General features: G+C 31.8%; 2 protein-coding genes and 2 long non-coding RNA genes across 11 annotated transcripts; 2 read left to right on the top strand and 2 right to left on the bottom strand.

The window, feature by feature from the left end:
* Positions 1 to 3,858: 3,858 nt before the first annotated feature.
* On the bottom strand, positions 3,859 to 29,733 carry LOC143230798 (uncharacterized). Of its 2 annotated transcripts, XM_076464945.1 has the most exons (6): positions 29,574 to 29,733; positions 19,683 to 19,836; positions 12,924 to 13,037; positions 9,323 to 9,436; positions 5,838 to 5,951; positions 3,859 to 3,978 (listed from the first exon to the last, which is right to left on the bottom strand). In XM_076464945.1, exons 2-5 carry the CDS (start codon positions 19,810 to 19,812, stop codon positions 5,872 to 5,874), a joined length of 438 nt encoding a protein of 145 aa, XP_076321060.1. In that variant the 5' UTR covers positions 19,813 to 19,836; positions 29,574 to 29,733; the 3' UTR covers positions 3,859 to 3,978; positions 5,838 to 5,871. The 2 variants fall into 2 exon arrangements, with proteins under 2 accessions (XP_076321060.1, XP_076321061.1); XM_076464946.1 differs by lacking the exon at positions 5,838 to 5,951 and having other exon boundaries at positions 29,574 to 29,711.
* A 4,211-nt stretch (positions 29,734 to 33,944) lies between these two features.
* Positions 33,945 to 37,531, top strand: LOC143230797 (uncharacterized). The gene is made up of 3 exons (XR_013016634.1): positions 33,945 to 34,780; positions 34,929 to 35,101; positions 37,061 to 37,531. It is a non-coding gene; the product is annotated as an uncharacterized LOC143230797 (long non-coding RNA).
* LOC143230795 (uncharacterized) lies at positions 35,147 to 80,501 on the bottom strand. 7 transcript variants are annotated; one of them, XM_076464940.1, is made up of 8 exons: positions 80,360 to 80,501; positions 56,514 to 56,667; positions 52,531 to 52,644; positions 50,673 to 50,786; positions 46,999 to 47,112; positions 44,100 to 44,213; positions 40,396 to 40,509; positions 35,147 to 36,002 (listed from the first exon to the last, which is right to left on the bottom strand). In XM_076464940.1, the coding sequence occupies exons 2-8, from the start codon at positions 56,641 to 56,643 to the stop codon at positions 35,974 to 35,976; spliced, it is 729 nt and encodes a 242-aa protein (XP_076321055.1). In that variant the 5' UTR covers positions 56,644 to 56,667; positions 80,360 to 80,501; the 3' UTR covers positions 35,147 to 35,973. The 7 variants fall into 7 exon arrangements, with proteins under 7 accessions (XP_076321055.1, XP_076321052.1, XP_076321056.1 ...); XM_076464937.1 differs by lacking the exon at positions 80,360 to 80,501 and adding an exon at positions 79,807 to 79,923; XM_076464941.1 differs by lacking the exon at positions 80,360 to 80,501 and adding an exon at positions 78,853 to 78,990.
* On the top strand, positions 71,055 to 71,964 carry LOC143230796 (uncharacterized). The gene is made up of 2 exons (XR_013016633.1): positions 71,055 to 71,325; positions 71,791 to 71,964. It is a non-coding gene; the product is annotated as an uncharacterized LOC143230796 (long non-coding RNA).
* Positions 80,502 to 115,477: the final 34,976 nt, after the last annotated feature.

Here is a 115,477-nt window from a genome sequence, read left to right as displayed (position 1 = left end):
TATCAGATGTGTTAGCATTTGTTTCTGGAAGCGTGGTATTGTTTTCTTGAGATACTTGTGTTTGTGTTAAGGTGTTATTTTCTTGTGTAATATTATTTTGTTTTTGCTGTTTTTGTGGTTTGTTACCTTTTAATATTTGTGCTTACGTAGTTTTAGTTGTTTTGTTAACTTCTGTTGTTGTGTCTGTTTTATGTTGCGTAGTTGTATTTGGTTGTTCGTGATCTGACGTTATTGTTCTTATCTGACATATACGCTGTTTTATTTGTTTGTATTTGTCACATCCTTTATAATTTGCTGTTTGGGTTTGTCCACAGTTACAACATTTAGGTGTTTCTTGTTCCTTTTTGCATTGAGAGATATGGTGTTCTTCGCCACATCCGCAGTACCTCGATGTTGCTACACATGTCGCAGAAACGTGCCTATATCTTTGACAATTGTAGCATTGAGTTACTACAATTGCCGGAGTTTTAAATTGTTCCACTTAGTATCTTTGTTACCAAAGCATTATTCCATTCTTAATGAGGTTTAATATGTTATAGCTGTCATCAATGTCAGTTCTTATTACGTTTGTGGGTGCTTGCGTTTTTTTTTTTGGAAATTATCCATTGTATATTTATATGTGGTATATTTTGTTCGTCTATTGCTTAGATTGATGCACCCCTCTTACAACTATGGCTTTAGGCTGTGGCTTACTACCTGGCAAGTGGATTTTGATTTTACCAGGTTTAGTGAAAAAAAAAAAAAAAGTCGTTGGTAAAAGAGTAGCCCAAGAGTTAGTGGTGGGTAGTGATAACTAGCTGCCTTCCATTTAGTCTAAAACTGCAAAATTAGGGGCGGCTAGTGCAGATAGCTCTCGTGTGGCTTTGGGAGAAATTCAAAAACAAAATAAACACTTACACTCATTAGGTTTGGTTTACATCTGTGGGAATTTACCGTATAGCTTTGGTGTTGTAATACTCTTACTTATACACTAATTATTTATATCCTTCAGTAAAAAAAACAAAAAAACAAGGTACATTTAGTATGTATAAACTTCTGTAACTAACAACCGGTAATGATTTTTCAACAAGACTCAAAACTCGAACGTTTAGTTCACTATTCATCTACTGGTGAATAAAAAGTTATGTTTAATGAATGGGGCCCGGCATGGCCTAGCGCGTAAGGCGTGCGACTCGTAATCCGAGGGTCGCGGGTTCGCGCCCGCGTCGCGCTAAACATGCTCGCCCTCCCAGCCGTGGGGGTGTATAATGTGACGGTCAATCCCACTATTCGTTGGTAAAAGAGTAGCCCAAGAGTTGGCGGTGGGTGGTGATGACTAGCTGCCTTCCCTCTAGTCTTACACTGCTAAATTAGGGACGGCTAGCACAGATAGCCCTCGAGTAGCTTTGTGCGAAATTCCCAAACAATCCCCCCCCAAACAAATGTTTAATGAATGTAATGAAATATATAAGCACGAATGTCGACCTTGAGAACTGGCCAATCATAATCTAAAGTTGTGGTGTCCGGTTTAATTTGTGCCAAAAAGGTACATAAAAAAAACAACTTACGTGTGATTATTGTTAGAAAATGTGGTAATTAATGGTAATAAAGATAAAATCAATAACAGAAAAAAAAAGGGAAAATGTGGTAGAAAATAAATAAAATAATAATGTGATGCAATACACATGAAATATCAGCTTCTTGTATGTGGAAATGACTAACTTCATAAATAAAACAAGTGAGAACATTATCAATAATTTTAATAATGTGGTTAAAAGTCACACGTTGAGTATACGTGCATCATATTGGGCCATACTGTGCATACAGACTGCAATATAAACGAATTTATCCTCAATAATTGCATTGTTTGTTTTGTTGTTGTTTTTTTTTAATTTCGGGCAAAAATACACAAGGACTATCTGCACTAGCCATTCCTAATTTAGTTAAGGCAGTTAGTCATCACCACCCATTGCCAACTCTTGGTCTATTCTTTTACCAATGAATAGTGGAATTGATCATTACATTATAATGCCCCCACGGCTGAAAGGGCGAGCATGTTTGGTGTGACGGGGATTCGAACTCTCGATCCTTGAATTATGAGTCGAGTGCCTTAACCACCTGGCCATGCCGAGGCAATTAATAAGGGAGAAAAAAAAGAAATAAGCTTATGTGTTATCATAAATCCTGAATATGAACAAATGCATTCTTATAATCAATTACAATAAAAAAAAACACTTCATCCTCATCCACATAAAGATGGTCTTTTTAGACCCTCTACATATATTCTCAATATTTCACATTTGCTTTTCTTTTTGAGGTATGACCTTTTGTGACTTTGTTCATTAGACCAAAGCCGCATCATAAGCCCATCAAAGAGATCTTGATTAGTGATGACAAGAAAATCCACTTGTAGAGAAAAATATATATGTAAAAATGGCTGGTTTGGGTGGATATATTTTTTTTTTTTTTTATGTAGAGGAACGAAAAACGTTTTGACTTTCTTCAGTCATTGTCAGGTTCACAAACCTGACCAACATATATAGAGATCTTGATTAATGAAAGTCAAAGAAGCAGTGAAAGCAATACTAGAAGAAAGCCAAATATCTGACAGTAATGAGTCTGATGGTAATATCAACAACTCAGAGAAAGTTCAAAATAATGAAGATATGCTTATGGAAGAAATAAACTGTGAATTGAAGATAATCCACAACAATCTGGTGGTGAAATTATAGGAAATGATTTTAAGGACAATGAAAATAGTGATGAAGAAGTTATCCATCCAAGATAATAGTAAGTGTCTGATTACATCTAGTAAGCAAAGCCCAGATTAACAGGTCATGCCAAAACTCATTGTATTGAGGGAGACAATGGGCCTGAATGAGGTTGGAAAGGTATGAGAGATACAGGACAGGCTAAATATGTTTCTGATTACTGAGATGAAACAAATGATTGCAAGACTTGCAAATCAAAAAAGCATGTGATAGAGTAAACCTGATAGCTGATGAATAATTAATATCATTTTGTGATGGATGTCCTTTCACAAAACATGACATCAAAACCTGGAAAGTATGGTGTCAAATGGCAGCTTTGCCTCAATTTAGACAATGCTCATAAGCATACAGGTTAGACCTTTATCTTTGGAAATGAGAAGGTCAGCATCCAACAGTCTGATTGTGCTTCTGGATGGAAGGTTACCATGAGCAATTTGTTTTATGAGTGTACACCTTGCAAAGGAGTTGCTCCAGCAAATCATATATTGTTGACACCATCAGGAAAAACAAATCAGAGATTTCTAAGAATTTTCCACCATCAACACAGACACCAACTGAGTCATCAGTGTTTGAATTTGATAATAATCTAACTTTGTTCTCCTGTGTTACCAAAATAACTAGCTTTTGTTTTCCACTCACCTGTGAATTGCATGGTAACCAAGTAATCTTAGTTGAAAATAAAGTTAAAAAAACAAAACAAAAAACATAATGGACAATTATATAAGGATATGATGAAACTCTGGTTTGAGAAAGAGAATTTGTTTTAGTTTTATATATTTTAAGGAGTAATTTTATGCCTCAATTAGTCATCAAGACATGTCTTAAGTTGGTATTGAATTTCTGTTGATGTTCCATACACAATAAAACATTACAATATTCACTGTGCCATTCTGAATACATTTCACATAGGGGTATACCTACCCTTTTGCAGATGACAGTTAATGAGTAAAATATTGGTATCATTTAAACTTTATTTTCATATAGATATTTTTTGTTAATTTAAGAGAATGTATTAACATTGGTCTAAAACAATTGAATTTGGTACAATTGTTTAATTATTTTGCTTTTATATAATAATTTATTCTATTCAAAAATCTGCAAAACTTATGAAACTCATTTTTATTTTCTTCAAGAAATACATAAGGGATTTAGCAAGTTTTGATTTTCCCCCTGGTGAGTTTCCTTAGGAATCAGTTGGCTGAGTTGCTGCTTTTGTCTTGGTCCAACACTAAAATAAAAAGTTAAATTCTTTTAATTACACAGCATACTATGAAGAAATACAGTGGTGTATCAATGTTAGATGGTGTTCTGTGAAACATATAAGTTCAATGCTCATAACACACTCTATTTGTTAGTCAATTGGTGCTTCTTTTGAGTTGGCTTCTTGTGTAAATGCTCTGCTCATGGTATGGCTCTGAAAGTATGTACTTAGGTATAGATGAAATACATTATTACAAACTAGATAGAAATGCCACACAGAGAGGAATTCTCTATGTTTTAAGTGAATAAGCCAACTGTAACTTGTTCTTTAAATTCATTGTGAACCGTAAACAACTGAGAAAAGATATAGACTGTAAATTTGATACAGATTTTCAATATGAAAGTACTGAACTGCATAATATTACACTTGAAATATTGTAGAAATTTTTGTTGGATGGAAAATGTGATCTTAGGAAAGTGGATAAAAGTAGTAAAGTAATAAAATGTTTTAAAAATTTAATAAAATGACATCTTGATGGCTTATGTTTATATAACAAAAAATTAGTAACAGGTTGGTGTTTTATTTTGGCTTTTGAATATAAAATATATACAGTATAGAAATGAATGATTTTTGTGAAACATTTCTGTTCTAGTACTTGATTTACATAGTTTCCAAAAACAAAAAAATACAGAATTTTATTTGTATATGTTGATTTACTCTAGCAGGTATAACTGTCAAAAGGTTACGTAAGTATTATTCTGATCAGATTGTAAAGTTATATGCATAGAGGCTGAGGTTAGTTGTACGAAGATTAAATTTCCTAGATTTAAAACCTACTATTTTCTTTATTGTTTGACACAATGAAAAACAGTTAAGTTACCTTTTAACTTTATATTCTGACAACTTCCATATGGAAAGAGATATTTTCTTGTTTTAGTAATAATTATTAAAAAGGATGCCCATGAGTTTATTAAGATTGCTATTCATAAAGATCCCACCAATGGTAATAATTATTTGAATTGTAAAAATACTAGACATATATTAAAATAAAAAGTAAGGATAATTCAAAATAAAAGGAAGTATACAATACAGAATAAAGAGAAAAAAATTTTTTTTTTGAAATTTATGTAGTAAGCAAACAACAATACAAGGTTTCATTGACACAACAATTTTCCATATAACCACAGTCTTAACAAATCTATCATTAGACCATACACAAACAAAATATGTTATTTAGGACTACACACTTTGATTATCTCCTGCACATAACTAGTGCTACAGTCTGAGTATAGATTATATATACTTACTGACATATAAGAATTTACATATAATTCTATCTAACTCAGAGTCTACATCAGAAATCTGGTTAATATGAATTTTAAACGTTAATATATCTACTACAAGTAAAACTATATAAATGCTGGAATTTGATCATCTTTGGAATTGTGATAAGAAAGGTTATGAATTAATAGAAAAAACTGACTTTAAACTGAAAAGAATTGTTATTTGTTTTTGTAATACTGATTTTTCTTTCATTTTTCTTGATCTTTCAGGTTCATCCTGAGTTCTTCATCAGACCTGATAAATGACTGACTCAGCATGTAGCTTGAAACATTGTGTGAAAATTAAGAAAAATAGTAGAATTTCATAAAAAACAACAACTTAATCCATATGCTGAATATACTGCCTACATCTACTATTAAAAAACACTGGTTGTACATTATACAAGTAACAATACTGAATTACACTAGCAATACAGTACATGTTTGTTATAGTAATCTTCGAAGTGATGTTATTTTTCTTAAGACAGTATTTAGCTTGTTAAATTATCTTTTTATTAAATTAAATCACATTTTGCTTTCTTTGATTATGAGATACTATCTTACCATCCTTAGTAAGTAAAGGATTTTTCACAGTCATTTAACTGTCCTTCATCTTAGAATTATCACATCTTTTGATTTCTTCTAGCAGATTCTGCTGATATTTTTCTTGTTTAATATCTGTAAGTTAAAATGTAGAAATGATTTTTTAAAAAAAAGTTACAAGTTCCTACTCACTTTGTGTAGTAAAGTCTGATTATCTTATATTTTTAGAGTGTTGATTTCTTGCTATGCATTATATTAAGCTGCCATACAGGATATTTGTGGTAGTATGTAAATGTAAACTGTTTTACAGAATAAAATCAAATCTGAGTGGGGTCTTATCTATTATTCACTAATTATCATCTTTTTGAAAAAAACAAACAAACTCATAGTAGAAGTTTAATGTTGTACTGATTGTAACCAAGTGTTAAAAACTGACATTCACATGAAAGCTTTTATTAAAATAAGTGTAAACTGCTTTAAACTAATAACCAACAAAGTAATATACTATCACAGCAGTTGATAAGTTTAGATGAGAGCAATAAGCCTTTGTGTATTGTTTATGAATAAATTAGTAAATATATTACTAGTAGCTTTCATCTTATGAAACTAAGTGCAACACTTTATACACTGATGGAATTCTTGGTTTTCAACAAAGTAGTGAGCAAAAATAGTACATCTTCTGACTTAAACACATAAGTTTGCAATATTCTCAAACCACGACTTAAGAAGTGTGTGCACACTGAATTTAAATTCATCATGTAATTGTAATATGATCTTTCACTGGCCATGCTCTTTTGGATTACTCGGTCAAAATAATGCCAAGCATAAGTAATAATAAAAAAATAACTTATTTCCACAGTAACATTTACTACAGGATATATTCACTTGTGTTACTTAGTTCATAATCAATATTTCAATAGAAATTCTTAAACTAATGTTACACTTAGCATACAAATAAGCTACCTTGTTAACTGATGAATAAAAATAAACTTATACACTCACTGATTAGCTTACTAACTGCATGAAGAAAATGAACAGTTTACTGACTTGTGCTGAACTGATTCATTTATAACTTACTGTTTCACTGATTCTTATACTTTTATCATACTATTACTTCTACCAAGCATATAAACTTTCATATTTTTAATTTTATTGAAATTTCTGTAAATTGTGTCATTCAACCTCTAGAAAACAAACATCCACTATGTAGCTTACAACAAAACGTTTGAATTGTATGAAGTCTTAAGCTTATACAAACCACTCACAACATTAAATTGTCAGATTAAAGAACCACTCAAACTAAATCTTAATATTGAGTTGAGAATTAAACATTGGGTCAACTGCTAAACTGAAAACATATTGTTCAGATTGTTTAATTTGCCAGTCATTTAATTAATGTGTTCTCAATTGGCAGAAAACTACTAACTGAACTCCAATACAAAACAGCATGCCTTAATTCGGACCTCAGTTAGAATTCCTGGCTCATTGTAAAACTATTTAAAAGGAAACTACTTTGTGTAAATTTCTAAAAAAGCAATAATATATCAGCATAATAATGCCCAGATGATTAAAGAATTAACAAAACATAAAAGACTGACACTCCAAGTTTGTTATTCTTAAATGACAGAAAAACTCATATCAGTATTCTAATTAGGTTTCAGTTTTATTTTGCTGGCATTCATAGCATTTTTTAAAAATTTTTTTAGCAAACTTCCAAATTTTATCTAATAACATATTTTTGTAGATAAATGTGGTCACTTTATAAGAGATTTTAGAAAAGCTGGTATCTCTACAAAGTTCTTTAAAATCAATTAAGTGAAGCTAATTCCAAAAGAATAACCCTATACTTTACAGATTCTGAAAAGTAGCTTACCTAATAGTTCACAGGTAACACTTTTTTCCTATCTTTGCAATCATAATATTTTATGTTTTACTTACGAGCTTTATGAGATTCCCATTTTCTTTTCATTCTCTCAATATGATTTATTGTTTAAAATAATGATATATCTAGCTAATTCATAGAAACAACATTGTAACTCATGTGTCCTACTACTTAAACAACAATTTTATAATTACATTTTGTTACATGTGTATGTATATAAAATTTAAATTCATGTTTAAGATATTATTTTCTATTTGTAAATACAGTTGAATGATTGAAATACCTAAAAATAATGGCAAGTCCAGGATAACTGATTTTATAAACTAAAGATGAAAAAAAAGGAGTAAAATTATGAAATTTAAGATTTTTTTAAATATCAGCACAACAGATTGAAGAAGAATCTATGGTATTCAGAAGATTTTACATGAAATGATTAACTTATGGTTCAATACATAATCTACTCAAGATATGACACAAGGAATCTTCACGTACAAAACATTACACATGAACATATAATACATGCGTAAACATACTCAACATAAATTTCCCCTGAAAACCCTAATACAGAACAATAACTTCAAATTGTAACAGAGATTCACCCGTATTTTTGTGAGTTTATAATGCTAAAAATCATGGTTTCATATCTGTAGGGTATTTTAAAAACAATCAAATCTTACAAAGGTAGAAGATAAAAAGATAAAAATTATTTTATCAGTTGTAGAGCAGAAAACAAGTTATTGATTATTCATTGATTAAGTCAGTACAGTATCAGTGTTGTTAGTGTCAGTTTTAAGTCCATCCTGAGGTTTACTTAATAGGTAATTTTATATTTATTTATTAGTCAAAATTAAATAAGTTAGGCTTATGTGCCATAGTCTCAGAATTTCTGTTGACACAACGTATTTGAAGTTAGGCCTATAAATCAAGTTGGATTGTGTACTTATGAAATAAATTATTATTGCATGGAATGATCTTTGCCTTATTTTCACCATGTAATCCAAAAAACCCACTCAGTGATAGAACACAAAATAATAATACACACACAAAAAAGAAAAAAAGGAAGGAGTGACTTCCACAAAGTTATACTACATGAGCATTGCTTATTGTTTCAATATAGCATTCATCTGCAGCCTCTTCCCTTACTGCCAATTAATTAGATTTACCCAATCTTTTCTCTTCCCCCTAAAATATGTAATAAATCAAGATGAAAACTCACTTTATTGTTCCATCAGACAGAAATAAAAACACATCAGTTAAAAAATATTAAAAAAATTTTGCTCTACACACTAATATTATTTTTTTTCAAAACCTTTGAATCCTATTAACTTTAAGTTTTAATACTTAAACTTGGGCATTTTACAGAAATTAGATGGACAAGGCTCACTAATATGTAAACGACCAGTTTGCAAAAAAAATGTATATGCATCTTATTATATAAAAATTATTTAAATATCTACAGCTTGTATAATATTTAGTATCAAGAGTTTTGACTATTTTGTTGAAAGCAGAGTTCTTGGAAAACATTTACATACTGCACTACACAAGTCTTAAGCTTTAACAAAATAACAATGGTTCAAGCAACAAACAGTTAACAAGAAACACAGCCCTAATTTTGTCACTCTACCTTCTAAATTTGGTAGAACAGTTTTCTCTGTTGTCTTGACACGATGCAGATTTGATTTATCAAACTTTTCCACACCGTTCATCAGATTATAGTGTATTCTCTCCAGTTGTAAATCTACATTATAAAAGGAAAACACTGAATATATTTTAGTTGATTGCAAAACATCAAAGACATGTTTTGAATATGTCTTTTCAGCCTGTTAATCATTGCTAAATTTTACATATATAAGAAGTGGTATGTAATTAAGATTCTTTTGGTATATTATTACCATGACTTCTCATTTTTGGTATACTATACACATACACATGCTGTTACTTTCTAAAACTTATAATTACTTGCACTATCCTATACATTACTCAAAGAGAGCCTAACATAACTCATCCTGAAAAATATTGCTTCTTGAAGTTCAAATAAGCATACAGAAAAAAAAAAAAAAACTTAAAATTTAGCTAAAGATAAAAAATTACCAGTATTAAAAATATATATAGTGTTATTTAAAGTAAATAAATGTTTTGGATTCTTTCTTAAATTTTCATGGAAAATAATTTATATTTCTGTATGACTAAGCAAAGAACTCACAACTATCCAACAGTTGTTGTTTCAGGACAAGGCAACAATATGTTATTGGTGCTCTGTCCTCCACAGAGAATCAAACACCAGATTTTACTCTTGTAAATCTATACAACTACCATTGATGCACTGGAAGGATCCTATAAAATACTAAATTTCCCACAACTATATCTTTGGGCAGACTTTTCCTGCATTTCAGTGAAGTAAACTATGAAATGATTGCTTGACACATGATTCTGATGCAACTTTTCACATAGATTTATGTTTGGTAACAATAATAAACTTTCTATTCAACATAAAGATTCAAATTTAATTCAATCTAATTCATTTGAAAACTATTAAAATATCTCAATGAAGTGGAAATGGCACATGGTGTTAACAGCTTTAATAAGTAAATAAAAGTAACATTTATGGGTTTCAAAGAAACTAAAAGTGCATTAAAAGCAAAATTTATTATTTATGAGAAATGTGTGTTAAAATTGTTCCTTCTGAACACACCAACAATGGTAGTTATAGGGTTCTAACTTGATAGAGCTACCTGTCATAGAGAAGCAACAATGGCAGTGTTGTGTGAACTGTTCCCAAACAAAGTTATATCTGGTAATAAATATATAAACTGATCTCTACATTTCCTGGATTTGTCAGCATTGGACTTCCTTTTGTTAAATCATTTCAATGATAGAATGTACATCAACAAGCCATGGACAAGAGAGGATTTCAAAGATAACAGAAAGACAGAAATAATAGCCTTATGCATGAAAATTGGAGATTCACCTTTAAAGTATGCGAGTGTGCAGCAGTTTATGATGAAAAAATACTGGACATTACTGTTCATAATTAATAGTTACAATAACAGCTACTTATCTCACTCCATTTCATTAATAATCAAAAGAAAAGTTGTTAAAATCTATAATTATCTCATTTATGTTTTTATATTTTGAACATAAGATTTATTCTTTTACTGATGATTATTATAATATGATCAGTTTACTGTCTTTTAGTTACAATAACAATGTTATCTGTTCTTAATTTAACTGGTGTATTCAGCCTCTATATACAGGGTGTTCGGAAAGTCACTGTGCACTTATATATTTATTAACAGACATGTTTCAATATAGAATACAGGAGGTAAATATGAATGGCAATTATAAACAATGTTGAAAGTGACCCCTGTTGGCATCAATACAGGCCTGGGTCCTTCTTATTTTGTTTTAAAGACTGATATCAGTTGCTGGCTTGAAACAGACTGAATAAAATATGATTATAAAACTGCACAGTGACTTTCTGAACACCCTGTAGAATAGAACAGAACTAAATAAACATTACACTAAAAATATAAAAATATATAAAGCTGAAATAGAAAACCATTTGTTTTGTCTTGTAAAGTAAATACATTATAATTAAATTTCATTGTATACAAGCACTAATTATAAGGTACAACAATTAAGGTTCATGATTCACAGCTTAAACTGTTATATTACAAGGGCTCATATCATTTACACACAAAAAATATTTTTCAACCACATCATTATAATCATCATTTTTATTACATTATTGTTACATTACAAGAGACTTTTACATAAAAACAATTTAATGAAACTCATTAAGTACTTTAAAAATATTTTCAAGCATCCAATAGTTTACTAAATGGCATAACACAAAAATATATACACTATTATAACTAAGAGATATAGTTACCTTATACATTAATGAAATGCAAAATACTAATATTTAAAAAATACTACTGTTAATCTCTTTGTAACATCACTTGGTAATTCTGACTTATTAAAATAGTATATCTAAATGTTATTCAGAAGTACAAATTAATGATGTTAATCTCTTTGTAACATCACTTGGTAATTCTGACTTATTAAAATAGTATATCTAAATGTTATTCAGAAGTACAAATTAATGATGTTAATCTCTTTGTAACATCACTTGGTAATTCTGACTTATTAAAATAGTATATATAAATGTTATTCAGAAGTACAAATTAATGATGTTAATCTCTTTGTAACATCACTTGGTAATTCTGACTTATTAAAATAGTATATATAAATGTTATTCAGAAGTACAAATTAATGATGTTAATCTCTTTGTAACATCACTTGGTAATTCTGACTTATTAAAATAGTATATCTAAATGTTATTCAGAAGTACAAATTAATGATGTTAATCTCTTTGTAACATCACTTGGTAATTCTGACTTATTAAAATAGTATATCTAAATGTTATTCAGAAGTACAAATTAATGATGTTAATCTCTTTGTAACATCACTTGGTAATTCTGACTTATTAAAATAGTATATCTAAATGTTATTCAGAAGTACAAATTAATGATGTTAATCTCTTTGTAACATCACTTGGTAATTCTGACTTATTAAAATAGTATATCTAAATGTTATTCAGAAGTACAAATTAATGATGTTAATCTCTTTGTAACATCACTTGGTAATTCTGACTTATTAAAATAGTATATCTAAATGTTATTCAGAAGTACAAATTAATGATGTTAATCTCTTTGTAACATCACTTGGTAATTCTGACTTATTAAAATAGTATATCTAAATGTTATTCAGAAGTACAAATTAATGATGTTAATCTCTTTGTAACATCACTTGGTAATTCTGACTTATTAAAATAGTATATCTAAATGTTATTCAGAAGTACAAATTAATGATGTTAATCTCTTTGTAACATCACTTGGTAATTCTGACTTATTAAAATAGTATATCTAAATGTTATTCAGAAGTACAAATTAATGATGTTAATCTCTTTGTAACATCACTTGGTAATTCTGACTTATTAAAATAGTATATCTAAATGTTATTCAGAAGTACAAATTAATGATGTTAATCTCTTTGTAACATCACTTGGTAATTCTGACTTATTAAAATAGTATATCTAAATGTTATTCAGAAGTACAAATTAATGATGTTAAACTCTTTGTAACATCACTTGGTAATTCTGACTTATTAAAATAGTATATCTAAATGTTATTCAGAAGTACAAATTAATGAAAATGTGGTACCTTCAGGGTTAGGAAGGTGTACTCGTTCTTCTGGCCGTATGTGTTGAAGAATGGAGAGTTGAAATCCCTCAACATTTTGTAGCAATGACTTGTAGATTTTCTCTTTCTCACCATCTTTATTCATAAATACAACATGTATTAAGTTAATGAACAAAAATTTATAAAACACACAAAAAGACAACAAATGCAATGTTTTCTGAATACAATAGATAAAAAATTATAAACATTTTAGTTACACATTTTGTACAAACTTTAAGCACAGAAACAAATCTGAATATTTGGTTTACAGATAAGCAGTAAGTACTGAAGAATGAAAGTTGTTAAATAAATTATTAATCACTTAATCACATCAAGTGGTTTCAATATGTGGCTTTAAAATGTATCTCTTTCTTTGAAAATTGTGATAAATGAAAAATTACCATTAATAAAAGTACATGGACTCATTTGTTGACTGAGAATTATAAACTAGTACTTTTAAAATTGTAATATTGAAGCTACGTGTATTACACTAAGACCACATTTAGGTAACTACAGCATTGTTTATCACTTGTACCCTCATACAACTTGGCTTATTTAAATTAGCCTTCATTTTTAAATTACTAGCATACACAATGAGCTAGCTTTCTCTTCTATATTTCTTATCAGTCAAAACATTTGGTATACAATGTAAAAGTAACAGTTCATATTGACATGCTATTTTATTTTAAATAAAGTAAGACAAACTATTCCGGTACTCAAACATCCAAATATGATAACAGATTATTTGTTTTTTTGTTTGAAGCAAATATATAAATTTTATAAAGAACACATTTACTGAACTAGCTTTCTCTGCAGCTGATACAGTTGATGCACAATATTAAAAAAATTAAAATGTATATAACAATACTTCTCCAACAGGTGTATATGTAATTAAAAGTACATACACTAATATATCAACAATTTTCCAATATACAAAGACCTCAAAATTAATAAAAAATACCTTAATTGTGAAGAAAAGAGTAGTCAAAAAAAATTCTGCATGCAACTTAAAGAAATGAAATCAAAATTAGTGGTCAAGCTGGTAGCATTATACACTTATAGCATTGATAAGACTTTCACAGTAAATATCCACTCATTAGTTAGCCAGGCTGTGCATTTTGTTTAACTCATCACCTTCCCCAAGTTGAACAAAAACACGGCCTGGCTAACCAATGAATAAACATTTGTTGTATCATGCATCATTACACTTGTTAATTACCCAAGCTAATATCATGCAATTCTAAGCAATCTTTAGCTAGGATAATTTGACACAATTTAGTAAATACGTGCTCAAAAGTTGGGAATGAATAATCAGTAATAACAGTTCACCTGCATGACTCTTTTGAAAAACTTGAGCTAGAAACTGTTAATCTAGTTTGTCTGGTATAACCGATACTTAGAGTCTTCACGTCCTTAAACCATGTAGTTTTACCTCTTTAAATCAGTTGTGTTTAATCCCAATGACAAAACTAAAATAAGTCTAGTTTTATAATCAGGTGGATGGCCCAGCATCGTCAGGTGGTCAAGGCACTGGACTCCTAATCTGAGAGTCGCGAGTTCAAATCTCATCGCACCAAATATGCTTGCCCTTTCAGCCGTGATGGCTTTATATTGCGACGATCAATCCCACTATTCGTTGGTAAAAGATTAGCCCAAAAGTTGGCGGTGGAGGTGGTGATGATTAGCGGCATTCCCTCTAGCCTTACTCTGCTTAATTAGGGACGGCCAGCACAGATAGCCCTCGTGTAGCTTTGCGCAAAATTCAAAACACACCAATAATCAGGTGAAACTGCAGAAAAAATATTAGACTGATAGTTTACGTGCGCAAAACCTTTCGTCAAATTCGAGCAGTCTGTTTTCGAACAACTTAACACATGTAATGAGACTCCAAGTTGTAGGTTAAAAAGATCCATCAGGGTACCAAATTAAAAAACAAACAAACAAACACCAAAAATACCGTAAAAGTTAAATATGTTTTTCTATCATAAAAAGATTCCATATGAAAAAAAAAAAAAATTCAATCAAAATTAGATGTTATATTTCAGTTGTTCCTTAACGTATTGCCTTGAAATTTTGTATGAAAAGTGAAAGGCCGGTAAGCACACCCACTGGAAATATGTGTTAGTTTGGATTACCACAATTCGAAATACAGAAGGTGGAAAATCGCTAAATTAGCACTTCTGTTAATAAATGTATTCTAAAGACATCTGGATAGGGTATTAAAGCCCCCTGCTAGTACAGCGGTAAGTCTACGGATATACAGTGTTAAAATCAGGGGTTCGGTTCCCATCGGTGGGCTCAGCAGATAGCCAGATGTGGCTTTGCTATAAGATAACGCACACACGGGTATTAAAACTTTAATTAAAATAAACTACAGGAGAACGTTTCGACCTTCTTAGATAATCTGAAAAATAATAATAAAGTATTAATCTAAATTACATTATAACTTAGTTTATTATCTTTAAATTGTAATTTGTAACATAATAAATCCCTTTGAGAAACATTTCAATAAAAAAAAACTCTAAGGCTCTGATTAACTTCTTTGCTTTTGTTATCTTGCTAAAAAAATTCAATCTGATCAGGGATCAGATTTTATGTCAGGGTTGTTTCAACAGGTTGTTTATCAGCTCGGTACTAAACAGATCAAATCCAGTGTATACCATCTAGAATCACAAGGTGCTCTTTGGAGATTCCATTCTATCTTGGAAAAAAGTGATGCGGACTTACTGTCTCAATAACGAAAATTATTGGGATGAAGAAGTTAATTTATTATTAGCAATTCATGAGTTGGTTCAGGAATCATTATGGTTTAGCACATTTGAGTTAGTGTTTCGCTATTCAGTGCATAGTTCTTTGAAGCTGCTGAAGGAACAATAGTTGGAAGTTGACCCGAAAGAAATGTACTTATTGGTTTACCTTTCCAAGTTTCTGTCTAGACTCTTAAGTGCTTGTGAATTAGCTCAAGACATCCCATGATAAAATTAAAAATGCTTATGGCTGCAAAGCTGAAGAGCGTAAGTTCTGCCCTGGTGACATGAAGTTAGTATTGTCACCTACTATGAAACATCCACTCAAAACTAGATATCCTGGTCCCAATGAGGTTGTTCAAAATGTTAATGATAGAGACTATGATGTGAAAAAAAAAGCGATCGTCGAAAGACAACTCAATTGCGTAATATAGCCCTATCATATCTGAGATACATTCGAAACTATTTTAGCCATTGAGAATTCTGATACTGATGACAGTCGCTTTAACTCAGGCATTTGTAAATTTGAAAATATCAGAGATGAATGCAACGTCAAATTGAATAATTCTGATGTTCAAAGTAAAGTTGGTTGTACTGTGAATTATCCAACTTTAACAACAATAAACGTTCGATGAGACTTTTGGAAATGGCAGGTTATTACAGAAAGTTTTGTAAACTTTTTGTTGACATCGCTGTAACACTAACAAACGTATTGAAGAAAAAATTCAAGTGGTCTGAAACATCTCAATATGCTTTTGGAAAGTCCAAATCATTATCGTGCACTTGCCCTACGTTGATAGCAACTAAATTTGATAAGCCTTTCGCATTATTTGTATTAACTGTGTTATATATTGTCATGATTATTGAGGTTGTATAATTCTTTGGTAATTTGTTATATTTAATATATTGTTCGCAATGTATACATATATCTAAATTAAAAATTGTCTAGCGTCAGTTTATAAGTCTCAATTTTTTAATTCTCTAAGGAGGGAGGAGTGATGGATCATTATGTGTTCTAATATCGATGTTTGTTTAAATTATTTATAAATGTACAGAACTTATACTGTTAAATTTATACTGCGAAATTCCCGCCTATTTACTAAAACTGTAGAAAATTCACGAGTGTAATAATAAACAACAGTATGCGTGAACGTAAATACTAGAATACCATCTATACTGTTGTTTAAAGAGAAATTTCAAAATACTCTCCTCACACTTATAAATATAACCAACACAAGTCAAAGCACAGCATGTATAATTGGTTTGCCACAGTTGATATACTGTAAAATTTAGAAACTGTAAAAGTGATTAACGTTTATTAATCGGGAACTTCATATATTTGACCAGGGACGTTTATAAATTTTGAGCATTACAAATTATTTAACTTCAGAAAATTCACACTGAACATTAGTATTTTTACAGAGATATTGTATAACTTCAGCAGTGAAAGGGCCCGGCACGGCCAGGTGGGTTAAGGCGTTCGACTCATAATCGTAGACGGGACACGTGCCTCAAAAGTACAAAGCTTGTTAAGTAAAAATCAAATTGAAGGTAATTTGAATGAAAGTTCGCACTGATCAAATAAAGACAAAGAAAGAAATACTGCAACGTAAAAGACAAAATATAATGAAATTTTGAAACAATAAGCACAAAAATCCCAGTAAATCACTATAAAAAAAAGCCAATTTACTGAAAAAAAGAATGAGACTATGTGTAAATGCTAGTGAATTGAAAATTACTGTGCAGAAAGGATGGGTTATATCCTCTAACTGGTGGAGAGTTTTTGTATAATGTTAATTGCTTCACAGCGTGGCACAAGTACATGTTAACATGTGTAAGGGTAGGATCTTTATACAAAGCTTGTGGCATGTGTAGGAATTTACGTGGCAGTATGCATGAGGTAATAGCCAGATCTTTGTGGTTCAAAGAGGTGCTGAATTATACTAATTCATATTTTATAAATCTGCTGAATCACTTCTCTGTCTTTTCTATATAAATTGGAAAATAAATAAAACTAGGATATAAATCACATTTAAGATACATTTTTCTTAATACGTTATTAATCATGGCAAAATCTGAACAAGTAGTTAAGCAATAAGAGACTGGACAAATCATACTGAAGCTAAAGTTTATGGGGGTTTTGAGTTCTTTTTTAATTCACTGTATAGTAACATAAATAAAATTAGGTATATGAATAATATTAGGGCATTGTACCTAATTTATTATTTGATACAGTACAGTGGGTCAACTGTTTCATAATTATATAAGTAAATATGCACACACATTTTACAAGTTTCTTTTCCACTAAAGATAAAATTGAAAATATCATATGTGACGAAAAGGCCTAATAGATTATTTGATTGACTGCACCCTCTGCTGTGAACTGTAATTTCGCCTACTCAAAACTCACCAACTCATTAGGTCTGCAAGCCAAATAAATACAGTCAAGCCTCTCATAATCGTGACGGATCTATGAGGTCTATGGCATTTTTTGAGTCCTTTTCAATTTACCATGTAGTCCATACAGTAATCAAAATTAATTTAGGTGTGTTTGAATAACATTGTATCATTGCACTTAATTTTTAGTTAGTATTATATAGGAGCCAACGGATTAATGATTATATACATGTTACAGTTTTCATTTTTTTTTACCAACAGTAAAATTGAAAATATCATCTGTGACATAGAGGCGTAATGCACAGCAGAAGGTACCGCCAATAACAGAATGCACTGGAGTTCTACCTCACAGATATTTTCAATTTAACTTTTCGTGGGAAAAAAAAAAGTAACACACATACATATATGTACGCCATCATTATACAGCTAGTTCATTATATAACTCAATGCTTTTTTGTTTGTTTTAGATGGACATAAAGACAAAGAGACACTTGTGCTGTGCCCACCATGGATACTGAAAACCAGTTTTCCTAGTTTTAAATGTGTCACTCGTAAACTTGGTGTAATGCCTTACTATTCATATACATGCATTAATTCAAGTTAAAATATAGTAAATGAAGAAAAAAGCCTTAAAAATAATAAACCTTATATGTCCATCGTTATCATAACAGACGTAATTGTATTTCTTTGGTTTGCTGACCCAAACTGAAACTATAAGTCACAGTAGAGAGTGCAGCCAACCACTGAATGTATTATGCCTCTATGTCACAGATAATGTTTTCAATTTTACCTTCGGTAAAAAATTAAAAAATTGTAAGACACACATACATATCTAATAATCAAACCGAAGCCAGTTTTTTGATAATTTCTTATATTTTTTTAAACATTTTCTTGTGTAAACATAAAATAATACCACTTTAGGATAACTAAACAAGATATAAATATTACCTGTTGTATAATAAAGAATAAATTTATTGAGACAAATTAATACGACGATACGAAAAGAAACTGTAGGAGAATAGAAACTGAACGAGAACTGCCAACGAGAGTTTACACTTCGGTAGGATTGAATACATACCTCAAGAGAGTGCGTTGCATCCTTATTCACGGACGGTTATCGTGTGGTGATTTGCATGCAAAACAAGTACGAATCAGTGAATTCAAGATGTGGGTGTTACAAGGTTCGTAGCATTCGCAACAACAACAAATGTTAGCACATTTTTGAACTGGAATAGCTTTTATGTAAGAGGAGATAATGTACAGTATCGGAACTAGTTAGTTCTTGCTATGTAATATGATTTTAATAACAATCTCTACTGACAGCTGTATAATAAAAAATAACGTGATTCTTAAAACAACTTTTTGTAACTCAAGTTGAATTAGAAGTAGATGATTTCTTTTTATATTTTATTATTCTACTATTCTAACAGTTTAAAATGTTTGCAAAAATATTCTGGATTATATTTGACTGTGCTGACTATAGCTGAACTAATGTTTACATGATATACAAATTACGCATCAAGAAACAACTGTTTGAAAGTCTGGTCAAATGTAAACAACATTACTGAAGCTTCACAATCAAAGTAGCATCACTCACCCTCTTTTGATGTAAGATGTTGTATTTCCTTGATCTCTGCATGTTTCAATTTAGTAGAATCAAACTGAGCTAATTCATCGTTAATAGCTGAGGAAACCTTTGGAAGATCTTCTTTCTTGGGGCTTGACATTTTACAGTAATAAACCAAACAGAACTAAAGGAAAAAAATAAATAAATTTGATACTACAGAATAAAACATAAGCAAACGTATGTGAAGTCCCTCGCTAGTAGAGCGGTAAGTATACGGATTTACAACGCTAAAATCAGAGGTTCGATTCCCCTCGGTGGACTCAGCAGATAACCTGATGGAGCTTTGCTGTAAGAAAACACACACACACGTATCTCAAATATTGCAGTTTTGTTTGATGAATGCCTGTGATTTTACATTTACGTTATTTTAATATTTGCAAAGAATTCTGAAGAATGATTAAAATAAATTTGTGCTTTAAATTATTATATTAAAATCTCAACATTTCTACAGTTTATAAATAATTTTAGAACCAAATTTTTATCTATTCCAAGAGAGCTTAGAACATTATAAAAAATAATAATTAATTATCCAGTTTTAGTTGTTTCAACATTATCTTTTGCATGACCTATCCAGAACTCTTGATAAAGTGAAACAAAGAACAAAAAGTTACGTTGCATTTGGCTTTGAAAACTGTTCCAATTTCTTTAAATTTTCAGATAAGCATTTTGACTGATCACCTTAAGTAGAGGCCCGGCATGGACAGGTGGGTTAAGGCATTCGATTCGTAATCCGAGGGTTGCAGGTTCGAATCCCCGTCGCCCTAAATATGCTCGCCCTTTCAGCGGTGGGGGCGTTATAATGTGACGTTTAATTCCACTGTTCGTTGGTTAAAAGAGTAGTCCAAGAGTTGGCGGTGAGTGGTGATGATTAACTGCCTTCCCTTTAGTCTTACATTGCAAAATTAGGGACGGCTAGCGCAGATAGCCCTCGTGTAGCTTTGCATGAAATTTAAAATCAAACACTTTATGTAGCTTTTCCACATTTATTTAAACTACAAACGTTAAATTTACCAGATAATCTGAAATACGTACAAACTTCCTGAAATTATTTTCGTTTCCAACAGAAATATAATACTAGCTTTCATTACAAATGTCAAATTCTACCAAAATAATTTCTGTACGTCAATCTACTTATTCAAATAATTATAATTATTTATTATATAGATTTAAGACATATGTGATGGATTTACTATTGTATGTACATTTTTAATACATGTATTTAAATTAAATTTATATTTAGAAATGTACCTAACTTATACTGTTAAATCTGTATTGCAAAATTCTATTTATTCACTAAAATTCTAAAGGTCATCGCGTGTAAGAATCAACAATATATGTGTGTACATAAACACTAGTGTACTGTCAGTATTATTACGAAAGCTGAAATTTCTAGAAACTTTCTTCACGCCTACAGATGTAACAAACGCAATATGCCAAAAGAAAGTATGTACTACATATTAGTCTTCTATAGTTAACTTACCATAATCCCCGGAATATGTAACTGTAAGGAACGTTTATTAATCGGGAACTTCACATATTTGACCAGGAACGTTTGTAGGTTTCGAACATTACAAACCGCTTAACTTCAATGAATTCACATGAAACATTAATATTTTTACAAAGACATAAAAACTTGACGTGTAATCAATGAAAAAACAAAGTTAGCAAGCTTCCTGTAAAGTGAATTGTACTATGCTCGCCCTTTCAGCCGTGGGGGCGTTATAATGTGACGGTCAATCCCACTATTCGTTGGTTAAAAGAGTAGTCCAAGAGTTGGCGGTGAGTGGTGATGATTAACTGCCTTCCCTCTAGTCTTACACCGCTAAATTAGAGACGACTAGCACAGATAGCCCTCAAGTAGCTTTGTGCGAAATTCAAAACAAACAAGACATTAAGGAAGTTCAGGACATGAAAAAATAGACTTGGTATTGTTTGTAAGTTTGTAAAACTGTTATACATAAGTCATAATTTGTAACAACCATTATTTTATATTGTATTATTGTTTGTATGTTAAAATGTATTTCAATTAAAAAAGAAAACTGTGCGTATCAGTCTTGTTGGCAAATATTATAAATTGGATATATGTGTGTGTGTTTTCTTATAGTAAAGCCACATCGGGCTATCTGCTAAGCACACCGAGGGGAATCGATCCCCTGATTTTAACATTATAAATCCATAGACATACCGCTGTACTAACGGTGGTCAATTGGATATATATCGACATTTATTTAATTTCTAAATTTAAATTACAATTTAACTCAGTATTAGACTACTTAAAATTGTAATACATAAAAGATAGCATTCCCCTCTCACCCACTTTCAATAAAATAATTATTTATCCATTCCTAGCATTGTGCCCTCCGCTAGCACAGTGGTAAGTCTATGAATTTACGACGCTAAAATCAGAGATTCGATTTCCCTCGGTGAGCTCAGCAGATAGCCCGATGTGGCTTTGCTATAAGAAAAACACACACGTACACACTCCTAACATTCATGCTTTATTTCTAAGCATGTTAGTATGTTCTCTTTTGTTACTTACAGTGATCAACCGGTATGGTATTCAAAATGGGGTGGGGAGTTTTATTGTATGCACACTGAACTAATGTTACACCATTTTACGATAGTACTGTACTCTTTGTCAGCTCAATTTTCCATATGCATATAAATAACATTTCATAAATACTGGTTTAAGTAGTTAATTGAGTTGGTGAATTAATGGTTTCCACTCTTAGTTGATAAAGAGCAGAGATAAAAGGAAGCTATGAGGAACAAGAGACCTACCCCTTTAGGGTCATGACCTCTTCCTGAAGTTATCTACAGGCTAATGGCCCCTTGTTCTATACAAGACTTATAGAACAAATATAAGTATTTGTAGACAGTATGATTGATCGTTTTCTCTTAATCATACTATCTCAAACACGGTACCTTTACAGAGAATTCAATAGCCTGAGGTACACAAACTTGTATGAAACTACTTAGTTACTTTGATGTAGTACCTTGTGGATGTTGAACACGTTGTATAGTTTAAACCTTCTTATTTCATCGATAGTTATGTTTCTCTCTCAGCGGTAAAAACACACATATACACTCTCTAAAAAACTTTATAAATATGGTACAAATTCATATCAGTATGTAATAATTTGATATGACCTTTCATTGTTATTGGTTGCCTATGGTAAAAAGAACAGACTGTACTATGCCAAACAAAAACGTTTACATTGTAATTTGTGATTTATACTTCGTACTTGAAATAATTTGAATATATAAATTACTCTTAGAATATTTCATATTAAAAATACGAGTTTATCGAGTATGTTGTAATTAGAAAAAAAAAAACGTATTTGTACAAGTTTTGTAACAACACATACAGTTGAGCCTCGATTAACGGGCACCGCACCATTAAGGGCAGATCATTTCAGTCTATTTTTTTTTTCTATTATTTATAACCGAAATAAATCTTGCAGTAGGGGCACTTCAATATTCTGGATTAAGGGCAGTGTTTTTTGTCTCGTTCTCTCTATAGGTACTTGATGAAACAGGTAGTCATCTTCGTATGCCTGTACGGTATATCATTAAATTCCAAACATTCCAGAAGGATGACCAATGTTCAAACATTTGCGATGTTTATTGACAACCTCCAAACCATATATTGTAATAAATATCTTCACAGATTCAAAATGCAGTCTTGTTTCTCTGGGATTTTTAGCTGATAAATTCCACAGTTTGTTTTTTTTTTTCAGAGAAGGGATCAAGTCAACTTATTACTTGAAGTGTGATTTGATGTTCTCGGGTATGTCGTATTATGGTCTTATGTAAACAATCTAATGATATAAGCAGTGACTTGTTTTATTTTCAGCAGGTTGTAACTGTTTGAAGACAACTTAAAATTAACAACTCATGTGGTTATTATGTTAAAGGCATAAAAACACACGTGCCTGGGGCAATCTGTAGGAAACTATTAGTGTACAAGATTATATGTCTAAATTGAATGCTTATGTACAATAAGAAAATGTGGTTATGTATGTGCAAGGTGCGGTACACGTGTATGAAGTGTTCCACAAGGTCACTGTGCATTGTGCAACACAAAGTGATCAAAACATAGATAACTAGAAGGCAACCTGATCACACGTTAACAAAAAAAACACACAACAAGACTTGTTCTGTTAATGCAAGAAGGTGATTTTTTTTAGTTTTGCAATCGACCATTCTGCAGGTTGTAAGTTTCATCAAAAGAAATTAAGAGTAACAAAAGCTGCTGCAAAACTTGCAAAAAACGTGGCCTGCACTGTCTTTTGTAAGTGGATTGTATTTCAGTTGAGCAGTAGTTAAATGCAAATGGCAACAAGAAATTATCTGTGAAAAGTGCAATTTATAAACGGTACATTTGGTCAAAACAAATTTAAAATTGCGGCAGTCAGATGTTTAACTTTTTATTTAAAAAATAATTTGATTCTGAAAACCTTGTATTTTGGATATGTTCTTAACAAAAATCAGTATGAACCTAGTTCCACATAACCATGTAGGCTGGGATACCAAGGACAAATTATGATACCTCTTTGAGGGGTTTTATTTTCCTTAGGCAAAATATGTTACTGACTAAAGTCACTAAAGAGAGAAGGTGTAGGTAATACTGAAATCTCTCAGTTAGAGAAATCAGGTTTACATCTGAGCAATGTTCATTATATATCAGTTACTAGTGTAAATGCTCTCGCTTTCCACAATTTATTCGACTCGTAATTTGAGGGTCGCGGGTTTGAATCCCCGTCACATCAAATATGCTTGCCCTTTCAGCAATGGGGACGTTATAATTTTACGGTCAATCCAACGAATAGTGGGATAGCAGCTTAGGAGTTGGCGATGGGTGGTGATGAATAACTGCCTTCCCTCTAGTCTTACACTACTAAATGAGAGATGTCTAGCGCAGATAGCCCTTGTGTAGGTTTTCGCGAAATTATAAACAAACCAAAACCAAACTAACGAGAACCAATCACTGTTTTATTGTGTTAGAAATATGAGGGATTATTGGCATATTTAAGACAATATTTGGACTTGTAAGAGCAGATTTAACACAGATTTTACAGTTGTTCAGAAAATTACAGATTTCATATATATTTTATAAGAATATTACATATTTTCAACAGATAAATACTTCCTCTAATTTTCTGTTATTTTCAGAACTGTTATTCGGTATTTTACAGCCTTCAGTTTGACATATTTCTTTGAAATTTTACTTTTACTTCAGCTCGTTTGTAATTAAGTACAAAGTTACACAATCCGTATTCTGCCCACCATGGGTATCGAAACCCGGTTTCGAGCGTTGTAAGTCCACAGACATTCCATTATGCTGCTGAGAGGCCCTTTATTTTAAATTAGAAGTTCATACAACCTTAAACAAGTAAAATTATGTGAGTTAAATGTGAACAGGCCCGGCATGGCCAAGCGTGTTAAGGCGTGCGACTCGTAATCCGAGGGTCACGGGTTCGCATTCCTTTCGCGCCAACCATGCTTGCCCTCCCAGCCGTGGGGGCGTTATAATGTGATTGCCAATCCCACTATTCGTTGGTAAAAGAGTAGCCCAAGAGGTGGGGGTGGGTGGTGATGAATAACTGCCTTCCCTCTAGTCTTACACTACTAAATTAAGGACGGCTAGCACAGATAGCACTCGAGTAGCTTTATGCGAAATTCAAAAAAAAAAAAAAATGTGAACTAAATTTCGTGAAGTTAAAATATTTATATAATTTAAAAGAGTCTTCAATTAATTTGGGGAACTTTCATTTAATGTTTTCTTTTAAACACTTCATTATTTTATTTTACTTATTTTAACTTGTATGAATGAACTACACAGTGTTGACTGAAGTCTTTCTCGGCTCTTGTCTGTCTCACACACGATTATTTTCCTATAGGTTATTGCAATTTCGTATTGTTAGTAGTTTATTATTTTGTAAATTGTGTGAAACGTTAAATACTGTTTTGTGTGTGGATCTGTGCTTTGACTTATCTGTTGCAACTCAAGAACTATACACCAAAGCTCGAGTTCCACGGATCTTCTGTTATTAGCGAGCCTAACATTGCTCTACTGGTTATCCAAGAGATAACTATCAATTTCGACTGACCAATATCTGTTAGCTGTGTTAAAACATAACAGCTGCTTGAGACAATTAGGTAAAACAAAAAGAAAAATGTTCAAACATTTTACGACATAATAACAACTGATACCCTATATTTTAATATAGCCTATCATCATTTTATTTCTAAAATAATAAACTTTACTTCGATATATCTTTGGAACAAAAGGTCTGTAACTGAGACTAGTATTAAATTAGGTTTTAGCACTGTAGGTTTGTTTTGAATTTCGCGCAAAGCTGCTCGAGGGCTATCTGAGCTAGCCGTCCCTAATTTAGTAGGGTAATACTAGAGGAAAGGCAGCTAGTCATCATCACCCACCAATATCTCTAGGGCTACTCTTTTACCAACGTCACATTGACCGTCACATTGTAACGCCCCTGCAGCTGAAAGAGCGAGCATAGTTAGTACGATGGGGATTTGAACCCGGGACCCTCATATTACGAATTGAGTGTCTTAACCACCTGGCCCTACCGGACCTAGTAGTACCACCTAACATGTTTACTTAACTGGGCTAATCTTGCACTGCCACTTATGGGCTTCATTATACCCATTGTAACATATGTTATTGTTTAGTAAGGTATTTTTTAACACTCCTACGAAAATTGGGGCCTAATAGGCCCCAGAGCAACTTGAAAGGTTATTAATATTAGGCTAATCATTTTGTATTTAAATGAAATTGCCATTAACTGACCCTATCCCTTTATATTTTAAGGAGCAATAATATTTTGACTTTTCAGACATTTGCGGAATAATATTTAAAAAATTTTTTAAAACATCCACTAAGGGTATTTTGGGGCCTATTAGGCCCCAGATCAAAAAACATAAAAATGACTTTATTTATTTTATAATATTAATAATATTTCCTGAATAATTCTAGAACAGGCCTGGGCAACCGAAAAAAGCAAATTATAGTAAATATATATTAATTTTACAACTTCTTTTCAAAAGATGGATATTTAGGATAATAACTCTACTCCAACAATAATTTTAGACGGTCCTGATTATTTCCTAGTTTGCCCATGCCTGTTCTAGAACATTCTAGAAACTTTACAGAAGTATTTAGAATAATCTAGAATATTCTTGAAGCTTCTAGGATATTCTAGAAGAATCCACAAATCCTATATATATAGGAGCTGAAATCTTCAAACCGTGTCAAAAATGATATCTCTTGATGAAGCTGTATATTTACTGACAAATCCATCCGACGATGAAAGTGAACATGATAATGTTGAAGACTACTCTGAAAGTTGTGATGATGATCCTTCTGAAGCCGAAAATGATGAACAAATCGCGCCGTACCCTTCTGAAAGTGAAGAAAGTAATCAAGAAGATCTTACTACGATGCCAGTGAACGAACTTTTGTCCAAAGATAAGAATTTTAGTTATTCAACAACACCTTCAAGGATCAACAGGAGAACCGCAGCTCTCAATATATTCAATGGGAACCCAGGCATTGCAAGGCAAGCTGCTCCAAGAGTCTCTACACCATTCGAAACATTCAAAATTTTCATTTCTGATAATATGATGGAACAGATCATTCACTCAACAAACACCGTCATGAAAGAACCAATTTTTGAAGAAGACCTCTGGAAATGGATCGCAGCTAATCTTTTCCTTAGAATAAGCAAATCCAAAAATGCATCGATAGACGAAATGTTTTCAACCGAATTCGGTTTGCCATTTTTGCGAAAACTGATTACACAAGACAAATTCAAAAAATTGTGCTCAAAAATCAGATTTGACATCCACTCTCAAAGAAATAGAGAAATCAAAGATGCCGCCATCTCTGGAGTGTGGAATTTTTTCATTGAAAATTTCAAAAACAGTTACAACCCAAGCGAATACCTGACAGTGGATGAACAACTATGTAACTTCAAAGGAAGAGTTGGCTTCAGAACATACATTCCGACAAAGCCAGGCAAATACGGAATAAAGATTTGGTGCCTAACAGATGCAAAGATAAGTTACCTCCTCAATGCTCAAATTTATACTGGAAAGGTTGGAAATACGACAGAAACAAATCAAGGAGAAAGAATAGTCAGAGTACTGAGCCAGCCATTTGTTGGAAAAGGAAGGACAATAACGACAGATAATTTCTTCACAACAATGACACTTGCCAAGTACCTACGAACAAAAAGAACAGGACTTGTTGGAACCATACGGAAATCAAGAACCTTCCTGCCTCCTGAAATAAATGCAAAATCTAGAGAGTTATTACCAAAGTTTTTCTACCATGACGACATCACTCTTCTCAGGCACTCAGATAAACCAGGAAAATATGTGCTACTACTGAGTTCTCAGCATCAGTCTGGTGAAGTAGAAAAGAATGGAAAGCCCGAAATCGTCAATTTTTACAATGCAACGAAGGCAGGTGTCGACACTCTCGATCAACTGGTGAGATATTATACAACAAAGAGGCGATCAAAGCGCTGGTCAGTCTGCATATTCTATAACATTCTAGATCTTGCCGCGTACAATGCTTTCGTTCTATACTCGACAAAACATTCAGAATTTCTTCGTCAACATAAATCTAGAGCCAGAAGAGAATTTATACGGCAATTAGTGCTTGAAGTCAAAGAAATTTACTGCAAAGATAATGACAAAACTACCTCATGTGAACCGCCTGCAAAGAGGGCAAAAAGAGGACGATGCCATTTGTGTGGCAGATCAAAAGATAGACAGTCGAAAATTGTTTGCTCAAATTGTAAAAAAAATGTTTGTTAGAGCCATTCTAAAGTTGTTTGTAATGAATGTTGCTAAATCGCTGTGTTTCTATTGGAAAAATATATGGGGCCTGATAGGCCCCAAATCACTTTAGTGGATGTAAATATTTGTTTCGTAGGAGTGTTAATTATTTGGTGAAAATAATGCGAAGTTTGTTATTTGTATGAAGTTCAGCTCAAAGCTACTCAATGGGCTATTTATGTTCTGCCCATCCAGGGTATTGAAACCCGGGTTTTAGCATTGTAATTCCGTAGATATACCGCTGTCACTGGGGTAAATAATGCGAAGTCCAGCCCACAAAACTATGACGAATTAATTTATTTCTCAGTAGCTTTAGTTACAAACCATATTCACGTTAACAAACGTTAATTAAACTTGATTCAATGGAAAACTTAAAATCTCCAAATTTCAGTTATAATTTTATTTTGGGAAAAAACCGTGGGAATAAATCATATGGCCTACACCTTCTAAGCTTATCAATCTCATCTAGGCTAAAGTTAAATTGTTTGCGACTCAGTATAGGTTTAAATTTAAGAGAAAATGCAATAATTTAAATTATTGTTCATTATACAGCAGAATGAAATATTGGCCATTAACTATAGCTGAATGACTGTAATGCTAATAATTAAAATACATTTCATTAATACTAAGTTTATTATTACTAACACTAATTTAATAACTTATTAATAGTAATCATTCACTGTTACTAGCATAGAACAGTAACAGAACATGGTAACGTTAGGATAAGGGCAAAAACAGTTAACCCTATTATCTAATGCTATCGCTAAAAACTGAAAGTTAGCAAATAATCTCAAATTTGATGCAAACAAAAACCCGTCTTTTATAATTGGCACCTAGCACCTACTTTAACAGTAAAACTGGTACTGTTATATGTACAAACTTACGTTATTCGTTAGTATATACCAAAAAACAATAAAACGTTATCAATCTTCATATTACGTAAAATTACATTCAGCCTTTCGACAAGTGTTGTTTAAACTATAATCTTACCCAAATATAGCGTATACCACACAACAAACTTTTAAATTCCGATATTTTTAATTCGATAAAATACTTTAATTAGAAAATTTAGTGAAAACAAAGGCAACGCTGCCCAATTTATAAAGGCGGTGGGAAAATCAACTGTTCCGACAACTCTTCGATCTATTCTAATACAAACTGCTTGTTTAAAAATAGTGCGTGATTCGTGCGGTAATCACCACGCCATTCGGAAGCACCCATTTTTTATATTATTCAATATTTATACTGAGTTCCATAAAGGGTTAAATGAAATGGGAAGGCAAAACAATAACTGCGTAGGAGGGGAAATTGAAAAAGTTAGAAGAAAACAAACAAGATGAAACATTTGACAATTATAATAAAATAAGTTTACCGACGAATGTAACATTTTACTACGAGAGGAAAACGGCTACTTGAAGAGACGGGTATAATAAAAAAGAGCACGTGGCTCAAAAACGTAATACATTCTTAAACTAAAACAGAAAAAAAGAAAGGTATGCAAAGTAACAAAGGCGTTAATTTGTTGGCAAAAGTTAGAACAAATAAAAAATGATGGAAAGAAAGATAGCAGGTTAAAGTAATGACAGTTTGAAGCATGTGGCTGCATTGATAAACAAGGCTGACCTTCCTTTTAGTGTTTTTACCAACAACGGTTTTCAAGATAAATATCTAACAATTATGGTGTATAAACCTCTAACAGGTCAAGGAATAACGATTACGATTTTACATGTCATAGTACATTAGGGCTAGACCTATTATATTTTTACTGTAATCATTCTTAACACAGTAATCACAGTCATATTACTTGTAATTTATAGAGTATTCTGAATGAGACAATACAGACTAACATCCAGACTGTCATGGGATTGGGCCACATACCATTTCTCCCATGAATTGCACAGGTTGTGGAGGGAAATTGCAAACCACTTATTTCGAACACTGCTATGTTCTTAATATTTTAATTTAGAATTTTATACTGTTGCAAGAGGGAGTCTTGCAGGTTGAATGGCGATAAGTGACATCTTCCAGTTTCTAAACTTTTAGAACCAATCTGACATGATGAAATACCATCTTTCAGTTTTTTTTTCTATAGAGTTAGGTAAAAATAGTTAACAATATTTAAACGCATGAAAATTTTAGATAGTTAGTTACTCACTGAATTAATTTGGTTAGTGAATACAGTGGTATCAAGTGATTGCCAAATTAGCAACTGTATTAGAAGCCCGATTGGAGCTATGTTGTAGATACGAGGAAATTTAATAAGCAACTGTTTAGATCCATTTTAATTTATTGCAAATAAGTGGACCAGACTTTGCATTATTTTTACTAAATTAAAAAGATAAAACTAATGATAGAAACTGTTATGTAAATATTGTTAAGATGATACTATTTAAAAAAAATAATAAATAAAAAATGTGTCCATTTATACATATAAATGATAAAAGTCAAGCAGAAGACATTAGTTAAGGTAAAAGATCTACTGAAAAATGACAAAATAGTGCAAATCCTTACAGTGAAAGTTTAATTTAATGAATTCAACTAGCATCAGCCTCAAAGAATATTTCATATTTAAAAACCATTTGAATAACAAAGAAACAATTGTAAATTTTATTTTAAAACAAAAAAAGTTAAAATCAAATATTAATATACAAGGCTTTAACAAACCATTCGTTACGAAGGACAAAGCCACACAATGGGCTATCTGTGCTCAAAGGCGAGCGGTCCGTGAGAAAAAAGGGAAGCAGTGTTCCCACAATATATGTTAAAAGAAATTAATTATTAAGTATCAGCTAAATGTGAGGTTATGAACTTGCAAGTGATTCATACTGAAGCCCTCCACTATACCGTACATCAAAGGTCGGCAACCTCTTTTTGCACAGGGTCAGAGGCCATGTCTGTGAATGGATGGAGGTCCATATTCATCTCCATGGCTAATAAATGAAGGTAATAATAATAAAACACAATGAACTATGAATAATGTTTATTTTATTTAAGTAATATTCATGTCGTAAAGGACACAGAGATTTGTATGAGACTTGATGTTGTTTGTTGCTCGAAATCAGGCCTGAGATAGAATTACAAACTTGAATTCTTTTTTAGGACCACAGCAGGCTGGGTGGATGTGATATTTCGTTTGGGAACTGAGATCCGGATGATTTCGGTTGGCGGGTCGTGGGTTGACGACCCCTACCGTACATAACAAGTATTGTTTTTGTTTGTTTTGGAATTTAGCGCAAAGCTACACGAGGGCTATCTGTGCTAGCCATCCCTAATTTAGCAGTGTAAGACTAGAAGAAAGGCAGCTAGTTATCACCACCCACTGCCAACTCTTGGGCTACTCTTTTACCAACGAATAATGGGACTGACCATTACATTATGACGTCTCCATGGATAAAAGGGCACATAACAAGTAACCACCTTATACTGATGGGAAGAATCTGGACTACAACACGCAAAGTGCTTCCTTTTTTGAGTTGATTTTAGCTTTTTCCTGCTAGAAAAGGCTTTATTTTCAATTTAAAACATTTTTGTTGCATAATATATTCTTTAAACTATAAAATGCTTCTTCCATGAATAATTTTCTTAATAAAAATTTTAAATTCATACTTGTATTTAAAAAACAAAACACATTTTGAAGGTTATGTTGGTCTCTTCTATGGCACAAAGGAAGCAATTACCAGTTCATTTTATTTAAAATACACGCAAAATTGGAACTTTTTGATAATTTATAGTCTATATACACTGCTGGCTAAAATCTTAAGGCCAATGAACATAAAAAAAAATATGCATTTTGCGTTGTTAGTCTCAACCACTTATTTGAGTAGAGCTTCGAAAGATTAAAATAAGAAAAGGGAAAATAAAAATAAAAAACGTTTTTAGCATTTAATAGGGAGAATGTGAACACTATGAAATTAGCCTAAATACTAGCTGGTCAAAAGTTCAAGACCATACCAAAAAGAAGTCCTAAACAGGATAGGAAATGCCCAACAAGAGGTCTCAGTAGTGAATTGCACGGCCGTCATTGCGAATAACTTCAAACATTTGCTTTATCACGGTTGATATAGGTGCTTGCAGAAGGCTGGCTGGAATGTTATTCCAAGTGGTGAAGATGGCTTCACGAAGATCATGCATTGTTTGAAATTAGCGTCCTTTTCTATAGACTTTCCTTGCCATCCACCCCCAAACAATTTCAATGAGGTTCAGTTTGGGCGAACACGCTGGATGGTCCAAAAGAATCACGTTATTTGCCATGAAAAAGTCCTTTGTCCTGCGGGCATTGTGGATTGCAGTGTTGTTCTGCTGAAAGATCCAGTCATTTCCACACAATCAAGGGCTTTCAGTCAATAAGGATGCTCTGTCCGACATGCCACTGTAACCAGCTGCTGTTTAACGCCCTTGTATAACCTGAAGTTCCATTGTTCCATGGAAGAAGAAAGCACCCCAGATTATGATGGAACCTCCTCCACTGTTTCGTGTAGAAAATGTCTTCGGTGGGATATCCTCATCGTGCCAGTAACGTTGGAAGCCATCTGGACCATCCAGATGTTTTCTTATCAGAGAACAAAATCCTCCTCCTTTCTACGTCCCATGTTTGGTGATTTTCAGCAAAGTTTAACCGAGCTGTTTCATGGTGTGATCTTTGAAGACGTTTTTAAATCCTTTCTCTCGTAGATGCCGTCTTATTGTTCTAGAGCTGCATTCTGCGTCCGTAAGGGCCTTAATCTGGTTCGACGATCGGCTGGTGTCTTGCCGGACAAACCATCGAATCCTCCTGCTCAACGCCGGCGAAATTTTCTTGGGCCGACCACTTGAAATTTTCGTTCCGTATCCCTCACGGTCTTCTAAGAAATTTGCAACAGCTGTTTTACTACGCCCAATCTCACCAGTAATGGCACGTTGAGAGAGATCTTGCTTTTACAGCTCGACAATCATGCCATGTTCAAACTCTGTCAACTTTATAGCCTTTGTCATGTTTTTATCCAATGTAACAAAGTTTTCAGTGGAAGATGTTGACAACGCTAATGCTTGAACACAAATGATTAAATTTCGTTACCTGTTTACCGATTAACGCTTCGTTTCAGTATGGTCTTAAACTTTTGACCAGTTAGTATTTAGGCTAATTTCATAGTGTTCACATTTCCGTATTAAATGCAAAAAATTTTTTTTTATTTTGTTTTCCTTTTCTTATTTTCATCTTTCGAAGTTCTTCTCAAATAATTGGTTGAGTCTGACAACACAAAATGCATATTTTTTCTTCATGTTCATTGACCTTAAGATTTTGGCCATCAGTGTATTAACTTACTTAAGTAAAAAAATTAAGCGAAATAAATAATTTATAAATAAGTTAGCGTTTCGTAATTACTATTTTATAAATTAAAATGTTCAGTAAACATGTCAAATATAATAAGAAAATATGGTAGGGCATCTTGGTTAAGTGCTTGTTCTAACTTTCAGCTGGTCTTGTTTATTATTTAACGGTGAATTTGGGACATGGAACTCAATCGGAGTTGATGATTTTTAATAAATGATATACATAAGGCAATTAAAAGACATGAAAATTTCTCAGGTCATATATTTTTAAGTCTAGGCCTAGCTAGATTTGGAAAATCACGGATCGAATTCCAACCAAATGGTTAACTTTAAATAAATGTGAAATAGGCAAAGAAAATTTGAAAAGAATAAAAAAGTAATCGACGTAGTAAGGTATTTGAGTGAACAACTATTGACATTTCGAGACACTTGTACAGAAGTACCACAGTTAACATATCGAGTGTCAGAGTTGCATCCATTTGTATTAGTTTAATTTATAACTCAAGGATATTACAATTCTTCATTATAATGACAATTAGAATATCTTCAACATCATTATAGTTACACTTCTTTATGGATCAAATAAGTAGTTACCAACTACTACAAATAAATGCGTCTCTAACACTCGATATGTTACTGGAGAAATTCTGTATAAATACCTTTAGAGGTAATGATGAATCACCACGAGTCTGCTAACCAAGGCAATTATATGTAATTCGTAAATTTGTGTAAGAAATGTGATCCATTATTGAAATCCCATTTAGAGAAATTTAGTGATTTGTTTGGCCAGTGAAATAGAATCAAGAAATGACCTGGAAATTAAGACTGATAGTTTTCAAGATGTGATAAATATATTCTATCAAAGAAGAATGGAATTTATACATAAAGTAAGTAGCCAAATATGTCTTGTTTTTATATTTAAGTGGAAGTAGTTAACGATGATTAATGACAACAATTAATTACTTTAATATTTACTGACCATGCTGCACATATTTATTTTATAATCCACCTATTATGCTTCTGTTTCTCCATTAGGAAAAATCACTGCATGCCTCTGTCTGTGCTGTGCCTACTGCTAGTATCAAAACCCGATGTTTAATATTACAAACCAGACTTACTGGTGACCCACTTGGAAGTGTCTTTAACAGACACGTAAGCCATTAGATTAAGTGGTGAGCCACTTGGAGGTATCCTTAAAAGATGCGTATGTAAGTGTGAACGACCAGTAATTACTAAAATAACACATTCTGAAATAAGTACATAACTGTGGTAATTTTATTCAAATAAAGATGGTCATTTGAAGCCACAAAAATTTCAGGATATGTACATAAATCAAGTATACATCTAACGTTTATAAACTCAGTACAATTTATTGGTCCCTATATATTTTGGTATTATTCTGTATCAATTCAATTTTTTTGCTTCACTTGCGTTTATATATAATTTTCAAAAATAAAAAAATATCTTTCTAAAGGTCCATGTACGTTGCTGAAGATAATTCACCTGTGTAAAATTTGTCAGTAACAGATATATTGAGGACTAGTTTATAAATGGAAAAGTACCAGTATATTTATATAACAAACATCCAGTGTCAGTAATAATAAACTGCACTACTGCCCCTGTACCATATTTATATTTAAACATTACTAAAAACAATTAAGAGTATACTGATATTTGATTAATAAGGGAGAAAAAAGGAGGAAAACAAACAATTAAACTTGCATATTATCATAAGCTTTGAATATAAACAAATACATTATTATAATCAGTTACTACAATAAACACCTGGTGAGTCTATTAAAAAGTAAAATAAAATACTGATATTACTTGAATTTACTTTTAGATTGATATGTTATTAATTACAGAATTTGTATCAATATAGATCAAAAGTTATTGAATATTTGGTTTTTTTTACAGGATTGTTTATTCTATTTAAAAATTTGGCAACATCTTGAAAACTCGTTCATTTTCTTCATGAAATACAACAGATTTGGCAAAGTTTGAGTTTTCCAGGTATTGAACTTGTAAGCTACTGATTCCTTTGGTTGCATGCTTAGAAATCAGCTGCACAAGTTCAAGCCTAGTTGCTGCTTTTTTCTTGATCAATCACTAGAAGACAAAGTATTGTTAATTACACAAAACAGCATACTATGAAAGGATATACTTAAATCTAGATAAATATCTTCTTTGTGAATCAGGCAAAAAGTATTACACTTGCAATTCTCCTAAAAGTGGAGAAGTCATATGTAACTTTTAAATAATTCTTTCAAATCTCATCTTAAAACAATTTCTGAATTTCATAAGCAAAAATATATGGAAATTATTTCAACAGACTACAAGTATGACATATTTTCAATATAGAATAACTGTTGGATAACACAACATACACTTAGAAAATTATAAAGTTTTCACATATAAAAATGAACAAATGTAGTACAGTAATAATTATGAGTGATATTTTTGATGACCATTTAGTAAAACATCTTAGTGGCTTCTATATTAGAAAAATAAGAGTTCACTGAGAATAATAAAAAAACTATGATATTATCTTTCCAAGCCAAATTACTAACACTGTTTTACAGTTGTCAAAAAACAGAATTTTGTCTTTAAATGTACCTTAGTCACAGGAGTTAACTGTCCCTGTTATTGTTTGAATTGTTAGTTAGATCCTAATGTAGTAAGAAAAATGTTCTCAATTTTAAACATAGCATTTTTTAGTAGCATGAAATTAGTCTAATTACATTTTAGCTTTATTTACAAGTGCTAAATTCTAAAAACATTCCTTGTGTAAAAAAAAAAAGAGTGATATTTGCCTGTTTTGTGTTATAATAAGTACAAAGAGTGTTCAGTTCAATAAAACTACAATTTACAAAGATCCCACCAGTGGTTGAAAGTTAATTTTCATATTTCATAATAAATAAAACTTGAAAAATGTGAGTAAAGATTAAAGGATATGAAATTTTTGTAGTGAGCAAACAACATTAACAGGGTTTCACTGACACAGAAATTTTCTATATAGACAATTGAAACAACCTTAACAGATCTATCACAAGAGCACATAAAAACAAAGGTTATTTTCCTTATGTGACTTTCTCTGTCACATAAGTTGCTATTCTTGTTCAGTTCTGCTCTCTATTCCTAAAGACATTTTTTTTGTCTGTTTCAAGCCTTGAAATTCTCACCATTATGGAATGACTAATTCAGCACATCTTGTATGCAACTTATTATGTACCAACTTTCCACCAATAAGAGTGCACTCTTAATGCGTGTGACTCCCCCTATTCAATTTTACCAAACTTTCACTTGAAGTGTTGGCAGAAAATGGAAGCACTAGTTTTCAGTGCAGAAGAAGGGTGGGAAGTGTGAAGGTAAGTAAATATCAGAAATACATTTTCAGTACAGAAAAATAACTTCTTATATGTTACATTATCTCCACTCACATAAACAGCAAGAATCCCACAATGAAGAGGTGGAGGGACAGAAAGAAGCATCCTTCAAAAGTGTCTAAAGAACACTTCCCAAAAAGAAATCTTCAAAGTCTAAGATTAAACAGGGGTAACCACATCATTTCTGAAATAGGTATACTATTTACCCATTGTAGAAAAATGTTGCATATATGGACAAAATCACAGAATGGCAAGTCCAAATGGGAGAGAATTATTGCAGAATAGTGATTCAAACTATATATAATTTATTAAAGAATTAAAACTCAATCTTGGAAAACATAAGTGTGTAAGATTAAACAATGAGTGACCATGACACCCTATCTTGAAAAGTGAGAACGGCCAGCTACGTCTATTTCATTTTCATTATTAATCCTTTATTCACTTGGTTTCCATGGTACCCTTAAAATGGGGTCCACACAAACTTCTGTCAATATTGTACATTAAGTTTTTATTGTATTTATTGTATGTTAAGTTTTTATTTTAGTGCTTAGTGCTATCCTTTGTTCCGTACTGCTTGATTAGGTTCCACAAGTTTATTTTTGTTTTAACTGTAGTTCTACTTTTGGGTTAATCAATAATTAGGTTAAATAACTTGTTTGATTAGGCTTAATAAGTGTCTGATTTTTGGTGTACTTTAGCTCTATTTGTGGGTTCACTGATAGTTAGTTTACATTTTCCTTAAAACATAATGTCCTATACATGTTTATTTCACTATACAGTTTCAAAACCTTTTTTCCCACTATATTGGCTTTCATTTTCATCTTTCTTTATTGTTTATGAGGGCCTCTGGGAGCTGGGGCCCATCATACCTGCTCCCAATATAGCTTGCCTTCCTTCTTTAATGGTTCAACCAATTTACAAACATCCTAGATCTAGTCAGTTTTCCTTTCCTCCCCCTGTTCCACTTTTTTTTTTTATCTGATTTTTTATCCTTCCTCCCCTTAAACCGTTAAAAGCTTTACTGTAATGCCATGATGACTTTACAATCATAATTTCATGGCTACTAAACACACAGTATAAAGAGAGGGTATTCAACAAGATTGCTTGTAGATTTATCCTCATGATATATTTGCTTCTTAAACTTTGATTGTTCTGGACTGTACTCACCCACAGACTATATGGGTAAAGCAAAAAGATGTAGCTGGCCTTACAGTAAAGCTTTTAACAGTTTAAGTACACCTGGACATGCACCACTTGCCATAGAGTATGACCTATAGAGAAAAGAGAGACATACTTCTGAAAAGTAAGAGGTGTGTGTTTGTATACATATACTAAAAGGCAGCTTACACAATCACAGTCTGATGAAAGAGAGAAGAATGACAACAGGTGGATGACAGTACTGCCAAAAAGGAAGAAACAGCTACCCAAAGTAGTGAATGGGAAATGAATGTATGAGATGTAGACCCAGTGTTCAACGTACATATAATTACTTACAATGGACAACAGGATAGATATGCAGTGAAAAGGTAAGGTGCATGACTAAAGTGAAGATATCAGGAAGTGAATACAGGAATAAAATGCCAATTGAATCAATCCAAACCAAAGGGATAAGGGAAGGAAAAAACATAAAAAAAAAATGGAACAGGAGGAGGAGAGGAAAACTGACTAGTTCTAGGATGTTTGAAAATTAGTTAAACTAATGATTGATATACCAATAATCCTAAAATAACAAACACCATAGAAATAAAATGATTCAAAACCATAACAAAAGAACACTGTATCTTTCCAAAGTCATCACATTGTCTTTCAAATGTGTGGACCTCCAAACTTGAGGTGAGGTCTGACAAAAGTCAGTTCACTGGAAGATCATTCTCTCAATGAAGTAAAGCCAAAAATCTTCTTGTGGAGTACTGTGACCCAAAATCTGTGTAAATGTACTAATAGAACACACAACCTGTGAAGTGGTAACATTAATTCCTGATGCAAAATGAATAACCAAACACAAATGTGTTGGCAGAAATAAACAAAGTTTTTGTAATGAAGTAATACGTTCCATAACCAAGTAGAAATAAAAAAATAATTCCATTATGGAATAACTGAAGTTACAAATATCACCACTTTATAATAAAGAGTAAAGTTATTGAAAAACGGAACAAAAATATGCAAAAAATTATAAACACTTGAAGGGAGCACAAACTAAACATGTAACACACGTACTGTCAAACAAGAAGTCATAGTTTGGTAGAAGTCAATAGAAAGAATCCGATGCATCAAGAGAGTATGTCATGCCTTTATTGGTGGAGGTTCTCACATGATACTTTACATGCAAGACATTTTAGAATCACTCATTCCAGAAGGGTGAGAGTTTCAAGATTTGTGGCATGCACAAAATATTTTGGTATATTGAAAGCAGCAATGAACAGAAATAGCTATTTATGTGAGAGAAGGTAATGTACCATATAAGAATAAATAGTAAGATGAGTTGTTTTGATTATTTCATACATATGGCTAGTGCTACAACCTAAGTATTATCAAAACAAAAGTGCATTTATTTATAGTAAATTGTTATGTGTGGAGAAAAGATAATAGTGAAGGTATTTGAAAGTTCTTGTTAAAAAGTATAATAAACTTGAAATCTCCATTCAAATTACCGTTAATGTAAAAATGAAATGTGAAAACAGCCACTACAAGAAAAATATATAAAATAGTTTTAAATTGCTTTGTAAAAATGAGTATTCTCTCTAAATGGGTGAATAGCCTTTGTTTTGTAATACTAATTTTGCTTTGGAGTTCTAGCAATTTGTGTTTTGGCTTTATGCTGAGTTCTTCATCAGCCATGATGAAAGACTTAATACCGAGCCCAAATCAGTTAGTCATACAAAACTCAGGATTGATATTACATACACTGCCTACATTTGCCTTACAAGAATACTAATTTTATTTGATACATATAATAATATTAAATGAAACTCAGAATGCACTTTCAATTTGTTTTAACATTCTTCAGACTGATTTTAATTTGAAAGAGTATTTAGCATGTTTACCTACATTTTTTATTATTGTTTTATTAAATCACATTTTCCTTGATCTAAAGATACTGAAGCTATTTCTCTTACCATCCTTGGTAGGTAAAGGATTTTTCACTGTCACTTCACTGTGTTTCATCTTTGTAGTATCAAAGCTTTTGATTCCTTCTAGAAGCTTCTGCTGACCCTTCTCTTGTTCAATTTCTGCAAGTTAAGATGTAGAAATAAATGATAATAAAGCTATTTGACATTCATCATACTCATGCTAAAACAGTTTATGTTTGGTATGATTAGATTAATTTGTGCCATATTTTCACCACGTTGCTTCCTTGCTATGCTCATATTTGCTAAAATGGCCCCAATTTATCATTTAGTAACTCCCCTAATTCTTTTAGAAAAGATGACAAACAGAAGTTTAGGCTAGAAAGTTTAACAATATTCTGATTGTAATTAAACATTAAAATCTGGGATTGATATCACAGTGCATTTTTTTATTAAAATAAGCAAAAGCTTATTGAAATTTATTTACAAGGAAGTAATGTAATGTTACCCTAGTTATTTAGTATGTTTAGATGGCAGCACCAAGCCTTTAGAAAAGAAATTTAGTGATATTAGCACATTTAATAACCTTCGGGTTATGTGAACTTGGTCCACACTTCATACATTGATAGAAACCTTTGTTTTTCAAGGAATGAAGAAAACAAAAATATCTTGTGGTTTATGTGCATAAAGCTGGAATAACCTCTAACTATCACTTTTAAAGCCTGTGTATGCTAAAGCAACCATCATACTTCCTTGATCAGAATTTGGGTTTTGGTCTCCAGGTGGTGCTGCAACATAAAGTCCTAATATTCATGTAGAACACACACAACAATAAGTTATGAACTGAAAGTACCACTCACACTAATTCTTAACTATGAATCTATCATATTAAACATTGTATCAACCACTGAGCTGTAAATGTGTTGTACAAATGGTATATTTTACCAATAACTTACATTCTCTTAACTGGTGGGAAAAAACACACACCAAATGTACTCCAATATAGTGGAATAGAGATATAAAGGCATGCCTTGAATGTGACCTCAGACAGAATTTGAGACTCGGTTTACAACTATTTAAGGAAGACGTATTTTGTGCAAGTTAAAACAATAATAATGCAGAAATTGTTAAAAATTAACAAAACATACAAAACCTGACTAGTTTTAACATTTGTCATTCTCAAAGGGCAGAGAATAACAGAATTGGCCTGTTGAAATAAGTTTTTTGTATTTTTAATGTAGAACTTGACAAACAAATTCCATGATAGTTGAGGCCAAGAATTTCTTGATAACAATCACAGCAAGATTATCTCACAACCAAGTGTTTTATATCTCTTATTTATCTTGTCTTAACACACTACTAGATCTTTAAATTTGATATTTAAAATAAATTGCTAAATATACTAAATAATTAAAGGCGAATAATGTCATTTCATTAAAGTTATGAAAATCTATATAATAACTAATTGCCCAAAATGTTATTCTGTTAAAGCTCTGAAAATCTATATAATGATGACTTTGAAACACACTAACAGCAAAAAAAACACAAATTTTTCAGTGTGCTGGGTGTTGAAGCATATATGTAATAAGCTTAAACACTTAATGAAAATTGTTTCTGGCTAATGTTATTTACTATATTTGGCATTTACATTGAATAATAAACACATTTCTACAAGTCATTTAATTGCACAGGCAATAAAAAGTTCTATTTATATTTATCTTTTATTAAAAACAAAATGTTTAATATTATCACAATTAAGTTAAAAAAAACAAAAAATACTTGTCAGAATTTATAAAACATTATTGCTGTGCAACAAACAAGTCATAAAAATATGTAAGAGGTACATATAGAGATTGTAATAATTCAATTTCTTAACTCATTAAGAAAGCTGACTACTTTTAAGATAACAGGGTTCAGTATTTTATGTTAAAAATAATTGTGCATATGTCAGTTAGCAAATCACATGACAACCACAACCAATATGATTTCGTGTTTGGATGATACTTCCAAATTAAATTTTAGCATTTATAAATAGTGTAATCCTAAAATAAAGTACTGCTTTAAGAAAAGATATGTAACAGTTCTTTCCAACAGATACAAAGGCCAATGGTAAAAGATGTCCACATGCCCCAGACAGCAGTACTATACATAATCAAGAAGGAACTTCAGCTGAAAAAATGACATAAATCTCATGTATACAAATTGCATTCATGACATATCAGTTCAACCATTGAACATCAGGCAACTGGTGAAAGAACAGTGTTTTCATGCTAATCCACATAACATACCAATCATGTTAGTCCAAGTAATGTGATATTGTGTAATGATTACACTGTTAACATTAATACTATAAAACTGTTATCTTTGCACACATTAGGTGAATAATCAAAAGCTTGAGGAAGTTGTGATTTAAATATGATAACCTTATGGCAGTTTTTTGCAATGGAGACTATGCTGCAAGGCGATTGCCAAGATGCATGGTCATGCCTTGTATATTTATTCACATGAATCACAAAGTGACAATAAAAAACAAATATAGATACATACCACTGCAAGAAATTCAAACCTACTCTTGCTAAACAAGCAACAATATGTTTCTAACAAATTTTGACTAATTAGACAATTGAAACAAGATTCAAACCATACAATAAGCTGACAGTCTTAGATTTGAAACAAATGTTCTTGTTGATTAGATGGTAGTGCAATTTAAAAAATTATATCATTCTTTTAAACAAACAGATGAAGAACTTAATTCAATATTCCATGAATCATATAATATTATTATTCAAACCATATTTTGATATGCAAACATTAGATTCCAAACACAGATTTCTGCTTAGTAGAAAGTTGGACAATTAAAACATATATGTGCTTGCTAAATAAAAGTAGAAGAGCTAGAAACCACATCATTGTTAATCAGACAGGATGTGGGATTCAGACTCACAATCTTGTTAACCAGACGTTTGGTCTTACATCTGTACTAATCACAAAGTGGTTCAAATCAAAACCATATAATTTTTAGGAAAACAGTCACAGAAATCAGACAGTGTATGATTGAAAACTATACAGTTAACAACCAAACAACAGCAGAGTTTTTAACATATCCTGTGTAACTAAATAGACAATAATTTCACATACACCTATTTACTAATTAGAGAATTGTTTTAAACACACATTAGTCAACAACACAGGAAAATAATTTAAAACATTAGTGTACAACAAACAAATCAGAATGTGCCTTATAAAATATGCATGTAATAATAATAATAATTTGATTTGTCAGTCATTACCAGTGGTAAATCATATTCCAGTTTATAATAAGCATTTGAAATAATAATAAAACAAAATACAAATTTCAGCCCCTTTCTATGGTAACCATACAGAAAGTGAAGTTGAAACCTATACATTTCATTATCAGTGGTACTTTTCAAATGCATAGTTTCTCAAAGCAAATATTAATAGGTTTCAAACCGTTATGCATACCAGATAAAGTGAGATTCAAACACATCTTCACCAACAAGTTACTTGTAATGACTTAGGAGTTTTCCCTGTTGTATAATTGCTTATATACACAAATAGCCATCAGAATTCAAGTATGATTGAAAGTGTTTACTTTAATCACTTACAGGATTTAATGTGCCTTTCTTAAATTTCACTAACTGTTGCATAAAATTAATCACAGACAATTGAAGCAACACTGGACCAAACATCTATGCAACAAGAACTACAAAACTGTAGCTGTGTAACAATACCTTGTGAGTTAGGCAAAACAACTTTTTCTTCCGTTTCAGCATGTTGAAGAGTCGATTTATCAAACTGCTCCACACCAGTTACCAGGCTCTGGTGTACCTTCTCTTGTTTCACATCTACATTAGTACAAAGAAAACATTAAACAAATGTGATATATAACATGGTATATGCATAAACTGTCAACTGTATATACTTTGTTTTTTCTTTGCTTATCATACCTTACCTACCTAATAATCAATGTGACTTCCATTTTTTTTTTCATTGAAAGAATACATTGTATTTTTGACCTATAGTGATTTTTTAAAAACTCACAATGTGTTGCTGATAATTAGGCTGTTGTTTCAACATATTAGTTTTTAAGAGAAATGTGTAGTACTGATTAATCCACTACTAAAATGTATTGAAGGAAGTATTGATTTACTTCCAGAAGAACCAGAAGAATAAATATTCGTAAAATTTTTTGACTTCATTGAGAGAAATAATATTACTTAGAACTAATAAAATATGAATTTTAAAAAAAATATGGGATAATTTTGCAATACTAACTACCTCTTTATTTAATTTTAAAAATATATATAACTGATAAACAGCTCAAACTAAGTTGATAAACTGTGTCAAGAATAGCCTCTTTTACAAACAAATTTCTTCCTTTTATAGAATTTATGTATTGTCTGTAACTTTACTAACTGAAAGTCATGCTTATGACTACACATTTGGCTGAAATAAAGTAGTTACATAAACAAAATATTTTATATAACTTATTTGCTAGTTATTATGAATGTAATGTTTAATAACCTTAAATGCAGTTGGAAATCAGTAGATAGAAGGAAGCATATTTATTGTTATTGTTTGTGTTGAAACACACTGGTCTAACATGTATTCTTACATCTTGAATGTGAAGATGAAGTTATGAATTAAAGATGATCCTCTGCCAACCCTTAAAATAATGATTTAAACATCACCACCTTAAAATCAAAGAAAAATATTTTTGAAGGTTTATATTCATCAGCTATGCTCATAATGTGATGACTAGTTTGAATCATATTACACAATTTAAAAGAAGAGAAAATCAGTTACTTTCATTTAATTTTACTTTCACATATACATTTTAATAATTTTTCTTTACAGCTAAGTTTTATTATACATCTTTATATTCATAATATATATTATGATTCCAGTACAAAAGTTTTGACCAAATGTTAGATTAATTTTCAGAATTATGAAAATTATTTTGCACTGGTAGATTGGCATATGGAAGTAGAACTTACCTAAATTTCCTAAAGAAGCTAAACTTCAGGAGATGTTATTGGTATTACACATAAATATTATTAACAATGAAAGCACCATCCAGCTGATGATTCGATTTATTCTAACTGGTTTCATTGTGTTGTGATTTATAGCATTAAGCACATATGATCAGATCCCAATATCTATCTAATAATATAGATACTGTGTAAATGAATGTAGTTAGTTAGCTTACAAGTGGGTTTTCAGAAAATCTAGTATCTATACAAATTTCTTTCTAATCAAGTCAGTGAAGCAAACTGCATTCCAAAAGAATAACCCTACACTTCTCAGGTTCTGAAAAGTAGCTTGTTTTATAGTTCTCAGACAGCACCTTTTTCACACCTTTGCAAAAATAACACTTTCTGTGTAACTGACAAGTGTTTTCAGAGTCTTAGTTATATTCTGTAAAATATATATATAGAAAGAGAGAGTTAAGTTTTAAGGCAATGTTTCATGGCTTCCAAAATAAAAGTAAGCCACAGGTAATTGATTTTATATACTAAAGTCCAAAAACAAAACACAATTACGAAGCTTAAAATTATTTTAACTACCAACACCAGAAATCAAGTGATATCGTACTTTGGAAAACTGTTATATTAAAAAAAATTCACAAATCTGAAAGAAAGAAAAAAAAAGATTAATTTGTGGTTAAATGCTAAACAGAATTTATTACTTATGTCTACTCAAAGCTTGATACTGAGAATCTTCACACACAAAATATTATGTATGAACTTATAAATGATAAATAAACATATATTTAAAATACATTGTTAACTCTGGCACAGAATTATTAACATAAAATTCTTACACAGATTCAGTGGTAAGCTTGTAGAATTGTAATATTAAAAATCAGTGTTTAATATCTGCAGCATTCTCAAAAAACAAACAAACAAATCTCAGAGATACCAAGACACAAAGCAGTAGAATATTATTTTCTCAGGTAAAAACAAAATGTATATATATATATACATGCACAGAGACAAATATTCAGAGGACATTACAGATTTCCAAAAAGTCATGCTACACAGGGATTGCACATTGTTTTAATTTAGCATTCCTCTAAAATCTCTTCTGTTACTGCTGATGAACTAAGTTTATTCATTCATCATTTTCTTTCCCACATAAATATTTACAAGAGGTCAAGGTAAAAACTTGTATTCCTGTTCTATCAGAAGGAGATAAAAACAGTATAAAATACATTTTCTGAAAGAAAAAAGTAACATTTTTACAAGATTTCTGAATTCTAACAGTGTAAGTTGTAATACTTATACAGTTTACAGAAGTGAGACATGTGGCTCACTAATATGTGAATCATTAGTTTACAAGAAACATATATTACCTTATTTCACCAAACTAATTTAAATACTTGTAACTTCCATAATATGCAATATCAAGTACTCTGTCTTTCTTTCACAGCCTCAGTTAAAATTAAGTTTTTTACAAATCATTTATATACTTCACTACACAAGCCTTGAACATCAACAAAATATTTTGAAAGGGTGTAGATATGGATTACAAACATCAGTAACCAGCAACAATTTTGACAAGACACAAGATGAAGGTTCAAGCAACAAGCAGTTAACAAGAAACACAGCTCTAACTGTGTCACTCTACCTTCTGAATTTGGTAAAGCAGTTTTCTCTGTTGTCTTGGCATGGTGGAGACTTGATTTATCAAAGTTTTCCACACCAGTCACCAGATTATGGTGTACTCTCTCTTGTTTTAAATCTACATTATTAAGGGAATACATTTTGTATGATTATATAATATAGAAGCCATGTTTTGAACATGTCTTTCCAGCCTCTTTAGTTATTACTGAACTTCATCCATACCAGAAGTGTTATGTAATTAAGATTCTGATGTAATAGTTACACATTTCTGTTGTCCTCTAGAATTTGTAATAATCATTAATTTCTTTATATTACTCAAAAAAATCTCAATTAATTTGTTTCTTTAAAATTTTAACTTAAAATATAAATAACCTAAGCACATGGGTTAAAAAACTTGTAAATATACGTTTTAAGATAATTAGAATTTAGTTTAAGTCTGAATAACTATCAATATTAAATAAAAAAATGGTACACTAAAGTATTTGGATCTGTTTAAATTTTTATTGAAAATGATGAAAAGGTTATTTTATTAACCAATCCAAGATAGGACTCACAACTATCAAACAGTAAATTCCCCAAACCTGTACCTTGTGGGTTGAACAGGATATTATTTTCTTGCATTCCGGGAAAATAAACTATACTTATCAAAGGACTTATGCTTGACACGAGGTAACATTAATATATTTTTTACTGTGAAGGTTTTAAAACAAATATTAATGTTTAATTTAACCTTAAACATTTCTCTGTGAAAATGCTTAAATATCTTAATGAAGTAAACATGATGTATGGTGTTTGGTAGCTTCAGTTGGTAAACAACAGTGACATTTATAAGTTTGCTAAGCAACCATAAATGTATCAAAAGCAATATATATGACATTTCATTTTCATAAAAGAATAGATGAGGAAATTACTCTTAATTAATATTTGAAAATATAGTTCAGTAATCAATGTAGGGGGGAAAAAAGGTGAAATGAGCTCTTAAGAATTCTCTCAACAGTAGGATACATTATACTCCAGTGACTCTGAATAAGTTACATTTTTATGTCTATTTATAAACCTCTTTCTGCATATTTATTAATATTTTTGAAAAACTCTGCACATAGGATTTTATAAGTGCATTCAGAAAGTTCTTTAAAAACTTCACATGTTCTTTATTTGCATGATTAAGCATTGATTTATCTACTATTGTATTTGTATCTTAATTCAGGTGTGTGTCTCAACAACTTTATTTACTATGCATAAAGTACATTTATCTCAGAAAGTTTATTTCCACATCACTTGAGAGAAAAAATATGGCATGTACTTTGGCTGGGCTAAGCTCTTCTAATCTATAACTCAAATCATATCAATTATGGAGGTATGAGTCCATGTGGCCATCTGGAGATGAACAAATATGCATCACTGAATAATTACATGTCCATTTAAGAAAATGTGTCATAATACCTTTAAAAATATTGATCATTCAGATGTGCACATGACCTCAAAAAGAGAAAATATGTGCAATAAATAAATTTGATATTTATCAAAATAGAAAAATATCATAAACTGCTTAAAAATTTCTAACAAGTTTCCATATTTTGTGTATCATTTACAATCTTACAACATGGATATCTATATGCCCTGCTTCATAATTAAAGATGAAGTAAATATGAAACCTTGTAATATGAGCACTTTCAGAAAATATTTTGCCATTGGTAAAAAAAAAAGTCCATCTTTCAAAAGTGTTAGAGTTATAGGATTTCATATTTTTGTTTTCCTTATAATTGAAGGTTAATGTATTAATTAGTTTAAACTTTACTTGGCTAAAATACTAAATCTAAAAAGATTTGTGATCTTATACTGTGGAATAAATTTTAACCTGGATTCACTTTATAAAAATACTGGATATCTCAAAAGATTCCTGTTCATTATACAATAAATTTTATACTTAAACTACAAAACATACAAATTTACATTTTTTCTTTCAAATTTTCATGTGATCTGATAATCTGGTTCACAGTAAATTGAATAAACAGTGCACTTTCACACTATTTCATGAAAAACAAAAAAAATTTGGGTATTCTTTAAAAATGAAAAAGTTACTTATTGTCTACCATTTAATTTTAGTTTCATGCTTAAGAGCAGCAGGAAAATTATCATTGCCTTCATCCACTTCTTGAGAAGTTGCTGTCAATATATGTTTTAGTATTACATGGATTACACCCTTACAAATTTTAATTCATCAACAAGGTATAAAAGATAGTGTGTGTTCTTATTATAGCAAAGCCACATCGGGCTATCTGCTCAGCCCACCGAGGGGAATCGAACCCCTGATTTTAGCATTGTAAATCCGGAGACATACCGCTGTACTAGCGGGGCATAAAAGATAGAACAGCAAAACTTTCTGAGAATGGGAAGTGACACAGATGTTACAATGTGTGCATATCAGCTTCTAATTAAGCAAGATTTGTGACATGTCAACATGGCAGCTGACTAATGTGATTCTCAACTTTCAACATTACCCTGAAAATTTCACTATTTTCCATTTTGAAATATTTTACATACTTTTCTTGATATTTTGAGTATTTTTATTCAGAAAAGGGGACAAGAAAAAAAGCCTAAGAGTTTTTGAAGCTAAAATGAAACTCTTAACATTACATTTTTAGTGAGGATGAACTGAAAATTGATTGGAAAGATCATTGATTTGGATCATCTCTGAGATCATTTGCTTTCAAATTGTTCCTAGAAATGGCATTTCAACAGAGTTAACTGAATGCTAAGTATTAGACAATAATTCAGTGACTAAGATTACACTGTCTATATTTATTATGAAACAGTAAAAAAAAAAAAAATCACATTTTTCATATTCACACATACAGTAAGACCCCACGTAGCATCACCTTGTTGTAAACTGATTCATTGTGTCTTTGAGAGTTTTTTAGAAGAGAGAGAAAACATAAAGAAACTCCATAATTCTCTGAATGCTAAAGGTAGTAGTACACTAAGTAATTTTCATATAATAAATAATGCAACAAATAACATGAGAGTACTAGCATGCAAAAAGTGGATAATGTCCCATATCCATCACAATTTTTCTAGCATTTCTAGTGATGCAGTATGAACTGTTAAAACATAATTACAACATTGTTCCCATGGGGAAAAAATATTTCCTTTGGAAGCAATATACAAATCTCTGTACAGAACATAATGTAATATAATACATCATTTTTATAGATGAAAATCTTGCCTGTCCATTGGTTATAACTGATATAGTCATAAATGTTAGAAATAGCTAAATGTATTGACAAATTCTGAAAGAGAAAGTGTGGCAGGAAGGATCCATTTCCTATTTGATGGCTCTGTAACCAACCAGATTGAAAGCTAATGAAAATTTGCTTTTTCCCAGAAATGATGATGTTACAGTGAATAATTTACGTAAAATTTATAGGTAACTAATAAGGCACTTGTACATCATTCACAGTTATGAAACAACGACTTTAGTTACATATCTCCATATATGTTACTTTAAAATGACTTTTTTTAGAGTTGATTCATTTAGAGCTGAAATTTGGAGAACCTTTCCTGAGTGCTAAATGGGGTACTACTGTATATATGTGCAATAAACAAATCCACCACAAAACCACAAGTTATATCAGCCCCATCACCAAAGCATTGTTACCAGTTGACGTAACTTCTCACCACTTTCATTTGGGAGAATGACTTTCTCTTCTGTAGATGTGCGTTTTAATGAGTTGCGTTTGAAGTTCCTCACTCCATGCACGATGCTCTGCTGAGTTTTTTCTTGAGCTATGTCTTAGATTGTATATATAGCAAGTTTAGTTATTTACTGAGAAAATAATGCATTCATAACAACACAAACAGAAAATATAATAATATGCATGATTATACTGAAATACTTTCAGAGCCTTTTTTTGTAATTAAGACAAAAATGTGCACTTCATAAATACTGTTATTCATAGCTTTTAATGAAGTTAAGAAAATTGTTTTTAATAAAAATAATCAAACTGCTGAAAAATATTTTTCACAATTTTAGTCCTTTTCGATGTATTATTTAAAATGCTAACAAAAATAAAGATGACCTTGTTTAATAACCATTATTCAATACTGAGAAATTGGGGCTACAGAAAAAAGTTAATAAAGATAATTCTTGAGCATCTTTTACATAATTCTTGATGAAAAAAAAAATAATGGCCCAATAGTTTTCAAACTCAAAGCATATACTTCAAAAGCTTAAAATTAATGATAAAAAGAAACCATCTTAATTGCATAAGTTTTTTTCACACATCTTTTAATTTTCCTACTCTAGATTCAAAATAATAAATGTGTAAAACAACACTTTAGATCTATGTTTTGTTTCTCTCAATTCACTGCTCAAGTAGTTTTTCATTCAGTACCACAATTCATCATTTTGGCTCATTAATAAAGACAAAAGAGTATTTAAATGTTATATATATATATTACAGTATAATACATTAAAGTTACAGTTTAAATACTTATTAGTTTCTGATGCTTTGCCATCTTTGAACATTTAAATTGAAAACATATAAATGTTTAAGTTCATCTTTTAAGAAAATGTAATTACATTAATTGTAATTATACTGAAATTAGAAATTGAGAAGTAATTGTGTAATTTTAAAATTATAATACTCATGGAATAAACAAAAATATTACATTTTATAACTAAAATATATGCAACAAACTTCTTAAAGAATTTGTATATTCAATTCACATTTAAAAGCAGAGGAAGATTTGGAAAAATTTACTATCACAGTTTATAAAAATAAATGTCTTTCATGTCACATTTTTTCTCCAAATTTTAAACACATAGTCTCTTTTATAGATGTTGTGTATTATAATATGATTAGTGTCATATAGTTACAATGACACTACGATGTGCTACTAATTACAATGGGATATTCAGTTGGTATATAATAAAAACAAAACATGATAAGTATCACCCCATAGATTTAGAAGCATATAAATCTTGTTTAAACATCCATTGGTCATGTGTTTCAAAGCAATGATACCTTCAACTACGGTTCATCATGTACAACCATTGGTTCTACCATAATTATGAGACTTATAAGTTAATGTTCATGACTCGCAGCTTAAATGTTATTTTAATACAAAAGAACTCTCAAGAAGCAAGGGCAGATAATCATAAAGAACACTGAGACTGGAAGCAACTCACCAGATGTACTTTACAAAAGAAAACAGAAACAGTTGACTTTTAGCTACTTATTAATAACCAATTCCCTAGTATTGTTATATGATGGTTGACTTTCATTTAAAATTAGTCTGACATAACTCAATGACTATTAAAACACCATGGTTGTTTAAAGAATTACACTGAAGCAGAAAACATCCTACCAGGACTAGAAGAAATAATAACCAGATCATTTAATGAAATGAATCCAAATTATATATTATAACCAAAAATATCACTATTAATTATTCTAATATCATTTTGTAATTTTGACTTTTAAAATGATATACACAAGATTTTTAGAAGTGCGATTTAATTTAAGAGTGGTACCTTCAGCACTGGGAAGACGGACTCGCTCTTGAGGATGAGTATGGTGAAGAGCAGAACGTTGAAATCCCTCAACATTTTGAAGCAGAGAGTTGTGGACTTTCTCCTTTTCAACATCTTTATTCATGCATTAATACATGCAGACAAAATATAAGCATGCAAAAAAAATTATAAAACACACAAAAAAAGAACACAACCACCTAAACATCACACATGCAACATCTGTAAAATGCAATAAAAAAAAAGACAAACATTTTAGTTATAACTAGGGAAACAAGTGTTTAAAATGAACTAGGAAAAAAGACTCACTATTCTTAATTTTTCAACTGTTTGTTAGATTTATAAACAAATTTGATCCATAAGCTTTAAACTTAGAAAATAAATGTAAATATTCTGATTATCAGGAAAACAAGCATGCAGTCAGAACATTTAAACACATCTCACACGGTCTGAAATTATGACAAAAATAAAAAATACAACTTTCAGAAACATAGATGGACTCAAAAACTTTTACTTTACAGGTGATAAAATTTTTTTTTGTTTTTGAATAAGAATCATAAGCTAGTATTCTAAGGAATGAAATCCATGTTACATTTGTTTAACTAAATAAGGCCACTTTTATGTAATGAGATCCATGTTTGTCGCATCGTCACACAAGTTGGCTTATTTAAATCAGTTTCACACTATTTTAAATTATTTCATATATGTGAACCTGTTCTTGTCTTTAAAAATTCTTTATTTCTTTTAGAAATAATTAAAATTTCATATGGGGAGCAGTTACAGTTTAAACTAAATAATTTTTTCTAATTTTTAATAAAGTAAGTCAGATAATAAGTAAAAAGGAAAAAGAGGTTTAAACACACTATTTCAGTACTCAATAACCCCACAATAATAATAAACTTTACAATCATTAAGAGTCTCGACATAATAAATAAACCCTCAAAGAATCCAATGAATAATATAATGGAATTACAATATTCTTTGAATGGTTAATATACACATAACAAACAATACTTATACAATACAAAGTGTAAATGCAATTAAAAAAAATATTTAAGTGCACAGAGACCTCAAAATTGGTCAAATAAATGTAAAAACTAGTACCAAATTTGGTATATCTTAACTAAAGAAACAGTAAAGTAACACACAAGATTAATTAATACATTCGTTAAATCCATGTACATATCACTATGTAACTGTATGAAGTTTTGTTAAATACAAGCAAAATATAAGATACTTAATATAAAAGTATGAATCACAAAATACATGAACGTTCAATCCTTTGAATGTGCAGGATCTGATTCACATCTTTTTCTTAAGCCATATTTTAAAATTATGTTTGGCTTTTAGTTTATTAAGAAATTATTAATTTTTTTTTCTATCTAATATTCTCAAAGAATTACACTGGAGAGGATTTTAAGAGATAAAATTTTAACAACAACGCATCTCAGAGCCAAAAATTATAATTTTCCTGTAATGTATTTTATGTATCTTATAATACATAAGAATGTATTTCTTATAGGTACTTACCTCTACTTATATAAAAATAGTTGTTCTCATTCTGTGCTGCCCTCTATATGCAAACAAATTTTTGTGCATGCCACAGGCTTTGAACCTCCCACATCTGGAATTGACTGATTCCAATGCCTTTTTGCATGTAAATTATCATAAAACAACTCTCTGCCAATAAGAGTGCAATATACTCTGTTAATGTATGTGGCTTCTTCTATTCAATTCTCCCAGATTATCACTTCAAGTTTTGCAGAAAATGGAAGTATCAGTTTTTAGTTGAAAGGAAGAGGGGGAATTGTGAAAGGAGGTAAGTATCTGTCAGAAATACATTTTCAGTATAGGAAAATTACAACTTCTGATACAGTACATTACTCCCTCTCACATAAAAAGCTAGAACTCACATTGAACAGGTGGAGGATACAGTGCAAGAGAAAGAAAGAAGCATTCTTTGAAAGTATATGAAAAATACTCCCAAAAAAGAAATTTTTGGATTCAAAAATCATATGTGTAAGACCACACCACTTCTATACCTGGTACACTCTTCACCCAAAGTTGAAAAAGATGTTGCAGATATGGGCAGAAATAGGGAGCAGCACAACCAATATGGAGAGAACTATGGTTGGATAATGATTCACAACACAAAATATATGAATCTCAATTCCATAATATGGAAATTTGGTTGAGAGTAAAAAGATATGCCTCCAGGTGTAGAGTGGCAAGGGTATGTCAGACCATACACAGCAAGTCAACTACCTTCAAAACCCAGGTCACTTGAAATTGACATCTACATGGGGAAGAATGAAAATCATACCATTGCTAAATTAACTACAATCCAAAACCAAGCTATCAGGTACTGACATCCATGTAGCGGGTAGAAAAGAAAATCATACTATTTTCACCTCAAGTTCACGAGACTAGAGAGAGTCTCATATCCACTAACCATTAAACAGGGCATATGATAACAATTTGAGAAATTGTTTGAATAATCTGGGAACCCAACATTTAGCATCAAAAAGCTGTCTGTGTAATGTAAACCATCTCACTCAAATTTAAAATGGCAGGAACTGACCCAAGTCCAGCAACATCCTTGGAATAATAAGAATATCAATGGTTAGTGAAAGAGGAAAAACTGTTGTAATCTGCAAGCACTTCCATCATAACCCACAACAAGTATGGAGTAACAAGAATATAAATGAATGAGGGAATAGAGACATGTCTAATACATGGATAAGGGCTTAAGTTAGTTGGTTCAGCTCTAAATCCAACACCCAACGACTGAAATTTGACAATCATATGGAAATATAATGATAGATTTCAATCAAAGAGGTGAACTGCAATTTTGGCAGTTCACTCCAGTCTTACATAGTGGAGGATACTTTATCATCTACACCAGGAAAAAACCATCACCTTACTCTCAAATGAATAGTTTTATAACCATTTATGGAAATGCTATATAACACATTCAAGAGGATGCCTCCACAGCTCACCACCCCAACAGCTTGAAGATGGAAAGTAGTAAGAACTCTCAAACTCCACAAAAAAAAAGGTGGAGAGAAAACTTGGTGGAGAATTATGGAGAACAACATCCAAGACAGTGCAACTGGTAACCAATATACCCTATTTTGAAAACAGATCATACCAATTTATTCAATACAAAGAATGGCAGAAATGGGCAGCTATAACCTTCTGCTTTACTCATATGGTCCATTTGTGAGTACAGTTGGATAAGGGTATGTTAACGAAACAAATATATTGTCAGGATAAATCTATAAGTGATCTTGTGGAGCACCCTATTTCAGCAGTGTTCCTTTAGTGGCCATTGATTATAACTGTTAAATCAACATGATCTTACAAGTTTTACTAGTTTAAGTATACTTGGCAAGGCACCACTTGTCACAGAGGGTAATTCATAAAGAAAAAAAAGGGACATGCCTCTGAAAAATAAAAGGTATATATATATATTAAAAGGTGACTTATCCAGTCATAATCTGATGAAAGAGTGAAGGGTTGCAACAGCTGTATGACACTACCCAAAGAAGGAGGAAACAGCTAATCAAAGAAAGTAATGCATGAGATGTAGACTTAGTACTTGACATACAAAGTACCTATAATGGACAGCAGGGAAGACATGCAGAGAAAGTGGAAGGTACATAACTGAAGTCACCAGGAAGTGATGTTAGTATGGAGAAAAAGAATAAAATGCCAGTTGAATCAATCCAAACTCTATAAGTCAAGATGGAAAGAAAAACTCACAGACAAAGAAGTAAAGTAAGAGAAGGAAATAATAGAAAATTATTTCAATTATTTCAATTATTTAATCCAAAGAAATTCTGGATTCTATTTGACTGTGCTGACTATAGTTGAACTGATGTTTACATGAAAGACAAATTACGCATTAAGAAACAACTGTTTGAAAGTGTGGTCAAATGTAAACAACATTACTGAAGCTTCACAATCAAACCAGCATTACTCACCCTCTTTTGATGGAAGATATTGTATTTCCTTGGTCTCTGCATGTTTCATTTTGGTAGAATCAAACTGAGCTAATTCATCCTTAATAGCTGGGGAAACTTTTGGAAGATCTTCTTTTTTGGGGCTTGACATTTTATAGTAATAAATCAAATAGAACTAAAAGAAAAAATAAATAAATTTAATACTACAAAGCAAAACATAAGCAAACATATGTGAAATATTGCAGTTTTTGATGAATGCCTGTGATTTTACATTTACATTATTTTAACATTTGTAAAGAATTCTGAAGAGTGATTAAAATAAGACTGATAGTCAATTATGATATTAAAATTCCAACATTTCTATAGTTTATAAATAACCTTAGAATCAAATTTTTGCATATTTCAAAATAGCTTAGAACATTATAAAGAATTAATAATTAATTACCCAGTTTTAAATATTTCAATATTTCATGACGAATCCAAAACACAAGTTACATCGCCTTTGGCTTTCAAAACTCTTCCAATTTCTTTAAATTTTCAGATAAGCATCCTGACTAATCATTTTATGTAGCTTTTCACATTTATTTAAACTATAAACATTAAATTTACTACAGAACTTGAAAAACGTGCAAAATTCCTCAAATTATTTATTTTCCAACAAAATAACAAATTCTATCATAACAATTTCTTTAAACCTGCTTATTTCTAATTATTATGTATTGTAGAGATTTATGAGATATCACTCCTCATTGTTATCTCTTTCCCATCATCAATAACATAAGTAAAATAACTAAATATCATTCTTTCCTGGCCCAAAGTAACTAGGTGGTTAAGGTGCTTGACTCTTAATCTGATGGTCACGGGCTTGAATTCCCATCACACCAAACATATTAATCTGTTAAGATCAGTCACACTTTTCACTGGTAAAAGAGTAGCCCAAGAATTGGCAGAGGTTAGCAATGACTTCTCTCTATTCTTACTCTTCTAAATTAAGGATGGCTAGTGCAGATAGCTATCATGTAGCTTTGTGTGAAATTCAAAACAAACAATCATTCTTTCAAAGCATGTTAGTATGTTCTATTTTGTTCATTACAGCAAGACTGGAATGGTATTCACCCGTTTGATGGTTATATTAATAGATGTGTATGAAATAATGCTTTGGAAAGCTTCTTTTTTTGCCACTTTTAGAAGCAAACAAAATCTACACTGGAGTACTGGGAAACATTATACTCTTTCTAAAGAATAATGTCTGATGTAATTTGTGATCAACAAATAACAACAAACTATGTTAGACAAGAACCCTACCTCCTTTAGAGTCAGAACTTCTTCCTGGGGTTATTTATAGGTTAACGACCCCATGTTCTGTACATAACTCTTTTGTTCATGTTTTTATCATCCCCATTTTCTCTGTCACCCCATCACACCAAACATGCTCGCCCTTTCAGCCGTGGGGGCGTTATAATGTTACGCTCAATCCCACTATTCGTTGGTAAAAGAATAGCCCAAAAGTTGGCGGTGGTTGGTGATGACTAGCTGCCTTACTGCTAAATTAGGAACAGCTAGCGCACATAGCCCTCGTGTAGCTTTGCGCGAAATTCAAAACAAACCAACTCTGCCATATTGTCTGAAAAACGGTTCGTCGTCAAGGGAGTCGAAGGCCTGAAGTACATAAACATGTATGAAAATATTTAGTTACTTTGACGTAGTACCTTGAAGAAGTAGTATAGTTAAAGTACTCGTTTCATGATAGTTATGTTTTCTATCAATAAAACTTTATAAATATGGCACCCATACATGTCAATGTGTATGTGTAATAATTTGATATGCCCTTTTATTGTTATTGGTTGCCTACAGCAAAAAGAACATACTATACTATGCCAAACAAAAACGTTTACATTGTAATTTGTAAATTGTACTTCGTACTTGAAATAACTCGAATATATAAATTACTCTTAGAATATTTCATATTTAAAATACAAGTTTTTTGAATATGTTGTAATTACAAAAAATAATACGTATTTTTACATGTTTTGTAAGCAACAACATACAGTAGAGCCTCGATTAACGGGCACCGCACCATTAACCTGTTGACTGCCAAGTATTTCAGCTGCTACGGCAACTCCAAACCATGTTCAAAAGACAACTCTAATGCTTCTTCATTTTGTAACCTTTTTCGTTACTCCACTTTGGATCGAAAGTGAAACAATATGCAAGTAGGTCAAATGCATGTATGGTGCTGACACCTAGCGTTAAAGTTAGGTATTATTGAGAACGAATTAACTCGTCCGTGGCACTGTGTTACCGATCGGCTTGGACGAGTTATCTCGTCTACGGCACTGAACAGGTTAAAGGGCAGATCATTTCAGTCTATTTCTTTTTCTATTATGTATAACCGAAATAAATCTTGCAGTTTGGGGCACTTCAATATCTTGGATTAAGGGCAGTGTTTTTAATCTCGTTCTCTCTATAGGTACTTGATAGCCATGGTTTCAAGCTACTGTATTATCACATATAAAACGTGAAAATAAAGTGTGATTTTTCCAATGTAATACAATGAAGGTTTGGTTGTTTCTTAAGTATCATGATTATTTTCGGTGCAGCGGTTAGTTCGAGATGACAATTGTGCATTTGGTGTAATTGTTTACCTGTGAGTCTTCATGAAATACTCAATTTAATAAATATATATTTAAAAATTTAAGATAGATATTTGTATATTACTGCTAGAACGTCCAGTAAACACTAGATTTTCATAAACTTCTGTCTCATAACAACATAAACAGACACAACATACAAGTGATTATAACTGTATTAATTAAATAATTGATTGAAATTCTAATACGATAATTAAACGTATCAGTTTCCATTAAAGCAAATCAATGATAAATCATCTACAAACTGAATCTTAAAAATGTACATATGGGGCATTATGGGTTCATTCATGAACGTGTCAAGTATGACCAGGTGATTAGGGCGTTTGACTCGCAATCTGAGGGATGCAGGTTCGAATCCCCTTCCCACCAAACATGCTCTTCCTTTCAGTCATGGAGACAGTATAATGAGACGGTCAGTCCCACTATTCTTTGATGAAAGAGTAGCCCAAGAGTTGGCGGTGGGTTTTCGTTTTTAATCTTTCACTGAAATATCAGGGACAGCTAGTGCACATAGCTCTAATGTAACTTTGCGCGAAATTCAAAACAATCAGTCATTCATGAACCTATTCAAAAACAGTTTCAGTTCTAAAGCATGTTCTTAGATGCTAGAATTTGTATGCAGTCTGACCGTCGTTTTATCATTAACTTTGGGGCTAATAATGTCAGGTGTAATAACTCAGTAAGTCACTGATATCATCTGAAATTACTCTGTTCCACGATTTCACCCTTCTGTGTATAACACTGCTTGTGAGGTTTAAAATAATTTCGAAGTGTGAAGCCTGTTGAATTCAATTCGTTTTAATTTTCACTTTCTAGCAGAAAGTCCTTAATTACTGAAAACGGTTTCAAGAACTTTGTTGTATTTGTATGCTAATAGTACTCATATTTTGCTTCCGGCCCCAACAGTTCCCTCCTTCCAACATTTATCTCACTGGGTTCGACGGAATTAGGCGGGTTGCCAATCTGATAACAGATACGAAACAAATCCACCAGATGGTAGCCAGCTCTCCTAGTCTTTATCACAGCAGATGACTAAGCTACTGAATACATATAGCTAACATGTATGGCTCCTTCACCACTGGTAGTGTGTTCAAACCATGTTTCAGGATTAAGTTTTTTTTGGTTGAAGTTATACAAGTTACTTTTGAATGACTAATAACACAGTTAATAAAAGCATTATACCTCAGTATCACTTATTCTAATAATTCACATTTGAACGAAGTCAGAGGAGAAATGCTGTACACTTTACGGTCAGAATAGGAACGATACGTTTTACAGGGCAAAACAATAGAATACACAGATGATACGGTATGACTGCACGCGAAGTTCAAGGACCGAACACCATATTAACACCTTAAATTCGTTCGACCATTAGAATAAATACGTTTTTTGTTTTGTTTTTTAAGCTCCAGATAAACACTACAGGTAATTCTGGCATATATATATATATTCTTTTCAAAATAGCTTTTTAACCGGTTTTTTTTTGTCAGTAAAAATGTTTAAACTCCATCTTTGCACGCAGTTTTACCATTTCATAGGTGAACAGCGCTGCTTTTCCTGCTCACTGTCCGAGGTCATACCACAGTAACATATTTCAACAAAATTCGCTAGATCGACATTTCTGGCAACATACATATACTCCATTAAAGGTTTCTATGCGTCGACGCAGATGAAGTCGTACATGGCAGCTCTCTAGTTTTGGTTTCTAAATAATGATTCTAAACAACAGTTACCAACACAGGTTTCTTTTGTTTTTACATACAACGTAACAGTTGGCACTCGTACCAAAAGCTGCACAATTTTGTTCGATTCAGCTGTTATACCGTTTCAGATTTTTATGTGGATTCAAAATTGGTTCTACGTTCCCATCTTGAATTTTAACAACCGTCAGGATTAGTTTATAACGTACAAGATATGTATCGTTCGTAAAAAATCGCAAAATATTCAGTGTCTTGAAGTCTAAATCATACATATTTCCCATATATGAAATGTAATAAACCTATAATTAGACAAAATAGAAGTACATTTCATAAAAACTTGATACCGGTGGTGCACACAGTACGGACAAACCATTGTATAGCTTTGTGATTAACAAGAAATACAAAACTTTTTTTTGGAAAGCAACAATTTAAAACATTTGTATATAAAATATGTTTGAAATAAAACTATCCCAAGAAGTGTAAAAATAGCATTTCAAATCTATTTCTCATCTCCAACAAGTTCCTCTTTAAAAGGCCTTGTGATCATGTGTGTTTTCTTATAGCAAAGCCACATCGGGTTATTTGCTGAGTCCATCGAGGGTAATCGAACCCCTGATTTTAGCGTTGTGAATCCATAGACTTACCGCTGTACCAACGGGGGACGCCTTGTCATCAACATCATAATTTGTGAGTTTGAATAGACGACAGAGACAAAATAATCTCAAAAATACATTAAATTGAGACTTATAAAATATAAATGGCGATTTGGATATGTTACAGAACGAGCAAAGTCCACTAATCTCGAAGGTTCAATACTTCCTAAATATCATAATGCGAATTGGTAACAACAAAAAATAAAACATGGCGAACTGTGATCTAATAAAGCTAACACTGTTTTGGTCGTTACCATTCGAATCAATATAGGCTTCTCAGGTCCAACAATCGGTTTCTTTCCCTTAAGGACAAACGTGTAATCTCTTTAGGTTCAATGCTTCCTAAATATCATAATGCGAATTGGTAACAACAAAAAATAAAACATGGCGAACTGTGATCTAATAAAGCTAACACTGTTTTGGTCGTTACCATTCGAATCAATATAGGCTTCTCAGGTCCAACAATCGGTTTATTTCCCTTAAGGACAAACGCGTAATCTCTTTAGAAACTTTATGGGGGTTTCGAAATAAAAAGAAGTATCTTAAACCTAGTTTTATGAATTGGACCAGCCACTCGCATTATATATACATTTATTGCCAACCAATCTAGCTCTTCGGTGATGTACTTAAATTATTTAAAACTCAAATATTTTTTGTACACGTGTCCTGTCTAACTTACGACTCTAATCTTGCAACAGTATTACAGGTTTTAAACACCACAATCCACTCCAATGTCTAATGTAAGAGGATGGAATGCTTCATCTCAGGTTTAGATAAATATAGTTGTATAGTACTGTATGCTACCATCGTTCTTCTATTTTTACCGATAACGTTAATAGCAAGGGTTAACTTACTCTTATTACATATTTTGCTAATCAAGTTAAACAAAATTAACCCTTTAACCTCTCTTTCCGTGTATATATATCATCTTAACTACATAACTGGATTATCAGTAATTCAATCTATTTCATTCTTGAGTGTAAAAGTTCAAAGCTATCAATGTTTAGAGGTTTGATGAGGTTATTAACCTCAGTGGATACAAACGTCTCATTCTAATTTTTACACAGAAACCTTAATAAAAGTTTACGCAAATCACAAAGTATATTTAGTTGATCAAACGATTACATTATACAGGGTGTGCAACTCACTTTACTATCAACCTGTCTTTACTATCTTACACTACTCATTTTGAACTATTCATACACACACCTGTTTGTTAAAATTACGATATTTTTAAAAGTTGAGCTTTATTCATTTCAGACAAAGCCTTAAAATGTTCGTGGCGTACGACACATAAAATCAAATTTGTTTCTCCATATGACTATTTTGAACATGTTTAGAAATGTCCTATACTTATTTAAATTACAATTTTCATGAATACTTAATTAGCTGCTTGAGGAACTTATTAAATATACGTTTCACTTCACTGAACCTAATGTCATGCAAGCACAAGATATTTTACACGTATACCCACAACGAAAAGCATAACGAAAGACATTTTCTTACTGTGTGACTTGACAACTATAAGATAACAGCCGACGTATACAAAGTCAGACTTTGACAGTTCCAGGGTTTCTTTTCTAAATGATAATAAAGACTGATTGAATTCCACTACGGACTTTAAACTATTGTGTATTTGTGTGTGGAGAGAAGCCTGGTTGTTGGTTCAGATGCTGGTACGCAATGGCAGTTGGGACAGCATTCAAGTTTAGTTTACGAGTACGGACTACTTACTTTTAAAGACGACTTGCGCTCTGCGTGGAGGGATTAATATGTACAGGTGGTTCTTACGTGTAGATAACACAGGCTGCACACATCGCATTTATACCTGTGCCGTAAGCCTAATTGTAGAGTACAAATTCTTAGTACTCTTATGTTAATAACCTACATTCTTAACTCGAGTTTAGCCTACATATCTGTCCTTTTACACATGTTTAAATAATAAATAATAACAAGCACCTAAACTCCTAATAATCGAAATAAAATAAATAACTCAATCTCAATATATGAAATAAAACGAATTTTTCACCTTGAGTACATTTTCCCATCAAGATCCGCATAGAATCTTAAGTGATTGACACACCCTTCGCCAGTAGATTACATTTTGAGATTTGAACCTCACGCTCAATTATTTATTTTTAGTGGAGTTAAATTCATGTAGTCACTATAAAACGTCTGTACATGATGATTAATTTTTCACTTGGAGGTTCTAAAACCGAGTACTTTTTATCTTAGTGACATATATAAAATAGGTAAAACAAACATGAAATTATAATAATATATACGTATAATTCTGAGTACTGTCTTCCTAATTATATAATTTTGTATAAATACTCTAAATGTCGTACGTTAAACACCTGGATACAGGTGTCAAAATAAATATTTTGTCAAGATTGAATATGACAAACAAATTGCTGATATTACTTGCTCTATAACAGGCACACCTAAAAGACAACAGTGTGATAATTTTCTAAGTTCAATTGTTATACGCAATTAGCAACTCTCTTAATTTGTTTTATTTATAGTGCTATTTCTGAAAGGCTTTTGTCTCTACTTACTAACTAAATAATAAATCCAACACTATAAAACTATCTTTCTGTAAGTCTTCAATTCTATTTTTATAATTCATCTTTACATCTACAGTCATATTATTATAATCTTTCTGTATTTCTGTGATCTCGTGTATTTTAATTCTCTTGTTATAATTCCTCTGTGTATTTTCTATGGTTTCTTTCATCTCGTCTTCGTCTGATGTGTGTCATTTTCATCTTTCCACAGTTAATTCCATCAAATGATATACTAGTCTTCAATTATAGGGGACAAGAGAGAGAGAGAAAAAATAGGTAAGAAATTCCTCGCAAGAATGGTTACCGGCACCGCTTGATACCACCGGAGTGAGGGTGTTCAAGGTGTGGCACACTATTCGTGACGAGTATATGTATATACATACGCTGCATGTCACTTAAGTAACTGCGCAGACGCAAAACATGTGTGAAGAGTGTACCACATCTTCATGAGCCTCATCTACAAAGTGTTAATTAAGTAGTTTATCAATTTTCCGTCATCTTTTTATCAGCGTTTATTTTTATGTTTCTGTTATTCCCTGAAAGATAACTTGCTTGTTTAGTGTCGTTGTTTTAAATTAAAATTTCTCGTTTAGTATCAGCGAACTGATAAATAAATTTCAAACCGCCAACTGAGATTGTTGTGGCTTCTTGAAATGTGCTCGTTATGTTAATCAGAATTATTGCAATTGTGTAATAACAAAATATGAAGTTGTTTTCATCTTTAACGATAGATAGCAGGATCATATTTGTGTGTGGATATAGTAAGAGGCCTAAAATTAAGCCATAATAAGGAGGATTGTTTCTTTATTGTTAGGCACAAAGCTATATACTCAGCTACCTGTGGTGGGTACAACACAAGTATGAAACACGGTTTTTAGCGTTATAAACCTTCTCAATTACCATCGTACCAGTGGGGAACAGATATGCAACAGAATACTTAACGCGCAAATGGTAGATATACTTCCACATTCATGTTGTCATAACGCCTTCTACTAGCAATACACATGAACTTTGTTAAAATTTATTAAGTAATCAAAACATAATCATATGGTTCCTAATCTCTACTTCTTATTTTATAACGCCAGATATATTATTGTTTTATACACAATTAGCAATTCTTTTTTTTATTATTACTACTTATAGTGCTCAAGTGGTTAAACAGCTATATTCGCCAAAGGATATTTTGGTCTTCAACTATAAAGGCACCAAAAACGAATAGGTAAAAAACACCTCACAAGAAACGTTGCAGACACCACTTGAACGAGTGTGTTACAGTGAGGCTGACATTTATCAGTCCTGTTATTATTACTGCATGTCTTGTAACTCCATATTAAACCGTGGAATTTCTTTTTTTGTGCGTGACCCTTCGGGAGCAATTTCTATTTCTTATAGACTTTTGTCTCTCATCCCCGTCTCATCAAACATGCTCGCCCTTTCAGCCGTGGGTGCGTTATAATGTTACCGTCAATCCCACTATTCGTTGGTATAAGAGTAGCCCAAGAGTTGGTGGTGGGTGGTGATGACTAGCTGCTTTCCCTCTAGTCTTACACTGCTAAATTAGGGACGGCTAGCGCAGATAGCCCTTGAGTAGCTTTGCGTGAAATTCAAAAACAAACAAACTTTTGTCTCTACTTACTAACTATATAATAAATCCAACACTGTAGCAGGTTCACTGCACAAACAAGTGAAATTAATTTGAGTGAATGAAGAAGAGACAGGTGTGGATGATTTTTATCCTGGGGTTGAAATTCTTGAGTACGTTTTCTGTGCTTTCTCGATCTTATTAACATTATCTTTCTTTACTGTCCCTTGCTGAGACAGCGGTAAGTCTACGGGTTCATAAAGCTAAAATCAGGGGTTTGATTCTCCTCGGTCGACACAGGAGATAGCCCGATGTGGCTTTGCTATAATAAAACACAATAAAACTTTTTACACGTCTCCAAGTTTCTTATAATACTTCTTTACATTTACAGTCACGTTGTTATAATACTTCTTTACATTTACAGTCACGTTGTTATAATACTTCTTTACATTTACAGTCAAGTTGTTATAATACTTCTTTACATTTACAGTCACGTTGTTATAATACTTCTTTACATTTACAGTCACGTTGTTATAATACTTCTTTACATTTACAGTCACGTTGTTATAATACTTCTTTACATTTACAGTCACGTTGTTATAATACTTCTTTACATTTACAGTCACGTTGTTATAATACTTCTTTACATTTACAGTCATGTTGTTATAATACTTCTTTACATTTATAGTCATGTTATTATAATCTTTCTGTATTTCAGTGATCTTCCATTGTGCGTTTTAATTCTTTTGTTATAATTCCTCTGTATATTTTCTATGATTTCCTTTATCTTGTTTCCGAAGAAATCGATTTTGTATTCCTAAATCAGACGTGTGTAACAATTCCTATTTTTCTTCTTCATAGTTTTTTCCACTGTTCCATCATTTCCAACAAATTTTCGAGCGCATGTCATCATTTTTAAGTTTACCAATACACTATTTCTGTCACCAGTGTTGTAATGATTTTTGTTGTTTGGTAAACGATTTGGAATTATTCAGTAAAAATAGCGTTCAATTCATTAATACAATTTAACTTTATTTTTTCAACTACCGGTTCCACTAATCAGAAAGTTTCACGAACCAACGTTCACTTAGTTAATTTTCGTGTATCTTGACTGCCTGTACCCTTTGAAGCAAACTCAATATTCACAGACAACTACCTCAATAACCACTATAACAGCCTCATTTAATAGCTTGACAATATATTAAGCTCACGTTTTGTGCTGCTCAAATCGTTTTCTCAGCTTTCAAGAAAATTACAAAAGTTGAAACAACCACTTATTACGTTCCGTCAGAAACTACTTTTAATTTAAAACAACAACAACAAATAAACAAAAACAAACAGCAGAGTTTAGAACAGTATACTGAAAAAACTATAAATTATTCATGCCAGGGGTGAAAACGAATGTAGGCGTTACGTTATAGTTTTTTTACGTGCTAGTATTCTTGAAATTGCTAATATAAATATGCTAATGTTTTCTGTACATGGGACAGTGCAAGAATTTCGGTTTCCTTTATTTTGTTCAAGTTTGTTTGTTACATGAATCGTTGCAGTGTTTTTTAATAATTACTTTAGCTGCCCGAGTAAGGGACTGGCTAACATTAATAAAACATTAAGTTAAGCGAGCAATTTCTCTATAAATGGTTTCTATGGTGCATAAAGTGTATGCTACATTTACGAAGCTTTTTTTTTTTTTCAGTGTCTAGCTTCCGGTTGATTACACATAAAAAAAAACAACAGTATGTAATTTCCGCTGTACGTGTTTCTTCTATGAATTTTAGTGGCGAAGCCTTGGACAGGAGGTGTTTGTTTTTTTAATTTCGCGCAAAGCTACACTATCTGCGCTAGCCGTCCCTAATTTATCAGTGTAAAACTAGAGGAAATGCAGCTAGTCATCACCGTCAAATCTTGGGCTACTCTTTTACCAACGAATAATGGGATTGACCGTCACATTATAACGCTCCAGCGGCATGTTTGGTGCGACGAGGATTCGAACCCGCGACCCTCAGATTACGAGTCCAGTGCCTTAACCCACCTGGCCATGCCGGGCCATTTAATTTTAAAGTTGCAACACGTGGTAGAGAAAGTTAAAGCTTTCTTTACTTGCTTCGTTTCTTTGTTCTATACAGTAGATGACGTCTTGTCTGTCTGCAGAGATATTACAATAATATGCATAGCATCAGGGTTAAAAGTATTGGTAATGGAACATCCTCTGCTGGACGATTATGTATTTGAATGAAATTTACCGAGGGGACAAGGGTCACGAGTTGACACTGACTGGACAAAGAAAGTCATTGTGTGTGCGTGTGTGTTATAATGCACACACACCATTACTATGCCTGTCATATCGCAGACAGCCTGTTCATCCCTCGTATTGAACGAAAAGTCTTGTCGGTTCTGGCAGAAGTGTTTGAGATATTATAACATATTCTTCTTTGTTTTCCTTCAAGGGTCAGACTTTCTTAGAATAACTCTCATAAAAACTTATTCTGCTCATATGCGAATTAAACCAGAGATACCAGATGGTCTAAAGACGAAAATATTTAACGACTTTTGAGCAAGGGTTAGATGGTATGATTGTTACCACGTTAGATGTTTCAATATAGATCATCATAATAAGAACACGCATGTACGTATGCGCTGTAGAAAACTGATATCCCGAAACCACCAATCTACATGTACAAAATAATGAGATCTACAGTATCTCAGTGACAACGAATCAGCCTCTCATATTTCTTGTTTCAAAATATTTAAATACAGTTGAGATTTGAAACATATAAGCTAAACCAAGAATGAAACCGGGAGCACAAGCTACTAAATCATGAAACTGCAATATATCTTTGTACAACCTCTACTCTTTTACTTCCGTCTTTCACCAAAATACAAAATTCCGATGAAAAAAACACAAAAAACGGTATTTTGTCCACACAATTTTTAGAAGTATTTCTTTTAACCCAAATTTTATTCCCCTCACTGTTCTAGACGTGCATAATTTAAAATTTTAGCACAATACTTACGTCTTCATACCTGTAGTAACAATACAAGAATGAATACCTAGGCGTTTTAGACCCTCTTCTACCATCACTGGTGTTTCATATCATAGCAGATATCTGGTTATGGATTTCTGGTTTACATAGCATCTAAACCACGGGAAGCTTCTAGAACTTTTGAAGGCCCATTTTAGTAAACCAAATGCACAGAAGTTTGTGGGAAAATTCAGAAAATATTATAGCAAGAATTGCTGTTTGCGGTTACATTTTGTGCAGAAAGTAACATGCTAATTTGAATGTGTGGTTACATTCTTCGTTTATATGGTACCATGCCTTATTGACATCCAACCTGTACAAAGATGACATTTCCTCGCGGTATAGTGATTCAGCATGTTATAACCTGATAATATGCAAGATACAGTTTGGCAATTTTTTTCGACTCTTGGACGCTTAACCTATTATGATAGACTTTCGCAAACACTTTGTTTCTTTTTGACTTTTGCATAAAGCTACACGAGGGCTATCTGCAATAGTCGTCCCTAATTCAGCAGTGTAAGACTAGAGGAAAGGCAGCTAGTCATCACCATCCACCGCCAACTCTTGAGCTACTCTTTTACCAACGAATAGTGGGATTGACCGTCACATTATAACGCCCCCACGGCTGAAAGGGCGAGCATGTTTGGCGCGACGGGGATGCGAACCCGCGACCCTCAGATTACGAGTCGCACGCCTTAACACGCTTGCCATGCTGGGCCCCGCAGACACTTAACTAGACAAATATTTTGTTCAACGTAATGTACTCTCATTCGTCACCTGTCGAAAACGTCTCGTACAGTTTCAGACAATTAATCTTCTGTTTATATGATTTGAAATAAATTCGTAAACAGGGCTCTTCTAAGCCTAAATGTAAGCGAATTATATTCTGTACAGTTTTAAACGCCGTTATTTCTTCAGTTGTAATGGACCGCTGTATTCTTTGGCTTTTTCCAGTGAAAAGCTGGAGTTAGTTACCGTTTTCAGTTAGGGCCTAGTAGCCGGTCATGGAGTAGACCGTTTTCTCCTTGCTGCCAAAGGGTCTTGTGTTGATCTTCCGACACATCTAAACACTACAGATATGCTAGAATTTCGTTTTATGTACCTTTATAATCTCGAACTAGGAGAAATATATACAAGTCACAAAGCTCCATAGTGTACCCAAACAAAAGTGAACAATTCTAGATATCACGTAATCTTGCATATTTCCATATTTCAATTGAATTGCTAGCAAGTTCAGGACTTTTAACCTGTTTAGTCAGTGATTCATAAGATGACTAGCCTCAAGATGATTGGACATACAACTCTTGTCACAGAACACCAATGATACTTTAAACACAAGACCAAATAAGTTCAGTGAAAAACAAGACAACAACGAAATAGTTACAGTATGAAGTACTCAGTACACTACCATTTGTAAACCAAAACAACAAAGATGGTTATTCAGTACAGCGCATACTGCTATTAATTACATTTTTTAAAATTTGGCTTTAAATACTCTATTATGTTTTTTGTATGCATCTGTAATCCTACATGCAAAATTAGTGAAATTTACGTTTCTCATGCTGAAAGAATACCTCAGTTGACGAGCTGCTCTCTATTTTCAAACAGTATTGAAATAATGTGGTTTGGTTTTGAATTTCGCGCAAAGCTACACGAGGGCTATCTACGCTATCCGTTCCTAATTTTGCAGTGTAAGACTAGAAAGAAGGTAGCTAGTCACCACCACTCACCGCAAACTCTTGGGTTACTCATTTACCAACGAATAGTGGGATTGACCATTACAGTATAACGCCCCCACAGCTGAAAGGGCGAGCACTTTTGGTGTGACGCGAATTCGAACCCGCAACCCTCAGATTACGAGTCGAGTGCCTTAACCACCTAGCCATGCCAGACGTATTGAAACAAGAGAACGTTATTGGTAATGTATCCTAAGTCCTTTAATTTATATACACACAAACATAAACGGTATATTTTGCACGGATTTATGTTACATAACCTTATTTAAAGATTGAAATATTAATAAGTAAATTAGGAGAAACCTTCCAACCTTTACATAACAAAAACATTTTACTTTGGCTTGTTTTTGAAGTCTGAAACTATGTTAAAGGAAAATTTGATAAAAAAAAACCTTTGACCTTTGTACGACTAGAAACAATGAAAGTCATTTTCAGTGTGAAGTGATTAGCATAGCACCAAATTAGGTAGTGCAATTACATGTACATAGCTAATTTTCGGGGTATTGGTACAGGAGCCAGTTTCTAGGTGAAGTAAAAGAAGATAAAAACAAAAACAAACAAGCATGATAATCGCAGTGTAACAGTAAAGCTTATCTGTACGGGTCATTCTACACATTCCTGACTCACTTCCTCATGTAAACAACTGTTTTAACACTGTACATAAATCAAATGAACGTTACAGGCATATAAAATGATAACGCACATGTACGTGACCATAAACTTTTTCCCAAACATATGAAGATTATTAGTAACGAAACTGATGCCTCGAAAACGTCGACTTGATAATATTGGTTTAGATATTGAAAACACAAGTTAGAAAGTAATATAAATGATGAAGACTGCTGTGTTAAGAACTACATTTTCGACCATTTTGCAGGATGGCATATTTCCTACACTTAATCATTTGCAGATAAACATGTAGTAAGTAGGCTGAGCAATATATTCCTAGTTTAAAGTGTCACGTCACTTCTGTCAAATATTTTAAGGCGTCAGTATCAAGTGTTTACATGTATATACTTATCTACACAAGTTAATTTCCACTCTTGGTAATTATAACAATTTTTATAAAACACTTCAAATTAGCTGAAATTATATATAACTTTTGAAAGTTCTGTAAACGAATGCGGGATCAAATCTTCTTCATATAAAATTGTAGTTTATTTGAAAATAATTCTAATTAAGTATTTTTTATTTGTTCTATGAATTGAAAGTTTATTACTAAACTAGTTTACAAATTTTGTTGATAATTGTTAACAGAGAAACGAGTGTCAGTTCAAAAGTTGAGTTGTATAGACTTCTGGGTTTAATACCTTGCATATCGGTCCTGTAATTCTCGAATTTGATTAATTTACTTTTAGTAGATATTTCATTTATTTTTTTTTTAAGTTTTAGTTACGAGCTAATGTTGAGCTGACCACGATTTGCCAGCCTTACGAAGGGCAAAAACAGAAAACGAGGGAATACTCAATGGTCGTGGGTGTAACTAGATCAAGTCGTCAAAAGATGGAGCTATGAGATAAAAGTTTGTACTTAAAAAATAAAATAAAATAAAAAATCAAAGCCATTCTATGAGCCACAATGCCGCGGCTGAAAATACAGCCAAGATAACCTGTGGTTGATCTCCACTATAATAACGTTAAACAGAACGAGTTTAGGAGAAAACTACAGCTGACCTGACACAAAGATATAGAAATTTGTAAAACACATTTTTCAACCTCTATAATTTAAACTATGTGCTGAATTTAGAATACAGATATCATTTATAGGTTTGGGTTCCTGCTGATTGTAATACAATACGAGTATGAAAACAAGCAACATCCTAATTACTCTTAAAAAACCCCTTACAAATGAAATAAACACATATACACCCACAGTATCTAAAAATGAGTTGATTTACCAAAATAATATACACCACTGAATATTCTTACAATGCACCAATTAATTCAAATAATGCATAATTTTGCTTTTGAGTAACAGGTCAGAGAACACTGAGAAGTTAGTAAGAATTGATTATGTAACCTTCTGTGCATTTTATAAAGTATTCTATCTTATAATTCATATTAGCCATTCAGTCAACCTGTATGACTAATTATATCTCAACATTCAACAGCTTATAAGTAGTGTTATTATTTTATACCAGCTTAATAAAAGCGTCATTACAAAAAACTTAAAATTACAGTAACTTGTTTGTGGAGTTTACTCGGAATTCCACAACATAGCAGCAAAGTAAACTGGTTACCAGTCAAAGGCTAATAAAAAAAAAGTTCGTTCCACAAATACTCAGCTGTAGTCATGCATGAGTAAAAGAAAGAGAGAAAAAAAAAAAAATCACATTTGTTAATCCTAAAGAGCATCTTTACGATCAACAAATCACAGACAGAAGGATTTTAGTGGTATTTTTTGTATTTTTCTGTCCTAATTTGAAATAAGAATACCAAGCTGGACGGTCGTATTCTATAGAAAACCCAGAGGCAGAAAAGGCAGAAATATAATTGACGTATACACAACCAGTGGAACGGGGAGCGGCACCAGAATCACGTGTCCCATTTTTGAGCATATGAAAAGATAAGAATATAGAGTTGTGTATAATTAACAGGGCAATTCACCGTTTCAATTTTCAATTCTATTATTGTCACTATAGACGTCCCTGATGTAGAAGTGATAAAGAGTGTGTGTGGGGGTAGCTAGTCAATACCATCCACCGCAGTTCATAAGCTACTCTAATCGAATAGTGGGAGTGATCGTATATTATAACGCTTCCAGGGCTGAAAGGGTAAACATTTTCTGTGAGGGAATTAGAGCCATGCCAGCAAGAATCAGGACACTGATAATTATATTTCACAATAAAAGCACCTAAGTTGAATAATTCTAAATCATAATACGTTACACAATAAACAAATAGATTAATTAATGGTAATGGCAAAACAGCGATTTCTTACGTGAAATGATGCTGAAAGAAATATATTTTCGCTAAGAAAAATATCATGCAGGATATTGGGCCTGAAAACATTTAAAGTATGGAAGAAGAACGTTCCCTTCCACGCAAGTAAATACAAATAATAATGTTCGTGTTTCTGACTGTCAGTTGGAGAATTATAAGACTGACCATTTTATTTGCAGTTTACTTACATAAGGTATTAACAACAAATTGAGGTGCATAATGAATCTAACAAGTCAGCTAACACGTAACTATATTTTCAATCTGAGCATTAGAATGTTGTTGGAATCATACTTTTTTTTTTTTTGAGAAGAAAGAAATAAGAGAAAACAAAAAATGAAAATTCACTGAATAAATTTGCAAATCGAGCTGACAAAAATTATGTGACTTATATTTGGCCATGGAGAAGTTTCGAAAAGATCGTTTTGTTTGTTTGAAGTTTAGCACAAAGCTACACAATGGGCTATATGTGCTCGGCCAACCACTGGTATGAGAACCTGACTTCTATCGTTGCAACCTCAGGTTATGTCTGCGAAAGGCTTCAGCAAGACGAATGTTGAGTGACGATTACAAGAAATTTTGACTTCAAGTTTCCTGGAAATACTTGGAGCAGTTTCACGCAGATCCAAACAAATTGTAACCACTTTGGTCCTGAAACCAAACAGCAGAGCGTGCACTGAAAGTAGACACAATTTCTGTCCCTCCTCGCTAAGAAGTCAAGGAAGAAGTAATCAGTTGGAAAGATCACGACTACATCTTCTGGGGCAACGATGGGGTAATCATGATTGAACATTCCTCAAAATACAAGCCCCAAATGGGGGTACTATGCTGATGAACTGTGGCATTAAAAAAGTCATAAAAAATATACAACATGGAAAGCTGAGGTGTGCTACTTCTCCAGAACAATCTATTAACCCACATAACACTGGTTGCAGCGACACAGTGTAGCTTTGAACTGATTCCTCATTCAACCTGTTCGCCAGATTTGGCTCCTTTTGACTTCCAACCGTTCTCCAAGTTGAAGGAGAAATGATTTTGAAGGAATTTCCGGACTCAGTAGCAAAAGCAATACAAGACAAATGTCAAAGCTGCATGAGAAAAGCTGGGTCTATTTCACTGAAGTGATGGGGAACTTTGTTAAAAAATGAATGCAAGTGATGTTTTTTTTCTTTGTCAGACTAGAAACTTCCTTATTTTTCTTCACAATTTATAATGACTCAAAGTCATTACAGAATGCTAAAACACACGAGCAGATGGTGTTCAGACTGAATATGCCCGGCATGACCAGGTGGATAAAGCGCTCGATTCGTAATCCGAGGGTCGCAGGTTCTGATCTCCCTGAAACCAAATATGCTCGCCTTTTCAGCCGTAGGAGCGTTATAATATTACATTCAATCCCTCTATTCGTTGGTAAAAGAGTAGCCCAAGAGTTGGCGGTGGGTAATGATAACTAGTTGCTATCCTTCTAGTCTTACACTGCTAAATTGGAGACGGCTAGCGCAGATAGCTCTTGTGTAGCTTTACGCGAAATTAAAAAACAAAACATAACATATCGTGTTGAATACATACATGAAACAATTGCATACCCTTGAAACTTTTTAACAATAAATTAAGGTTTTTCAAAGTCAATTTTGTTAATAAAGAGAATTACTCTGTTTGTATAAATAAATAAAAAATAAAATCAAAACAGTAATATCTAATACATATGAAGATGTATAATAAAGCTACACTTCGCCGGAATAACTTTCAGTTTGATTTGAAATATCCCACCCCCCAAAAAAATTAAAATGTTGATATCTAATTTTATATAATTTTAAAAACTTTTGTACTAATTACACACACTCTATACAAATACTGTGTGACATTTTCAATAATAACATAATTTGCGAATATACACATATAACGAACTCAAAGCATGCGCGTGTAATGCAAGTTACCACAAACCCTTACTGACTTGGTTAATGCACTCAGGGCCCGGCATAACCAGGTGGGTTAAGGCGTTCAACTCGTATTCTGAGGATCGCGGGATCGAATTCCCATCGCACCAAACATGCCGTGGGGGCGTTATAATGTAACGGTTAATCCCACTGTTCGCTGGTAAGAGTAGCCCAAAAGTTGGCGGTGGGTGGTGATGACTAGCTGCATTGCAACTAGTCTTACACTGCTAAATTAGGAATGCCTAGCGCACACAGCCCTCGTGTAGCTTTGAGCGAAATTCCAAACCAAACAATTATACACTCAGTTTACTGCGCGAACAAATAACTTTTCAAAATAGTTAAGTATGAGTGAGTGTGTTATTTATAAGAAAATAATATGCTGGAAAAGGCTTCAAGTTCTTAAATGAGTAAACATTTTTTTCAAATGATCTTTGACCTCATGCTAATCCTCAACGTTAAATTTATAACATTAGAAAATTTATAGTTTCTAAGAAAACAGATTTTATTTTGTAATCTGCAATTTCACGATTGCCACGAACGAATAATGTATCAACAGAATTATATTTATTTTGTTGCGAGTCTGAGATGCTATCAATTTTTGAAGTTTAAAAAAATAATTCGCTTCAACTTCGTGCACAGTGAATACTGTTCATTATTTTACAGCGTAAGATCATGTTATTTAATTTTTTTCCAAATAAATAAAACTAATACTTGTGTCAAGTGTTGTACGTATATGCGAAATTCATTCAAATGAAATGTGTTCGGACTGCATCAACGATAGCGTCAGCTTACCTGTTCAGTATTTCTGTGAAGTGGAATGCTAAAGGTTGTATGATAAGGACTACCGCTTACACATTCCAGACGAACCCAACATAGACTTATTTACGAAGATAAATTAACTTCTAAATGTATACTCTTGTAAGTGTTACTCCATTTTAATGCACTTTTATCTGTATAGTGTTGTAACTATTACTCCATTTTACCACATACTTAATTATTGTAATAAATGTTTACTTTCAACTTTCTTATACTATACTTATAGCTAAATCCATTTTTCAATAGGTATATACTTACTGTTCTGATTACAAAGCAACTTTTTAAAAGATATGTAAAATTAAACGTATGCTAAAATCTAGAGAAACTTCAGAAAGTTGCCCTAAATAAATAAACATTACTAAATAAAGCTAAAATAAGGCCCAAGAATTGAAGCTAAATGTATTGAGTGTTATAAATTTGTAATATACACTGTATCTATTTTTTTTTAAATACATTTATTAGTCCCAACAAGATTATGTTACTATGCGACAGATATATGTAACATTCATATAATATACGCCAAACAAACGAAGCCTTTAAGTCTATCATAAGTAAATTAACCTTAAAACTTATTCAGCTTGAATATTTTGTACAGTATCACGATAAATTTATCATTAAAGCATATGCTGATTAAAGGCAGCATAAGAAGCATAAATATATTTACTGCTTAGACAACAATCGATCTTTACTAAAAAATTGTACTGGCTTGACAATTGCATCGTGAATTTATTTTAACACTTTTATATGGTTTAATTATTCAATTTCATAAGCTAGTTTGTTCATTTCGGATTCAAGATAAGAGGCATCTAAAAATAACATTTCAGGGTGTATGGTCTCTAAGGTCAATTCTGCCAGTAACGAGGATTTCTTGGGCAGCGACGTGTGTGGCAAGTTTGTTTATTGAATTTCGCGCAAAGCTACACGAGGACTATCTGCGCTAGCCGTCCCTAATTTAGCATTGTAAGACTAGAGGGAAGGCAGCTAGTCATTACCATCCACTGCCAGCTCTTGGGCTACTCTTTCACCAATGAATAGTGGGATGCCCCCACAGCTGAAAGGGCGAGCATGTTTGGGGCGACGGGGATTCGAACTTGCGACCTTCAGATTACGAGTCGAGGCGTGTGGGACAAAAGATTGATCTGAAGTGTTAATTTTATACGACTGATTTAGAATGTGAAAGGATAAACAGTTGTATTTCAGATACAGATGTGTAACACCAAACTCAACATCATTACCAACAAACACACACACACATATATATATATAAATAATTTAAGAAATTCAGAGTGATACACTGGGGTGGGTCGAACAATTTGAGGCTTTGTGCTGTTATACGCTGGCATGCACAATGTTAGGGGTCATTGCAGATTGTCCACCTAGTGACATTTTCATCGTTAACGCTGTTTATTATACGAGTTTTTGCCAGTAGAAGAAATAGGACAAAGAACTGGTATAAAGGTCAAAAAGAAAATTTTGACAGCTTTTTATTTACAAACCTATAACAGACACAACTGAGTAGTCAAACATAACAAAGAGGTTATCACAAAGTTTACATCCAACATAAATGTTGTCAAAGCAAAATATGAATCCGTAGGATGCGTACGTTATTAATTTTTTCAAACACTAATACTCCCCAGATTAATAATTTGTGTATTATTTGAAATAAAGAAGCAAATTCCAAGCAGCTTACGGACTGAAATATTGTGATAACAACAAAATCTGCATTATACTTTTGGATACATATAAATGAAAGTTGAACATACCGTACTTGAAAATACAAATAATTTAGTTTTCAACGTACAAGCAGAAACTTAGATACATATGCTACGTTTCACATTCTTATTGAAGAAATGTCCCGAATTTTAATATTTTTTTCTCTAAATTTCGTATTTGAACTATTTTTACAACGGGAAATAAACAGAAAGACTAAAGTAACATAACAAAAGTTGAGGCTTCATTGAATTAGAAATAAACGTACCTTGTCATTATGGTGTTGGATAAAAGAATTATGATGCCTGATAAAAATTACATTGTAAGAAATGTTGCACGAAATAAGGTGTAGACGGTTTTTTTTTTCATTAAACACGAAACTACATAATCGGTTTTATCTCTTGTGAAACCGTAGATATCAAAACCTTCTTTTTAGCATTACAGACACTCAGAGGGAATAATCTACACGTTTTAAAATTGTATAGCTAATTCCAAGTATATTCTATCTTTAAACTGAAATATGTTAATTTAGGGCATTGACTTTAATGCATTTGCTTATTTTTAGGAAAAGCTCAAAGTAAAATTTTAAACCTGAATACCACGCATTGTTTGTTTGCATAATTTTAGTAAAAACTGTAGAACAGTTAAAACTAAAGTTCTGTAATTTTTAGTAGAAATTCATGTATTTAACTACACAATAACAAGTACTGTTGGCCATCGTACGGTTAAACATGGATTATATATTTTACTACTACTACTACCAAGTTTACTACCAGTCGTAACTGTCTATTGTTTGTTTTGTTTTACTCGCCAAAACGAGAGTTTCAGTGAAGAAATGGAAACGGATTACTTTAGAAGATTTTATATCAAAAACTTAAAGTAATCTAGATAAGTATAATAGTATTGTGTTGTATACCCATGTAACTAATTGACAGGGTGTGACTAATAGTTGCCAAAATTGATATGGAAGTTCATCAGGTCCATGGGGAGATAGAAATTTTCAGTTTTGCGTTTTTTATGGGCATTTTTTTTAAATCACTACCTCACCTTCTATGGACGAATCTTCACTAAATTTGGTATGAAGGGCCATTGGATTCATGGGGAGATGTATACGAATCCTCAGTTTTCAATTTCTATTTTTGTGGGTTCTGATGTATCCTCACCAAAATTATTGTGAATGTTGGCTGTGTACATACGGAGATACATACAAATTTGCGGTTTCATATTTTGTATTTTGCAGTTTTTATTAGCGTCTCCGCATTTTTTTACAATTACATATAAGGAAATAAAACTTTGTCCTGAAATAGCCTTTCATTAATCATGAATTTACATAACCTCCGTCCTTGGGGTGGATACTCTAACTAGCTGTTAATAACTTCCTTATTATTATAAATAATAATAGTAAGAAAGTAATAACTAATACTACTATACAGTACAAATTACAGTAACGCTATCCTAATATTGGTAATGTCAGATTTAGTGATATAAACAAAACCACTTAACTATTAATCATAGCACATAAAAGTTAACCAACAATTTTAGATTTGATACAAAAATTAAGGCCCATCTTTAACAGCGTTCATCTTCAAAGATAAGCAAGAAAGCTAGATTCATATAATATAGTATTACTACTACTACTACTACAAGTTTACTAATGTTCAAGTATCCAAGTCTATTTTCACCTATATTGTTGTGAATTATTGTTGCTCGTTAGTAATACTACCAAATATTTTATAATTTATTAGTATAATACCAAAATGTCATCGATCTTTGCTGTATTATTAGAACTTCCGTCTTTTCGATATTCCCAGCCAACCAAAAACTATAGTTTAGTCTAAACTCAATTTCGGTATCGTATAGTGTACGCCACACAATAAATTTATCAATACTAATCTTTTTTAATTAGGTGAGATACTTTCATTATGAAATATGTAAAAAGCAAACAAAAGTAAATTCGATTTTACAAAGTAAACTTTTCTTTAAAGATGAAAAAAAACTTACCGGTTATAACAACTATTTCAACTATTCGATCCGACTTCCGTCACCGCCCATAAACGTCTGTCAGCATAGTGGGCGGAAGCATGCTATGGGGCTGCCATCTATTATCATTTATTTACAAGTGAGAATTTTATACAAATTCTAATGATTTATAGTTCATCTTTTCTGCTAGCTTGTTCTTTGTAGTAAGTAAACAGCACACTACATCCTCTTGTATATAGTATGCTACATACCATATTTACAGTATAGGTGAATTGTTGTTCTATTCAAATATTGATATTATAGATGAGACTTAAAAATAATTTCTGAAAATATATGTATCCAATAAAATTTTCCTACTTTATACAGTTTAGTGTAAAATAAAAAGCAATAACAAACCAGCCCGATATCAAATATTTGCTTTCTAGTGGATGTGGATTAACGCAAAATGTGCTCGCTAGACTTATGCCGTTACTAATACGATAGCACAGTTTATCAATACAAGAACTTAGAAATTAACTAATGTTTGTTAATATATTAAATCGATATGACAACACAAAAAAAAAGCATGTATTACAATCAAATATGAGTATCCGGGAAGATAATTAGAAAAGCCTTTCAAAATATTCTTAAACGTTCGACCACCACGATACGTGATGTTACCACATCCGTTCTCAGAACTTTCGTCTTTTATGGCGAGTTTCTTCACATAACCCCATTTAAGGCAAGTGACAGAAACTTGAAACGTAATCACCTTCACACTGTAAACCTAAACTATCTGGCGTGATTGCTATTCTATCTTATTAAGAAAATGGTTCAATAATTTAAGAGCACCGTGTACTTTTTCTTAATGTTAGAATGTCTACATACGCCAGTGTAAAGAAATTATTCCATCAATTCGAAAGTCATATTGTGATGAGAAAGTGCCCCATGGTTGTCAGAAATGGCTAACAATATAAAATTGTTTATAGTATAGGAAGGCATCTAACGAGTGTTTCAGTGTTACAACATCACTAAGAAATGTGTCCTATTTTGTGAGTAATAATTCAAGTGATGGGAAAGTGAGCTGAGTAAGGAAATTTAGAATTACTTTTTGAAACTAAACTATGACGGAAAGCATAAAAAAAATTCATACACTGTAGTTGTCTGGCATATGTCAAAAGTACAAATGAATTTGCTTTTAAAGTGGAGTCATTTTAGTAGAAACATTGTGATCTGGTAAAATTACATATTGATTAAAACGTTTTACACGTTTTAAACTATCCATATCTATTCTGTCATTTTTGTTTAAGTAACAAGCACCGTCACGTGAAATATCAAATACAACAATGAACAGGAACGTAAAACTTATGTGAAGTCATATTCAAAAGTCTCTTTATTCTATCACATATATTGCACAGTTTCATTGTTGCAATGTAGTATACAATTACATCTTATTTAATGATAAATAAAGTTTATCTTATTAATTTACACTACTATCAAATGACTTGTATAGACATTTATATTGTAATCGTTCATCTTTCTACAAGCTTTCTACCTCACCAAAAAGGTCTGTCCTTTATCTAAATATTTTAAGAGAAATATATTTCAAGTTTTCACCTATACATTGTATAAGGACAGAATGATGGATGATGGGTTTATGCTAGTGAAGTACAAACATAATTATATTCCTTCCAACAAGAGTCATAGAAGAGTTAGAATCATCACCGACATAACTTCCTGAAATAACAATGGAGTTTTGAAGTTTATATTTATTACTTGGCCCATTATCGGTTACAAATTTTAAAACTAAGTTTTAAAATATTACTAATGAATGAATACTGCCTTGTAACAAATACAAGTAAAATATCTGTGTCGCAGAAAAACATATCTATACATCCCTTTGACAATTTCTCTCTCGTCACATACCTATATTCATTTATTTTCCTTTTATACACAAATACTTGACCAGAATAATGCAGACCTGGATTTATAATTTTAAAATCACTGGTTTTGAACCAGTAAGGTGAAAAATAAAAAAAAAATATATAAAAAAGTCAGATTGTTTGTGTAAAATGTTGGTAATATATTATAATGAGTATAATCATGTATTATAAGACAACTCCCAGTGAAGTCTTAAAGAAAAAAAAAGGGGGTATAAAAATGGTTTATATTTATGCTACTGAAGTTACATTTTATCTTGAGCATCACCATATTTTAACATAAGTTTCTCCAAGATAAAAATATTTGATCAATAAGAATTGAAACGTTTGCATGTGTGTTGCAGTATATCACTTCAAACTGAATCAAATAACGTTCAACATCAATTATATAAAGTACCTTTAAATATATCGTTTTAACTATTTAATTAAACAAATTTTATGTATGATATATTTTATATGGGTTTTTAGAGTTTGTTTGCTATTTTTAGAAACAGTGCAAATTCGTTTTTTTTATTACACAAATCATAGGTTTAATCATTGTATTTCTGTGGTGAGTTGCAGTTATGTTTTCTATTACACCATCTATACTTTCCAGATTTTCAAAAACTTGCATATTTTCTAAAGAACTTTCAGAAACATCAAAACATAGAGAAGTAACAACTTGGAAGATTTATCTGAAGTCCTGATGAAAAACAGTGCTTTAAAAAATCAATCAAATTGTGTGTTTGTTCTTGTGATTCTCGTGTTCTTACCAATCGAATTACATAATTATGCATAGATGTAGGATTTTTCAGTAGCCGAAATGTACATCTTTAATATAGGCGTGCTTTGAAGCTTTTCGATCTAAGCGATAGTTCGTATCAGTCAGTAGGCCTAAGTATACATGCAAGACTTGCAAGCACTATCACAGAATCTACCTTCGTCTTGTACGCACTGTAAGATTAAGTAAAATTTTCATCACAACAGATTGAACATAGCATAAAATTAAAAAATATCACTCCCAAGCGTAAACTCCTGTGATCTAGATCTGGCAGGCTATTTGAAGCTTGTAGCTGCATCAATCTTATGTGTATATTGTGCGGTTTTCCTACGCCATTTGTTCTTATGCATGTCTAGCCGGTTTTATTGTCGAACTCCTTACGCTGACCATAGTGTACAGCTAACGACAGGTTCGGGCCGCTCGGATCCAGACGCGCCCTACATCATCCCCTCCGTTCCATTTAGTCCGAGCCTCGATTTTACAACAGGGCTCAACAGACCTATCTTGTGGCCCTCATTAATCCATGAAATTTTAGATTATTACCGCCCTCTGGTGCTTTATGGTGGTTCTTTTACCACTATCATAGATAGTAAAAATATTGTATTTTCTTGTATAATTAGAACACAAAAGGAGCGATTTCAACAGCCTGAAGCCTCTACTTGAATTGTATTGCTAGTTTTTGTTTAGGTGTTTTATTTAATAGACGTGCTTATAGACATTATATCACAACGTGTTTGCCTTTTGACGAGCTTTAACAGTAATATAATATATTTGTGATTAAGTATTTTTCGAGAAACTTGCAATTACTTGTGTTGTAACTAGCACACATTATTGTCCCAGCGATGCCCAGGCGGTCATTCGGCTCGGTAGTCACTGTGAGGTTCGCGCGTTCGACTTAAATACATTGTACAGTTCAGTCCTACTTCCATTCTGTTCTATCTTCGTTCGTTTTACATTAGAGTTTTTCAATAAAGACTGTATTTTAGCCTGTTCAGTCATCTGGGAAACAGATTCCAATTATGACAAGCAAGCGTCTGAAACTTTCCGATATTAGACAGTTCTGCAAGCCAGTTACTGGTACTACAAGTGACAATGCATCATGAACCACCAGATAGTTGTGAAACAAGTTTGTGCAGTAATGAAAAATCTGACACTCCATAGATACATATCATCCAGACGCACAACTAATACCACAAAGAAAGCAAAATCTCAAAATATCAACTTCCAGGGCAAGTGGTTTGATGAGTTCCCATGGCTGCATTTTGACAATCAGACTAAAAAAGTCATATGCTTTCATTGTGCCAAGGCAGAAAATAAAGGCCTTTTTACAGGGAAATTGGAGAGGCCAGTGGAGTATACCTTCATTTATACCGGTTTTTGCAACTGGAAAAAGGCAAAACAGAAATTCAACGAACACCAATCCTCCTCTCAGCACAGATTCGCTATACCTCAAGAAGGTTCACTTGATGTAACTCCAGTGATTGTCCAGCTACATGATGGAAAAAAGAAGCAGCAGGAAGAATGCAAAAGAAATCTAGCCAAAATATTCAGAAGTTTACGTTTCTTACTGTGTCAAGGTTTAGCATTACGTGGACATACTGATATGGAGGTGTACTTCCTGCAGTTAATGAAGCTCCTGGAAGAGGATGATCCTGAGTTGACAGCCTACTTGTCAAAGAAAACCACATTCGCATCACCCCAGGCTCAGAATGAAATAATGGAGATGTTCAGCCATCACATACTGAGGAACATAGCACATGAAGTGCAGCAAAGTAAAATCTTTGCATTAATGGTTGATGGCACTCAAGACATTACAGGTGTCGAACAGGAAGCAATATGTGTACGATATGTAGATGAGAACCTTGACATCCATGAAACATTTCTTGGTTCATACAGTGTTTCCAATAAACTGGTGAAACAATGTGAATGTGAACGCAGCTTTTCCGCATTAAGACGGTTGAAGACATGGTTAAGTTCAACTATGTCTCAGTGCTGCTTCAACCATGTGGCAGTTTGTCACACCCACAAAGATGAGGTCAACAAGATAAATACAGAAAAGCTTATGAAATAATTCATAAACAGATCATCACAAAGGAGGTTTTTGAACATGTAGACTAGAGGACTAAATGAATCTTACTTCAATGAAAAGTATGAATAACTGTGTGCTACATTGTATTGATGTGTAATTTTCAAGAGTTTGCAAAGACATTTTAATTATTTTTATCAAACAACATGAATAGTTTTTCAGTAGATATAAACTTATCAAGGGTAATTACTAATTTTATTAATAATTGAAAACGTAATCCATGCAATGAAAGTTATTAGTAACCTTGTCAAATATAATGGCCATCTTTTGTGCAGTGTGCAGGAATAAATTCATGTGGCAGTTAATTTGTGACACATTTATCTTTATTCTACTGACATTTTGAAAACTGTTCACAACACCTCACTTATACAAACTTACATGGAAACCTTGAAGTATCATGTCAACAAGATTACTCTGTGATTGCATGTTTACAGCTTTCAGGTTCATGTAATCAGAGATTACAAATTTGCAAATTGAACAGTCCACAGAAGTGGTTGCAAAAATCATCCCCCCCCCCATCGGGTGTAAAAAATCTACGCCCCTGCTTATGACCTTTAATACAAGAAAACAATGCAACTTATATTATGAATCAATGCAATGTTTTCTTTTAGAATGCTACTAAAAATTACATGCTACAAAAATCAGATTATTAAATAAGAATACAAAAAATAAAACCTGGTACTTAATTTAACAACACATACTTATAGCTCAGACTCTAATCTGACTGCATACATTACCAAACTGAAACTTTAAAAAACCTAACTCAAAGCTTTTGTTTACTTTGTAGTAGATAATTATTAAAATAGTATGTATTGGTAAAAGCATTTTTCTGCAAGTTGAAATTATATATTATATTAAACACAGAACTTTTATTTTCATAAATATTAACAAAATATACTGATGATAAACTTAAATTTTTCAAAAATCATATGTACGTTTTTTTCCATGCTTAAAACAAATTAGTTTATAACAATGGGCCACTTTCTGTGAACTTTCTTTCAAAGTACAGGAAAAATTCGCATTTATTGTTTATAGTATTTAGTACAAGTGCATATATAGATATAATTAGATTATCTGTATGGAGGTTATAATGTCACATTCTTTACTTTAATTCTTATATTTCCCAATACACTTCTCAAACTGAAACACTTCAATTACTGTATATAATCTCTCTCTTTTTTTCCTACAAAGTGAAGCCTCGTTTATGTAGAGCAAAATTAACAAATATATCTCTCAGTTCTTCAGTACAACAACCACCTTGATGCATGACATTTTTTCTACACATCATTACTTCAACATGTATGAAAGTTTTTGAAACACGAAATCCATCGGTGAGTACTTATCATTATAAACTTGTTTTACTCTGATTCATGACTTAACACATTAACATTAGTAAAAATGTTATTTTATTATAAAACAGAAGTTTTTATCCATCTATTAACATTTAAAGGAAAATGCCTCAGCCAGAAAAAGAAAAAAAACAACCTTAAATAATCATTTAATATTTTTCTCAGATGCTTGTTGTTGTTTTTTTGTGAAAGACTTGACTAAATTGCAGAATTTTACTTTTAATATAGAAAAAAATTTATGACATTATTAATCTTGTAACATATTTGTATTTTTAAGCTCACAAGTCATTACATAATCTTAGATATTTAATTAGCATGTTTTGGGAAGAAGTGCTTTATAGAAGGAATAGCTTTTTGTTTGTTTGTTTAGAACTAAACACAAAGTTACACAATAGGCTAGCTGTGCTTTGCCCACCATGGGTATCAAAATCCAGTATTTAGCACTGTAAGTCCCTAGACATACCACTGTGCCACTGGGGTGAAGCAAAGGAATAGCTTCAAAACTATCAATATTATATTAAGTACATTAATTATCAAAAGCCAATCAAAATCAAGACTATAAAACAATAATAAACAAGAAAATTTCAAAACTTGTTTTTAATTTAAAAACAAAACTTGTAGCACCTTCTAGATGTAATCCAAATGTCTTGATAGAGATTGCCTGTGGTAATAGCACCAAAAAGCATTGGGGATATCCAATCTGTCAGACAAAATCCAAAAAGGATATAAGAAAACAGTCATGAGTCATGGAAAATTAATTAAGAGTACAGAGTTGAGAGACTGTTGGAATAAGCACTCATGACCTCTGGATTACAACTGGAAAGTGCAACAAATATTTTATAAAAAGAAAAAAAGTTCTGAAATCTTGAACTTATGGTCAAGTAATAAAAAAAAGTAAACAAAATTAAAAAATTACATTTTGAGAAGTTTATATTTCATTTATCTTTAAGAAATCTGAGCAAAATTAAGCTTGAAAAACTGTATTGACTCAAGGAATTCCACAAATGATTCCTATGTAAAGTTACAGATGTCTTACTTCAAGTCTTTCTATTCATTGGTTATATTGCGAAAAATCCAATAATTTTTAACATTGATAAGGGAAACTTAAGAATTTATTCTATACCTGCTATAATTGACATGAACAATTCAGCAAGAAAAAAAAACTTGTAACAACACAAAACAAAGAAACATGCATGACACACATACACACCACTTTCATGTTTCTTTTTTTTTTGTTTTAATAAAAAAAATATTTTTAGCATAAATATCATACATAAACATTTGGCTTAAGTACTTAAAGCAACTTCTGTTCTATGGTGCTGAAGATAAACCTGACAATTAGCAAGTGACTTAGTAACTAGATTGTTATCAAGTTAGAAAATACATGGGCTACCAGATGTTTAATTTAAAACAGGTAATTATGAAGAGACCAAAACTGTTGCATAATTTTATCTTGTTCTCTAATGATTCAAAATGAAAAAAATATTTTAATAATAAAAATGGTGCTATGCAAGTTATTGTTTTGGTTGTTTATGAAAATGTCTGTAAAATGCACCTTCAGTATACTGGCATTAAGAAAAAACACTAAAATTGGACCAAACGTCTAATGAAGATGGAGAAGAGATATCAGATGCAATCAATGGAGGGTTCCAAATGTCAAAGGTTTGAAACAGGTTGAAGCTATCAGTTGATAGAGTTGAAGTAATTGATGGGGGCATTGGAACCTGGAAATAAATAAAAGTTTCTGAAATGACATTAAGACTTTTATCATGTTGTAAGATAGGTGTGCATTACCAGGAACGTACTAACAGATTTTTATAATTAGAATAATGCATGATCTTTCCCATTTCATAATATTCTTTTGACATCATGACAAAAGAAAAAAGTGTCATTAAGTTATTGACAAAATACATTTTTTAATCTAAGAAAAATACAATGCAACCAGGCATTTATCTTTTCATAATACAGTTATATAATGCATCAGAACGCGATTTCGTATCCTCTTCAATAGATACAGTTTAACTAAAACTAAAATTATTACATTTCACTTACAAACACCTTTCTCATCTTTTGGTTTGAAAATTCTGAAAACTTAATATCAAGTCAATTAATCCAATAATACTTTTTTTTTACATAAATGAGTTTGGATTCTGGTAGAACACAGTAAATAACTGAAGAATGAACATATGAACTATTATCACATGTCATAACTGGGCAAATATAAAGTAAAGTAGTAAACATAGGTCTTCCCCATTCATACATATATCAAGAATTATGGTTGAAATTTAGGGAATTTTTGGATAACAAATAGTTAAGTTGTTAAGATAGTTCAGTGATTACGTTTTACTAAAGTCATAAAATCTTTTGAGCTAACATACAATGATTTTACCTCAACAAACCCAGACTCTTCAAATACTTCCTGATCTCTTTCAGTGCCATTCAAATTAGCATTATCCAAATTCAACACTGGTTCAGCAAATGTGGAACTGTTTGCTGTTGACCAGATACTAGATAAAGAATTTCTACTGCTATTCCACAACAGAACTCCAAAAGTGACTAGAAGCTCTGGGCTATGGCAGTCATGATAAAATAAAAAAATATTAACAACACAATTTAATACAACCAAGAAAAAGGGTCTAAAGAATGGTATAGACAAGTCAAAGATGCTTTACAAGTTTTTTATCTTTAGTCAATCAACACAGATTACAAAAATATATGTAAAAAACATATATTCAGAGAAGAAAAAACACTAAAATAAAATATATACAATTCAATAATTGCAGCATTATTAAAAACAAAATATAATTTTGCTAGCCAATTTGGTATAGCAAGTATTTTTAGCGATTTTTTGATAATTAGTTAAAAATTTGAATTATTAAAAATATTTGTACATAGTTTAGTCCTTTTAACAGTACATTCTTAGATAATTATATAACAGTAGAAATGTTTTTAAACAATATTTTATGTTACATGTTCTAAGATAGTTTCAATTTGTGAATATCCATAAAATACTTTCTCAGTGAGTAATGCTCATTACAATTTGCCTTTCCAGTTTACAGAAATATTTGGTCTATATTCTTTCGGTAGGATTTAAGCACTGGGCTATAAATGAAATTCTTTACAAGCTGTTAAACTTACATATTCATTTGTCTGTAATGTGGAAGAATCAGTTTCTTCATCACTGGTTACTACTGACTGCCACATATCTAGCACAGGATCCAAGGCTGGGTTCCAGATACCTTTACTGATTGGGCTAACACACATTGCCCAGTCTGCGTTATCTGACAATGCTGTTAAAAAAGTTATAAACATACAAACTTTATAAGATAAATTATGGCTTGTATCACAGTTGTTTCTAAAGTGCCAATATGTACAGAATTTTGACAAATTTTAAAATTGTTACAAAATTGTAAAACTTCAAAGTGAATTTCAAAGAATATATGTCTTTATACAAACTTTAACCAAATTTCCAGATTATGTTTCTTCAGTCTTGCATAAAAACTTGGCATCAACAGCACAGCAACATATGTACATCATAGATTTCCAGAGAAGTGATGCAAACCTCAGTACATAAATTTAGAAATGGAACTAGGTGTTACATCACTGTTGTATACTGATACACATGTATATCTGGTTATAATATTTTCAGTTTTTTTTGTATCTTAAAGTTTTCAGAGAGCCATGTTGGATAAAACTTTATACTGTAAAATGTCACAAATGTAGAAGTGCCCACAAATAACATCTTTGAATGGATCTTTAAACATTAAATTCAGTTGAATATAAAAAAAAACAAGAGCTGTAAGACATAAAAATATTAGCAAGATATAATTTAACTGGTTGGCCCAAAAGCTCATGCATTTTGACGATAGAAATCATGTCATGACACAAGGTATCAACTAAAACCCAGTGCAGCATATTATATTTACAAGGTCAAACTCTTCACACTAACTGCTATATGAGAAGAACTCACCTACAATACTCTGTTCCTACATGATGCCTTAAAGTTTAGTAAATAATTTAAGTTTGTATAATAAAGCATCTTACAAAAATAATAATACAAAATGTACAACTTAACAACTTCAACCAATCTATAATGATAACATTAGATGGTTAAATAGTTTTATTGACCAATATTACTAGGCAATCATTTAAAAAAAGAAGATATGAAGATGCACACACATATGTGCTAATGGTGTGTAAATACAATGATATAATGTCAATATTCTATCAGGAAGCTATGATATAATAGAATACACATCATATCATTGTATTTCCACAACTTTAGCACATATGTGTGTGTGTGTCTTTATATCATCTTTTTTTTTAAATGATTGCCTAGTAACATTGATAAAAAAATAGATATAAAGACACACACACATACATACACATGTGCTAAAAGTGTAGAAATACAATAATATAATGCGAGTATTCTATCAGGAAGATACGATTTGATTCTAACAATACATCATCTGATATGGTACAACTTGTATATCTTCACAAAACTTGGTAAACTTCTAGTAAACATTATAAGTTTTGTTTTTTCTGTGTAAAATACAGAATTTCTAATAAAGTATTTTTTGCTTAAAATTAATGATTTAATAATGGAAGATGAGTATTAAGCACTACATGTTGTCATTTATCAGAAATATTACATACAAATAACTAATTAACAATAACAAAAAATAAGTATCTTTGTTACTTCTCTGACCAGCTGCTATTTAAGTTGATGAAACCTGAAAGTTTTCAAAAGCACTGTAAAGAGTGAAGTACTTCAATAAAACAATGTTAGTAATACAGATAATAAATTTCAGACAAAACTGTTAAACGTTGTAACAAACCATTGATAAAACTTCTATATCTAGATGTGTACTGTATGGTAGCAAATATCTAGATACATATTTTGTCTATTACTATGATGAGACACACACACACTTTAATCACTTCTGATAAATTTTCCAAGAAAAAAACATTAATACACAAAACATATAAAAGTAAGATTCATTTGTTAGCAAGGTTTTGAAAGTCTTTAGGTGTGTTCCTCCACCCACTAACCTTTTCCCCACAATTCACTAAATATTTGTACAATAATTTCTTAATAATGCTAAAAATAATTACAACAATAATATTAAACAAGTTAACACAATTGCTAAAAAAATAGTATTTTAAAACACTGCTAGCTCTGGGTGTTTGAAAGAATTTACTATGCTTTTAACACAAAAAATAACGAGGAAGAGACTGGTTGATAGAAGGCAAACAATTTAATTCATAGTGTTATTAGGACTATTTCTAAGTCCTAACAGCTGTTCAAAACTTCTGTCTCAATAAGTATCAATGCTGTTGGTTAAAACTGTTTCTCAGTTGCTATAATTCTGTACATTATATTGTATTTCACTGTTGTTTTAACAACATGTAACATATTTGGAAATTCTCTGTTCAGATGTATTTACTATACTACTTTTAAAATTCTTCTTATAATGTACCAGGTAGCCAGCCATGTGATGGTTAAAAGATTTCTCAATAAATATTGAACAAGGAGATAAAATCTGATTGATTGATTTTAAAATAAAACCAAACAAAATTTAGAACATAAAAAGTTATTGTACATTTTATATTATAAGGTTTCGTTTCAATACATCTAAAATGTTTTAATTGTTTTTATGTTCGTCTTTAACTTTCCCATGTCTGAGGCATAAAGTAATTACCTCACTGTTGCTATGCCAATTCAAGGGGAAAAGTGTAAACTAGATATTAAAAATGAACTACAGTTTTATGTAATACATCTAAAGACCAAAGAAGAAGTGATATATCTCTTAACTTTTCTTTTAACAATGTTTTGAGTAGTTTTAAGTTGCAGTACAACAACTAGATATAATACAGATATTAAACACAGTACAATTTTTTTAAAATGATTGTTTTAGTAACTTTATATTACCATCTAAATAAGCTTCTGAAGTACTTGTACCATATTCTAGCTTGCCTTCAATGTGTGAAAGTAGCAGGGAAGATCCAGTGATAAGCTTTTCTTGTGAAAGATGTTGCTCTCTGAGTGATGAACTCATTCTATCAAAATCACTCCACTGATTGTTTAGACTGCTGCTACTGCTACTACAGTTTACAAAGGATTCACTACTGGAATTTGAAATTACTGATGATTTCTGTCCAATTGACCCTTAAAAATTATGAAATAGTCAATGTAAAACCTTTTTGAAGTAATTCACAACATAACCTACAATACCCTCATAATCAATATTTTCCCTTTTAGAGTTACACATTTTGTTATATCCTATGCTTTTGTGCATTTAAAAAAATATTTTTAAACTTACCATATTTAAACAAGATGAATTACTTTGTTTCACTTCAATGAACGATTGCTCTTATATTACAACTTAGTAAGAAAAGGCACAAAAATTCCATAAATAATTTATTTTTATTATTCAGATTGAGACTTAAAATATTACTTATCATATTAATCCTGAAAAAAATTAAACATTGTGGGTGAAATAATGTTGAGAACTGAAAAGTTGACTGTGAATGAAACAATGAAAAAAATATCTACACAACAAACAAACAAACTTGCTTATCATTTTTTAAAATGTAAAAATAATATGTATGGTAATCTTCATATCAGTATTAGATCAAAATCTACAGTGAAGTATTAGGTTTTACATTATGATTGATTAAAATGGTGGGAGCTGGTTCTATATGAAATGTCATCCATCATAGGGAAAATCATTCTTGCATTTAGGAAAGGGGCTGGACAAAAAAATAGAATATATATATTGTGACCTTAAAATTGAATTTTATTTTATGTTAACCATTAAGTACAACAAGTATTCTGTATAAACACTTATCATATAAGCTAGGTAACAGTATTCTTTCTCCCACAAAGCTCATTTTTATTAAAATATTTTGAAGAATTGCTCATAACAATTTCAGTCACAATAGCTGGAAGCCTTTTTTTTTAATGATAGTTGAGTTTTATCTGGAAATTTATAACAGTTATGGTTACTTCAATCAAGGAAATGAATACATTACAATTTGTTAACAAGTAAGTCTGACATATTGTAACTGAGATCTTTGAATATGGCAATTAAAAATATAGTAAACTGCTCTCACCCGAGATACATGATGAAACTTTTCCAAAATTTCCAGTAGATGCAACTTTATATTTTGTTTTATTAGATCCTAAATCTCCACTAACTACTGCAGAATAAGTCAAAGGTTGGTATGAGCCTGCAAGGTTAAACTGATTGAAAAACTGTTGCAACTATTATGAATAAATGTTTTTTCTTAAACAAGAATTTAAAAAAAAATTCTGTAAAATAAACAAAAAATTTATTGAATGCTTCTCTAAAAGTAAAAATAGTATAGAAAATAATTTCCTTCACACAAACAAAAAAGGTAGAAAATTATTGCTTTATAATTTGTTTATTCAAATGATGGTTCTAGAGCCACATCAAGTCCACAAGTCAATTTTGACAGACCCACCAACTGTGGGAATGATGTTACAAAAAGAGATTACTTTCATTTTTTGACATGGAGGTTAAGTTACTTAATGATTTTTACTTATTACCGTATTATCTGGGAGATAATACCAATAAATCTGAAGAAAGCCATGACAGGACTTTTTGATAACTAGTGCCTGACACATAATTAGACAACCCTGCTTTATAAGATCAAATTATGATGAACAAACACAGTATTAAAACTGTCACTCACAGTTTAATATTCTTGAAAGACAGTCAAAATGTTGTCATAATTCTATTATTCTTACTGAAATAGTTTTTTCACAAATAAATACATAGTGTATTTCAAAGGATAATTAGATGAATCCTTGAAACTGGAACAATCTCAATGCACCTTTACTTAACCACCGTGGTTCCTGACAATAGCCCTTCAACATAGTTTCTATTACAAAAGACACAATCATAAAGGTTGTCAGGTTCAAAGTTCACCACTCTTCACTACAAGGTTTCCATACTTCATCTAGTATATGCTGATGCCGGTTTCACAGTGATTTTTCTTCAACAGTCTAATAGCATAGATTTCCATATATGTCTGGATGAAGACTTGACTATTTTTGTACGAATAGTACAAATATGCAGTTCTCTATCCAGATGTTTGAAGTAGGCAATGGTTGATCAGAAGGAAGCCTTACCTTAGTGAACCCATACCTTGTTAGCATAATTTTCTAGATGAAGATGTTTCATTTACTATTATGTTGAGTACCGTTTCTTGTGGCAGATGAATAGCTTTTTCCATTGACCTTTGTATTTGTGGATTTTCACTTTACAATATACCTCACCTAACTTACCATAGCTGGGGGTATGACTTATTGTAGGTCTTTTTATGGATGGTCATGGTGCCAAAAATTATTCCACATTTTGTTTTCTAATATCATTAAGTACAGGGAACATAACTCTTGGAATATTTAAACCTTTAACTTAAATACATCTTTATGATCTATGTGTATGAACATATTGCACTGAAAAGGACTGTTAGATACCAATTCCCAAAAGCATCATATTAGTTACAAAACATGAAATAATGTCAAAATGAAGTTCTTGAAAAATGTCATTTCACCAAGACTTTATATCAGCTTTATCATAATACTGAACTGCATGTTTCATATTTAATATAACAAGAGTCATCCTTGTACTTTGTTTTAAATCAAAATGTACAATACATCAAAAATGGTTATGAATAATTGGGAATTTTGGCAACTAATGTATGCAAAAAAAGAGAAAGAATTTATTATTGTGCATTTTAAGATTGAACAGGTCATGAAGTAAGTTGAAATGATTATTTAGTAGTATTTAGGTAAAATAAGTTTCAAAATAGTTATATATGTTACAATAACTTATATAACAACATGATGGAACAATTGCATGATGTTGTTTCAAGTAGCCTGCTACATTTAATATTACAGAATATTATATTTTTAGAATCAACCAGCTTTCTATTGCACTAATTACTTTAATGAAAGAAAGAAAATGAGCTTACTTATGTCATCCAATATTTCAAAATGTACACAGTTCATGTAAAATTATTACTATGTTTTACTAACTTTCAGAATTTCATGTACAAGTTTATGAATTTGTCAGACTGTTTAAATTAATGATGTAAAACCAGCATTTCTTAGAATCATTAAATATTTTCCATAATAATTTACAATGTAAATGTATATGTAAAATCATATTTTGAAATAATTTTTAACTGTTTGATTAAAAATACTATTAAATAATATTCTTTGGATATTAAATTCCATAAAGAAGTTGACTGAAATAAAAATATGAAATATTAAAAAACAACAACTAGATTTTAATCATAAATCTGAATACATAATTTTGATTGGTTTGTTGCCCTGTAAACATAATGCGAACATCAGACAAAGCTCTAGGAACCTCATCTACTATCACATTTTTTTCCTTATACAGAAAACTGCACAATAAAATTGTGAACACTACTTCTATATTCTATTGTTTGTACAGTTCAACTGCTTAACCCACAGACTTTAGAAAAACAAGGATGGAAATAACAAAAACAGATCAGGTTCTCAGCAGCTAGGAAAACTTCATTGAACTTTTAACCTTAGATTTGAACTCTGTTAAAGCTCTAAAACCAAATTAAAGTTATAATAAAAGTAAAATATCACAACAGCTCAAAACAAAGTATTTTAATTCACTGTAAGATATTTCACTTTTCTCTGTCTCTCATCAGTCCAATATAACTACCACAGTTACATTTACCCTTATTGTTTTACATTGCAACTGTTATGTTGCATACATCATTAAAATATATTAATGTAGATCTTCCATGATTTGATACTTTCCTTATGATGCAATTGGTTACAGCTTTGTGAAGCACAGTCATATGTTCTGTAGTCTACTATCATTCAAACTTTCAGCTAGCAGACCCTAACTGCCAACTTTGTGCAAAAGCCATGCATACTGCATATAACAAGCAAAAATAGTTGTCAGTGCTCATGATGCATTGCAAAAACTTACTTGAGGTTTTATGTTGCAAGGAATCTTGTTTGTTTTCATTTCTGACTGCCATTTTTTCTGTTTATTGCCTTTAGAAGTCACACAAGGTTTAGGTTTGTATTGTAGCTCCAAAGTGCTGAGAAAGAAAAAAATAAAACTATAAAAACAGGGTTGACTAAAACACCTAGAACCAAACCAGACTCTTGATAATGTTGTAATGAGATAATTCTTAAAACATTTTTTTTCAAACCCACAGTTACAAAAGTTGGAAGGAAATTCAAACTTTTCAAATGTTTAACCAACAGAATTTCCACATAAAATGTTTAAAAAGTATGAAGTTCAGTTTTCTATGTTGATTTAATATAAAAATTTTAAATTATAAATAAAGAAACAAATATTAGTTCACATTGTTAGACTCACTTGCCTTGTTTATTATCATGCTTTCCAAACACCAAGTTCTACATTTTTGCATACATGATAAAAAAAACACTTATAGCAAAAATATTGTTTAAAATATGAAAAACCCAAATGCACCACATAAAAGATACAAGAAAAGTTACCATCCTACTGTCTTATTATTAAGATCTGAGAATTTTAATTACTGAATATGACTGTGGGTAGCATATTGGTACAACTCTTAAATATTACCATAAAACCACAAGTAAAACCTCTGCCAGATCACTTTATATATATGGGCAGTCAAGTAGAATGAACAGTTACTGGGCTAAAGTTAAAGGTGTAGTTATTTTCATAGATAACACAAATGTCTTCTAGTTGATTTGGATTAAAAAAATAAAAATAATTAAAGTAAAAAAACAAAAGCACGTGTTATTTCATGTTATATTTTTATGCAAGAAAAACCTGAGTAGGTAAAAGTTAAATTATGCATATTGACTTAAAATTGCTCATAATGTAATAAGAAATATGTTGCTTTTAATATCAATTTTCAACCAATAGCAACAGCAAATATAATATATTGAAAACATTGTGCAGTTACTAAATTCATGACTCACCCTGAATCTAATACATCCTTTTCAAAAACTTTACTGGAGGCTTTAATATTCTTGCAATTTGTATTTTTAGTACTGATCTGAAAATTATTTTTATCTTTAACACAACCAAATATTTCAGGCGTATATCCTAAATTAGCCTTTCTTGATGGTTTATCTTTTGTTTTCCTTTTATTCCCAGACATTTTTTCTTGCCTGGTAACCACAGAAATATCCAGAAGACAGTTATCCTAAGAAAAATTAAAATCAAATTCAATTAATTCTATAAATTAGTTCTGGCTAGATTTTAATCTTTATTTCTTAAATTCTTTGTAGGGGTTTACACAGGTTGTCATGATAATTATAACAAAACAATAGTTAATTTCAACAACACAGACACACACATGGAACCAATAAAAAAAAATAAATGTCAGGACAAAACAAAACTCTCAAACTAATTCTTTCAATAGACAAGTATATAAATTATTTAACACTTCAAAAATTTTATCTCAAAGGGGAAAAGCAGTTTTGTTGCATACTGTTTCACTTTTGAGTTTAATGATACATTAAAAGTTTCAGAATTTAAAGTAACTAGCTAGAAGAAAATAAAAGATTTGTTACTTTGCAGTTACTCTGAATACTGTGGTCTATGTATCAAGTATAAAAATAACATTCTTTTTTCTTTTATAAAATGAATTTAAAATAAGACATTGTAATATGAGAACAAAATTTGTATTTTTTAATGAGTTACTATTTTTAAGTACTTAAGTGTTTTTTTCTTTCCTGTTAGTAATGGGACTCCAAGTGATCTAACACAAATTATGACATCTGATAATTTTCTGTAAACCCTGCAATCTAGAGAAAATTACATTTCTATTACATACACACACACAAATAACTTTTAGTTAATTGATTAAAGGGTTAGCATTATAATAATCAAAATGATTTTTAGTGTGGTAATATTGGTTAGACTAATTTTATTTATGGAAGGTTATATAAAAGGCTATTATTAAATTACTTAATATCTTAGTTTTCATATTGTAAAAAGCAACTCCCCCACATTTTTTTTAATATAAGCTATATTTCATTTATTTTCAAAATGTTACTACAAATAAAGCTATTTAACATACAATTAACATACTATTTAACATACAATGCACCCGATGCTTCTTAGTTTCTACAGGTATTATTAGCATTTTAAATGTTACAACCTTTCCTAAAACTTGATGATAAACTAAACACAAACAGTAAAAGTTCTTAATGAGTAAGAATTTTTTACTGATAAGATTTCTAATCATACTGGAAATACAAGGTATTTTGAAATGTATTTTTGACTTATCTAAACCTTCATATGTTAAGGAAAAAATTTTTAACATTAAGTAGCTATTGCAATATCACAATTAGTTTTTAAGAATAGAATGCTTTTTTTATTTTACTATTGTAGATTTTTCTAAATCTAACAGGGCCAGGAAATCTTGGAAATATACTTAAAAACACGTAAATAATACTGAAGTTAACAAATGCATTTTGATTCTACTTTATCAAACTAGTCATGCTCCAAGCTAATACACTTTCTTTAGACATGTCAACAGAACATCAGCCCAATTCTCACCTTTTCACTAATCTTTAACTTTGTAGATGTCGAGGACAATTCTTTTTCCACACACAAGATGTTTGTTTTATTTTTTAATTTTGAGTTTGACTTTTCATGACTATTCTTCATACAACTATTTTGTCTTAATATACTGTTGCTGTGAACATTTACAAATTTACAATTTAACTTGTTCTCATAATATCTAAAATCACTGTCTATCTGGGTCTTCTGGGTACTTCTTTCTAGATTGATTCCTTTAGTAGTTTGAGTTGTGACAACTTTCTATTCAGGTTTACATGATGAATAATGTTTAATCAGATTATCTGAACATCTCACTTGAATCCTTGTCTTTTTTATTAGTTTTCAATACCCCACTGTTCTCTTTAAAGGTTTCTTCCATTCTTTGCTTATGTTGAGGTGATCTTTGTTTGAAATGATTTCCCTCATTCTCATACTTAACTGCAGATGTAACTTTACATAACTCTCTTTCTATAGAAAAATTGCATTTTCTATTTCTTTTTGGATATGAATGACGTAATGTGTAATTAGACCATGTTTCTAATCTACTATTATTCTTAAATGAATTTTCATATCTTCCATTTCCTTCTAAAATGAAGTGGGATGGTGAGTCAATGACCTCTGTTTTGCTGATAAAGAAGTAAGAAACTGTATATTAAAATACTAAAGTATTTATTTCTCAAGCTAGGTAGCAAAGTATAAAATCAATACCATAAAATATATTGGTATAAATAATGTTTATCAAGCATAATTACCAAGTTAATATTCGCACAAATAAAATATATTTAATTAAGTATTATATAAGGAACTGTCCAAAAAATTAATTTACATGAATTTTGATCCAAAAATAAAAATATTTATTATGTACAAAACACATGAAAAAAGAGTACTTTTTAAACTTTGCATCATGAAGCAGTCAATAATGGATCGAAAATTACTGCAAGATAAAATCTAATCAGAATTGAAGTATAGAACAATTAAACTATTAAAATATATAAACTAAAATTAATATCAATACATCAACTTACTTTGGTTTATAACCTAATGCACTGCCCACATTGTTCAAAGAAAAAGTTATAGCAAATTTTTTTAAGTTGCTGTCTTTTGCAATTGCCAATGCAGTGATGATAACTGAAAAGGCTTTCATTAGATTTTCTCCTTCAAAATAAGCAATAGCCATCAGGACAGTTAATACCAGCCATGTAACAGACAAAAAAAGAGAGTAAAGAAGTAACTCCCATGTTAGCCTCGGCAAGGAATGACCACTATGAGGTAAGGTGGCACCAAGTGTATACTGTAACACTAATCCTCCAATGCCAAGGCTGGTATGAATATTAAGTGTTCTTACCACTTGGGACAAGGAAAAGTCTGATGTAAAACTACAAAGAAACAAATTACTGAGAATGATCTGTTTAATTAAGCAACAAATCATTGTTTCTTATAGTATCTGTCAGAAATAAACAATTTAATAAGTCTTTTTAGTTAAACTTGTTTAGATACAATATTTAAAGTCTAAGCTGTTACTCTATCATTTCAAACATATAATATTGAAAATACATATTTTCTTTAACCAATAAAAGATATGTTTAAAACATTTACATGTTATGGATTGTAACTTGAAATGTGCTTTAATGAAAGTATGTGTAACTACAGACACAATTAAACTTAAAATACAAAAGTGCAGAAACATTTTGGATCAAATTTCCCATTGGTTTTGAAAATAACACAAAAGTTTTAATTTAAACATAATCAGTTAGAAAATAAGTTTCAATTAATGATAGAAAAAAAAATTCTGAATTTTGTTTATAAGTATTATCCAAAATTAAGTTCTCTTAAAAATTTTAATTAGAAACAAAGTAATGTATTTAGTACTTACCCTAAATATACTTTTGATCACAAATAAGCTTCATTTCAAACCCATAAGAGTTCAGGACTCTTAATCCAGAGCAAGAAATCTCACCAATATTAAATCCTCTAAGGAATATAATAATGTAGTGTTAAAAGAAACTAAACAGAATTTTACAATGTAATATAACTTTTAAAAATCAAATACAAACATTCCATATGTTGTAAATAAAAACAAACAAACTTAATTTGAGACTTACTCTATTATGAATAATATTATGTCATGATTCAATATTACAATATTATTTGAATGATGTTACATTTGTGGCAACTGTGCTCTGTTGCAGTTTACCAAATGCAAAAACTATACAACTATTTGTCAGGTCAGAACACTAAATTACCCAAGTTAACAACAGATTAGATTGAAATAAAATTAAAATATTCAATATTAGTATAATTTTAATGATATTCTGACAATATACATACATTTTTACAACTAATTCTATTCCAAAAATGCTGGGCGACAGCATTTAATGTATAAATATACTAATAATTATTTTTGAAATGTACAAGTGTTTGAGAATTTTGATTTAGATGAGAACAATAGAAAAAGAGCACCTACAGGATCATATATTATAATTATTTTAACATTAATATAATCATCCAAAGAAAGGAACATATGTAATGCTGTTGTATTTCTAAGGCTTAGCTGCATAATATTTTATTGTACATAACATTATAATACTATATTTTCCCTCCCATTCTCCACTTCTTTCATTCTATTGATGCCACAACTGTTCTTCCTGCATTGTGCTTATAATGCAGGTACCTCTTTCAAAAGTTAAAATTTTGAAAAGGTATGTTAGTTTTTACTGCTTATGATGAAACTAATAAGGCTATCTGCTACCTTTCCTAATTTCTAACTTTAGACCAGAGGGAAAGCAACTGGCCACTGCACCAACCACCAACCCTTGGGTTATTCTTTAATTAAAAAAGTAATATGAGTTACCATCAAATTTTAATGTCTCTATGGCTGAAATGGTGAGAATATTAAGTGGCATGTTTAAGTAGGTGTGATGTTTTACTAAGTGAGTATTTTAAGAATGTATACAAACGGGTGTCCACAATACATGATGTTTCATGTTCTTCAGTGAAATTTCCACTGAAAAAAGCTTTTACACTAAACAATGAGATCAAAGTTGTCCAAATTCTAAGACCATCACCCAAGAATGAACAACAACATCAAAGGCTCATTTCATCAACCCAAAGACAAATAAATGCATGGGAAATGTTCATAAAAACACAAACACTGCAAGAAAATAACTGAAATGTTAACTTTTATGTATGATTGGATACATTTTCTCACTGGACCTCTAAGTTTGACATCTGTTTCAAGACATTTCCTCATACCTTAGTGAAGTCAGTGTATTAGATTTATAGTACATATAATTCACTTTCATATTTTTCATAACTCTCCAGATGTTCAACTTACTGTTACAGCTGTACCTATAACTGCCATGAATTTCTTGGAATACTTTAGTGACATGCTTTATATCATTTTGTAAATGACATATCACTAGTTGGAAACTAAGAAATACTGCACTTTGTCATAGTTGCTTAAGTAGATGTAGTTTCATTCAATGTGATAAAGACTTCCACATGCCTCATGCTAAATACTACTTGTACAGCTTTTGACAGATGGTCTCACAGTTGGTTGTGCTTTGGGATGTTGCTCTTGTTTCACTTGTGTATATCTACATCTAATAAATTATCTTGTTTACCATTGGAAGGGAGGCTTCAATTTAGCTAAAATTGAACACATAAAATTCTCCACATAAATAAGAAGTTCTCTGCTGGGTGAAATGCACCTGATTTTTAAAAAAAGAAAGAATTTATGTGTAAACGAAAAAAGGTCAATAAATAAATGCTCTCTGATGAAACAATGAAATACATGTGCATCTGAAAAAGCAGCTCCAATAAGTCTTAGTACTAGTACTACTTTAGTTTTTAAACAAGTTCTGATACTCACTACCAGTTAGTACTGGCAAAATTCCATCCCTGGTCTCAATTCAGTATTTATCAGATTACCTACACTAAGGGTCTTTGCATATGTTACCACTTTTCCTTGTAAGTGTAAAAAAGATAATTTTTTATAAATTTGCCACTCAGTCAATAAAAATTAAGTTACAAATCTTTTCTAAGTAGTAAAAGAGTGATATGTGAAAATTTATTTTTACCCAAACATATTTAGATGATTCAGCTTCATCTGTTAAAAGTTCTAGATGGAGATCAGTTCTAAATGAGTACATTTCTGTCAGCTGTGGAAGAAAATTGGAAGTTTTAATATTATATTAAGTAGTTATTTTCCACTAAAATAAATCTCAGCAGTTAATAAACTAAATAATTTAAAGATGACTTTAGATAGTTTTATGGTTAGATAAAATGGCATTTTTAATAGAATTTGATCAACAGCACTTCTACATACACAAACTATCAATAAATTCTAATTTGAAAACTTTACAATCAGCAATCTATAAAATTGACACTACTATACATTTTGTGGTTAACAAAACATTCAAAGAGTGAATTTTTGTGCACTTATCTTACAAGCACAAAAATTACAAGAGAAGTGATTCTTAATCTCATTTGGTATAAGCAAAACGAAAAGTGATGTCACCCAATTTCTTTTTTTAATCAGATTTTTCATACTCTTATAGAAAAGTTCAGATAACACTTGCTAGTAGTTCAAAAACTGTCACAAACTTTCAATACAAATTAAAACTATTCTCACACATGCCTACAATAACATTTAACTTTCTTCTTCTTCACATATAGTATTATACTGGCCAAATAAAATCCCATCATAATCTTTAAGCACTAGTATGATAATTAAAGTTCTCACATACAGCACTGTGAAAGCTGAGAAAAACATGTTATAATCTTTAAATATATATACATCTGATTCAGGTACTCAATTGTTCCAGCATTCACATAACAATTTATATAAAGGAGTTATGTGGACAATGCAGTGTATGAGAAACGAACGACTATTGTTAAATGGCACTAGGACTTTTACAAATGGCCTTAGCCTATAAACTTAGGAGCTCCATGTGCATTAATGTATGCAATTTTAATATAAGTAATTAACATATTCCTTTATTAAAAAAATATTCTAAATGTTGAAATTCAGAACACACACAAGCTCAATAGACGTGGAATAATTAAACAGACATTAAAAATATGAGTAAAAAAAAAAGTGTGCTGGTGTCATTATCACTTTATTTTTGCAAACTGATGGAAGTTCCATGAAAATATTGTATGCATTTTATTCTCCATTTACTTACATACAAGATGATTTAGTATCAGTAACAGACACTTAAAAAAATGGAATTAAAATAAATGTGCTGGTATCATTGTCACTTTCTTTTGGTAAATCTTTGGAAGTTACATTGAAATTTTACCTGTAGTTTTTCTTTGTTCACTTTCTTATGCATAAAACAGTTTAGTAGTCTAACTCAGAAAATGACCAAGATATTCAAACTAGGCAAAGTACCAACACTCCAGATACAATTATTATTAAAACGTATTAGATCATATATAATTTTGTATTCTAATTATTTTATAAAAGTATTCCTCCTCAGCTCATAAAGTTGATTACACAAAGATATTTCAGAGCTACACAAACAAATAGATCCTCACTTGATACTTAAAAGCACCAACTGATGTGAGAACAAATAATTTATTTTTTGCTGGGCATTCCTCCCTGGCTAAAATAAACCCAGAAAATGAGTCATTTCTACAGAGGTTTGTTACCTGTAAAACACAAAAGCAAGATTAATATAAATTAAAAATTGCAGAAAATTAGATTGAGAATAATACTTAGAATTGTATTGATTTATCCATAATAAAGACTGTAGTCTTTGCATGTATTTGGCTGTATTGGTTACATACACTGCAATTAATTATGGTAAAATAAAAAATTAACTAAAATTGAAATTTTCTTCACACTATAAAACTACTTGTATAATGATAAAATAAATGTTTGTTTGTTTTTTTAATTCTGCGCAAAGCTACACGAGGACCATCTAGTGTTAAAATAAGTAACACCTCCTAAAGTATGCAAAAATAATAATGAACATTTGTACAATGACAATGAAATAAAGATTATCTTTTTTCTTTAAAAAACACAAATTAATACTTGTTTTAAGCTTTAGATGATTGAAAAACTAAATTTTATATTTCAACTAAAAAACAGTTAGTCTAAACTACCTAACAGAAGAAAAATTTCTTGAATTTAGAAATAAGTTAGTCAAGAAAACTGTCGGAAAAGTTACTTTTTAAGTAGTATATATTAAACAAATAAATATATGGGTGTGTTGGGCTACGGATTCTTCTACAGTAGGTATCTAGGACTTGTTGTAATAAATTTTAAAAATGAAGAGGAGCTTTCCATTTGTTTTCAAAATACTTCACACACACACACAATCATTTGGAAAAAGTTTTATATATGTACAAAAATTACCTACAATATGGAAGTCATAGTTATATCTTAAACACTGTATGATTCTCTTCTTCTTTTTCAAAAGTCCACTTAGATCTATTCAATTGCTTTATAATTCAGTTGACAAGGTGAATTTTATTTTATTTTCTCTTGCCAGACTATCCATGTATAGTTCACTTTTGGACTGTCCACCTTTTGTCAAAATACACTCAGACTGGTTCAGTTATCTTAGAACACACTTTGACAAAACAACTTGTTCTCCTTATCTCTTATAAAATTGTTAATCTCATTTTAACCTATCAGCTGTTAGGCTTTTTGTTCCTGTGATGATTAACTTTGCATTCAACTTTTCTCTGACTGAACTACTTTGTTCTCTTCTTCTCTTTTTTCCCCATCTATTTGTCACTATTTATATGTATCACTTCAGTCTTCCAAAAATCGCTATATATCTTCAACATCAATGGATTGCTTGCAACATTCAATAGCCTTCACATCACTGAATTATAAGCACAACATACAATTCTTGTGGAATTACATGACTAAACTTGTCACAACTATCACCTTTAAAATAATAGTTTATAACTTTGTTGATATTAAAAGACTAACCACTCATGAAATAGTCACTCACAAAATAAATAAATTAATAATATCTACACTTAACAGTCTTTCATATCTGACAAAAATGAAACCTGAACTGAACCAAATGGCTAGCCTGGCAAAGTTGACAGATAATAGATGTCTTTGAATGACAGAGTTTGGTTACAAAAAAGCATGCACTTGATGATTTTAGATTATAATTGTGCTTACACTACCCAAACTACAAAGAATACACTACGTGTAAAAACCTCAAAGTAGCTGTGCTTGTGTGACAGATATCAGATAGTGGCAATAAATATTTTTGGATTTCCAAATTTTATGCTATTAAAGCTATCTAGTAATCACTATATATTCAACACAATTTTATAGTTCAAACACAAGATTGTTAAGATAAAGAAATTCTGCACTGCTCAATTTGATCAACTCAAATCAGGTATTAAATATTACAGGTTTAAAACAATATTTTTGTGTTGTTAAAAATGGCTAACTTTCATCAAATGTTTGCCAGTGTTGTAGAATTATTTTTGCATATTGATTAAAAATAGTATACAATAGATATCAAATTAATATTTCATGAATATGGATGACTTTAATGTCTGTACAAGCATTTTTTTTAAACTAACATTTTTTTCAGAAACTTTTGATTTTTTTAAGTAACAACATAATTTGAAAACTATTTCACACAGCTTGTGAAATTTTGTAATAAATTACAAAATATTCTTGAAATAATGAACAAAAATAATTTCTGTATTAAGACTTCAAATTAAATTTAATAATTACTAAAGCAAAAAAAACAACAAAAACAGACCTTTTCTTGGATAAACGAGCAGTAGAAGTGAACTATGCTACCAGATAAAGATATTAAAAGTAGAGTGGTGTCCATAAAGGGCATTCCTACAGAGCTAGAAGTTAAACAAGTTTGTAATTATTTTTCTTTTACAGTGTTAGGGAAGATTCAAAACCTGACAAAACTAAGATATTTAATTTCAATTAAAAAAATCAGCCAAACAATGCATATTTGTGCATAATTAATATACTTACTGAAAGAATTAAGTACAAAATATACTTTCTATTATATGGTAATTGAAGTACAAAATATAGCATATTTTACCTTAATATAGCACAACTGCAGCCAATTTTTTTCAAATTTAAAGCAAGTACAAAATACTATACACTTAAACTTAATGAAAGTACACACATACTGTATTTAATGAACTCAATGTGAATAACACAAAACCCCTTAACTAACTACACATTACACATACATACAACACACATTTTAACATTTACATTTTACAAACTATATTATAAACTTGTGTAATTCTTTAAAATCTGTAGATAAAGTGAGATAAAGAATGCATCATTAAGAAAGATAACATGTCTAATACTAATGTATTACAAGTATAATTATAGTCATTTTTCTTGTTTCAATATTTATTAATCCTAGTTATTAGTTTTAAATAACAATGAATAACCTCCATTACTCATATCAAATACTCACCATGTTTTTATATCCAGTGAAGGAGAGTTGAATAACAAAGGACTAGTGAAAGAGTTTAAATGATCATCGAAATCTGTGAAGCTAAGAAAACATTACCACTTAGAATAGAATAAAAATTAGACTTAGAGACTAATTAAAAAAAGACAAAAAGTCACATAGGTGATTAAACTTCAATATTTGTATTACTTTTCCACACAAGGTTTACACCTAACTTATGGATGCAATGGTCTTAAGAAAAATGTTCTGGAAGAACAATGTTTTTAACACAACTCACTTTAAAAAGAATTTTGAAAAGGTGAAGGCCATCTATCCATTTAAGTAACATACTAGTCTCAGAATTAGGATGGACTCATGAAAATACTTCAATATTAATTAAAATTGCAAGGAAAGATTGTAATATTATTATCATCCACATCAAGGGAAAACAAACATTTCTCTGAAAAACATCATTACTTAGGAATTATCCAAAACAATTAACTTAGCTTTGTGTCAAATAAAATAATTGACCATACAAGTGTCTTAATCAGATATCTAAAGTTCACGTTAGTTGAAACGTATGAACGGACATTAACCCTTTGAACATGGACCCAGTCGAATGGACTGAACTTGTACTATAGAATTTACAAGGACTATAATTCTGAATTTACTTTACATATCTTTTAGCAATCTTTTAGTAAATGTGAAACTATACTGTGAAAAAATTAGAGATATTAAATAAAGTATTTATACTGAAAATTCATCTGAGAAATTACCTAGTAAATATAAATGAAAGATAAATTTTATGAATACAAATACTTTCATTTTAAAGTTTATATTTCATTTGCATGACCTCTGGGACCTTCTGAATAAATGTAAAGTTTTTTGTGTTTTTTGGCATTAGTGTATATTTATTTATTTGTAGATTTCTTTCCCTGCACAGCTTACCCAATTTTATGAATGACTGAGAAACACTGAACAACATAGTTATTTACTTTTCTATAGTTTCTGCCAATTTTAAAATTAATTATATTCATAGGTTAAACCCTTATTATTTCATTAAAAGTTTTCTGTTTCTTATGGCAGAAAATAACTAGTCAATCTCCCATGGACAACAAAATGATAAATCACAGTGTGATCCATTGTACTGTTTCCAGCAAACTGTACATCATGGTCTAAGAAACATAAACATTTAGTTCTATTTAAGTAAAGAAATAAACTTGGAAGAAAACTTAAATTATAGCTCAGTAATAATTACAATGCAAGCAATTTGAGCCAAACTTGGAAGATAAGCAGAAGAAAAAAAACGTCTAAAATGGTCAATTTGGTACACAGTTTGGTAAAGTTGTAAAAAAACAAACAGAAATGCACTTTATAGGTGAGTAGAAAAATAACATGTTCAGTAGATAAATTTATATTTGTATAATAAAACTGTCCTCTTTATAGTTTGTTTTTCATTTTTTATTCTGGCTACAATTGTTGTAAAATGTGATAACAAGTGATGTCTCATATCTTTTATTCTTTTCATTCAATTCTTTAGAACTTCATTTTGTAAATTAAAAATGTAATTCATCTATTGGCCCGGCATGGCCGAGCGCGTTTAGGCATGTGCTCGTAATCTGAGGGTCGCGGGTTCGCATCCGAGTCGCGCTAAACATGCTCGCCCTCCCAGCCGTGGGGGCATTATAATGTTACGGTCAATCCCACTTTTCGTTGGTAAAAGAGTAGCCCAAGAGTTGGCGGTGGGTGGTGATGACTAGCTGCCTTCCCTCTAGTCTTACACTGCTAAATTAGGGACGGCTAGCACAGATAGCCCTCGAGTAGCTTTGTGCAGAATGACAAAAAAAAAAAAAAAACAAATTCATCTATTAATGTGTGATATACATAATATTCAAAGTGTAGAACAAACTTCTAATCATATGCATATTTACATAAATCTCAAAGTGAAAATAATGTCGCAAATGCAGTTGAATTAGAACATTTCAAAATTTATACCTTTGTTTTAATAGCAATTACAATTTTAGAAATCATTAATACAGAAATAAACAAATTACAAAAATTTGTTTATATTCTTAAATATAAAACCTTATATCCTTATGGTTTAAATAAAGATTATAATAATACCACTTTTATAAGTTTAAGTAACAGCAACTGTATTGATAATTTGTTTTGTTCAGATAATATTAACAAAATATGTTCAAAAAGAAAAACTGGAGAAAAAGGTGAAAACACTATAAATTGGGTTAACTTTATTGATTTTTGGACAGATTTGGATGATAATTTTTATATTCTTGTCAAGATTCATGATTATTTCTATAAGAGTATAATTTCAAAGTTAAAAGTATCAGCAAAAACTGTAATGACATTTAATTTTTCAAAATAATTATGCTAAACATTTAATTTACAACATAATAATATTTAGGATTAAGGTAAATAATTCATATGATGCAATTAAGGAATTACCAATAAGAAAAATTATTATACATTAGTAATTATTTTATAACATAAAATTGTTAATGATTTACAAACTTTTAATTTTTTTCTTCTGTTTCTGCAATATAAACTATTAAACACACAGCACAACAGTGATAGCACCAAAGTAGACAGACTTAGCTGTGGTGTTAGCAAGCTCATTCCTGTAAATATCAATGTGGCTTGGTATCCAGAAAAAACTGGATAGAAATGGATGATAAAAAGAAATGAGCCTGTTGGTTTTGAATATTGACGATAATATGATGATAATTAATGGGAAGTGATTCCAGCACCAGTAGAGAAATAAGCTAGTTGGTATAAACAGTACAATTTGTATACTGAGTAGCTTTTATGTGACACAGAGCAAGAGAAATGGTGTACAATTCAGCAGTGAATGCAGAAACTGTAAAAGTGATCCTGTGTGCAACCATCAAAACCACAATAAACCATGGCAGAGCCCAAAGAGTCACTGATTTTGAACCATACATATAAATGGAAGGATGGTTCAAAGATGTTTGGCAAATAGAAGATGGTACTTTTAATTGGGAATATCCACCGTCCCCAAATGACTCAAAGATCACATTTGTGGATAGTAATAAGCCATGATGGGATGGACTGACCAATGTAGAAAGCAGCTTCATTCAAGAACAGACCCAATTCAGCCAGCTGTGCCTTAATATGAAGGCCAAAAGGAACAATGGCAAGCCACGTATTCTAAAATAACATAGTCCACCAAGGAAGGAAGCCATAACCCCAGGTGGCAAGGATGGAAGTTTTGAAACATAAAAGAAAAAGAAAACTGCAAGCAGCAGAGATGAAGAGAAGGTTCATGAGACTGTGTACAAACTCTGGACTAGAGAAGTACAGAGTTGAATCCAAAATCTTTAAAGCCAAAGGCCTGAAAGAACTATAGACCTGAGACCCATAGGCCAGTATGGATTAAATGAGAGCATGATAGATCTTCAGCACAGAACATTAGTCTGCTCCCCAAAAGATGGAAGAGAGGACACAGAGGATGTTCAGTGCCTTTGTACACTTGACACACAGCTGCTTTATGTGTGGAATGAAGAGCAGCTTATGGTAAAAAATAAGCCCCAAGAAATTTGCCCCAGGGACCATGGGAAGTACAACTTTACTGAGATGGAGCTCAGGATCATGGTAAATACCCTGTTGGCAGCAAAAGCGCATGCAAACAATTTTAAAGAACAAAAAAGTAAAACAGTTTGCTATGGTCCACTTCAGTAAACAATTGAGAGCAGTCTAAAGCTACTGCTCAATAAACCTCATTTTGATGACTGACACAAGATGTGGAAGTCACTGACATGGTCTTTCTTGATAACAAGAAACACAACTTGAAATAAAAATGTATCTAAGAATGGCTGGTATGAGTATTAACACTTTTATTGATAAAGTGAGAACAACGTTTCAACCTTCCTAGGTCCTATTCAGGTTAAGAATTGATTGATTGATTTAGTGTTTTATGGAACAAAACAGCTGGGCTATCTGTGCCAAACTTCCAGTAAAGAGGTAAAAATAAATTAAATGTAGTAAAATACATAAAAGGGAATGAAGGTAAAACAAAACATCATTGAAAAACAGAAAAAGTATAAAATCAATGTTGACACCTAGTCTACAATGTTAAGAGAGAAAGCAGAGTAAGCAAAGTTGTAATGAACTTTCTCTATCAAAATGGTAAGGATCATAACCTGCCAGGAAGACTAACAGGTAAATACAAGAACCACCATCAGTCACCTGAAGTTGGCCTTTCCAGTCCTGGTTCTGGGTTATGTTGTCATAACACCCATTATCAAAAGGTAAAATAAGAAAAGTGTTAAAAGACATATAGCAAAATCATAATAAAAATTAGCCAAATGTCCAGTAAAAAGGTAAAAGTAAAGTAAATGTAGTAAAATTCATAAAAGGAAACAAAGGTATAAACAAAACAGCAATTAAAACATAAAATGGCATAGAACCAATGTTGACATCCAGTCTACAAAGTAGTAAAGAACTTCCTGTAGCAGAATGATAATGATCATAACCCACCAGGAAGACTAACTGGTAAGTACGCGAATGACCGTCAGTCACCTGAAGTTGGTCTTTCCAGTCCTGGTTCTGGGTTATGTGTCATTATGGCCAGTACTAAAAAGTAAAGTAATAAAAGTGTTAAATGACATGCAGCAAAAGTGTAATAATAACTCGCCAGGAAGACTAACGAATAGTTCAAACAGCAGCGATAGTCACCTGAAGTTGGCCTTTCCAGTCCTGGTGTCAAGTTATTTAATGTTCTGGCCATTTTACAATGTCAAATTGAACTATAGAGATTGAGACTGAAAAGGGAACCACAATTTAAAAAAATGTAATGAATAAATATCAAACACTTAAATGAGGTTAAAAAGATTAATGGCCATTAAAAAACTAAAAACTTTATCATGGTGGAAAGTGTCACCATCACCAATAACACTGTCCAATGTTACAGAGAAACCCTGGGACAGAACATGTTTAAAATAGTGCCGTCGTTGAGAGTCGTAACGATGGCAGGAAAGTAAAATGTGGCTTACAGTGATTTGAGTGTTACACAAACTACACACTGGTGCATCAGTTTCAGATAAAAGAAAACAATGAGTTAAAAAACCTGACCAATGCGTAGTCTAGTAAGAACAACTTCCTCCTTCCGAACCTTACGAAAGCTAGACGGCCAAAGCCCAATATAGGGTTTTATTTGAAAAAGCTTGTTGTCATGTTGCTCACTCCAAGTGAACTGCCAGCTAGCACAGAGCCGAGCCTCGAATACAGGACCATAGTCCATGTACGGAATAGGTACAGTGGTGATAGTGCCAGAGCAGGTAGATTTAGCTGCCATGTCTGCAAGCTCATTCCCGCAAATACCAACGTGGCCTGGTATCCAGAAAAACTGGATAGAAGTAGATGTTAGAAAGAATTGGGCCGGTCGGTTTCGAACATCGGTGAGAACAGGGTGTGAGCCAACATGAAGTGATTCCAAAGCCAGCAGAGAACTAAGCGAGTCAGTATAAATAGTGCAGTCGGAGTACTGCTCAGCTTCAATATGATCCAGGGCAAGAGATATGGCGACCAGTTCAGCAGTGAACACAGAAGCTGTAGAGGGGATTCTGCGCGCAACCACCGAACTGCAACAAACCATGGCAGAGCCCCAGAGTCACCTGATTTTGAACCATCTGTATAAATTGGAATAGAAAAGTTGTTTGAAAGATGTTCAGTAAATAAAAGACAGTACTTCCAATTGGGAGTATCTGCCTTTTTCAGATGACTTAAAGAAAGGTCACATTTGGGAGTTGTAATAAGCCATGGGGGAATGGGCTGACCAGTGGATTCTGCAATGTTTTCCAAGGACAGACCCAATTCATCCAATTTCGCCTGGATGCGAAGGCCAAAAGGAGCAATGGCAGATCGTCTGTTTTGAAAAAGTAAGGCCCACTGAGGAAGGAAAACACATCCCCAAGTGGGATGCTTTGGTGAGGAGCAAAGTTTCGAAGAATACAGTAAAGACAGTTGCAAATGGTGAAGGTGCAGAGAAGGTTCGTGAGATTCCACATATAAACTCTGAACTGGAGAGGTGTGGAAAGCCCCAGTGCAGAATCAAAGTCCTTGATGATGAATGGGGTCCAGCATCTTTAAGGCCGAGGGTCTGGCAGAGCCATAGACCATTGATCCATAGTCGAGTTTTGAACGAATAAGAGCATGATAGATCTTTAACATAGAACATCGATCTGCTCCCCAACTGGCAGCAGAGAGGATGTTTAGTGCTCTTGTGCATTTGACCTGTAGCTGCTTTAAGTGTGGTATAAAGGTTAGCTTACGGTCAAAGATAAGCCCCAAGAACTTGGTTTCAGGGACCACTGGCAGCGAAACTTTACCGATACGGAGTTCAGGATCAGGGTGGATACCCCGTTTGTGCATGCAAACGATTTTAGAGAGAGAAAAATTAAAGCCGTTCACTGTAGTCCACTTCAGTACACAATTGGTGGCAGTTTGTAGTTGCCGCTCAATATATCTCATGTTCGACGACTGACACGAGATGTGAAAGTTGTCAACATAGAGCCTGTTTGCAACAGTGAGAGGGAGTTGTTCAGTGATGGCATTTATCTTTATACTGAAAAGTGTGACACTCAAAACACAGCCCTGAAGGACCCCAATTTCCTGTACAAAAGAACATTAAAGTGTCGAACCCACACGAACTTGGAACCTCCTGTCCATTAAAATTTTTTTAATAAACATAGGTAAATGGCCACGTAACCCATATATATGGAGGTCTCGCAAAATGCCATACCTCCATGTTGTGTCATAAGCCTTCTCAATGTCAAAGAATATTGAAACAAGATTTTGGCGTTTGAGAAAGGCTTCTCTGATTGATGTTTCAAGTCGAATTAGTTGTCCATGGTGGAATTCTGTCGTCGGAACCCACACTGGGTGGGCTAGAGGAGTTTGTTTGATTCGAGAAACCAAACAAGACGAGCATTAACCATCCTGTCTAAGGTCTTACAGAAACAGCTCGTCAAAGCAATTGGACGGTAGTGTGAAGGAATCTTGGGATCTTTCCCAGGTTTAGAGAAAGGTAAGATAACAGCCTGGCGCCAGGCATCAGGAAAAACATTCTCCTGCCAGATCCTGTTAAAAACAATTACAAGAATATCAAGAGAAGCAGGAGAGCGATAGCGCAGATTTTTCACAGAGCGTTGTGTAGCCCTATATAAACAGACATTCAACACAGAAACACATCATGTGGCTCTTGCTACGGTGTTTCTAATTTGTCATATTCAATAGTTATCCAGTATTTTCAGCATAACTTACTTTCGCATAACTCGCACGAGTTGTTCAAATTTAAAAATGGAGAGCTTCAATCTGACAACACGTTTAAAATTATATACGAAAATTACAACATTTTTCAAATAAACAGAATTACAAATACATAATTAACATTCATAAACAATACGTTTTGCACATGCACGACAACATTTAGCTTCTTCCTATCGTTGTTCTCAACGATGATGATGGAAAACGTTTTTCTACGGAACATGTTGGCAACCATCTTTTCCCAGTGTGGTGCTAAGCCTGTGTAATGATCTGGGTCGTCTTGGATCTCTTGTAGACAAACTTCTGTGCTGTGGAAGAGTCTGGAAACAACACCTTTACAAGCTGTGTGAAGTGGCCCGCCACGGTTAAGGAAAGGTTGTGTTTGACAATGAAGTTGGCAAACGGAGTCTCGGCTGGACTACTTGGTCCACATTACCGTTATTGCTGCCAAACGTCGTGCTTCTGTTTGTGGGATGGGGTCTGGGTGTGTTTAACGAAGTCATTCCTGCCACCATAAGGAATCTTGAAGTCCAGTTTACAGGATCTGCAACGGGCACAGTCTGTCCCCTTCTCACTTGATGTGCACCACCTAAGATAAGATATTTATATGCAAAAACGGCTCGTTTGGGTTGAGAAAATATTTTACATAGAAGAGCGAACAACGTTTCGACCTTCTTCGGTCATCGTCAGGTTCACAAAGAAACGTTGTTCGCTCTTCTCTGTAAAATATTTTCTCAACCCAAACGAGCCGTTTTTGCATATTTCTCAACAAGTGGGTTTCTCGACATCACTGACTAAGATAAGATAGTTTTATTTAAAGCCGCTATGTATAAAACAATACAACAAAGCTCACACCAGCTTTTGACCGACAAACTAAAAAGGCAAAACAAAATCACCGTTATCCGTGCGTCTTCAAATTTAGTGAGGTACTGGGTCTGTTTTCCGGGTGACGATTTTGAAGGAAATAACACGTGTTTAGGAATTTTGAAGATCCGTTAACGACTAAACAGTACTAATGACTAACTGTTGAATAAACACGGGTGTACACAAACCACCAACTGTAGATCGTACGTCCAGACACTGCAGCGGATGATTTTGCGAAGGTGGGTGCTGTTAGGGAGTTTGTACGGCCCGGCATGGCCAGGTGGGTTGAGGCGTGCGACTCGTAATCCTAGGGTCGCGGGTTCGCATCCCCGTCGCGCCAAACATGCTCGTCCTTTCAGCCGTGAGGGCGTTATAATGTTACGATCAATCCCACTATTCGTTGGT

Source organism: Tachypleus tridentatus, chromosome 10 (genome assembly GCF_004210375.1).
Source record: "Tachypleus tridentatus isolate NWPU-2018 chromosome 10, ASM421037v1, whole genome shotgun sequence".
Classification (NCBI taxonomy): Eukaryota; Metazoa; Arthropoda; class Merostomata; order Xiphosura; family Limulidae; genus Tachypleus; species Tachypleus tridentatus.
This window is presented reverse-complemented; position numbering and strand designations above follow the sequence as displayed.

Bases quoted from the DNA above. Each gene is read 5' to 3' on its own strand.
- LOC143230795 (XM_076464940.1), bottom strand. From the start codon at position 56,643: ATGTCAAGCCCCAAAAAAGAAGATCTTCCAAAAGTTTCCCCAGCTATT. The intron at 50,787-52,530 runs GTACCACTCTTA...ATACAATCTAAG, and splicing joins CCGTCTTCCCAGTGCTGAAG to ACATAGCTCAAGAAAAAACT. The intron at 44,214-46,998 runs GTAGAGTGACAC...GTACTAATGTAG, and splicing joins TGCTTTACCAAATTCAGAAG to ATGTGAAACAAGAGAAGGTA.
- LOC143230798 (XM_076464945.1), bottom strand. From the start codon at position 19,812: ATGTCAAGCCCCAAGAAAGAAGATCTTCCAAAGGTTTCCTCAGCTATT. The intron at 9,437-12,923 runs GTACCACATTTT...TTTATAATGTAG, and splicing joins ACACCTTCCTAACCCTGAAG to ATTTACAACTGGAGAGAATA. The intron at 5,952-9,322 runs GTAGAGTGACAA...TTTAACTTACAG, and splicing joins TGTTCTACCAAATTTAGAAG to ATATTAAACAAGAAAAATAT.